Genomic DNA, 144,179 nt, shown 5'->3' with positions numbered 1-144,179 from the left:
GGGATCCACATTTGATTTGATTGGTTATTCGGATGCGGATTGGGCGGGGTGTAAAATCAATAGGAAGAGCACATCGGGGACTTGTCAGTTCTTGGGAAGATCCTTGGTGTCTTGGGCTTCAAAGAAGCAATATTCGGTCGCTCTTTCCACCGCCGAAGCCGAGTACATTGCCGCAGGTCATTGTTGCGCGCAATTGCTTTGGATGAGGCAAACCCTGCGGGACTACGGTTACAAATTAACCAAAGTCCCTTTGCTATGTGATAATGAGAGTGCAATCAAAATGGCCGACAATCCCGTCGAGCATAGCCGCACTAAGCACATAGCCATTCGGTATCATTTTCTTAGGGATCACCAACAAAAGGGGGATATCGAGATTTCTTACATTAATACTAAAGATCAATTAGCCGATATCTTTACCAAGCCACTTGATGAACAATCTTTTACCAGACTTAGGCATGAGCTCAATATTCTTGATTCTAGAAATTTCTTTTGCTAGCTTGCACACATAGCTCATTTATATACCTTTGATCATATCTCTTTCATATGCTATGACTAATAGGTTTTTCAAGTCTATTTCAAACCAAGTCATAGGTGTATTGAAAGGGAATTGGAGTCTTCGGCGAAGACAAAGGCTTCCACTCCGTAACTCATCCTTCGCCATCGCTCCAAGAAAAGGACCTTGTCTTTGGGGGAGAAAGTGAAAACCCAAAGCAAAAGGACCGGATTTCGTCTTTGGTATAATCTTAACTCATTTCCTTATGACCAAAGGGGAAGAAATCACTTGGACGGCTCTAATGATTCCGTTTTTGGCGATTCATGCCAAAAAGGGGGAGAAAAGAGAGCCCAAAGCAAAAGGACCGCACCACCACCAATTTCAAAAACTTAGTGTTTTCAAAGAAGTATTTATCAATTGGTATCCTATTGAGTTCAAAGGGGGAGCAAGTAGTATTTCAAAATGATATATCAAAACCCTCTTGAACACTAAGAGGTGGATCTCTTTTAGGGGGAGTTTTGTTTAGTCAAAGGAAAAGCATTTGATTCAGGGGGAGAAAATTTCAAATCTTGAAAATGCTTTGCAAACTCTTATTCATTTACCTTTGACTATTTGCAAAAGATCTTTGAAATGGATTTACAAAAGGATTTGCAAAAACAAAACATGTGGTGCAAACGTGGTCCAAAATGCTAAATAAGAAAGAAACATTCCATGCATATCTTGTAAGTAGTTTTATTGGCTCAATTCCAAGCAACCTTTACACTTACATTATGCAAACTAGTTCAATTATGCACTTCTATACTTGCTTTGGTTTGTGTTGGCATCAATCACCAAAAAGGAGGAGATTGAAAGGGAATTAGGCTTACACCTAGTTCCTATATAATTTTGGTGGTTGAATTGCCCAACACAAATAATTGGACTAACTAGTTTGCCCAAGTGTATAGATTATACAGGTGCAAAAGGTTCACATTCAGTCAATAAAAAGACCAAGTGTTGGATTCAACAGAGGAGCAATGAGGCAACCGAGGGCACCTCTGGCTGGAGGCACCGGACTGTCCGGTGTGCACCGGACAGTGTCCGGTGCGCCCAGAGGACATCAACTCGAACTCTTCGCCCTCGGGAATTCTCGGAAGCCGGCGCGCTATAATTCACCGGACTGTCCGGTGTGCACCGGACATGTCCGGTGCTCCAAGGAAGCGCGGTCTCCGGAACTCGCCAGCCTCGGGTTCGCGCGGCAGCCGCTCCGCTAAAATTCACCGGACTGTCCGGTGTGCACCGGACTGTCCGGTGTACCAGCGGAGCAACGGCTCTTTTCGGCGCCAACGGCTCCCTGCGGTGCATTTAATGCGCGCGCAGCGCGCGCAGACGTCAGACATGCCCATACCGGTGCACCGGACATCAAACAGTACATGTCCGGTGTGCACCGGACACCCAGGAGGGCCCACAAGTCAGAAGCTCCAACGGTCAGAATCCAACGGCAGTGATGACGTGGCAGGGGCACCGGACTGTCCGGTGTGCACCGGACTGTCCGGTGCGCCATCGAGCAGACGCCTCCAGCCAACGGTCAAGTTTGGTGGTTGGGGCTATAAATACCCTAACCACCCCACCATTCATTGTATCCAAGTTTTCCACTTCTCAACTACTACAAGAGCTCTAGCATTCAATTCTAGACACACTAAAGAGATCAAATCCTCTCCAATTCCACACAAAGCCCTAGTGACTAGTGAGAGTGATTTGCCGTGTTCATTTGAGCTCTTGCGCTTGGATTGCTTCTTTTCTTTCTCATTTGTTCTTGAGATCACAACTCCATTGTAATCAAGGCAAGAGGCACCAAGTGTGTGGTGGCCCTTGCGGGGAAGTTTTGTTCCCGGCTTTGATTTGAGAAGAGAAGCTCACTCGGTCCGAGGGACCGTTTGAGAGAGGGAAGGGTTGAAAGAGACCCGGCCTTTGTGGCCTCCTCAACGGGGAGTAGGTTTGCAAGAACCGAACCTCGGTAAAACAAATCTCCGTGTCTCACTTGCTTATTCGCTTGGGATTTGTTTTGCGCCTTCTCTCTCGGACTCGTTTATATTTCTAACGCTAACCCGGCTTGTAGTTGTGTTTATATTTGTAAATTTCAGTTTCGCCCTATTCACCCCCCCTCTAGGCGACTATCATCCAGCTTCTACTATATCTTCAGAGTCTACCTTTAGTCTTGCTGGCAGGGTGATTGAAGAGCGTCGACGTCGCCTAGCTTCAGATATGGTCGAGGTTTTGTCTTGCATAAAAGACTGGGAGCTTGCTGATGCTCACTTGCAGCATATTGTGGAGGAAGAGACACGAGAACTTGAAGCTGAACATGAGAACTTGTACCTTAGTAGGTGGTGGTGGCCTAGCTTAGTTGTTTGCGTGATGGCTTATTTTTGTAATGAACTGATGGACTGTATGAACTCATATGGATTGTATGAACTTATGCCTTAGGGCTTAGGAGCTGGGTTTGTACTCTTTTTTCCTTCTTAGACTTTTTTTCACGAGGTGTGTGTTTTTGCCTAAGAATGTTTTTAATGAGGCAGCCATTGCACAAACAACTCCATAGTTATCTTATTTCATATGTTATGTGTGCTTGTTTGTTGTGCTTTTTGTGAATGACTGATGTCAATGTGAATTCTGTGAATTTTAATATTTTTTGTGATTTCTGAGTTTTGGGGCGTGCTGGGCAGTGGGAGGCACGACCTGTAGTGGCCCAACAGGCTGCCGGGCCAACCCGACACGATTTGGGCATATCTAGGTTGTGCTTGGACACATGTCCTAGCACGTGACTCGGTTCGGCACGGCCCGGACAAATATTGTGCCATGCCAGACGGCTCGGATGAACATCTGTATCTCCAGCCCCGCTTGCGTTGCGGCAGGCAAGCACCTGTTCCGAGATTGGGGGTTAGGGCGTCTTGGCTAGCTGCTTGCAAATGCAACGCCTTCCTTCTCCTCGTATCATACATAGTACTACGGCTTTACTGTAGTAGATTTCGGCGGCCCTAGCGGTACGTACTAGCTGTTGATGAGAAGATCTTTTGGGCCACTCTGTGAATATCCTGTTACAGGTTGTAAAGGAGTAGGACTGCAGTGCAGGCAGGATGCAGCAGCTGTTGTTCTTGTTTTGAGCCCACCCAGCTCCAGCTCGAGATCGTACTACCGCCACTGAGCAGTGAAGTCGTACGGCACAGACACGGGTACGAAGAACCAACCCAACAACGAGCGAGCAGGAGAGCAGGGCAAGTGATCAGCAGTGCCGAGGCTGCAGTTTCCTTTGGTTACAGCGCTGCATGCGAGAGCACTGTGTCGTCGTGCCGGAACCGGAAGAGGAAGCTGCCGCCGTCACGTACGTCGGCGTCGCCGGGGAGCCAGGAATGAGGCTGTGTGTGCCGTTGCGTTGCATCCTTGCTTGTACGTCGGCAGGCGCGACAGGAAGGAGAAGGCAAAAAGTTACGTGTCCCCGGATTCCCGTTGGCATGCGTGGATCGATGCAGCAGGTGGCGACAGCGACGGCACGATCGAGCTGCGCGCGGCGGCCAGGGGATGGGAGACTCTGGCTGGTGATGCTGGTGGCCGGATCAATCGCCGGCCGGCATGGCCAGATTACTTATATATATAGATAGATAGCAGCCTGCAAAAGCGTGCTCCGAATATGTATGTATGTATCTATATGCGCTGGTGGTGCAACACAACGCGCAGCTCTATATGCATGCACGGCATTGGTTTGGCCCGGCGTCTCAACGCCGAAACGAAATGATGGAGCTTGGACCCTGCCACTGCCACAGCCACTGCCAGGCCACCCTCATCCGGTGCTGCATGCTGGCCTGAGAAAGCACACCGGAGCAGGAGCAGGGGCAGCGGCAGGCATACAGGACCACGGTGCTTTTGCCGCCGACTCATCGGCCCTTGCCACAGCCCACAGGCCACAGTGCTACTGCTACATGTCGCAAAAGCCACAAACCCCAGCAGCGCGGCGCCAGCACGCCGTGGTCGCCCTCCCCCACCCCAGCGAGCAACCATGACCATGCACCCACGCACGCACGCACAGCGCCGGACCACCAATGCTAGTTTTTTTTTGGCAAGTGAATGGTGCCCGAGCTGAGCACGAGACCCAGCGATGTCCGGCGGCCACGGCCAGGAACGGCATGGTATGGTTGCTGCTACGTGCAGGATCTGCTCTGCTGCTCCGCTACAATTGGTCCCGTTTCAGAGGATAGACACAGCCTTCTCTGCCATCCACTAACAGTAACAGTAACAGTAACAGCATGTGGTAAAATATGAAGCGTCATAGTATCCTCATTCTTCGCCTCAGGCCGCTTCTAGATGGGCCGTCATTTCGGCCTTTTCGTGCTCCTTTGAGACGTCGGGCCGGCAAACAAACTGTAGTAACAAGCCAGAGGGTATTCACAGGGACCGTGCGTGAGTGACTTGGAATTGGAAGCAACCAAGTGGCCAGCTGCTTCCAGTTGCATCGCATATTAGCCCATCTACCTAAGAAATACATTTTGAATTCCAACCACTGATGTCAAACTAGTTAAGATGAGCGGTCCTGGTAACAAGCAGATCGACAAGAGGTTAGAGGCTTGGAAATGTCTTCAGCTCTCACACGAAGGTGGATCAATATCAATTGACCCGAGCTTAACAAGCAATTCCTATGGATTGACTACATGTGTCTGTATTTAATTTATTTATTAACCCAAGTTTATAACAGGTTTCAGCGTGGGTGATATCGCGAAAGTCGGATGACCTTGCTAATTTGTTTGGAACAGGGTAAAGACCAGCTTGTTTGGAAACTGGAAATAGGCAAGTTTACGTACCGTTAGGTAGATTTATAGAATGGTAGCCTTCAGTCGTGTGGTAGATGTGAGAATGAAATAAACTTATTGACAGCTAAAGATCCTATTCACAATCCAGATTTTTTCTGTGTATGTTATGGTACGGTAGAGTTTAGACAGCTCAACACTTGTAAAAGATCAGAAAAATGCAAGGCTTCAAGAAGGAGGATCATATGCGCATCAATCTTATATGCTACCATCAGGTGGGGACCTGAATAATACGAGGTGTTTCTTCAGAGAACCCTGTCTGTTCATCAAACACCAACCTGCGAATATTATGGTCTCAGTTCAGAAAAAGAGAGAGAGTAATTCTTCTACAGCTTTGGTGATGTTGCTGCAGATCAAAAAGAGAAGAAACTCCAGAATTTTGACAAATTTTTGGTAATGTTGCTGCAGCTCAAAGAGAGAAGCACATGGAAGAGAAGAAACTAATACTAATTTTTTTTGGAAGATGACTATAGTATTTTTTTGAAGATGTGAGAAAGAAAGAAAGAATTTTGACAACTAAAAATCCCATTGAAAATCCAGAAATTTTATGTGGACGTTATGGTATGAAAAAAAAGCCCAGATGTTGTTTGGTTGCCTTCGTAAACGAATACTGTATACCAAACCTGAGCAGATAGCCTGATACGTGATGAAACCACATGACACACACTGCATCCGTCGGGCCAGTGTGACAGTCTGAGCAGATTCCGCTGCACCAGGATGCCACAGTAATGAGGGCTACCAAAGGCGCTTTTTTTAGATTATAAAAAACATGGCGCTGCATTTCCTAATTTCATACATAACTCTAATAATCTTGACTTAAAACTCATACAGTAATCACCTGAATCAATAGTGACAAGGAGATACATGAGGATGAAGCTGTGACGAAGGAGAGTAACAATCTTTGAAGGAGGCTCAAATGCACATTAATCTTATATGGTAACATAAGTTGAGAACCTGAATAATATGAGGTGTTTATTCAGAGAACCCTGACTGTTCATCAAATATCAACATGTGAACATCATCGTCTCAGTTCAGAAAAAAGAGAGTAATCCTTATACAATTTTGGTGATGTTGCTGCAGCTGAAAGAGGGTATGGTATACATGGAACCACATGGAAGTGAAGAAATTTGAAGGACTAGTGAGACGACAGAGGGAGTGGGAGTGAATAAGAGTCGATACAATTTTTGCTGTCAAACACTAAAAATAAGCACTTCATTTCAATTACTAACAATAAGTACTTCACTTCAATTGAGAATTGAGATAGAGCTGTTGCGTGCTGACCTCGCCCTTCGTGCAGGACGCGCAGCCAAGGTCGTCCATGTGCATCTCGCTACTCTGGGTGTTCATCTTCACGGCGACCGTGAAGCCCTTCTCATCGTTGAGCCTCCGGACGACGAAGATGACCCCGCGTGCCAATTGTCGTCGCCATGACACATGTCGACACGCACGAGGTTCATGTAGCCGACGGCGAGTGCGAGCTCAGCGGTGTCGCAGGTGGCAGGCCCTCGGTAAAAATACAGAATGGACAATTTCATCTAACCAGTCTCTAAATACAAGTAAAACAAATAAAAATGGAAGAAAATACATCAAATGGCATGGTAATCAATTAGATTATTAGAAGATGTTTTAAGTCCCGTTTCTTCGAACCAAACAATTCGGATGGCAAAAGTGTGAAGCACCATGTTTAGAGTCCTAAATATATAATTTTCTTATTTTTCTACTTTATATATAGAAGGCGTACATAAAGTTCACCTAGTTTATTCTTCTTTCGCTTCAATATGAGATTAACCTCACCTAACTCTCTAGCATTATTATAGGTTGTGGGATATTAATTGAATTAAATGGGCTAGCCCATTTAAATCCAACAATTGTCTGGTCTTAGGGGAGTAAACTGTGAGGCCTAGTTTTTTTGTTCTGTTTGCAAGCTGGTTTCATGAATGAGTATGTATCGGTTACCTTGCTCTCTAATCTATACTACTCTATTAACCACGCTCAGCACTCACAAAAAATAGTGCAAAACGAGCACTCAAATCCATGCCCCCTGCTCTAGAAATTTGAGGCTAACCATCAAAGCACACGTTCCTTAGTGTTTAGAAATAAGCAATAATCATATTTATAACCTAGGTGCCGTTTTCAACGCTCTCTCACCTCGTGGCAAACACGGGTACATACTTAGTAAGGAGTTAATGACTGAGAGGGTTTTCCTATTCTTCTTCTTTTTCTTTTTCTAGAAAAATATCTGTGCGTACAGCTGAAACCCCACTATGCTCGTTTCTGATTCCTCGGCGGAAGTCGGAGGCCAAATACATCTTTTTAATTTGCGTTCCTGCAGATCCGCATTTCTTCCTTTTGTGGTTTGCACCTCAGCACTTGCAGTATAGTATATGTATCTCTCAATTTCGTAGGCCAAAGCCCTTAAATCAATTTCATGTTTGCTCCGTTGTTTTGCTACTTTTAGAAGTCTTCCCTATAGTGCTAGTGCCAAAGTGACTAATTAGCTAGCTAGTCCCAAGTACATGCTCTAGCTAGCTCTTTATCTTAATCACTTCCATTCTTCTGATGCTACACTCTGTCACAGAATATATATTATTGGGCCTAGGCACCTGGCTAGCTTAGCTAGATAGTCTTCTAGCTACGCGCGCAACTTTATTTTTACTGTGATTTCCTAATGACACAGATAGTATATATAATAACGTACTAGGCACACATGCATGCTGCAAAGTAATTAATCCTGCTGCCGCCTACGCTATGGCTCTAGCTACTAGCTAGGTAGCTAGGCTCCCCAGTTCACCAACTGCCGGATGCTAATATTAGTAGGAGTTGGTGCAGGCAGGCTGAGAAGTGCAGCTTGCTTTTGTCATTCAGGTGCACACGGACGACAGGATGAGCGTTTATTTTAATATTCAGTCGCTGATTGTGCGGCCACAAGCTTTTCGCCGAACTCGGCACCAAGAAAATAAATGGTGCCTGTAGTAGACGATTACGCTAAAACAAAAGGGGGGCCAAGCTCAACACTCTCTCAGAAACAAGATAGGCCTCTCTCTCATTCAGATACACACATACATAAAGTTGTCTGATGATGTATGGATGGAAGTGGGCTAAATGATGAGCATTTTTCTCTGATGTGGCAAGGTATGGTTATAAAAATATGTAGGTGACAATTTGCTTCGCTATCAGCATGATGGAAGCTTCATACTTGCATTCGAAAAAAAATATTAGGCAACATTATCTGATAGGTACAGCCATTGCCGCCATACTACATGATCTTTTGTCATCTCTATGAGCAAGATAAACAGTCAAGCATGCATGCATATAACTCTGGAGATACTACGACTGCATATATATATAGCTTGAGCTTTATGTGTTGCATGTTCAGACTTCAGAGACATCTATATATAGAGCGATTTTTTTAGGTTAATTATTTGCCTTTTGACACGCAAGAACATTATTTTGATCTGTACGTTGTGCGTCAAGAGTGAAACCAATTAAAACTCCAAAATTTTGACAAAAAAAATGGTGCTTGCTGGCGGCAAGCAGCCCTGGCCCCTGGCCGGGGTAGTGTGGGCGCTCACAGCGACATTATTTGTCAGCACTACTTAGCAAACATAGTGATCATGCATGTTGCCATGAATGAACGCAGCAAGGGTAGGTCCATATTTTTTTTGTCTTTGCCATGCCATCGGGTACAAACAAGTGTCATATATCTTGCTAATCGATATCCGTAGTGATCTCAGGCAGGAGGAAGTGATGATGATATATGTCGAACCATATGATTATTACTAGCATAAAATTAAGACGCAAAGGTCGATGAGATGATCCGGCACTACCGGAATCGCGTTCTTTGCCGAGTGTCTAAGACACTCGGCAAAGGCTATTTTACACTCGGCTACTACATCAATTATGTCTATATTACGTTTTCATTCCCCATGTACTATAATAAATCGAGAGTAATTTGATTATTTAAGGCACTAAATGAGTTCATTTGAAAATGTGACCAACTATAAAGTTGCATAACTTTTTGAGATCTACAAGTTTTATTTTAATAGTTTTTACATCCGAGACCGTTTACAAAATTTGGATTTTAAATTTGAAAACTTCACACGAATTTTTTAATGATAAGATGATTTCAAATCAAAAAATTGTCAACTACAAAGTTTCATTACATTTCAAGACCTACAACTTTTATTTTGGTGGTTTTTCCATCCGAGACAGTTTAAAAAATTCAAATTTCAAAATTCAAACATAATTTTGCATAACAAGATGATTTCAAACCAAAACATTGTCAACTACAAAGTTTCATAACTCTTCAATACCTACAACTTTCATGTTGGTGGTTTTTTCTTTCGAAGTCGTTTTCAAAATTCAAATTTTAAAATTTTTAAATTCAGATGTAGTTTTCGTTGACAATATGACTTCAAATGAAAAAGTTGACAACTATAAACTTCTATAACTTCTCAAGATCTACAAAGTTTATTTTGGTTGTTTGGTCACTTGTTGATCTCACATGATGGTTCTAACAATATGCACAATTTCTATACGTCTCTCTTCTAGTTTCATAAACTCTCGAGAGAGATATAGGTTTTATGAACAAATTTATTTTTATTTTGTCATATGAAGAAATGTTCAATATATAAATTGTACATCATGATGAGTTATACAAATTTGTAGTTGAAAACTTTTTCATTTGAATTAATTTACTACTTTAAAATGTGATTTTTAAATTGTCTTTGCCTAGTGTTGGAGAAAAAACACTCGGCAAAGAGCTCTTTGCCGAGTGTTGTATTTGTGGCACTCGGCAAAGAGCTCTTTGCCGAGTGTCAAAAAAAGACACTCGGCAAAGAAACTCTTTGCCGAGTGTCAAAAATAAAACACTCGGCAAAGAGCTTCTTTGCCGAGTGTTTTATTTTACCGAGTGTTTTTTGCGTGACACTCGGCAAAGAACTTCTTTGCCGAGTGCCCGAAAAAAAACACTCGGCAAAGAATATGGCACTCGGCAAAGAGCCAAATTCCGGTAGTGCGGCCTCCATACCATGCAGATGCGCCACTGTTTGCATTACCGCAGCTGCGTGTTTTCAGAAAGTATATATGCATTGGGGGCCACACTGATGCATATGCATGCTCCTATACCTAACTCATCACTCATTGCAAGTGTTCCTTTTCCCAGCTCCTATTCCTATACTAGCTAATTAACACAAGATAACGCATGGTTAATTGTTCGTACCACAGCCGCCACCTACACTACCCGTACCCGTCCTATCAGCAGCAGGCAGGGTACTGCTTGCGAAGGAAGCAAGAATCTGATAACCAGCAGGTAGCTAGCATTGTTAAGTACAATTTGAAGAATGTTCTCTGCAGTACTATTCCTATACTATTAGTTTTGGCTTTGAAGCTGGAGTTCATGCAGAAACCTATCTGGATCACTTTGCATGCGTGTTATAGGCCGGCTTATTGTCTTTTATAGTAGGTGTTTGTGTTTTTATAATGAACATTGGAATAGCTTGCTTGAGCGTGCATGGAACTGAGCGGGAAAAATTGAATCTATCGCGGCGCGCACTCGTCCATTTCCTAATCGCTTTTCATCTGCGTAGTACATTATTTAGCGCCAAAAAGTAAAAAGGCATGAACCACGTCTGTTGTCGCGATAGAGCGTAGACGATACGCCGCTCCTGTGAATGCATCTTTGTTACACAGTTTATATATATAGTTTCATGTCGCGCTAAGCATAATACCCTACGTCTTTTTATGTAATATGGTATAGAAAATTACAAGATCATATATCATTTGAACACCATGATCTTCTAACTCTTCCTTATTTCTGTCTGGTTTGTCATGATTAAAGTTCTAAACAAATGGTCATTATTAGTTCACATATATGCATGGTAACTAGTGTAGTAGTCTATATTTTATAATGCTTTTAGGTACTCTAGCACATTCCACCTCCACCATGGTTATAGAAACAATGTCACATATCGAATAGTAGTGCTTCGCCTAAAAGATAGAGAAATCATAACTAAAGCCCCCTTGAGAAACCATGTCAATGGACCTAACTTCGGCATATAAAAGCTGCTCGATCTAATTCTCAAATGGCCGCGGTAAAGTCATCATTTAACTAGCCTGCAACGAAACAAAACAGTCATGAAACAAAGAGGTTTAATTGCCTTTTACTTCTCATGCATGGATTTAAAAGGTGCAAAGGCTAGGGCTGCAAATGGGGTGGGTGTAAATGGGTATTTTAGGTGGATTTAAGAAATAGTTTTGTTTTGGTGGGTTGTAATGGGTTTTAATTATTAACGGGTTGGGTTGGGTGGGTTTATTTTATATTGCGGGTCAAAATGGTGGATACCCATGGGTATAAATGGATTTGTATAGGTATGGGTTTCCATGGGTATTCACCAATCAGACTACCACCTTAATCAGTACCATTTTATTTCAGGTTTAGAGAAGTCTTTGATTTCTTTAGTCACACACAGCACACTATACTATACCATTTTATTTAAAAATGTGACCAACTATAAAGTTGTATAACTTTTTAATATCTACAAATTCTATTTTAATAGTTTCTACATCCGAGACCGTTTACAAAATTTGAATTTTAAATTTGAAAACTTCACACGAATTTTTCAATGATAAGATGATTTCAAATAAAAAAGTTGACAATTACAAAGTTTCATAACATTTCAAGACCTACAACTTTTATTTTGGTGGTTTTTCATCCGAGGTAGTTTGAAAAATTTAAAATTCAAACATAGTTTTGCATGGCAAGATGATTTCAAACCAAAACATTGTCAACTATAAAGTTTCATAACCCTTCAATACCTACAACTTTCATGTTGGTGGTTTTTTCTTTCGAGGTTGTTTTCAAAATTCAAATTTTAAATTTTTAAATTCAGGCATAGTTTTCGTTGACAATATGACTTCAAATGAAAAAGTTGTCAACTACAAACTTCTATAACTTTTCAAGATCTACAAAGTTTATTTTGGTTGTTTGATCATTTGTTCATCTCACATGATAGTTCTAACAATATGCACAAATTCTATACATATCTCTCGTAGTTCCATAAACTATGAGAGAGATATAAGTTTTATGAACAAAATTATTTTTAGTTTATCATATGAAGAAATGTTCAAAATATAAAATGTACATCATGATGAGTTATACAAATTTGTAGTTGAAAACTTTTTCATTTGAATTAATTTACTGCTTTAAAATGTGATTTTTAAAATGTGTATGCAGTTGGCTTGATGTGAGACAATAAGTTAAACCCACGGGTTTTCCATGGGTTTCCACCCAATTACGGGTTGGTTTGGGATTAATAATGTTATTGGATGGGTTGGGTTTAACTTCCCTATAGTATTTTTGGTTGGGTGTGGGATGTATATCAAAGTAATTAGATTTGGGTATGGGTGGGAGTGGATTGGATTTTTTGCCATTAGCAGGCCTAGCAAAGGCGCACGAAGGAATCGATGTTGTGAAAAGTCAAACTTGATGATATCTTAAGTTTGCAAGGGATCCTATGTTTTGATATTGCTCAACTACTATACCCTCTCTTGCTATTGGTTGGTTGTTCATTCTAAATAAACCCAAACATCCCAGTCTCTACTCATAGGACGTTAAAGTTTGGTACCACCTTCAATTCGCAGGACCTTGCCTGCCCATATCTAACTTTTGTAGACTTTATAAAGTGAAATTATTTTACTTGATTATTAACACGATGCTTTATGTATTATGGAATGCTCGATCTCAGCATAAAGTGACCATGCCCAGCTCCACACATCACGGGTCCCTGTAGAGAAGTATATATCATTTAATTTCTTGGTGGCTTAATCGTTTTCTAAACGTAACCATACTATATGTCTAGTTTCAATAAGGGGCTGATCGTTTTAATGTCAAGCAATGTGGATTAGAGGAGATTAAATAGATTTAAATCGGTAGCAAGTCAAAATCCCACATAATCTGTCACATTCGGATTTAATAATAAATCTAGATACATATCATATGTATGTCAGGATCAAATTTTCATATATGATGACTCAATGTATATAAACTAGTGTCATAAACTTTATTATATGAGTATAATGTCTTACAAAAATAACCAAATAAAAGAAACTAAACGACGATAGAGACGGCGATCCCGCTAACGAGCCACTTGAAGGTGACCGGAGTTGGACAACCTAGTACACTTATGGTTGGTACATAGCATCTCCAACAACGTGACCTATAAAAATGCCCTATAATTTAAAATTGAGTATATTTTATAGAATTTAGGTCACCAACAAAACATCCCGCTCCAACAGTAAAGCCTCAAATCTAGATTATAGGGCAGTCCACTACGGTGTAGTATATTCGAGACACTTTAGAGGGTGCATAATAATTTTTTGACCAAATTTTATGAAATGAGGCACTGTTGGAGTAGTTTTTCCTATGTAGAGCCCTATATTTCCATATGAGGCACCAGTTTGAGGCATTGTTGGAGATACTCTTAGCAAGTGTGTAATAAAAAGTGCAGTAGAAGGTTTATCAAGGAATAGTCTGAGGCTACACATTCCGTATTTCAATTTTCACAACAGGAATACTGATCATCCTCGTCGATTTTGCTCAAGTCGATAGGGATAAAGTAATTGTTGTCGGCTATCTATAAGGGGATAAACGTAAACCCGTCGGCGCTTGACGTTGGCCCACGACAATAACCTAAAGCTCGTTGGCCTATGCGCCAGTCGACTGGAGTTAGGGAATTTAAGGTATCCCCCTCCCACGCCTAAGCCAGAACGAAATAAAGCTTGTCAGCCCTTTATCTAGCCGGAGGGGATAAGCTTACCCCCGTCAGCCCCATTACTTGGCCGACAGGAGTTAGTGATTTTTAGGTAAGCCATGCTCGCGCTCGAGCCCGAGAGACAAGGCCAAAATCCTCGCCGCGCCGCCAGTGGATGCGCTCGACTCCGACCCCCGCCCCCGCCTGCCCACCCGCACCGGCCCCCGCCGCTGCGTGCTCCTCCACAGGTCTGGCCGCTGCGCCCCCCTGCTCCCCACCGATGTCGCCCGCCGCCCCGCCTACTTCTCCACCGTCGTCGACCGCCACCCCACCTCCTCCCCCACCGGCACCGGCCACGATACCCGTCAAGTATGCCAGTCGCCATGCCTTGAAGCCGCACCGCCGCGCCGTTGTCACATTGGTGAAGGCCCTGCCCCCATGTCATGCTCCATGTTCTGGCTCTGACCAGTGTATTTGTGATGCGCTCGTGCCGCCACCAATGTTGCACCAACTCCGACCGACATTGTCTGTCATCGTGTCCGCGTCCAGGTGCTTGATCTATCACCGTTAAACAAATGGTTCACGATTATGATTATGGTGGATTTTATTTTCGTTGGGTTTTAAGGCCAACGAGAGTTAATTAATCCCCATCGGCGACCGATGGGAATTAACTAAACCCCGTCTATGTATTCCCGTCGTCCAAGAACCAACGAGAATTAATATTTTTTGTCGGTGTAGGGCTAATTGCCATCGGTTCTTGGCCGACTAGAATTACCTGAATTCATGTTGTGTTTATTGGTCAATTTTTTATTAGCAATTACTAAGCATAAGCATATACCATTCTAAATAAATAAATAATCATAAACACAATACCAAAAATAACATGTATGTCCACTTTATTTAGATTCCATAATTTATACGAACCACTCTCGTCCATGAGCACGATTGATATATCAGTTTTACACTCTTCGAAGGTTGCACATCTTTATCCACAAGTTGTGTTACCCATTTACCCAGGTTAGCTAGACCCTTAACCTCTTCCAAGGAGGTGTGGTTGGGTTCACTACGAGGCATTTATAAAGATCGACTAGTATGAGAGAGCCCCTTAAGGTTTCAGGACATGGTGGTATAGATATCCTTCATCTAAAAAGCTACCACAAAGCAGATCAGCTCGAGAATCTACCTATATTTCATAAACACCTCCTATCGGGGAAAAGATCCTCGGACTCCTAGGGCCCACCAGTTAGAGAAAGTACATGAGATAAGAACCTCCGAACTACCCGGGACCACCTGTCAGCGAGGGGGTAGGGGAATAGTCTACCCAAGAAGCACTCGCCCCCGAATAAACCCCGAGGCACCGAGCCTAGGGTCGGGCGTGGCAAAGCTACAGAGGGGGGTCGAGCAAACCGAAAGGAAACCACTCGAGTGGATTCCTTCCCTGGCCCGAGGCTGACTCGCTATATATGGTTGATTGCATTAACTACCCCTGACACTGAGTCACAATAGAGAGTCGGTCTGCCTCCCACTCATGACCTACGCAGCCCCTCGGCCCGCAGCACACTCATGACCTACGAGCACCTCGACCTGCAAAGCACTCAAGACCTATCAAGCATAGGCCTGAGTACGTGAACCATCTACATGGCCCACAATGCAACAAGCCACTTCGATACCCATGCTATAGAGGCCAGGAGTCGGCGTGGCTATACATGGATAATAAACCGTGTCGTGCCGGCACGACCCGAGCTCATTATGGGTCATGTCGATTTAATCGGCCCAAGGCACGACACGTGTCAATAGCGGGTTGTGTCGTGCCTGTCTGTGGGATGAAGTCTGAGCCCATGCACGACCTGAATAGTTTTAAATGGACCCTTCTGGGCTATCGTGTCGTGTCGTGCTATCGTGTCAGGCGGCCCTGTCTTGTAATAGAGCTGAAAAATAACTTATTTTTTCCTATTTTTGTTGGTTATTTTTCTCCATTTTTGTAACAGAGCTAAAAATAGCTTGAAAGTGGGGTCAAGTTGGTCATATTTATATATATGGTGGGCTAGATTAGGACAAGTAAGTTTGGGCCACAAACGGGTTGTGCTAGACCGTGCTCGGTTTGATGGGCTATCTGTGCCTAGCATCGTGCTAAATGGGCCGACAATAAATGGCCCGTGCTCGTGCCATTCTATGGGCTTGTACCTTAGCCCAAGCACGTCCCATGACGGCCCTCGTGCCGGCCCGACACGGTTACTATCGTGTCGTGTCGTGCCCGTACCATGCCAAAATGGGCGTGCCTCGTGTCGGCCCATATAGCCCGGCCCATCTGGTCACCTATAGACGTGACACAGAGGTAGTAATGATGGAACGCTAGGGCCCCATGCCGCCCATGCTATCCGTCATAATGAGGTTGAACAGGGACGACTAGATGACAAGACACATACGGAGGAGGTCAACCCTAAAGACGAGGGGATGGATCCAAGAGTAGCCACTAACTGCCAACCCCCACCTTGGCCTATAAAGGGAGGAGATCAGCCACGAAGACGAGGGATGGACCCAAGAGGACACGAGACAGAAGCCACTCGATATAAGGCAACCACACATGCTCGGAGAGACCTGAAGACATATAGGCCAGAGCCAAGGCTTAGCTTATGACTTTAGTTCCGTAGTATTTAGTACCACCCTAACATAAGAGACTTGCTCCCTCTTTCGCCTGCTTGTAACCCGCTTGTAACACCTACTACGAGCATCGAGCAACAAAGGTGTTGGTAGCACGAGCCACCGAAGACTAGATGTAGGGACATTATGTCCGAACTAGTATAAACCTAGCAATCATCGAGCACACTGTCCGAAGCCCAGAACGCACACATAGAAATTTACTTATCGGAATGGAGATTCGAAACACCAACAGTTGACGCGTCAGGTAGAGGCCTTGCGCATTCTCGACAGTGTTATCCTAAACGGGCGTTTAGACCGTTTACACGCCGTTTAAACGCTACTCAGTAGCTAACCGTGTTTTCCATTAAATCCGGTATAATATGTTTTTAGTCCATTTAAAAACCTCGTATAGTTCGATTAAATGCTAAACAGAGGATGACCGACTATTTACCGTTTAGCGTTTAGGATTACACTGGTTCTCGACGAAATTTCCAAGCTCCAGATGGTTGGTCGTGACGCCGATCAGATTCCCGAAGCGATGATCCGCTTCGAGAACCTTAACTTCGACCTCAACGACAACTAGTAGGGCTCTGGAAGCCCGAACCCTTCATCCCAGGAGTCTTACGCTATAGTGAGGGCCCACAGAGGCCCATGTGTTGTTCTCGCTTCTAGAGCGATTGCCCGCTTCGAGAGTCTCGACTTTTCGTCGAAAACAAGCCATCGACTATGTTCGTCGATAAACCGACGAACTTAGTTTAAGTTCATAGGCTTATGTGATTAAGTTTGGTTTTTCACCTATGACCAATTCCTTGTAGTGGGGAACTAATTAATCATACCAGGGAAGTCAACCAGACTAGAAAACCAATCGCACCAGCCGCACACAATTAATGGGATAGATCCGCTGCAACGCACAACACCAAATATTGAGCCATTCAAGGTTTAGTTCAGCCATACTAGGTTCACTTCAACCATTCGTCGTTTTAAAATTTTTACAATGAAGCAACAATTCAAGGTTTACTTTAGTCATTCCCAGATAAACATTGAGACATTCAAGATTTATTTCAGCCATTTATGGTTTACATCAACAGACAACATGAACAATTTTTAGAAATTCAAGGCTTGCTTCAACTGTTAATCGTTTTTAAAATTTTACAAAGAAAAAACATTCATCAATTTAAGGTTTACTTCAACCATTCAGAAATAAACATTCAACAATTTAAGGTGTAAGTCGAGAATGGGAGACGTATGGTGGATGAATGGAGGCATGACAATGAGGAATTACGGATGATGAGGTGGCATGGGTCAGCATAGTGATAAATTGGATCGGATGAAAGCAGACTTTGGCTAATTTCATATGGTGATGGAGTGGGATTAGGGCTGGGCAAAAAACCCGTAACCCGAACCCGGAATACCCGAACCCGAAATACCCGAAACCCGAATTTTGTTCGGGAATTTCGGGTAGCAACTTGCAAAACCCGAATTTAGTTCGGGTAATTCGGATATCACAATCGGGTACCCGAAATACCCGAATTACCCGAACTTTAATGTGTCATGTACTCATGTTATGCTTAATTATTAATTTATACATTTATAATTATGTGTATGTGTGCATAACTAGTGATTGTAGATTGCTTGTGTTTTATATGTCCATGTGTATCATTATTCAAACTATATTTTTATACTAATTTAATAGGTGTATGTGTTTTTATAAAGGTGACACAATAGTTCGGGTAGTTCGGGAATACCCGAACCCGAAATTTTGGGTACCCGAAATTTCGGGTATTGCAAAACCCGTTGTAATTTCGGATATCGATTCTCAAAACCCGAAATTTTAAAAACCCGAGTTACGCGACCCGAAATTTTCGGGTAACCCGAACGCCCACCCTAAGTGAATGTGCTAGCGGCCGTGGGGGGAAATTAGTTTGGGTGGCTGGCAATGGCATGCATGCTGGGGTGGTTCGATGGGCTGGTGTGTATGATTGGGTGGAAGTTAATTAGACAGGGCTAGTTCGGGTGACTAAGCCTGGGTGGTGAATAGTGTTAGAATTAGTCATTATTAGTTTTAATTTAATTTAAAAAACATTGTGGTGCATGAGACGGCATGTATGTGCATGTGTGCATGACTATGCATAAACAGGAAACAAAAGTAAAACATGCACAATTACTAAGAACAGAATGTACCATGCACGGTGACCTATGCTCAAGACATCAATGACTCAATTCATATGAGACATCTCGTGTGTGTTTTCGATGTAGTCGTACGCAGTCGATGCGGGCAGATGTACGCAGTGCAGTCTCTCGAACGGCGCCGACGACGAGGAACCGGATCAGCGTTGGTCGAGCGGACGGAGCGAACAGTCACGAGTACACTCCCCAAAAACCTGATCGCACGCACACCCGTGCAAGTGTAGCTCTGTGGACGACGATTTCGGAGACCCGCTCTCCTACTCTCTCTGTGCTCGCAGAAGGTGGGACGGGAAATGATCTGAATGCCACGCGTTTTAGAGTTCGCGTAACCAGAAGAGCGTTCACATCCTCCGTATTTATACACACGCAGAGGGAGGGGAACGGACAATAACGGTAGCCATAAGAATCAGAAATTGGCAGCCATAGTATTAAAGTGAGTCTTTAACATTGACTATTATTGAATATTAATTTGGGTTAAACCTATATTAATCTGACAAATACACACTAGATAAAGCTTTATCTAGTCGATAATTACTGAAGATCAACTCAGTGACGAATAGCGTGTGTGTATGTATAAGATTCTAAAAACCGGTTGGAATAATAACCACCGCTCCCTCCGTCTCTATGTTCTCCTCGACGAACCACTAGTAGTAGTGGTGGTGCCCGTGTGACCGTGTCCGTGCTCCATCGCAAGAGAGGAGATGAGATCATGAGAGCGAGATTTAGTGGTTGCACATTTGATCTATCTATATATATATATATGAACCGTCTAGCCCACATCCTCCTCCTCCTGTAGTCTACCTCCACACCTGTTACGACGGTACGACCTCTTGCTCTCTACCTGCAGTGTCTATCTGATCATTGATGAGCCAACAGCCCAATATCCCTGAGCTAATTCAGCTGTGCCATCCATCGAGCTTCTGCTGTGCTGCTGGTCACGAGCGCACATATATATTATAGACTACTACTCTTCTGTCGACGGCGTGCCCTATGCGGCCGGCCGAGATCATGGACCGCCGCCGCTTTGCCGAGACGGAGGGCAAGAGGGCGCACGACCCGCTGTACAGCCCGCGGCGCGCGGCGAGGGCGACGGCCACCGGCTTCCCCGTCGGTGAGCACGGGGAGGTGCTGGCGGGGCCAGTGATCGTGGGCGCGGGGCCGGCAGGCCTTGCGGTGGCGGCGTGCCTCACCATGCGGGGCGTCCCGTACGTGCTGTTGGAGCGCCATGGCTGCGTCGCCTCGCTGTGGCGCCACCGCACGTACCGCAGGCTGCGCCTCCACCTGCCCAAACGCTTCTGCGAACTGCCGCTCATGCCGTTCCCGCCAAGCTACCCGGCCTACCCAACCCGGGAGCAGTTCCTCGCCTACCTCGAGGACTACATCGCCACCTTCGGCATCAGGCCATTCTTCCGCCAGGCCGTCGTCAGCGCCGAGCACGACGGCGACTTCTGGTGCGTCCGCACCCTCGACGGCGGCGGCACCAGCCGGGAGTACCGCTCCAAATGGCTAGTCGTGGCCACAGGCGAGAACGCGGAGCCCGTCGTGCCTGACATCGACGGCATCCATGCCTTCAGGGGCCTCGTCATACACTCCAGTGACTACCGCAGCGGCGAGAGCTACCGGGGTAAGAAAGTGCTCGTGATCGGCTGCGGCAATTCCGGTATGGAGGTGTCTCTCGACCTCTCCAACCACAATGTACACACGTCCATGGTGGTGCGTGACTCGGTGAGAAGATATATAGCAGACTCTTCATTTTCAAATCTAGTTCATTGACGATCTCGATCTTAGCGCACGCGCGCGCTCTCTCTGCCACTTTGTCTAATTTTGTGGCTTAATTCCATCGTCTGTGTTTTGTTTCGCGATTTGCTTATTATTTTTTTTAATCTTATTCAACCAATAAATAGATTTGGTTTGTTCTTCAAATTGTGGATTTGATTTTAGAACTTGTTTGGATACACTTCTCTGAGCATTTTAGCTCACCTTTAATACCTAATGCTCTAATATGAGGTAGGCTAAAATTTAGAGTAAAATCTAAACATGCCCTTAACTAACCACTGCAATCACTAGTACCTAATCGAGATTTAAAATTCGGAGATTTTGTGTTCTGATAATACTATCCTACTAACATTAGTGAAGAAAAGATGCACACAAAGGTGGTATCTGCATCTTTTCCATGGGTGCAACTTTTTCTTCAATCCTTTATTTCTTTTTGTTCATGTTATATATATGTTGCAACAAAAATATAAGGAAATAATTGCATGACAGTTATTCTGCTAACTACTATATATGCAATTGCTTGGTCTTAGTCGGCATCTATCACACTTGACCTCACGTGTTCATGCACTTAGATTCCCGAGGCTGTGATCTCAACCGCATGTGTTAATCTGCTTGCTTTTCTTCCTTGGGTTAAAGAAAGCACACGAGCTGGCTAGCCGCTGGCATGCATGCCAAGAAAGAGGCCGTGATTCTCCATGGAACTTTCTCGGGATTCATGAGCATGCGCTTCATCCTTTTCAAGGAATAACAACAGAAAAAACTAAACTTTCCTAGCTACATTTGGTTCTTCCAAGACAGACTGAATTTTCAAAAGCGCCAAATTCAGTCCAGTTAGCCAAATAAATAAATAAATTGGAGTAATAACTAACAATAGCACTAAGTAATATATATATAGTTAGCAGATATGTATGCCCTTTGCGATATTGTGAACGGTCGGTAAGAAAAACTCTTCAGGATTGGCCTCCGCGTACTTTTCATACACTAATATATATATTGCATATAAAATTTGCGTCTCCTCTCTTCTTTTTTCTCTTATTGGAACGTGATTTGCAAACCATTACTACTTTGATGCTGATAAGCATATATATGCACACCACCAGGTAAGGTGTTTTTGTTCTGCTCCCACGCACTTTGCAAAGTTGTAGTAGTACACAACCTAGCAACCGCTACCTTGCAACTAACACAATATCTATAAAGCGCAGGCTAGCTCCTCCAGGTGTTTGGGCCCTGAGGCTCTCAAACCTTTTGCCAAATTGCTTTTTTAAACCTGCATCCCTCTCAAGAAAGGAAACAAAAACAAGAGCCACTTTGATTTGCTTCCCCCTTTCGGTGTTAGTTTATAGTATCTAAGATAGATGATCATTTCTCCAACTGACTATAACTATAATCAATGCATATCACTACTGGCTCTTACTCTCATGTACATTTTCTTATTTTTTTTCAGGTGCATGTTCTTCCAAGAGAGATCATGGGTGTCTCCACTTTTGGTTTGTCCCTATGGCTTCTCACGCATCTATCAATTCAGAAAGTGGACCAAATACTCCTGGTGCTCACACAGCTTGTGCTAGGAGACACCGCACGCCTCGGCATTCCTCGACCTAACATTGGTCCGATGGAGTTAAAGAGAGTCTCTGGAAAGACACCAGTTCTGGATGTGGGAACTATAGCCAAGATCAAATCTGGAGACATTAAAGTAATTAATTTATTTTTTTTCATTTAGACATTGTTGTGGTTATATAACTATCTTAATTACACATCCTCATAGTTTTGTCTCCATCGCAAATTTGTTAGGTGTATCCAGCAATTCAAAGTTTTCAAGAGCATGGGGTTCAGTTTATTGATGGCAAGTCTGAATCATTTGATGTTGTGATTCTTGCCACTGGATATAAAAGTAATGTTCCTTATTGGTTGAAGGTATGCAGGTTTATATAAAAAGTAGCATGTTATGTACTTAATATGACTTTTCTTTTGGCATGTGATCCCTACCATTGATGATGTCATGAAAATACATTATTGACCTAATTTTTTTCGTCTATTCATAGGATAAGGATTTGTTTTCAGAGAAAAATGGATTTCCACATAATTCAAATGAATGGAAAGGAAAAAATGGTCTTTATGCTGCTGGATTTTCAAGACGTGGGCTACTTGGTGTGTCTATGGATGCTACAAATATTGCAGATGACATCCTTGGATGTTGGAATGACTTTGGCTATGAAAGACACAAGAGAAAATAATATGTTATTTGTGTGATTGATAAGGATACCATCTCCAATTTTTACTCAAATATTTTGTGGATACGTGTACTTGTCTATTTACATCTATTCGAACATGTGGATGCAATAGGAAAAATATTGTGCTAACTTCTCCACCACCACAATCATACCTACCACCACAATCATATAGTTGCATTAGACAAGTACATGTAAAAGTTATAGGTTTATCTTTTGTATTTTAGTTTTGCTCTAACATTAGATCTTCTAATTTGAGAGACAATCGTTGGATTCTTTTTCTTTGTGAGGTTGAAGAGATTCTTTTATTTTGACAAACAACGCAAGTTGTTTTTGTAAGTGTTGATTGTACTAGATGAATGGGTAAATTTCTTGTTTTTCTTATAGTGTGGTAATATTAGTTGCAATATATTTTTACCTTGGTGATGGGTACACATATTATTTAGTCTTCATGTGCCACTCAGTTCTTAATATAATTGGTCTGAATATTCAAATAGTTAGTGTGTTTTATAATATTTTTTTATAAATAGTGATCTTTTGTTAGAAGCATACTCCTCATCGAAATATTTTTCCTTCCGCAACAAGCTTGCTAGGCTCTAGTAAATCATGCTAATTTGTTGATTGTCCCATAATTTTATGTCCGATAGATCATTTAAATTGGATAGAAGTCGTATGTTGTGATGATTACTTGGGGTTAGTAAATAGTGGCGCCTAGATTTGTTGAGTAACAAATATAAAATGCAAGTGTGTAATTTAGACCGTGTTGAAATTTTAAAGCTTTATAAGTCTTATATATCATGATCATCTAAAATTTGTAGAAACTAGCACACTATGATAGATTTGTGAAATTATATCACTTTGGATCTCTTAAAGAACAGTATAGAAAATCAAGCAAATGGCAATCAAACTTCGGTTGAATGTGTGGCAACTATACCACTAGACCACAAAACTAAAGGAAACTATAAAATACCAAAAACACTATAATGTTTCGTTTTCTAGAATAAGGTAAAATAGCGTCAAAATTCATGATTCCATATAATTTAATTATAGTTCTAGCTCAATCATTTTACGGATATATTCACTATCAGAATTCGGCTATTTGCCTAGAGTGCCCAGCTCTTTGTCGAGGGAAATTTATCAGGCACTTGGCAAAACACACTTTGTCGAGTGCCACTCTCGACGAACAATGACACTCGACATATTCACACATACCTCCTTTGCTGAGCGCAAAACACTCGGCACACAGTGACGCTCGGCAAATGAGGCTTGGCCGACTGTCAAGCTCTCGGCAAAACGTGACGCTCGACAAAGTGCCGTCAGCAGACGTCTTTAATATTATTTTAGTCTTGATATTTTTCAACAAAAAATGTTCCTAATTATATAATCTTAATTCTAGATAAAATTGCATTTAAATATATCACTGCCAATTTCACCATCTCAAATATAATATAATCTCGCCACACTTAGAGCTAGATCGTTGTGTTGTGTCAGATCATGTGCAAACATTATACTCTTAGGGCTAGTTTGGAAACTTCATTTTACCAAGGGATTTCCGTTTTCCCAAGAAAAAAATGAACTAAATTTCCTTGTCAAAATGTAAATAATCCCTTACTAAATTCGCTTGGGAAAATGAAAATCCCTTTTTTCTAAGGGATTTCTAGCCCTTATTGATACTTATTCTACACGAGAGCATATTCTTCGTTAGTTTACAATGTCGTCACTTCACTAGTGTGTGCAACCTTGCTCCTTAGCTTTTTCTAGAGTCGCGTGATTCTATTTCCTCTCTTCCTTTGCATTGCCCTATATGTTACTTTCCACTTTGCGAGGTTTTGTGTCTTGCATCGACAAACAGCAACGTAAAAATGGATTCTTTGTGGAACCTCATATTGTGTATCGGACATGCAAGTTGTAGAGTTTAGATATTTTTTCTGTTCACAACTGGTCAATTATTGCCTACCGATGATGAACACGTTTTCCCACTTTTTCATGGACTTTTGGGTTATCTACTCATACACTTATTGGAAGTACATATGGGTATAATATATGTGTATACTAACTGACAATGGTAGTGCAAGTTGATGTTTGCGGCAGATATATATGATGAGCACTAATCAAGTGACTTGCGAACCAATGTGTGGTGAACCATGCGTTGGACTTGTCTAGATCAAAATGAAAAATTATCTTGTATTGGAACTTTTTTTATTGAAATGGTTATTATATGTGTGTGCCAAAACTACTTATTACCTTTGATTAGTTTGCACCTACAATACTTATAAAAAAAGTAACAACATATGTTCTTGCATAGCTTGCAAGTCTTGATCAATGATCGTTATATTCTGAATACTAGGAAATAGGTGTAATTCATATGTTTTATGCATTCAAATCGTGATTTAGAAATGATATATCATGCAGACATTTCTCAAGGATCTTCAAAAAGGACAGAAGGTCACAACAATTAACTAGAAGTGCTACTGGAATTCGGCTCTTTGCCGAGTACTCTTTGCTGAGTCTGAATAAAGTGCAGGCTAGCTCCTTTAGGGTTGACTCTGTTTACAAGAAAAGTTAGGCCCTAAAACCATAGAAATGCACGGTTAATTAAATAAAAATCACATCGTCCTAATTAAGCGACGAAAAACCAACAAACACAAAGCAAACTAATAACACTACAAAGCCGACCACATATCATCCCTATTGTTAAGCCTCATGACAAAAAACAACCAAGCAGCCCTGACTTTTCATGGAAAACCTCGACCAAAACCACCATGTTGCCCTTCATGCACATAGGTACCGCCAACACACCTAGCTAGATAGAGACTGCAGGTCTACAACACTTCATCACTATCAACTGTCAAGCATCATCATACTCCCAATAAGGAGCAGCACCCACTACAAGAAAATCCTCTTAATCCGTGATGAAAAATTTCTATCATGGATCATAAAAAACCGTCACAAAGCAGTGTCCAAAAAAGTTTCAGATATCATCATGGATTGAACGCCGTAGATTAATTAGCTTGCTTAACGGTTTATCAAACACCATCACTAACTAATGGAATCCATGACGATTCTAGATCGTCATAGAAGAATCCAAGGACTAGTTAGTCCAACCCAAGCTCAGTGCCTTCGACGGAAAATAATTGTCATAGATCAATTGACATAGCATTATATAGACACATGTAGATGATGACATGGATGCCCACATATAACTAGATGGGACGCGTTTGTCACATTATTAGCTAGTGCCATAAAATATTACAAGATACACGAACCATACAGACAAGCATATATTTATCCATCTGATATAATTGATGTATACAACGAATTCAACATATACAAACTTAATTTAACATTTACAAAGTTGAAGTGTTAAACATTCCTCTCCTAGATGTGTACATGGCAAAGAAGTATTGTTATACTAGTCTGAACAGAACTGCGAAGATAAGGACTGTTCCGATAACTGAAGGGACTACGACAACCTATCAATCACAGAAGAGCAGACTCCAACAACCAAAGAAGCAAGCAGCACACACAAATGGGCAAGTGTTGAAAAGGTTTAGACTTACCATCAAACAGACCACAAGTGATCTAGCAATAGAAAAAGAGAGACTAATATGCTGCTACTGTACTACAACCCATGTTCATATCGTAGCACACATGCTGATACTGGTAGACAAGTGTTGTCGCTAGTTTGACATTTTACCTCTATAGCACAAAAGGAACATAGAAAAGGATACCACCCTATGTTGAAATAAAGCATGAATGGTCGGCCTCTGTAGTTGTCAAATTTATGTCGTTGGTGATGCTGAATAGCAGCTTCACCACTTGTCAGATCAGATGTTGCACGAGATGAGGACAAAAGTGAGCTGAAATAGGAATATTACACCGCAAGACAACAGATCCAACTGCTCTGAATCTATCAAAAAGAACTAAATCACGACCAATAGTTTCTAAACTAAAAGGGTGTTGCTTTGCTGCGCGTTTACAGAAAACATCAGTTTCAAAAGCACAAAATTAAGCAGACTAATAAGAAATCGCACCTCTCTCACCAAGTCGTAGGGCTCTAGCGTAATCTTCTCATTGCTCCTCCTGAGGTTGACGACGACCACAACCTCGATGTGGGAGGAGCACGAGATGTAGACCCTGATTGACCCAACTTATTTCACACATTTTCTGCACTGATTTAAGTAAAGTTGAACCAAAAATGGCGCTTCTACAACAGTTTATCAGCTCAGCTGCTTCTCAGAATAGACTAAAAGCAAGCAATAAGTATAAGTTGTTTTTCACCCGCTTCTCAAATAAGTTGTTTTCTAACAAGTTGCGGCTATGTAAAACATGACTGTAGTATAGTTGTCCCCTCCTACACTTGTCCATGGCGCAGATGGTTGGGAGCCTTGTCCGAGAGTACCAGTTGGACTTGCTGATTTGCATCCATCTTGGGATTTCATCAAACACCATGGTAGGATGCCATCTATGTCACCATTAAGCCATCACAAACGTTGCACTAGCGAGCGTCCTAGATCTATGTCATCATTAAGCCATAGGTGCATAAGTAGATGCTGATAGGGGAGCCAGTAGTAGACAGGGCCCGGTAAGAGGATTTGTCGATCCTATACACGACGTGGGAGCTGACCCTGAGAAAGGTTGAGGAGCTCACCGACACAGAGCTATTGACCATGGCGCTGGTGATGCATTTCACATTATGGTGGCTTAACGAGCTCATTCAAGGGTAGGCAAGTCATGTAATCCTAAATTTCACCTCTTTTTTAATTTAGTGATATCGTTGAGCTTGTTTTGGACAATTATCCTCCTCGAGCATGTTCTTATTTGTTTTCTTTTTATGGCTTTCACATTTTAGGATCTATATTTGTATAAATAGATGGCTAATACAAGAGGAAAAGTTGTTGTAGTACAACACCAAAAATCTAAGAGTATTCATCGTGTTCTTGAGAGTTCGTAGTGATCGATTCATCCTCGTCGGAGCTTCAATCATCGTTGGATAAGAGTTATGAATAATATCAGGTATCAGAGTCATATGAGTCAAGGATGGATTGCTACTATACTCCATAGGGTGGTGGCCATAGAGGGCGATGATGTCACCATGTCTCACCCTCGCAAATGCCATGTAGAGGCACCATTAGGTCATGATCCACTGCACCATCACAAAGACATCTGCTGCCAAGACTTAGTTCCTCATGCTCACAAGTACAACCTACTAGGAGTGGGACCGATGCAGGTGAACTTGGAGGCGATAGGATGATGGTACACCGTCAGGCCAGAGAAAGGCGAGGAGATCGTCTACCATCACGACCATCTAGTGCTCACTGCAATCCTATGATTCGTGCTACCTAACATGTTGATCGGTCTTTGAGAGAGGAGAATAGCGGCAATAGCGTGGGCAATGATTAAGCACATACATGTCTTGGTCTAGTGGGCACGTGAGGCCAATGCGCAGCAACTCCGTGGTGAGTTCAATGTCTTGGTATTGAAGGAGACGAAGAACACGGAAGATTTTGTTGACTGCATTACCAGGCTTGTTGTTGATCTATGTCTCCTCGGTGACAACATCACTGACACCAAGGTAGCGTGAAAGATATAGAAGGTCATGTTAGAGTACCTAGCTTGGGTAGCGATTTTTCACGAAAATTCTACTTGACATAAACAACATCTTCGTTGTGGAGGTGACCAGTAGGTTGCACACTATCGAGCAGCAACACAAGCCAGCGTTCGTCCTTCACAACTATGGTCGACTGCTTCTCTGTAAAGAGGACAGTTCAATAGGCTCAAAGTCCACAAGTCCAAGGAGAGGGGCGGCAGGAGTAGCTCCACTAGCGCTAGCAACAAAAAGCACAGTGGCCACAGGTGAGCCGTGAGCGTGACAATGTTGAGAACTTCAGCTCCACATCGTCTAACGACTACAAGGGCTAGTTCGGTGGTGGACAGGGTCACAATGATGACTAGTGCAAGTGATGCAGTAAATATGGCCATTGGGGCAGGTATTGTCGTAGCAAGCCCAAGGGTGAGTCTACATCATGCAAACTAAATAAGACTTAGAGCCCACACTATTGATGCCTCGAGTTGTGTTTCCCAAGACATCATCGTCCCTAGGAGTCGTCACGGCTCTACCTCCATCCGAGCACCAGCCACTATGCGTCATGGAGGAGAAGGTCTTTGTGTAGCTTGATGGTGATATGGAGCATGATGGTATCCTCCAGTACCTTGATAGTGGGGCAACCAACCACATGTCGAGCCATTAAGACGCTTTCATCGATATCAACATGATGATTCACAACACTGTCAAATTTGGTGTTGGCTCGAAGGTCACAATAGAAGGATTTGGCACTATGTTGTTTAAGGACAAGATCTATGAGCACCTCCCGCTCATGGGGGTGTACTTCATCCTAAGGTTGAATACCAACACCATCAGCCTTGGCTAGCTTGACGAGGGCACCGAATGCGATGTCCACGCCAAGCACGACGTCCTTTGGATCCATGATGACAAGGTACACCTAATCATGCATGTCCAATGCTCGGTGAATCGTCTGTATCTACTATGTGTGAAGATTGGGTGGTCGCTCTGCCCGATTGCACGTGCCAATAGCAATGCATGGTTATGGCATGAGCACTACGACCACCTCCACTTTGACATCTTGTGGAAGCTCGTGCAGTGGGGCATGGTGCATTATGGTCCCATGTCGAGCACGTCCATTAGTTTATGGTGACTATGTCACCCCAAGCTGAAGAGGAGTTCATTCCCGTCGCAGGCAAAGCAACGAGCTAAGGGACTACTAGATCTAGTTCATGGCGACCTATGACCCCATCACACAAGCGACACCCGACGGTAAGCAGTACTTCCTTCTGTTGGTTGATGACTGGAACCAGTATATGTGTGTGGCGTTGCTCACCACCAAGGGTGAATATGCAGTTCCTTCACATTAGCGAAACACATACTTCGCTTAGAAGCCCTACTTCACTTATTATGAAAATATTGCTCCTTCACCATAGCGAAGGCAACGTGTATGCTTCGCTTAGAAGCCTTACTTCACTTATTGTGAAATATTGTTACTTCACCTTTAAAAGTAACACATATGATTTGCTTTCGCTTATTGTGAAAATAGCATTCCTTCACCTTAGCGAAGCTAACACATATGTTTCACCTAAAATCTTTGGTTTACTTATTGTAAAAATATATGTTTTGCGTTTTTAGATAGGTTAGTGTTAATCTTTGTTGTAAAGAAGGTTATCACTATCTAATATATATATATATATATATATATATATATATATATATATATATATATATATATAATGAGAATTTCAATAGAGACTACCTCGTTAAAAACCCACTCACCCTATGAGGGCTAGTTTGGAAACTGAATCCCTTTCGGGATTGAAGTGGATTGAAGAGAAAATTAGTTTATTTCTATCTCAATCCCTTATAATCCCGATGGGATTTAAGGTTCCCAAAGTTGCCGTGAAGGATCTCCGTCGCGTGGAAGAAGAGTGGAACTCTTTTATATTTGCTTTGAAATTGAAAACTAGGATGTAATAGTACAAATGTTAACTCATTTTTATATTCGCTTTGAAGTTGAAAACTATAATGTAGTAGTCCAAATGTTAATATGTTCGTAATACCTCAATGTTCTAGGTGTCGTCAAGTTTTTTTTTTTTGCCACTCGTGTGTTCTCAAGTGGAATGATCATGGTCAATTTGTTTTTGTTATAAGATATGGTCGTTCCCATTTTTTGTTGAAACTTGCCAATAGGGTATTTGCTGAATTTTTATTTTTAAAACAAAGCATATAGGTGATAGTTCCCTTAGTTTATTTTCTTGTTATACCACTTCTTTGTCTCTTTTTTATATTGGCTCAGATTTTGAATGGATTGCACTCTTTGTTCTTGGAGTAGTCTTTTTGTCATCGGCTGATGTCCCTCTCCGATTAATTATATATTTGTTTTTGGTCCTTTAAAACTAACTAAACTAAAACTAAATATTCTTAGTAATAAACTAAAGCTTAAAAATGCTAACCAAATTTAAAATAAACATAAATGTGTCAACTCAAAAGTTTAAATAAATAAATAACCCAAACATAGAGCACATGCTACTGCATTCAACTAATGTTTTATAACATATTCGATCTATCTAAAATCATTTATATATAAAATATATTTATAACTAATGTTTAAATAAATAAAATAATGTTTTATATAATTATATACATGATCTGTGGACATAGCCTCGCTAGTCAGTGATTGGCCGACACGATTGATCATGCTAGAGTATTGGGACGATCCAACGTGATAATTTTATAAAAATAATAATGTTATTTTAGAAATAGATAAAAAAAAATCTATGTTGAGACGAGGAGAAAGAAATTGGAAACCACGCAACAGGAAGAGCCGTTAATCCACGATAGGACACGGTAAATTTATGTTTCGCTATCGGAGGCGACTCTTTGATAAGAGGAAATGTGAAGACGAGGTACCAAAAATCGAGGGGCTATGATTTAAATGTTTTCTCGCAATTTTTTATGACCTTAAATTAATTTTATTTCAAAAATAAATAAAAATAGTGTTTGGTTATAATTCGATTCAACCCTTAAATTTTATAGTGTTGTAAAATTTAGAGTGTCAACCATACTCATGAACGCTATGTTTTAAAGCGACAGCGAGCATGGGATTGTTTGCATGACTCCTGGGTGGAGCTGCCTGGCCCAGCCATCCATATCCATCCCAGGCGTCCGATTTCAGTCGCGTGGTGCTAAGATGGTTGACTGCCGGCGTACTGTCTGGCAAGGCAGCAACGAAACAGGCCCTATATATGTCTGGCCTGGACGGCATGGACGACCGGTGCACTTCGATCCCTCCATCCATGCATCGCCGTCGCAGGTGATGGTGCTGAAGCAGTAAAAGCTGACCGGCCGGCCGTCGTTGTCGCGTGGGTAGAATCGAAGGCAGTAGTAGTACTTGCGCGCCAGCTGTCCAAGAACCAGAGCCCCTGCGAATGATTGAGGAATGGAAGGCGGGCGGCGCGCGCACGGGTGAGTCAGCGAGTGCTCCGGCGGTCCCCGGCCGGCGCCGAACGCTGACGCGCATGAACAGTGGCCGAGAGAGGAGGCTCGGCCCTTGCGTGATTCCGCGCGCGAGCATCCGTCGATCGCGATCCTGCGCATGAACAATGGCACTTGGCGCTGCTGCTGCTGGCCACTGGCAGGGCAGGGCGGGCGGGAGAATGGCGGCGAGACCGACCTGACACGCGGGCATGCACGGCACCGCGCGCGTGCGCCCCCCGTGGTGCCCACGGGGACGCTTCATGCTTGTGACCCGAACCCAGCGCGGCCCCCGCGCCCACGTGATGACAACGCGCGCATCGACCGAGATCGACGACGGCGACGGGCAAGCTAGCTAGTTCCCGGCGGCTCGGTCGTCGCTGTTAAAAGTAAACGGTTGTGTGAAGAGAGAATGAGAACTCGTAGTCCCTTTCCATTGATCTAGTACATATTTATACACAGTGAAGGGGTGTCTTTGTACCCCTTCGTGGATTACAGAGAGAGAAAGAGTTACAACTTTTCACTAACAGACACCTTTTCTAACAGACACCTAATCACTAACTATCTCTATTTCCCGGAGTCCTTTGCTTCATGCATCCTGGCGACGAACGGTTGTACCTTTTCCTGAACGGGTGTCTTTTCATAAAGATGAGATCACCGTTGAATTAATTCTTAACACTCCCCCTTGATCGAATCCATTTTATTGAGATCAACTTGGAATATATAAACTAACAATCTCTAATCTATTATGTCTATTATTATCTTGTAAAAACCCTGTGGGAAAAATAGATGATATGACATATGTCCTATGTTGATATTACCTCATTAAAAACTTTATATGGTAAAACCTCATCGAGGGAAAAATCCATAGAAAGAAAAGAGTATAATATAATGTCAACTATGTTATATTTTGGAGAGTGATACTCCCCCTGATTCCTGCAAATCTCTAAGTCGTCTCATACCTATTCCTTTAACATATTTCGAAAATGTGGAATATGGTAATGACTTTGTAAATAAGTCACCAAGATTATCACATGACTTAGTTTGCAAAATGTTTATTTCCCCATCCTTTTGTAACTCATGAGGGTAAAACAATTTTGGAGCAATATGTTTTGTAATATTACTTTTTATATAACCAGTCTCCATCTGAACAACACAGGCAGCATTATCTTCATAGATAATGGTTGGTGAGTTAATTGAACCAATGCCACATGACTGCGTTATGTGGTTTATCATTCTGCGAAGCCAAGTACACTCCTTAGAGGCTTCATATAATGCAATAATTTCAGAATGATTAGTGGAGGTAGCTACCAAAGTTTGTTTGGATGATTTCCAAGAGATAGCAGTTCCACCTTGTAAAAATACAAAACCGGTTTGAGATCTGGCATTATGGGGATCAGATAAATAGCCAGCATCAGTATATCCAATTAAAGTAGGGTCTTGACTTCTACAATAGAAAAGACCAAGATCTTTCGTGCCATTAAGATATCTAAAAATATTCTTAATTCCAGTCCAATGACGTTTTGTAGGAGCTGCACTATATCTCGCAAGTAAATTCACTGCAAATGCAATGTCCGGCCGGGAATTATTTGCAAGATACATGAGTGCTCCAATAGCACTGAGATATGGAAATTCAGAACCCAAAATCTCTTCTCCTTCATCCTTTGGTCGAAAAGGATCTTTATTCATATCGAGAGATCTTACAACCATAGGAGTTTTGACTGGATATGCTTTATCCATATTGAATTTCTCTAATACTTTCTGGATATATGCCGATTGATATATAAAAATTCCTGAAGGTAAATATTCAAGTTGAATACCTAAACAAAATTTGGTTTGACCCAAATCCTTCATCTCAAATTCCGTCTTTAAATGATGATGTGCTTCATTTATATCTTTTTCGTTTCCAATAATATTGAGGTCATCAACATATACTGAAATGATACAAAATCCAGTGGAGGACTTTTTAATGAACACACATGGACAATCATCATTATTAGTGTATCCTTTAAGAGAAAGGAAATCACTTAAGCGATTGTACCACATTCGCCCTGATTGTTTTAAGCCATATAGTGACTTTTTCAACTTTACACAATACATGTTACGATTTGCCGATGGATTCGGTATATTTATTCCATCTGGAACTTTCATATAAATTTCCGAATCCAGTGACCCATATAAATATGCGGTTACTACGTCCATCAACTGCAAAGATAGACGATTTTGTACTGCCAGTGAAATTAAGTATCGAAATGTTATGCCACTCATTACTGGAGAGTATGTTTCATTATAATCAATGCCGGGCTTTTGCGTAAAGCCTTGTGCTACTAACCTTGCTTTATATCTCACCACTTCGTTGTTTTCGTTTCGCTTACGAACGAAAACCCACTTGTATCCTACTGGGAAGGTGCCTTTAGGTGTTAACATCACTTCCGAGAATACTTCTCTTTTATAAAGCGAGGCAATCTCTTTTTCAATAGCTTCTTTCCACTGATTCCAGTCTGAGCGTTTTCTACACTCTACCATGGATTTAGGATCTAGATCATTAAGGATGTCAGCAACTTGTTCAGAGAAATAAGAGTCGACTACAGTAGCCTTGCGGTCAAAGGTTTCACCAGTTTCAATATAATTGGTAGCAAGTTCATCTACCCTTAAGGACACATCAGGATTTCCCATATCCATGGTCCTCGGGTTTTCCGCTATTACTTCTTCGACTATGTGCGCATTCGAAGAGGGTTGTGTATCAATTCCACATTGTGTTTCATCAACTTGTTGTTGATGTGCATTTACCGTCTTTCTTTTCTTTAAAGGAGGCGAATCCTTATTGGTTGCCTTACTTCTCCCCCTTTTATTAGTAGGATTTTGAGTGGTTTTGTTTGGTACCTCCACTCTTTCAGGCGCGTTCCTAGCAGGAATGAAAGACTTTATTACACCTTTGTAATTAGTGAATGCACCAGGCAGGTTATTTGCAATATTTTGCAAACCAATAATTTTCTGAACTTGTAGTTCATTTTCTTTAGTACGGGGATCTGAGGAGGAGATACTCTTCGCATCCCAATCAATTTCTTGGCATTCTCCTTTCTGGTACTTGAAATCTCCCCCTAATGCCGGGAAATGTTCCTCATTAAAAATACAATCAGCGAACCGGGCCGTAAATAGATCACCCGTTAGGGGTTCTAAATACTTTATTATTGACGGAGATTGGTAACCCACATAAATCCCTAACTTTCTGTGGGGGCCCATTGAGGTACGCTGTGGTGGTGATATCGGTATATAAACGGCACACCCGAATTTACGCAAATGGGAAATCCTAGGAGGGTCCCCTCGTACTAACTCCAAGGGAGAGGAGTCATGATATGCAGTTGGTCTTAGTTGTAGTAGGTCGGCAGAGTGTAAAACTGCATGACCCCAACATGACGTAGGCAAAGAGCAATTCATTAGTAATGGACGTGCAACGAGCTTTATTCTTTTGATTAAAGATTCAGCCAAACCATTTTGAGTGTGGACATATGGGACTGAGTGCTGAACCTGAATTCCTAAAGCCATACAATAATCATTAAAGGCATGGGAGGAAAATTCAGCAGCATTGTCCATTCGGATCGATTGGATCCGATGTTCAGGATAATGTGCCTTTAGCTTTATAATTTGTGACATTATTTTAGCAAAAGCATGGTTTCTAGTAGACAGTAAACACACATGTGACCATCTTGTAGATGCATCGATTAAAACCATAAAATATCTGAACGGTCCAGAAGATGGCTCAATTGGGCCACAAATATCGCCTTGAATTCTTTCAAGAAATCTAAGTGGTTCCGCTCGGATTTTAAGAGGTGAAGGTCTTAAAATCAATTTCCCTGTAGCACATGCAGTGCATATATAATCTGAAGATTTGGGAAATTTTGCTTCAGTCAAATCATGACCAATAGAATTGGTGATAATTTTTCTCATCATCCCGATACCTGGGTGCCCTAGTCGATCATGCCAAATTTGAAATGCATCGACATTCTGAAAAATTACCTTGTATGCAACATGTTCAATGGGCTTGATGTATGTATAATATAATCCGGATTCTAGAGTTGGAATTTTTTCACATATCTGTTTGCCATATTCAGTAGGTTTGGTAAGAAGTAGATATTCTTCTTTATTTTCTTCATATGTTTCCACATGGATCCCATTCTTACGAATATCTCTATAACTTAATAAGGTACGAGTTGAATCGGGATATAATAAAGCATTCTCGATCACAATTTGAGTACCCATTGGAAGAGTGATAATGGCTCTACCAGAACCAACTATCAATGCATCTCTTCCTGCAATTGTTAAAACATTTCCTTCCCTTTTCTTTAAAGTCTGGAAATATTTTATCTCAGTTAATATAGAGTTTGTGGTACAACTATCCACAAGGCACAATTCCTCCTCCAATGAACCGTTTTCGGTAGACATCTATATTAATAACAAGAATTATGTGATTAATTCTTTATTTTATTAAATATTTATTTATACATACATATGGTATCTGATATCAATATTACAATAATAATATTATGGTATATATGAGTTTTTGTACTATCATTAGTACAACTCTTATTGTAATAACTATCTTCAAATCCTAAGCAAACTCTATATAATATGACTTCTAACTATGAATTTTATTACAACACTTAAATGATATGGGTATCAAATTTCAGAAGTAGATATCTAAACTAGATCTCCACATATGTCGCCCGAGTTGTATTCAATCATCATGTCGTCCATCTGCTGAGCGGATGCCTTGTTGTTGGAACAACCAATCTCCTTATCTTTCTCAGTAGCTTGATTGAAGTGGGCTTCATATCTTGTTCTTTTATTGCCATCTCGGAGTGACCTTAAATAAAGGTCTACCAAATGCTTAGGAGTACGGCAAGTGGCCGCGAAATGCGTGTTACAACCACACTTGTGACAAAGACGCGGTTTGTCATTTGCAACTTTTTCATTTCCACGAGCTCTCTTGTTTTCTTTATGCCTAAGGTTCTTTTTAAAGTTGCGACCACGACGAGCAGGAGGAAATTTTGGATTTCTAAGTGGAGATCCATTAAATTTCCTTTTATTCAGAGCTTTATTCTGTGCATGGTGGACCTCGGGTAGAGGTGCAGCACCAACTGGACGTAAATGATGGTTCTTCATAAGTAACTCATCATTCTTCTCGGCTTGAATTAGTGAGTGAATAAGCTGGGAATAAACTTGGTGGTTCTCTTTACGATATTGATTACACAATACCCTGTCTGACGGGTGCATAGTTGATAAAGTTTTTTGTATCTTTTCTGCATCCGTTGGTTCTTTTTCACAAAATTTCAACCTTGTGCATATGTTATGAACTGTATGATTGTAATCAGTTACAGATTTAAAATCTTGTAAGCGTAGATGATTCCACTCATGTTGTGCTTCAGGACATATAATTTCCTTTTGCTGTTCATAACGTTCTTGAAGTGCGACCCATAGGTTTCGAGGATTTTCTTCCAAAAGATATTCTTTCTTTAGATCTTTATGGATGGAAGTCCTTAACAAGAGTAATGCAGTGTACTTCGCAATATCAGTTATATTTGGATTGTTTGCGTCAGGTGCATTAATGGTATGTAAAATCCCTCTAGATGCAAAACCAATTTTGATATCTGATGCCCATGCAAGATAATTGCTACCATCGATAGCAAGTTCCTCAAATTCCTTTATTCCTTGCATTTTGCCTACAAGGTATAACCATCGATTTATTATGTTACCTATGTGGTAAATATAAAACCTTAATGGCCGTGTTGTAAAATTAAAATATTGTTTATCCTATAAAATTCTTTGAAGTCATAGATATTCGAAGTTGTTATAACCTCCTAATTATGTATTGCCACAAATTGTTATTTTAAAAAAAAATAAGGTAATATCCAGTAATGGAGTAGACCAAGTATCTAGAGTATTATTTTATGAGAAGAACATGTATAGATAATCATCATATTAAGATATGATGTAGATCTCTTAGTGATAGGCAATTTAAATTGCTGCTTAAAAGGTATGGTCTCTAGGCAGAATTATTCATTTTTTTTTTGAATAAGACGCAGCCAATGCCCTAGTCTCTATCACCTTATGTTGATTCTCAAAATAATTTTAGATACATTTAATTTAATGATATATGTGTTATATAAGAATTTGCAAATATATGTAAATGTATATTTCTTTTAACCCTAAGAACAAATCAAATATATATTGATTGTGAGAGTTAAATCTGTAGCGTAGTGTCATCATTTTTTTTTGTTAAAAAAAATACATAAAAGGCAAAAATGTACACAAACACATATATACATTCACATATTCACGGTTACATTTTACAACTGTAACATAATATATAGATACATCTAACTAATGTTATAGTAGAAATGTAAAAGAAAAAAAAATTGCTGGAATATGGAAACTAACACATATGTACAAATTAATAAAACGGGTATGGGTCTGAATGAACCATAACCATATTAAAAAGGGGAAATAGGGGTTCTGTGCTCTCTGTCGGCTTGTTAGCAGTATATCCGTAGACAACTTGGCCCATGCAGCATTCTAGCCCATAGTGGCGGCTGACGGGGGAAAAAGAAAATAAAACCAGAGGCATTGGAACCCTAGTCTCATCTTTTCCAGCCGCCGGCACCAGACGCCATCACGGACTCAGCATCCAGCCGCGAGTCAGGCCACCAGCCGCGAGCGCGCTGGTCTCCGGCCGTGGATCCGGCCGCGGGCGAGCTGGGCAGCCAGCCGCTGGCGCGAGTGCAGCATCCTGCAGTGGATCCGGCCGCGTGCGCGCTGGTCCTCCGGCTGCGGGCGAGCGCTCGGCCACCAGACGCTGCGGTGGATCCGGCCGCCAGACGCCTGACGCGGGCACGCTGGATCTCCAGCCACGAGCCGCGGGCGTGCGCATGGCCGCCAGCCGCGGGCGCTGCTCGGGCGCCAGCCGTGGGCGCGCGCTGGGCCGCCAGCCGCGGGTCCGGCCGTCTACAGGTTCGTGTCCGGTTGCCGACGTCTTGCCGTCAGTCCAGGTGCGCCGCATAAGCACGAGCAATCTGTAACACCCGGTTTTAAAGGGACAAAACCGGGTGCATCTCATACATGCGCCAAGAAGACAACATATATAATAACAGAGTGTATAGAGATAAATGTCATAAAACATCAGAGTACTTATTACATAGCGGAAGTCTTATTACAAAATAAAATAATAAAGATAAAGCGAACTAAGGATCGTCGGCGCCAATGTCGACCGAGACACGCCACCTAGATCAGATCGAACTCCTCAGTGTTAGGCGGCTCCTCTTCGACCACCTGCTCTTCTCCTGTGGGGGGGGTGTGAGACAGCAAGAGTGAGCTCACATACGTTCATAGCTCAACAAGTCGTGGGGAATAATGTGGCATGAACTCACCAAAGGTGGGAGTTCATGTAGTGTAAGGCTAATCAATGGAATAAAGGCTGAGGCTGAGCATTGCTTTTATAAGTTGGTCAAAATTTTATTAGCAATTACTAAGTGTAAGTAAATACCAAACCTTAATAATAATAAAGAAAAGTAATAGTAAAATAATCCCAAATGCGATGCAAATGTCAAATTAAATTTAAGTTCCATAATTAATCATGTGAGGGTCCGAGCCGCTCTTGACCGTGAGCACGGCTAGTATACTAGTTTTACACTCTGCAGAGGTTGCGCATCTTTACCCACAAGTCGTGTATCCCATGTCGCCTGGGTTTGCAAGGCCCTTAGACACTACCGAGGTGAATGGCTAGGGATCCACTACGAGGCCTTTACAAAGTTCCACTAGCTTCCGAAAACCCGCTACAGTTTATAGGAAGATCCAGTACAGGGTTCCTGGCTGACAGCCATCGCAGCAAAATCAACCAGGGACCTCCCCGCACTGACCTCTCCCCTACTGCCCTTGCCCCTTTCGGGTAAGGTAGTCTTCCACTAGCTTTCCTAATTAGTCAGCCAAGGGCGTCCCATTATACCCTTGTGGTAGCACTGTTTTCCCGGGTGGTCGCTCCATATTCCCATTAATTTAATGATCTTAACATGAACAATAATAATAACAAGTTAATAACAGAATAATCATGAATAGTGTATCTCCATACCCAATCCACATAAAGCAATAGCAAGTACTACCCAAAAATATTTCAGGGGTGAACAAGGTATAGAGGTAATCAAAACTGGGGTAACATAAAGGCTCCCATCAAAATTATCCTATGCATATCATTAAAATTAATACGAACATGGCTGGGAAAGTAAGTGATCAAGGGCACAACTTGCCTTCAATGAGCTCCTGCTCAGCTACTTCTACTTGTTGAACCTCAGTTTCCACAGTGGCTTGCTCGTCTACTCGCATCAACACAATACATACATAGTATAGCCAAAATCAACATCACACCAAGCATGTAAATAAAATATGCAGTAAAAATCTACATATCAAAATGAAACCATAGGAACTGGAATCACTAAATTTGGAGTTATATATTTCAAGTTATGAATTTCTGTAGCTTTTATGTATTTAATACAAGATTAAGTATTAGATAAATTTAAATGAGCCTTTCATGCCAAAACAGAGGCACAAATGCGCAGACAATATTATTACAAAAATTTAGGAACTGGAATGGACCAATTTGGAGCTCATATGAATTTTCTATGAATTATCAAAGTTCTAGCAATTATTTTCATATTAAAAATCTATCTTCTATTTTATTTATTCAATTAAAACGATCACTGGACTGGGCGTCAAATACTGAGAAGTGCAGGGGTCTGCGCGAATAAAATTCTAGACTCAGTGAACAGTGGCCAATGGACTGCGGGTTGATTTCCAAAGAGGTGAGGGTCTCTTTGGAAAAGTTGACCCGCGAAGGGGTACGGGCGAGTCTCGGCCGTTGGATTAGATCCGAACGGCCCAGATTAGATAAGCACGCTGCGAATCGGTAAGCAATCAGGGGCACAGGATCCAGATTCGACGGTGTGGATTTAATGCGCTCCGATCTCACCTGCACCACCCGATCGCGATCTAACGGTCCCGATTTCACGCACCAAAGCGGTACACCCGATCTAATCGTAGCCCTCTGTTCACGATCCAACGGACCAAAGGCCATCTCCTACCTCCGATGGAGGAGCACGGCGGCGCGCGCCCGTTCACGGCGGTCCGCCCGCCGGAGATCCCGAATCCGGCCAGTACGAACGCCATAACCCGATTCACTCATCCCACGTACAATTGACGACTCCCAGAACTCAATGCTACAACTAATTTTGGCTGAGGTCGAGTGTAGGACCCGGCCCCCGGCGTGCCGCGGCGGCGCCCATGCCATCGGCAGTGGCCACGCGAACTAACGCACCTAGGCCAATTCCGAGCTACTCTAAACGTGCTAGAGATTCAAGCGAAACATGGGAAGGAGAACTCACCGAGGATGGTGGTGGACACCGAGCTGACCACGACGGATTGCGAGTCTGCGGCGGTGTTGAGTCGATGGCGACAAATTCCGGTGCCGTCGGTGGCTTGTCTTCTGAAATTCGGTTGCGGCCACCTTCAACACGTCCGAAAGGAGCCCCTGGGTTCCTTACCCCGAGCACGGTCGTCGGCACGCCCGGATTCGCCTGCGGCGGGTCACTCTCTCTTCTCTCTGCTCACGGCGATGGTGGCACACGATATGGGCGACGAGTTGCGCGGACCGGTGGGAGAAGGAGCTTTATGTGGTCGACCGGGGTTGGATCGAGGGCTAGGGTGGTTGGACGGGGTCCGAGCTTCGCCCGATCGGTGCGCGCTCCCCGCCATGGATCTCGCGCGAGCTGTTACCGATCCCAGGGTGACCGACCACTGGGTCCAAGCTGTCAGCGCAACAGAGGAGCTACGCGCGCGGAGTTTGGCTGACGGGTGGGCCCTTGTTGTCGGCGTCGTGATGCCTGGTGGGCGCGCGGGTCAGAATAGATAGTGGGCCGAATTCCAGGTTGGCGGCCCATCAGGTATAGTATTCCTTTTCCTTTTTCTTTTATATTTTCTTCTTTCTCCCTTCTTTCACAAATTCAAATTTTAATACTAATTTGAATTCAAACTTGTTTGTGAGCTTCTTAACTGAGTTAAGTTCTTAAATTAAAATATTAGTGGGGACAAAATATATTCTTTCATACATTTATTTTCCTCTATTTTGTATAATCCTCCTCCTTCTCTCTTTTCTTAATTCTAGGATTATTTAGGATTTAAATCCCCATTTGGATATTCACCTATTTCTTTTTTTGCATTATTATGATATTGTCACAAGAATGCACACACAAATAAAATATTCAGCATGATGCAATGATTTAGTAGCATCTTTCTTTATTAATTGTTTTTGGACATGGTGTTCACATATGATGATGCATAAAGATCAAACTCACATAAAGAGAAGTTGTTCCTCTACTGGTAATATTCCTAGCAATTACAAAGTGGGTGTTACACAATCCCCCCTGTCCTCCCCTTCTTCCTCTGTTTTTTTTAGGACAGAGAATCCTCCCTCTCCTCATCAGAGAAGAGGAAACCAGATGCACTGGCGCCGTCAGAGTTTGGGGATTCGACTTTGACGGAGTTGAGGTTCGCCCACAGTCCGATTTGTGCACCTCGGCTGCGTTCAATCAAGGCAGGGGATGGCATCGGGACCACGGATGGTGGCGGTGGTATGACCTCGTCGTCGTTGAAGAAGGGTGGACACCCTGTTCTTGCTGCTCTGGTTGGAGGACGACCGAAACCTGGCGGTGCCGGTGTTGGTGGTCTCCAACGCGGTGCAGTAGGTTCCACCTCCGGTGTCGGTGAGTAAAGGTTTGGAGCCGCGACCGTGGCGAGCATCTCCTCCATGGGAACTGCATCAGGTTGCGCTTGAGAGTTGTAGTACTGGCGGGCAGCGGTGAGAGTAGCCTCCAGCACGCCGGCGTCGCGCAGAGCACATGGTCCGAATCCGTGGAATGGACAGTAACCGTGCGGGTAAGTCTCTCCCATTTGAAACACTGATGCAGGTACTTGTGTGGACGTTGCTGTCGCCGGCGGTGGAGGGGGAACCACCACTGGTGGTGCTCGACGACGACGAGATGAACTGCGATTATGACTGCGGCGATTTGGAATCCAGACACCGGTGGCACCGGTGTTAACCAGATTCACCATTACCCTGTGAATGGCAAAGCCAATCCGATTGTCGTCGAGGATTCCTTCACGGTATGCGCGGAGGAACTCCCTGATGACGGCACGGCGGATCGCCTGAACGACGCGACGAAGAGTAATCAGTGGCATTGTACTTACAGTTTTCTTCGCGTTCTTCTGTTCTTGTATTCTGCGATGTTTTTCCTTTCTTCGCGTTCTTCTGTTCTTCTGTTCTTGTATTCCACGATGTTTCCTCTGTCCAAAACTCAGTGTCTGAGTCTATGTGCTGATAACGTGTTAAAAGTAAACGGTTGTGTGAAGGGAGAATGAGAACTCGTAGTCCCTTTCCATTGATCTAGTACATATTTATACACAGTGAAGGGGTGTCTTTGTACCCCTTCGTGGATTACAGAGAGAGAGAGAAAGAGTTACAACTTTTCACTAACAGACACCTTTTCTAACAGACACCTAATCACTAACTATCTCTATTTCCCGGAGTCCTTTGCTTCATGCATCCTGGCGACGAACGGTTGTACCTTTTCCTGAACGGGTGTCTTTTCATAAAGATGAGATCACCGTTGAATTAATTCTTAACAGTCACTACCTGCCTGCCATACGGCATGCCTCCTGCCTACGTGAGGGCTGGACTGCTGGCGTCGCCTGGCCCGTACGTGTCGCCGTCGGCCGTCGCGCCGGCCGCGGCTCATGCATGGACCGATCGCCACGCCATGCAGAGGCTGGTTGTTTGCATAATTTGGTAGCTTGAACTTCTGTTAAAAATTAGCGGCGTTTAAAAGCTTTATATCATTTTACACGAACAGTGTTTTGTAGGGTTAAACTTTTTATATAATATAATATATAATTGGCACTATTAAATTAATACATACTAGATAGGTGTTAGTGTGTTGGCACGAAAGTAAAAAATAGTATAAAACATATATACGAAACGACAAGCATCACTATAATATGCAAAATCAATATGACCAAATATCACCGTAACATTAATATTATATTGACGATATAAATATATAATATTATTATAAATACATGGGGGTGGTAGGACGGAAAGGAGACAAAAAAACAGCAACGAGGGTTGTTCGAAGGTACTCCTTTGCCTCCTCTACTAAGCCGACTTCGATCTCTCGTTGGTGTCTTATTCATCAATAGTTATGTGCCCATGTGTTGGTATCGCTTCTATATATCACATATTGAAACCTTATTTAAATGGAATATATGCAATAATTCGACAATCTAAAAACAATAAAAATGATATGATGTTTTATGCTGAAGGCAACAAAACATAGATCACTTTAAACTACAACATGGAAGATGCCCAAGAAGAAGAAAATGTGCAGCTGATGCATGTCGTCGACCACCGTGCCCTGTCACAATCATTTGGACATTGGATTAGCACACATGAACAATGTCGTCTAAAATTGTCTGGCGACTCTCCTCAGATGAAGCCAAATCAGGACAATAAAATAATAGACTTCATGTTTACCCTTACAGTTCATACATTTGGTTTTACATAAGACAAATCATGCCATGACGCTAAGCTACAAGTGCAGCTTATGTCACTCACTTTAGGGCAGGAAAAAGGTTGGCCAAATCTTTAGACAGGTGTCGTTGACCATGGCCCTTGGGCTCTTCCGCCACCGAGTAGGGCTGGGCATTCGGTTTTTTTTTGAAATTTCGGTTCGGTTTTTCGGTTTTAAAAAACTTTGGCTTTCTAGATATTAGAAACCAATCGGTTTTCTAGAAAATGAAAACCGAGAACTTTGGTTTCGGTTTTTTACTTCGGTTTTTCGGTAAACACCGAATACCGAACTTATACTCAAGACAACACATACAACAAGTTTATATGATAGATTACACATAATTTTAAAAAGTAAAAATTATATAAGTACAAATATTTAAAGATACATCATACATCACATATAAATAAGTGAATAACAATTTAATTGCTTCACACATTTAGTTCACATAATCGAAAAGTCAAATTTTAGAATTGATAAAGTTTGGTATTCGGTTTTTTTGGTATTTCGGTTCGGTATACGGCGAAAACCGATTACGATACCGAAAACCGAACTTCTGAGATACAAAAACCGAAACCGAACCGAACTACCGAAAAAACCGAAATTTCGGTTCGGTTCGGTTCGGTTTTCGGTTTATGGTAAAAAAGTGCCCACCCCTACCACCGAGCGGCTAGGCTGACGACATGGCATCATGGCGTTTGAGGCTGCCTTCAGGATGCATATGTGTGCTATGCACCTTCCCGTCATGGTCAACGACAGTAATATACCCCATGGTCATCAGCTCTGTCATGCACAGGGAAATAAAAAAAATGCGTCAAATTTAACTTCACCTACGTGACAACAGTGACTGAAGTTTTGTAGTAGAAAGTGATGCAGCTAAATTTACCGGATTTAACCTTCTCTAGAGCGTCAAACAACGCTTTGTTCCGCTATTTATTGAGCAACTGGTGTAGAGCAGTAGCACCCAAGGAAACAAATCAGAAAACACACAACAGTCGAGCATTTGGAGAAACAACACAACAGTCGAGCACGATGCGGAGAGGCTGGGAATCCAAAAAACACCCAACAACACCATCTCGCCTCGCTCACCCCAGACCCCAGTTTTATGGCTTCTTCTAGGCTACAAAAGGCACGTAGAAGACGAACAACACACCAGTACTCAGCGGAATTACAGACAAACAACGAAAACAAGTTCGTCCGATCACCACCCAATCTCCCTCCCCCCTCGCCGTTCACGCCGACAGCTCTCGGCGCAGCTTGCAGGAGAAGAGCCGACACACGTCCATGCTGAGGTCGACGGCGGCTGCCAGAGCGACGAACGCGGCGGCGTCCTCGGCGCACCCGAAGTGCGCCACGCTGATCCCCACGGAGGGCCTGCCGCGCCGGCCCTCCTCCTGCACGGCGGCCGACATCACGAAGCCGCCCGGGGGCCAGAGCGCGTGGCCCAACTCGCTGCTGCCCCGCCCGGGGGATCCGGCCGTGGTAAGATCGATGGCGAACTGCCCACCGCGGACCGCCGGGACGCTAGACTCGGCCACGCACACGGCCGAGTCCGTGATGTTGCTGTTGTGGTCGGGCACCAGCTCGAAGCGGTAGCCCAGCTGGGCATCCCCGGTGCGGAGTCGGCGTGGATGTCGTGGAGGTTTCGTGGAGGCGGGGGCAAGGAGATGGTCTACAGTTTTGCTTTAATTGATAGTAGAGATTATTATAAAAGTTATCTATGACTCAAAAAATCCACCGTATAAAAAATGATCTAAACATGTATCTTACCCGGTTCTCTTAGTCACAACTTGCTGAGTTGAGATTCTACATAAATTTTTTTAGCTGATGCACAGAAAGAGTTTGGTCAAGTTATCTGCAACCTAATCTTTATATAGTAGACACAATATCAATTTCATGAAGTTTTTTGTAACTATTTCATAAACTGATAACAAGCCTCCATATGTTTAGTTCTGATATGAAACACACGATTGGAATATTAATATTTTGCTCTTGTATTATCACACCACGCATATACTATCTTTGGACTTTCAATCTTTAGCTCCTTTGATAGGTTCTAAATCCACACGTGTCAAAGCCTTGTAGTCTGCTTCGTTACTTGATCTCGGTATAGTGGCCTATTTTCTTGTACTTTAAGAGATGATATTGGAGGCCAAAACACAACAAAACCTCCTTTGGATCTTCGTCCAATTTGTATTTGAATATGCACTAACTGTCAAAGAGGACGATTTGAATAGCTTTGACCCGACATTTGAACTTAATTTTAGATATTGTAGAATCTTCTTGACTATAACCCAGTAAAGAGTAGTAGGAACATGCAACAATTGATAGAGATTGTTTTCCGAGAAGGCTATATAGGGCCTTTGTCGATGTGAGGTGTTTCAAGGCTACTACCATAAATTTGTAACTTATTGCATCATTCGGCTATAATAACTTCCCTTCATAACCATTGTCGTGTGGCGTGGTCGAGGTCCGTCAGCTCACTCAGGTGTTCGTTAGTGAGAGCATCTCCAAAATATCCCTTAAAATCTGCCTTAAACTGAAATTTTTGAAGAAAAAAAAAAGTGAAATGAAACCTCCAATAGGTCTCTTAAACATTTCTCATCTTTTCATAGCTCCAAACCTCCCTAATTTGTAGCTACAAACAGTAAACATTTTAGTTGCCCAAAAAAATCACTACCGACCTATCTGTCTCCCAACGACTCATCACGCTATTTCTTTCTCATCCACCCAACATGTGTTCCACCTGGTCGCCCCATCACCAGTTCTCCGTCGCCGGTCATCCCCATTGCAACTTCTCCTCCACCCGGCCACCCATCGTCATACAGTGACAACGGTGCCACCATCTCGCCGTGCTGCATTGCCTCCAACCAAAATGACGACGGGCAAATTAAAAAGAAGACAATGTCGTTACAGTTGGCGCTGGCAAAGCTCAATGCTCCAAAAAATTGAGACTAACCACCGGACCACCACCCGTACATTAATGTTTAGAAATAAACAATAATTATATTTAGATAAATATCGTAGTACCTATTTATATGATATATAAAAAAACGTAGCAAAAGCACGTGCAACTGACTATTAACGTAGAAGACAGACGCCATCGCTCACAGCTGGTAAGGCACCAAATACGTCACCCAAGAAATCACATGCCACCTAGTTTCGTAGGCCGCTACACAAAAATTCCAAATTGGGTTCCACATCCACCGGCACATTTTATATTTTTCATCCTATTTTAGTCAATTGTTGGAGATAGAAGGGGAAAAACTCCTAAGACTATTTACGATGCTCCCAAAACTACGTCATTTTTTTGTAATTCTCTTGGATGCTCTTGACGTGATCCCCTTACCATTAGTCCATTACCGATCGCAAGTAGCTCGGCCGAACAAAGCCAGGCCACCATTTTTTACCGGTCCGTGTAGAGCAAGATGGGCCTCCTCCAGTTTTCCAAGCGCCTTGAAAATAGAAATCACAAGTCTTTTGCGCTTATCTTCCGGCTGTTCTCTCTAGCGCATGTCATTATGCTTTCTCATTAGTCATTACTTATTCTTTCTACAACTATTTAGGGTCTGTTCAGTTAGAGATAGATTAAAATTTATATAGAAGAGGATTTAATCCAATCTAATCTCACTTAATCCACTCCTAACCGAACAAACCATTAAGATTTTGCATGTTTATTTTTCACAAACAATCTTGCTAAGGCCTTGCTAATTTTTAGACACTACTAAATAATTGTCGGTGTTCGTACCTCGCTCTGACAAGTAAATTTATTGTATGTGTTATAGGCTCCGGAGGGTATACACGGAGGGCACAAGGTTTATACTGGTTTGGACAGATTGTCTCTAATTACAATCGTAGATGGCTTGCGCTACCGACACCATTGATGATCAAACTTGTAGTAGGAGCTACAAGCGGTTGAGAGAGGGAGGAGAGGCTCTCAAGTCTCTTTATCGGGGAGGAAGTGAAACTTAGAAGCTGTTGGGTGGTGACCTAGCTAGTTGGGTGGTGACCTAGCTAAGCCTTGGCTTGGTGGGGCTCCGGCCTCTTGGCCCTCGTCGACGCTCCTCCTCCTTCTGTTCGTCCTTGTGGGTTCGTGTCTGTCTGAAGGCGTCTGGTTGCCCAAGCTCTCTTCTCTCGATCCCCTTGCCATGAGGTTAGCCTCTCCTTTTTATAGGCTGGGAGAGGGTCGGCCAGTGGTGGCTACCTGAGAAGGAGTCACAAGGCAAGGGTAAAACCAATGTTTTACCCTAGGTGGAGCCACGCGTACTCGTGGGGCCCAGGGCTGTCTGGTTGTCTCATATTTACTGTGGCGGATGAGGTGGGGGCGGCGATGGTCCCAGGCGTCATCATTATGGCTATGTCGACCCCTGTCCTCCGTAGACTAGGGTTCGGCGCAGCCCATCGTGTAGCCCCCCGTGGGAGGTGTGCGTACTAAGGCCTAGCCCGATAGGCCATATGTGTGCCATAGACCGAGGGGTGTGTGGGCCATTAATCAACCGCAATCCAAGGGCTTCGTAAGTCATGAGTTCTATGCGGCCCGAGGTGCTCGTAGATCATGAGTGGGAAGCGGACTGGCGTCGCACTGTGGCTCGGGTTAAGTGCGGTCAGTTACTTATGGCGAGTTAGTCTAGGGCCATGAGCGGGATCCACTCGAGTGGTTCCCTTCCGACACGATCGGCCTCCCTTGTCAGGTTTTGCCACGCCCGACCCTGGGCTTAATGTCGCGGGGTTTGACCGGGGTGCGTCCTTTCAGGGTCCGTATCTGTTTTCCCCAACTGACTAACGGGCCCAAACAATTAGGGGCTCCTTTCATCAGCGCACTCTCTGACCGGTGGGTCTCGAGGACTAAGGGTCATTCCCCCGATAGTAGCCCTCAGCCCCCGCGGGAGTGTCTCCCTGTGAGGGCTTCTCTTTTTCTCGGGTCGGGCATTGTTCGTATCTTCACCTTTCGAGTAGCTACGACGCCCGCCTCTTCGCAAGGTGCGCCGTCCTCGGACGTGGCTTGATTCTACTTAAGGTGAGCTTTACACGAGTGTTAGCTAGTCATTCCTTTCAGGTTTTCTGTCTCTAAATCCCAGCTTCAATTGGGGTTCATCGAGAGGTCATCTGTTGGCTCATTGTGGGTGGAGCAGTGGCCCCCTCCCTCCTCAGGCTCTTGGGAGAGCCGTGGAGTCACTCGTGCAGCGCCAAGGGCTACCGAGGTCGAGGTGGAGCTGCTCCAGTCTCATCTTGTCAAGTTTAATGATCGTGTGATGGGTAAGACACTTTCCTCTTACTTCGTCAAACCCTTGGTGTTGTCCTGGCCCTGATTGCATTTTCTTCTAATAGCCTTGAAGGTCGAGCTTATGGAGCTGCGATGCCATTTGGGTCGGGCTCTAGATTTTGTCGGGGCGCGTGGCTCTTCTCTGGTGGAGCGCGTAAACAACGTCCCACGTTGTGTTCGGAGCACTATTGGTCTAGGTGCTCGTCGGGGTGCCATCGCAGCGCTGCTCGTGGGGGGATTCAAGACGGGCTGCAATCTTTAGGGGGTCGTCGTTCCTCCCTTGGTCTTACTATACGAAGGCCTGATTGAGATGCTGGAGCGTTATGATGATGTAGCGAGTCGTGTTGTTCACAGGTTGTCCGTGGATGACATCGTTTGCAGCGCTTCTGATTCTGCATTGTAAACGTACCCCATCGTGACCTTTTCTTGAAATAATAGAAAGTTGGCTTACTGTTTTTCTTTTTTGGCGGACGACGCTTGTTCGTGTTGGAGTGCACTTTTCCGCGTGCAAGTTCGACTATGGAGCCCGTCTCGGCTCGTGATGGGTATTATTGTTTGCGTCTCTAAGAGCACCTAGAGGGGGTGAATAGGTGATCCTGTAAAATCAAATACTAAATGGACACAAACTTGATTATAGAAATGTTAGCGTGAGTTAATCAAGTTGCTATGAAGCGATCTTCTTGTGAACACAATAATCACCAAGAAAAACAATCACAAGAGACACGCGATTTATCCCGTGGTTTGGCCAAGTAACACTTGCCTACTTTCACGTTGTGGCGTCCTAATGGACGAGGGTTGCACTCAACCCCTTTCAAGTGATCCGATGATCAACTTGAATACCACGGTCTTTTCCTTTAGAGTATTGTTCCCGTTTGCGAGGAATCTCCACAAATTGGAGTCTCTCGCCCTTACAATAGAGATCACAAAGAAAGCACGGAGTAAGGTTGGGAGAGCAACACACACAAGTCTCAAATCCATAGCACAACCACGCACACAAGTCACAACTTGAGCTCGAAGCACAACACACGGAGTTCGCAACTCAAATGGAGCTCAAATCGCTAACACAGAGAATCAAATGCATGGAGTCGGAGTCTGAGAGTCTTAGAATGTTTCTTGTAACCTTAGGTAGCTCCTCCATACGCCTAGGGGTCCCTTTTATAGCCCCAAGGCAGCTAAGAGCCGTTGGAGGTCAACTTGGAAGGCCAAACTTGCCTTCTGCCGGGTGGTGCACCGGACAGTCCGGTGCACCACTGGACAGTCACTGTAGCTGTCCAGTGCGCGATCTCCTTCCAAATTTGGTGCATCCGACCGTTGGTCCTCGGGGTCGATTGGCGCACCGGACACTGTCCGGTGCACACCGGACAGTCCGGTGTGCCCAACCGCCCGTTGTTGCGGGCCACGCGTCGCCCGCAGATCGCGCGACCGGTTGTTGGCTCACCAGACAGTCCGGTGAATTATAGTTGTACGCCTCTGCCTTTTCCAGAGAGCGGCCAGTTCACCGCCGACCAGCCTGACACACCGGACACTGTCCGGTGCACCATCGGACAGTCCGTTGCACCTGGCCAGAGTTGGTGTTGGCTGCACATAGCCACCTCCTTTTCCTTTTTCTTTTTCTGTTCTTTTGTCACTGTTTCTAGCACTTAGACAAACACATTAGTATACAAAACAATATACTAAGTCTAGAAACATACCTTTGTCTCTGATTTGCACTTCTCACACATTTATCTCATAAGGTACTCAATTTAGTGTGTTGGGCATCTAATCACCAAAATACTTATAGAAATTGCCCAAGGGCATATTTCCCTTTCAATCTCCCCCTTTTTGGTGATTTATGCCAACACATCAAAAAGCAACAAAAGAAATGCAACATCAATGCAATCGAAGACCAAATTGTTTTCGTTAATGATTTGGCATATTTGGATCACTCTTTGCCACCACTTGGTTTGTTTTTGCAAATCAAATTCTTTTTCCTATCTCTAAGTCAAACAACCTTGTTTGGGCAAATAGAGAGATATTCCAGGAGTAAAATTGATCAAGTACCAAAAACTCCCCCTTTTCCCATAATCAAAATTCTCCCCCACAAGAGACCAAATTTCGCAATAAGAGTATTTTGGACAAAACAAAAATTCTAACTCTATTATTTTCAAAATTCTCAAGTGGTTGGCTGATCCATTTGCTTTGGCCTTAATTTCTTCCCCTTTGGCATTAAGCACCAAAACAGGATCATTTTTGGTCTTTTAACCCCATTGCCTCACCGAAAATTGTCAATTAAGAGCAAAAAGACAATGAGATTGCTAGTATGAACTTGGAAGTAAGTACACTAATACCGGAGTGCAGTGGAAGTCTTTTTATTGTCCAAGTTCACCTTTCCCTTTCAATGCACCTTTGAGGCTACATCAAGTATACTCAAACAACCAGGTTAGTCTCAAAGGGTCAAGTTGTAGCACATCTCCCCCTAAATATGTGCACCATTTGCATATGGACTTGTGAGGTCCGGGGAGGTCTTATACAACTTGAGCACCACAAATATACATAAAGTAACATGATCAAAGGCATAGAACACATGTATGCTATAGATCAATCCAAGTTACGCGAATCTAAGATATTTAGCTCACTACGCAACCTACAAAAGGTTTTCTCATCTAACGACTTGGTGAAGATATCGGCTAGCTGGTTCTCAATGCTAATATGATACACCTCGATATCTCCCTTTTGCTGGTGGTCCCTCAGGAAGTGATGTTGGATGTCTATGTGCTTAGTGTGGTTGTGTTCAACATGATTATCCGCCATGCGAATTGCACTCTCATTGTCACATAGGAGTGGGACTTTGCTCAGATTGTAGCCAAAGTCCCGGAGGGTTTGCCTCATCCAAAGTAGTTGCGCGCAACACTGTCCTGCGGCAACGTACTCGGCCTCAGCGGTGGATAGGGCAACAGATGTCTGTTTCTTGGAACTTCAAGACACTAGGGACCTTCCTAGGAATTGGCACGTCCCTGATGTACTCTTCTTATCAACCTTGCAACCGGCATAATCGGAGTCTGAGTATCCAATTAAGTCAAAGGTAGACCCCTTTGGATACCAGATCCCGAAGCAAGTCGTAGCAACTAAATACCTAAGAATTTGCTTAACGGCCACAAGGTGACACTCCTTGGGGTCGGATTGATATTGAAAGTCGCCTAGAGGGGGGGTGAATAGGGCGAAACTGAAATTTGCAAAGTTAATCACAACTACAAGTCGGGTTAGCGTTAGAAATATAATCGAGTCCGAAAGAGAGGGCGCAAAACAAATCGTGAGCGAATAAAAAGCGAGACACGATGATTTGTTTTACCGGGGTTCAGTTCTTGCAAACCTACTCCCCGTTGAGGTGGTCACGAAGACCGGGTCTCTTTCAACCCTTTCCCTCTCTCAAACGGTCACTTAGACCGAGTGAGCTTCTCTTCTCAATCAACTTGGAACACGAAGTTCCCGCAAGGACCACCACACGATTGATATCTCTTGCCTCAATTACAAGTGAGTTTGATCTCAAGAAAGAATGAGAAAGAAGAAGCAATCCAAGCGCAAGAGCTCAAAAGAACACAACAAATCTCTCTCACTAATCACTAAAGCCTTGTGTGGAATTGGGAGAGGATTTGATCACTTTGGTGTGTCTTGTATTGAATGCTTAGCTCTTGTAAGTAGTTGGAAGGTGGAAAACTTGGATGACTTGAATGTGGGGTGGTTGGGGGTATTTATAACCCCAACCACCAAACTAGTCGTTTGGTGAAGGCTGCAGTCGCATGGCGCACCGGACAGTGTCCGGTGCGCCAGCCATGTCACCTGGCTGTTGGGTTCCGATCGTTGAAGCTCTGACTTGTGGGCCCGCCTGGCTGTCCGGTGGTGCACCGGACAAGTCCTGTAGACTGTCCGGTGTGCCACACGCGCGTGCACTGCTTCTCTGCGCGCGCAGGTGCGCATTTAATCCGTTGCAGTCGACCGTTGGCGCGAAGTAGTCGTTGCTCCGCTGGCTCACCGGACAGTCCGGTGTGCACCGGACATGTCCGGTGAATTATAGCGGAGCGGAAATCCGAAGCTGGCGAGTTTAGAGTCGCTCTCCCTTGGGGCACCGGACACTGTCCGGTGTAGCACCGGACAGTCTGGTGAATTACAGCGTAGCGCCTCTGAGAATTCCCGAAGGTGATGAGTTGGGCATCGAGTTCCCTGGTGCACCGGACACTGTCCGGTGGCACACCGGACAGTCCGGTGCGCCAGACCAGGGCAGCCTTCGGTTATCCCTTGCTCTCTTTTGTTGAACCCTTTGGTCTTTTTATTGGCTTAGTGTGAACCTTTGGCACCTGTATAACTTATAGACTAGAGCAAACTAGTTAGTCCAATTTATTTGTGTTGGGCAATTCAACCACCAAAATCAATTAGAAAAATAGGTGTAAGCCTAATTCCCTTTCAATCTCCCCTTTTTGGTGATTGATGCCAACACAAACCAAAGCAAGTATAGAAGAACATAATTGAACTAGTTTGCATAATGTAAGTGCAAAGGTTACTTAGAATTGAGCCAATATAAATACTTATAAGATACACATGGATTGTTTCTTTATTTTTAATATTTTGGACCACGCTTGCACCACATGTTTTGTTTTTGCAAATTCTTTTGTAAATCCTTTTCAAAGTTCTTTTGCAAATAGTCAAAGATAAATGAATGGAATTTTGCAAAGCATTTTCAAGATTTGAAATTTTCTCCCCCTGTTTCAAATGCTTTTCCTTTGACTAAACAAAACTCCCCTCAATAAATTCTCCTCTTAGTGTTCAAGAGGGTTTTAAGATATTAATTTTGAAAATACTACTCTCTCCCCCTTTTGAACACAATAAGATACCTATTTGAAATTTACCAATTGGAAATCATTAGTTTTTAAAATTAGGGTGGTGGTGCGGTCCTTTTGCTTTGGGCTAATACTTTCTCCCCCTTTGGCATGAATCGCCAAAAACGGATACTTTGAGTGGAATATAAGCCCTTGAAATTACTTTCTCCCCCTTTGGTAAAAGACATATGAGTGAAGATTATACCAAAAACGGAGAGTTGCTCGGAGCGACGGCGAAGGATGAGTTATGGAGTGGAGTGGAAGCCTTTGTCTTCGCCGAAGACTCCAATTCCCTTTCAATACACCTATGACTTGGTTTGAAATTCACTTGAAAACACATTAGTCATAGTATATATAAAAGAGACATGATCAAAGGTATACTTATGAGCTATATGTGCAAGACATCAAAAGAAATTCCTAGAATCAAGAATATTTAGCTCATGCCTAAGTTTGTTAAAAGTTTGTTCATCTAGTGGTTTGGTAAAGATATCGGCTAATTGATCTTTAGTGTTAATATATGCAATCTCGATATCGCCCTTTTGTTGGTGATCCCTTAGAAAATGATACCGAATGGCTATGTGTTTAGTGTGGCTATGCTCAACGGGATTATCCGCCATGCGGATTGCACTCTCATTATCACATAGAAGAGGAACTTTGGTTAATTTGTAACCGTAGTCCCTAAGGGTTTGCCTCATCCAAAGTAGTTGCGCGCAACAATGACCTGCGGCAATATACTCGGCTTTAGCGGTGGAAAGAGCTACGGAATTTTGCTTCTTTGAAGCCCAAGACACCAAGGATCTTCCCAAGAACTGGCAAGTCCCCGATGTGCTCTTCCTATTAATTTTACACCTCGCCCAATCGGCATCCGAATAACCAATTAAATCAAAAGTGGAGCCCCTATGATACCAAAGCCCAAACTTAGGAGTATAAACTAAATATCTCAAGATTCGTTTTATGGCCGTAAGGTGAGCTTCCTTTGGGTCGGCTTGGAATCTTGCACACATGCATACGGAAAGCATAATATCCGGTCGAGATGCGCATAAGTAGAGTAAAGAGCCTATCATCGACCGGTATACCTTTTGATCGACGGATTTACCTTCCGTGTCGAGGTCGAGATGCCCATTGGTTCCCATGGGTGTCTTGATGGGTTTGGCATCCTTCATCCCAAACTTGCTTAGAATATCTTGAGTATACTTCGTTTGGCTAATGAAGGTGCCCTCTTGGAGTTGCTTTACTTGAAATCCCAAGAAATACTTCAACTCCCCCATCATAGACATCTCGAATTTCTGTGTCATGATCCTACTAAACTCTTCACATGTAGATTCGTTAGTAGACCCAAATACAATATCACCAACATAAATTTGGCATACAAACAAATCATTTTCAAGTGTTTTGGTAAAGAGTGTAGGATCGGCCTTTCCGACTTTGAATCCATTAGTGATAAGGAAATCTCTAAGGCATTCATACCATGCTCTTGGGGCTTGCTTGAGCCCATAAAGCGCCTTAGAGAATTTATAAACATGGTTAGGATACTCACTATCTTCAAAGCCGGGAGGTTGCTCAACATAGACCTCTTCCTTGATTGGTCCATTGAGGAAGGCACTCTTCACGTCCATTTGATAAAGCTTGAAGCCATGGTAAGTAGCATAGGCTAATAATATACGAATCGACTCAAGCCTAGCTATGGGTGCATAGGTTTCACCGAAATCCAAACCTTCGACTTGTGAGTATCCCTTGGCCACAAGTCGGGCTTTGTTCCTTGTCACCACACCATGCTCATCTTGCTTGTTGCGGAAAACCCACTTGGTTCCTACAACATTTTGATTGGGACGTGGAACCAAATGCCATACCTCGTTCCTAGTGAAGTTGTTGAGCTCCTCTTGCATCGCCACCACCCAATCTGAATCTTGTAGTTGAAAGGGAAATGTGCCCTTGGGCCATTTCTAAGTATTTTGGTGATTGAGTGCCAACGCAAGTGCTTTTGTGTTGATCTATGCAATGTGGTGGACAAAGTGCAAATCATGTCAAAAGGTATGTTTCTAGACTTAGTACATTGTTTATGGACTAATGTTTTGTGTCTAAGTGCTGGAAACAGGAAAAATTGAATTGGAAATGAGATGGCTCTGTTCAGCCAAAGTCAGCTCGGTCTGGGTGCACCAGACTGTCCGGTGGCGCACCGGACAGTGTCCGGTGGTGCACCGGACAGTGTCCGGTGTGCCAGGCTGGCTCAGGCAAACTTGGCGCTCTCGAGAATAAATTAACGGTGTACGACTATAATTCACCGGACTGTCCGGTGAGCCAACGGTCGGCCGGGCCAACGGTCGGCTGCGCGATCCGCGCGAGACACGTGGCCGAGCCAACGGTCAGGAAGGGGCAACGGACTGTCCGGTGTGCACCGGACAGTGTCCGGTGCGCCAACGACTCCAAGGCTGCCAACGGTCGGCTTCGCCAAATAAGGAAGGAAATCCGCACCGGACAGTGTCCGGTGGTGCACCAGGCGACAGAAGGCAAGAATTGCCTTCCCGGATTGCTCTCAACGGCTCCTAGCTGCCTTGGGGCTATAAAAGGGACCCCTAGGCGCATGGAGGAATAAACCAAGCATTCCTTGAGCAATCTTGATCACTCACACTCCATTCTTGCGCACTTGTTTGACATTCTAGTGATTTGAGCTCCGTTCTAGTGTGCTAGTCTTTTGAGCTTAAGTCTGGGTCTTGTGTGTGCGTATTTGCTGTGATCTTTGTGTCTTGTGTGAGTTGCTAATCCCTCCCTTACTCCGTGCTTCTTTGTGAACATCTTTGTAAGGGCGAGAGACTCCAAGTTGTGGAGATTCCTCGCGAACGGGACATAGAAAAGAAAAGCAAACACCATGGTATTCAAGTGGGTCTTTGGACCGCTTGAGAGGGGTTGATTGCAACCCTCGTCCGTTGGGACGCCACAACGTGGAGTAGGCAAGCGTTGGTCTTGGCCGAACCACGGGATAACCACCGTGCCATCTCTGTGATTGATATCTTTGTGGTTATTGTGTTTTGTTGAGACTCCTCTCTAGCCACTTGGCAATACTGTGCTAACGCTTAACCAAGTTTTTGTGGCATTAAGTTCAAGTTTTACAGGATCACCTATTCACCCCCCTCTAGGTGCTCCCAATTGGTATCAGAGTCGTTCTCTTCAAGAAAGGGACTAACCGCCCGAAGAGATGGATCCTAAGGGCAAGGGGATTGTGATCAATGACAAGGAGAAGGAGTCCTTCGTCAACGAGCCCAAAGATGACAAGCCTACCGACTCGGGCTCGGGCCACAAACGCAAAGATGGGAAGAAGAAGAAGACAAGACGCATCAAGGAGATCGTCTACTACGACGACAGCGATGAGTCCACTTCTTCCCAAAAGGACAAAGATGACAACGACTACGACAAAAGAAAGACGGTTAATTCGAACTTTTCTTTCGATTACTCTCGTATTCCGCAAAGCTCAAATGCACACTTGCTTTCCATCCCTCTTGGCAAACCTCCACACTTTGATGGGGAGGACTACGGATTTTGGAGTCACAAAATGCGTAGTCACCTGTTCTCTCTCCATCCAAGTATATGGGAGATTGTTGAGAATGGAATGAAATTTGATAGCTCGGATAGTCCTATATTTATTAATGAACAGATTCATAAAAATGCACAAGCTACTACTGTGTTGTTAGCCTCTTTGTGTAGGGATGAGTACCATAAGGTGAGCGGCTTGGACAATGCCAAGCAGATCTGGGACACCCTCAAGATCTCTCATGAGGGAAATGACGTCACCTTGCTCACCAAGATGGAGTTGGTAGAAGGCGAGTTCGGGAGATTTTCAATGATAAGGGGCGAGGAGCCAACCCAAACATACAACCGGCTCAAGACCCTCATCAACAAAATAAGGAGCTACGGAAGCACGCGATGGACGGACCACGACGTCGTTCGCCTAATGCTAAGGTCCTTTACTGTACTTGATCCACATCTGGTGAACAATATTCGTGAAAATCCTAGGTACACCAAGATGTCGCCCGAAGAAGTTCTTGGGAAGTTTGTGAGCGGGCGAATGATGATCAAGGAGGCGAGATACGTGGACGACGCATTGAATGGTCCAATCAATGAGCCTCAACCCTTTGCTCTCAAGGCAACAAGAAGCAAGGAGACGCTACCTAGCAAGGTGGCACAAGTTGAGGCGGCAGGGCTAAATGATGAAGAGATGGCTCTCATCATCAAGCGCTTCAAGACAGCGCTAAAGGGTCACAAGGGGCAGCCAAGCAAGACCAAGACAAAGGGGAAGCGCTCATGCTTCAAGTGTGGTAAGATTGGTCATTTTATCGCTAACTGCCCCGATAATGATAGTGACTAGGAATAGGGGAACAAGAGGGAGAAGAAGAAGGCATACAAGAAGGCTAAGGGCGAGGCACACCTTGGCAAGGAATGGGACTCGGATTGTTCGTCATCCAACTCCGACAATGAAGGACTCGCCGCCACCGCCTTCAACAAGTCATCTCTCTTCCCCAACAAGCGTCACACATGCCTCATGGCGAAGGAGAAGAAGGTATGTAATCGAAACAATGCCACTTATGATTCTTCTAGTGATGATGAGTCTAGTGATGAAGAAATAGATTACTCTAGTTTGTTCAAGGGATTGGATAGAACTAAAATAGATAAGATTAATGAATTGATTGATGCCTTGAATGAAAAGGATAGACTCTTAGAGAAACAAGAGGACCTTTTATATGAAGAGCATGACAAATTTGTAGAGGCACAAAAATCTCATGCTTTAGAAGTTAAAAGAAATGAAATGCTTTCTTGTGAACTATCTTCTTGCCATGAGACAATTTCTAGCTTAAGGAGCATAAATGATGATTTGAATGCTAAGTTAGAGATAACTAATAAATCTAACTCTTGTGTAGAACATGTTACGATTTGCAATAGGTGTAAAGATTTTGACATTGATGCTTGTAATGAACACCTTGTTACAATTTCCAAATTGAATGATGAATTGACTAATCTTAATGCCCAACTTAAGACTAGCAAGAGTGATTTTGATAAGCTAAAATTTGCAAGGGATGCCTACACGATTGGTAGACACCCCTCAATTAAGGATGGGCTTGGCTTCAAGAGGGAAGCCAAGGACTTAACAAGCCATAAGGCTCCCATCTCAGCCCAGAAGAAAGGGAAGGCCCCTATGGCTAGTTGTGCTAAAAAGAACCATGCTTTTATGTATCATGATAGAAGACAGTCTTATAGGAGTTGTAATGCTTATGATGCTTTTGACTCTCATGCCATGTTTGCTTCAAGTTCTTCCTGTATGCATGGTAAAGATCTGTCTAGGAGATATTTTGTTCATATCCCTAGGAGAAATGTTGTTAATGTTCCTAGAAAAGTTAATGAAATTTCTACAATATATCATGCTTTAAATGCTTCCTTTGCTATTTGTAGAAAGGATAGGAAGATAGTTGCTAGAAAATTAGGGGCAAAATGCAAGGGAGACAAAACTTGCATTTGGGTCCCTAAGACAATTGTGACTAACCTTGTAGGACCCAACAAGAGTTGGGTACCTAAGACCCAAGCCTAAATTTGCCTTGCAGGTTTATGCATCCGGGGGTTCAAGCTGGATTATCGACAGCGGATGCACAAACCATATGACAGGGGAGAAGAAGATGTTCACCTCCTACGTCAAAAACAAGGATTCCCAAGATTCAATAATATTCGGTGATGGGAATCAAGGCAAGGTAAAAGGGTTAGGTAAAATTGCTATTTCATCCGAGCACTCTATATCTAATGTGTTTTTAGTTGAGTCTCTTGGATATAATTTGTTATCTGTTAGTCAATTATGCAATATGGGATATAATTGTCTATTCATAAATGTAGATGTGTCTGTCTTTAGAAGAAGTGATGGTTCACTAGCTTTTAAGGGTGTATTAGACGACAAACTTTACTTAGTTGATTTTGCAAAAGAGGAGGTCGGTCTAGATGCATGCTTAATTGCTAAGACTAGCATGGGCTGGCTGTGGCATCGCCGCTTAGCACATGTGGGGATGAAGAACCTTCACAAGCTTCTAAAGGGAGAACACGTGATAGGTTTAACTAATGTGCAATTCGAAAAAGATAGACCTTGTGCAGCTTGTCAAGCAGGCAAACAGGTGGGAAGCTCTCATCACACCAAAAATGTGATGACCACATCAAGACCTTTGGAGATGCTTCACATGGACCTCTTCGGACCCGTCGCCTATCTAAGTATAGGAGGAAGTAAGTATGGTCTTGTTATAGTTGATGACTTTTCCCACTTCACTTGGGTATTCTTTTTGTAGGATAAATCTGAAACCCAAGGGACCCTCAAGCGCTTCCTAAGGAGAGCTCAAAACAAGTTTGAGCTCAAGGTGAAAAAGATAAGGAGCGACAATGGGTCCGAGTTTAAGAACCTTCAAGTGGAGGAGTACCTTGAGGAGGAAGGGATCAAGCACGAGTTCTCCGCTCCCTACACACCACAGCAAAATGGTGTGGTAGAGAGGAAGAACAGGACGCTTATAGACATCGCAAGAACGATGCTTGGAGAGTTCAAGACCCCCGAGCGTTTTTGGTCGGAAGCCGTGAATACTGCTTGCCACGCCATCAACAGGGTCTACCTTCATCGCCTCCTCAAGAAGACGTCGTACGAGCTACTAACCGGTAACAAACCCAATGTTTCGTATTTTCGAGTGTTTGGGAGTAAATGCTACATTCTAGTGAAGAAGGGTAGGAATTCCAAATTTGCTCCCAAAGCCGTAGAAGGGTTTTTGTTAGGTTATGACTCAAATACAAAGGCGTATAGAGTCTTCAACAAATCATCGGGTTTGGTTGAAGTCTCTAGCGACGTTGTATTTGATGAGACTAATGGCTCTCCAAGAGAGCAAGTTGTTGATTTTGATGATGTAGATGAAGAAGAAGTTCCAACGACTGCAATACGCACCATGGCGATTGGAGATGTGCGGCCACAGGAACAAGATGAGCAAGATCAACCTTCTTCCTCAACAATGGTGCATCCCCCAACTCAAGATGATGAACAGGAGGCGTGTGATCAAGGGGGAGCACAAGATGATCATATAATGGAGGAAGAAGCACAATCGGCACCTCCAACCCAAGTTCGAGCTATGATTGAAAGGGATCATCCCGTCGACCAAATTTTGGGTGATATTAGCAAGGGAGTAACTACTCGATCTCGATTAGTTAATTTTTGTGAGCGTTACTCCTTTGTCTCTTCTATTGAGCCTTTCAGGGTAGAAGAGGCCTTGCTAGATCCGGACTGGGTGTTGGTCATGCAGGAGGAGCTCAACAACTTCAAAAGAAATGAAGTTTGGACACTTGTGCCTCGTCCCAAGCAAAATGTTGTGGGAACCAAGTGGGTGTTCCGCAACAAACAAGACGAGCACGGAGTGGTAACGAGGAACAAGGCTCGACTTGTGGCAAAAGGTTATGCCCAAGTCGCAGGTTTGGACTTTGAGGAGACTTTTGCTCCTGTGGCTAGGCTAGAGTCCATTCGTATTTTGTTAGCATATGCCGCTCACCATTCTTTCAGGTTGTTCCAAATGGATGTGAAGAGCGCTTTCCTCAACGGGCCAATCAAGGAGGAGGTGTACGTGGAGCAACCCCCTGGCTTCGAGGATGAACGGTACCCCGACCACGTGTGTAAGCTCTCTAAGGCGCTCTATGGACTTAAGCAAGCCCCAAGAGCATGGTATGAATGCCTTAGAGACTTTTTAATTGCTAATGCTTTCAAGGTTGGGAAAGCCGATCCAACTCTTTTTACTAAGACTTGTGATGGTGATCTTTTTGTGTGCCAAATTTATGTCGATGACATAATATTTGGTTCTACTAACCAAAAGTCTTGTGAAGAGTTTAGCAGGGTGATGACTCAGAAATTCGAGATGTCGATGATGGGCGAGTTAAGCTACTTCCTTGGGTTCCAAGTGAGGCAACTCAAGGATGGAACCTTCATCTCCCAAATGAAGTACACACAAGATTTGGTCAAGAGGTTTGGGATGAAGGACGCCAAGCCCGCAAAGACTCTGATGGGAACCGACGGACACACCGACCTCAACAAAGGAGGTAAGTCTGTTGATCAAAAAGCATACCGGTCTATGATAGGGTCTTTACTTTATTTATGTGCTAGTAGACCGGATATTATGCTTAGCGTATGCATGTGTGCTAGATTTCAATCTGATCCAAGGGAGTGTCACTTAGTGGCCGTGAAGCGAATTCTTAGATATTTAGTCGCTACGCCTTGTTTCGGGATCTGGTATCCAAAAGGGTCTACCTTTGACTTGATTGGATATTCAGACTCTGACTATGCTGGATGTAAGGTCGATAGGAAGAGTACATCGGGGACGTGCCAATTCTTAGGAAGATCCCTGGTGTCATGGAGTTCTAAGAAACAAACCTCCGTTGCCCTATCCACCGCTGAGGCCGAGTACGTTGCCGCAGGACAATGTTGCGCGCAACTACTTTGGATGAGGCAAACCCTCAGGGACTTTGGCTACAATCTGAGCAAAGTCCCACTCCTATGTGATAATGAGAGTGCTATCCGCATGGCGGATAATCCTGTTGAACACAGCCGCACAAAGCACATTGACATCCGGCATCACTTTTTGAGAGACCACCAACAAAAGGGAGATATCAAAGTGTTTCATGTTAGCTCCGAGAACCAGCTAGCCGATATCTTTACCAAGCCTTTAGATGAGCAGACCTTTTGCAAGTTGCGTAGTGAGCTAAATGTCTTAGATTCGCGGAACTTGGATTAATTTATAGCATACATGTGTTTATGCCTTTGATCATGTTCCTTATGCATTTTGTTGTTTACTAGTGGTGCTCAAGTTGTACAAACACTCCCCGGACCTCACAAGTCCTTTTTGCAAGTGATGCACATATTTAGGGGGAGCTGTGCTACAACTTGACCCTTTGAGACTAACCGTGTGCTTGAGTTTGCCTGTTTTAGTCTCAAAGGAGGTTTGAAAGGGAAAAGGTGGACTTGGACCATGAAAGACTTCCACTGCACTCCGATGAGAGGGTAACTTATTCCAAGTTCATCTCACGTACTCTTATTGCCTTTGTATTCTTATTGAAGATTTTGGTGAGGCAATGGGGTTCTAGGGCCAAGATTGATCCCGTTTTGGTGCTTGATGCCAAAGGGGGAGAAAATAAAGGCCAAAGCAATAAATGGATCAGCTACCACTTGAGAAATTTTGAAAATAGTAGAATAGAGCTTTTGGTTTGTCAAAACTCTTTTATTGTCTCTTTTGTCAAAAGTTGGCCTCTTGTGGAGAGAAGTGTTGATTATGGGAAAAAGGGGGAGCTCTTGAAATCCTTGATCAATTTCTTTTGGAATACCTCTCTTTATGTCTCTACAAGTGAATTTGACTTAGAGATAGGAAATTGAGTTTGAACAAACCAAGTGGTGGCAAAGAGTGATCCATATATGCCAAATATGAATCAAAACTATATTGAGTTTTCATTTGCATTGATATTGCACTTGTTCTAGTTGCTCTATGTTGTGTTGGCATAAATCACCAAAAAGGGGGAGATTGAAAGGGAAATGTGCCCTTGGGCCATTTCTAAGTATTTTGGTGATTGAGTGCCAACGCAAGTGCTTTTGTGTTGATCTATGCAATGTGGTGGACAAAGTGCAAATCATGTCAAAAGGTATGTTTCTAGACTTAGTACATTGTTTATGGACTAATGTTTTGTGTCTAAGTGCTGGAAACAGGAAAAATTGAATTGGAAATGAGATGGCTCTGTTCAGCCAAAGTCAGCTCGGTCTGGGTGCACCAGACTGTCCGGTGGCGCACCGGACAGTGTCTGGTGTGCCAAGCTGGCTCAGACGAACTTGGCGCTCTCAGGAATAAATTAACGGTGTACGGCTATAATTCACCGGACTGTCCGGTGTGCACCGGACTGTCCGGTGAGCCAACGGTCGGTCGGGCCAACGGTCGGCTGTGCGATCCGCGCGAGACACGTGGCTGAGCCAACGGTCAGGAAGGGGCACTGGACTGTCTGGTGTGCACCGAACAGTGTCCGGTGCGCCAACGGCTCCAAGGCTGCCAACGGTCGGCTTCGCCAAATAAGGAAGGAAATCCGCACCGGACAGTGTCCGGTGGTGCACCGGACTGTCCGGTGCACCAGGCGACAGAAGGCAAGAATTGCCTTCCCGGATTGCTCTCAACGGCTCCTAGCTGCCTTGGGGCTATAAAAGGGACCCCTAGGCGCATGGAGGAATAAACCAAGCATTCCTTGAGCAATCTTGATCACTCACACTCCATTCTTGCGCACTTGTTCGACATTCTAGTGATTTGAGCTCCGTTCTAGTGTGCTAGTCTTTTGAGCTTAAGTCTGGGTCTTGTGTGTGCGTATTTGTTGTGATCTTTGTGTCTTGTGTGAGTTGCTAATCCCTCCCTTACTCTGTGCTTCTTTGTGAACATCTTTGTAAGGGCGAGAGACTCCAAGTTGTGGAGATTCCTCGCGAACGGGACATAGAAAAGAAAAGCAAACACCATGGTATTCAAGTGGGTCTTTGGACCGCTTGAGAGGGGTTGATTGCAACCCTCGTCCGTTGGGACGCCACAACGTGGAGTAGGCAAGTGTTGGTCTTGGTCGAACCATGGGATAACCACCGTGCCATCTCTGTGATTGATATCTTTGTGGTTATTGTGTTTTGTTGAGACTCCTCTCTAGCCACTTGGCAATACTGTGCTAACGCTTAACCAAGTTTTTGTGGCATTAAGTTCGAGTTTTACAGGATCACCTATTCACCCCCCTAGGTGCTCTCAGTAGTGCTTCCTCTACCCTGTGTGGCTCAATAGAGGAAACAAAAGAGTAATATTCACAAAAATGTGCAACACGAGATCTAGTGGTTACCCCCTTATGAATGTCGCCGAGGATGGTGTCGACGGGGTGATCTCGTTGGATTGCTTGGTGGACTCTTGGGTGTGGCGGTCTTGGTTCTTCATCCTCCTTGTCTTGATCATTTGCATCTCCCCCTTGATCATTGTCGTCATCTTGAGGTGGCTCATCTCTTTGATTTTCTCCTTCATCAACTTGAGCCTCATCCTCATTTTGAGTTGGTGGAGATGCTTGCATGGAGGAGGATGGTTGATCTTGTGCATTTGGAGGCTCTTCGGATTCCTTATGACACACATCCCCAATGGACATGTTCCTTAGCGCGATGCACGGAGCCTCTTCATCACCTATCTCATCAAGATCAACTTGCTCTACTTGATAGCCGTTAGTTTCATCAAACACAACGTCACGAGAAACTTCAACTTGTCCAGAGGACTTGTTAAAGACTCTGTATGCCCATGTGTTTGAATCATATCCTAGTAAAAAGCCTTCTACAGTCTTAGGAGCAAATTTAGATTTTCTACCTCTTTTGACAAGAATAAAGCATTTGCTACCAAAGACTCTAAAATATGAAATATTGGGCTTTTTACCGGTTAGGAGTTCATATGATGTCTTTTTGAGGATTCGGTGTAGATATAACCGGTCGATGGCGTAGCAGGCGGTGTTGACCGCCTCGGCCCAAAACCGATCCGAAGTCTTGTACTCATCAAGCATGGTTCTTGCCATATCCAATAGAGTTCTATTCTTCCTCTCCACTACACCATTTTGTTGTGGCGTGTAGGGAGAAGAGAACTCATGCTTGATGCCCTCCTCCTCAAGAAAGCCTTCAATTTGAGAGTTCTTGAACTCCGTCCCGTTGTCGCTTCTAATTTTCTTGATCCTTAAGCCGAACTCGTTTTGAGCCTGTCTCAAGAATCCCTTTAAAGTCTCTTGGGTATGAGATTTTTCCTGCAAAAAGAACACCCAAGTGAAGCGAGAATAATCATCCACAATAACTAGACAGTACTTACTCCCGCCGATGCTTATGTAAGCTATCGGGCCGAATAGGTCCATGTGTAGGAGTTCCAGTGGCCTGTCAGTCGTCATGATGTTCTTGTGTGGATGATGAGCACCAACTTGCTTTCCTGCTTGGCATGCGCTACAAATCCTGTCTTACTCAAAATGAACATTTGTTAATCCTAAAATGTGCTCTCCCTTTAGAAGCTTATGAAGATTCTTCATCCCAACATGGGCTAGTCGGCGGTGCCAGAGCCAACTCATGTTAGTCTTAGCAATTAAGCAAGTGTCGAGTTCAGCTCTATCAAAATCTACCAAGTATAGCTGACCCTCTAACACTCCCTTAAATGCTACTGAATCATCACTTCTTCTAAAGACAGTGACACCTACATCAGTAAATAGACAGTTGTAGCCCATTTGACATAATTGCGAAACGGAAAGCAAATTGTAATCTAAGGAATCTACAAGAAAACATTGGAAATTGAATGGTCAGGAGATATAGCAATTTTACCCAATCCTTTGACCAAACCTTGATTTCCATCCCTGAATGTGATAGCTCGTTGGGGATCTTGGTTTTTCTCGTAGGAGGAGAACATCTTCTTCTCCCCTGTCATGTGGTTTGTGCACCCGTTGTCGATGATCCAACTTGAGCCCCCAGATGCATAAACCTACAAAACAAGTTTAGTTCTTGGCTTTAGGTACCCAAATGGTTTTGGGTCCTTTGCCATTAGACACAAGAACTTTGGGTACCCAAACACAAGTCTTTGACCCCTTGTGCTTGCCCCCAACATATTTTGCAACTACCTTGCTGGATTTGTTAGTTAAAACATATGAAGCATCAAAAGTTTTAAATGAAATATTATGGTCATTTGATGCACTAGGAGTTTTCTTCTTAGGCAACTTAGCAAGGGTTGGTTGCCTAGAACTAGATGCCTCACCCTTATACATAAAAGCATGATTAGGGCCAAAGTGAGACTTCCTAGAATGAATTCTCCTAATTTTGCTCTCGGGATAACCGGCAGGGTACAAAATGTAACCCTCGTTATCCTGAGGCATGGGAGCCTTGCCCTTAACAAAGTTGGACAATTTCTTAGGAGGGGCATTAAGTTTGACATTGTCCCCCTTTTGGAAGCCAATGCCATCCTTAATGCCAGGGCATCTCCCGCTATAGAGCATGCTTCTAGCAAATTTAAATTTTTCGTTTTCTAAGTCATGCTCAGCAATTTTAGCATCTAATCTTGCTATATGATCATTTTGTTGTTTAATTAAAGCCATGTGATCATGAATAGCATCAATGTTAACATCTCTACATCTAGTGCAAATAGTAGTATGTTCAACGGTAGATGTAGAGGGTTTGCAAGATTTTAATTCTACAACCTTAGCATGTAATATATCATTTTTACTTCTAAGGTCGGAAATGGAAGCATTGCAAACATCTAATTCTTTAGCCTTAGCAAGCAATTTTTCATTTTCATTTATAAGGCTAGCAAGAGAAATGTTCAATTCTTCAATCTTAGCAAGCAAATCAACATTATCATTGCTAAGATTTGGAATTGAAACATCACAAACATTTGAATCAACCTTAGCTAACAAATTAGCATTCTCATTTCTAAGGTTGTCAATAGTCTCATGGCAAGTGCTTAGCTCACTAGATAATTTTTCACATTTTTCTACTTCTAGAGCGTAAGCATTTTTAACCTTAACATGCTTTTTGTTCTCTTTAATAAGGAAGTCCTCTTGGGTGTCCAAGAGATCATCCTTCTCATGAATAGCACTAATCAATTCATTTAATTTTTCTTTTTGTTGTATGTTTAGGTTGGCAAAAAGAGTACGCAAGTTATCCTCCTCATTGCTAGCATCATCCTCATCACTAGAGGTTTCATATTTAGTGGAGGATCTTGATTTTACCTTCTTCTTTTTGCCGTCCTTTGCCATGAGGCACTTGTGGCCGACGTTGGGGAAGAGAAGACCCTTGTTGATGGCGATGTTGGCGGCGTCCTCGTCGGAGGAGCTCTCGTTCGAGTCCCACTCGCGGCATACATGGGCGTCGCCACCCTTCTTCTTGTAGTATTTCTTCTTCTCTTTTCTTCTCCCTTTCTTGTCGTCGCCCCTGTCACTGTCACTAGAAATAGGACATTTTGCTATAAAGTGACCGAGCTTACCACACTTGTAGCACACTTTCTTGGAGCGGGGCTTGTAATCTTTCCCCCTCCTTTGCTTGAGGATTTGGCGGAAGCTCTTGATGACGAGCGCCATCTCCTTATTGTCGAGCTTTGAGGCGTCGATTGGTTGTCTACTCGATGTAGACTCCTCTTTCTTTTCCTACGTCACCTTGAATGCGACCGGTTGAGCTTCGGACGTGGAGGGGCCGTCAAGCTCGTTGATCTTCTTTAAGCCTTTGATCATCAATTCAAAGCTCACAAAATTCCCGATTACTTCCTCGGGAGTCATTAGTGTATATCTAGGATTGCCACGAATTAATTGAACTTGAGTAGGGTTAAGGAAAACAAGTGATCTTAGAATAACCTTAACCATTTCGTGGTCATCCCATTTTTTGCTCCCGAGGTTGCGCACTTGGTTCACCAAGGTTTTGAGCCGGTTGTACATGTCTTGTGGCTCCTCCCCTTGGCGAAGTCGGAAGCGACCGAGCTCCCCTTCGATCGTTTCCCGCTTGGTGATTTTGGTCACCTCGTCTCCTTCGTGCGCGGTCTTTAGCGTGTCCCAAATCTCCTTAGCATTTTTCAACCCTTGCACCTTATTATACTCCTCTTGACTTAGAGAGGCGAGGAGTATAGTTGAGGCTTGGGAGTTGAAATGTTGGATTCGGGCCACTTCATCCTCATCATAATCTTCATCCCCTACGGATGGTACTTGTACACCAAACTCAACAACATCCCATATACTTTTGTGGAGTGAGGTTAGATGAAATCGCATTAAGTCACTCCACCTAGCATAATCTTCACCATCAAACGTTGGTGGTTTGCCTAATGGGACGGAAAGTAATGGCGTATGTTTAGGAATGCGAGGATAGCGTAAGGGGATCTTACTAAACTTTTTGCGCTCATGGCGCTTAGAAGTGCCGGACGGCGCGTCGGAGCTGGAGGTGTAGTAGACCACCTTCCTCATCTTCTTTTTCTTGTCCCCACTCCGATGTGACTTGTGGGAAGAGGATTTCTTCTCCTTCCCCTTCCCTTTGTTGCGGGACTCTTCCAATGAAGCCTTCCCGTGGCTTGTAGTGGGCTTGTCGCCGGTCTCCATCTCCTTCTTGGCGTGATCTCCCGACATCACTTCGAGCGGTTAGGCTCTAACGAAGCACCAGGCTCTGATACCAATTGAAAGTCGCCTAGAGGGGGGGTGAATAGGGCGAAACTGAAATTTGCAAAGTTAATCACAACTACAAGCCGGGTTAGCGTTAGAAATATAATCGAGTCTGAAAGAGAGGGCGCAAAACAAATCGTGAGCGAATAAAGAGCGAGACACGATGATTTGTTTTACCGAGGTTCGGTTCTTGCAAACCTACTCCTCGTTGAGGTGGTCACGAAGACCGGGTCTCTTTCAACCCTTTCCCTCTCTCAAACGGTCACTTAGACCGAGTGAGCTTCTCTTCTCAATCAACTTGGAACACGAAGTTCCCGCAAGGACCACCACACGATTGATGTCTCTTGCCTCAGTTACAAGTGAGTTTGATCTCAAGAAAGAATGAGAAAGAAGAAGCAATCCAAGCGCAAGAGCTCAAAAGAACACAACAAATCTCTCTCACTAATCACTAAAGCCTTGTGTGGAATTGGGAGAGGATTTGATCACTTTGGTGTGTCTTGTATTGAATGCTTAGCTCTTGTAAGTAGTTGGAAGGTGGAAAACTTGGATGACTTGAATGTGGGGTGGTTGGGGGTATTTATAACCCCAACCACCAAAACTAGCCGTTTGTTGAAGGCTGCAGTCGCATGGCGCACCGGACAGTCCGGTGCGCCACCGGACAGTGTCCAGTGCGCCAGCCATGTCACCTGGCCGTTGGGTTCCGACCGTTGAAGCTCTGACTTGTGGGCCCGCCTGGCTGTCCGGTGGTGCACCGGACAAGTCCTGTAGACTGTCTGCTGTGCCACCCGCGTGTGCACTACTCCTCTGCGTGCGCAGGCGCGCATTTAATGCGTTGCAGTCGACCGTTGGCGCGAAGTAGTCGTTGCTCCGCTGGCTCACCGGACAGTCCGGTGTGCACCGGACATGTCCGGTGAATTATAGCGGAGCGGAAATCCGAAGCTGGCGAGTTCAGAATCGCTCTCCCTTGGGGCACCGGACACTGTCCGGTGTAGCACCGGACAATCCGGTGAATTATAGCGTAGCACCTCTGAGAATTCCCGAAGGTGATGAGTTGGGCGTCGAGTTCCCTGGTGCACCGGACACTGTCCGGTGGCACACCGGACAGTCCGATGCGCCAGACCAGGGCAACCTTCGGTTATCCCTTGCTCTCTTTTGTTGAACCCTTTGGTCTTTTTATTGGCTTAGTGTGAACCTTTGGCACCTGTATAACTTATAGACTAGAGCAAACTAGTTAGTCCAATTTATTTGTGTTGGGCAATTCAACCACCAAAATCAATTAGGAAAATAGGTGTAAGCCTAATTCCCTTTCAGATATCTAGCACACATGCATACACTAAGCATAATGTCCGGTCTACTAGCACATAAATAAAGTAATGAACCTATCATGGATCGGTATGCCTTTTGATCAACGAACTTACCTCCTTTGTTGAGGTCGACATGCCCGTCGGTTCCCATCGGTGTCTTTGCGGGCTTGGCGTCCTTCATCCCAAACCTCTTGAGAAGATCCTGAGTGTACTTCGTTTGGGAGATGAAGGTGTCGTCTTTGAGTTGCTTCACTTGGAACCCAAGGAAGTAGGTCAACTCGCCCATCATCGACATCTCAAACTTTTGAGTCATCACCCTGCTAAACTCCTCACAAGACTTTTGGTTAGTAGAACCAAATATTATGTCATCGACATAAATTTGGCACACAAAAAGATCACCATCACAAGTCTTGGTAAAAAGAGTGGGATCAGCTTTCCCAACCTTGAAAGCATTAGCAATTAAGAAATCTCTAAGGCATTCATACCATGCTCTTGGGGCTTGCTTAAGTCCATAGAGCGCCTTAGAGAGCTTATACACGTGGTCGGGATACCTGTCATCCTCAAAGCCAGGGGGTTGTTCCACGTATACTTCCTCCTTGATTGGCTCGTTGAGGAAAGCACTCTTCACATCCATTTGAAACAACCTAAAAGAGTGGTGAGCGGCATAGGCTAATAAAATTCGAATTGACTCTAGCCTAGCCATAGGAGCAAAAGTCTCCTCGAAATCCAAACCTACGACTTGGGCATAACCTTTTGCCACAAGTCGAGCCTTGTTTCTTGTCACCACTCCGTGCTCGTCTTGCTTGTTGCGGAACACCCACTTGGTTCCCACAACATTTTGCTTTGGACGTGGCACCAGGCTCCAGACTTCATTTCTCTTGAAGTTGTTGAGCTCTTCCTGCATGGCCAACACCCAATCCGGATCCTGCAAGGCCTCTTCTACCCTGAAAGGCTCAATAGAAGAGACAAACGAGTAATGCTCACAAAATTTAGCTAAGCGTGAGCGAGTAGTTACTCCCTTGCTAATGTCACCCAGAATCTGATCGACGGGGTGATTTCATTGGATCGTTGCTCGGACTTGAGTTGGAGGGACCCGTAGTGCTTCTTCCTCCATGGCCTGTTCTTCCTATTCTCCCCCTTGATCACGCTCCTCTTCTTGAGGTACCTGTCCATCATCTTGAGTTGGGGGATTCACCAGTGTTGAGGAAGAAGGTTGATCTTGTTCCTGTAGTTCTTGTGGTCGCACATCACATATCGCCATCTTGCGCATTGCGGCCGTCGGAACTTCATCTTCATCTATGTCATCAAGATCAACTTGCTCTCTTGGAGAGCCATTAGTCTCATCAAATACAACGTCGCCAGAGACTTCAACTAATCCTGATGATTTGTTGAAGACCCTATATGCCTTTGTATTTGAGTCATACCCTAGTAAAAACCCTTATACAGCCTTGGGAGCAAATTTAGACTGTCTACCTTTCTTCACCAGAATGTAGCATTTGCTCCCAAATACACGAAGTAAGAGACATTGGGTTTGTTACCGGTAAGGAGTTCGTAGGAGGTCTTCTTGAGGAGGCGATGCAGATAGAGCCGGTTTATGGCGTGGCAGGCTGTGTTCATAGCTTCCGACCAAAACCGCTCGAGTGTCTTGAACTCTCCAAGCATCGTTCTCTCCATGTCGATAAGCGTCCTGTTCTTCCTTTCTACCACACTGTTTTGCTGTGGTGTGTAGGGAGCGGAGAACTCGTGCTTGATGCCTTCCTCCTCAAGAAACTCTTCAACTTGCAGATTCTTGAACTCGGACCCGTTGTCGCTTCTTATCTTTTCACCTTTAGCTCAAATTCATTTTGAGCCCTCCTTAGAAAGCGCTTTAGGGTCCCTTGGGTTTCTAATTTTTCCTACAAAAAGAATACCCAAGTGAAGCGGGAAAAGTCATCAACAATTACAAGACCATACTTACTTCCCCCGATGCTAATGTAGGCAACGGGTCGAAAGAGGTCCATGTGAAGAAGCTCCAGTGGTCTTGATGTTGTCATCACATTCTTGTCGTGATGAGTGCTTCCCACCTGTTTCCCTGCCTGACATGCTGCACAAGGTCTGTCTTTCTCAAAACAGACATTGGTTAGTCCTAACACATGATCTCCTTTTAGAAGCTTATGAAGGTTCTTCATCCCAACATGTGCTAGACGGCGATGCCAAAGCCAACCCATATTGGTCTTAGCTATTAAGCATGCATCTAGATCGACATTCTCTTTCGAAAAATCAACTAAATAGAGCTTGCCATCTAGTACACCCTTGAAAGCTAGTGAACCATCACTTCTTCTAAAAACAAATACATCTACATTTGTGAATAAACAATTATAACCCATGTTACACAATTGACTCACAAATAACAGATTATACCCGAGCGATTCAACTAAAAACACATTAGAGATAGAATGCTCGGATGTAATGGCTATTTTTCCTAATCCTTTGACCTTGCCTTGGTTCCCATCTCCAAAGATGATTGAATCCTGGGAATCCTTGTTCTTGACGTAGGAGGTGAACATTTTCTTCTCCCCTGTCATGTGGTTTGTGCATCCGCTATCGATAATCCAGCTTGAGCCCCTGGATGCATAAACCTGCAAAGCAATTTAATCTTGGGTTTTAGGTACCCAACTCTTGTTGGGTCCTACAAGGTTAGTCACAATAACTTTTGGAACCCAAATACAAGTCTTATCTCCCTTGCATTTGGATCCCAGCTTCCTAGCAACTACTTTTGCATTTTTACATGAAAGCATAAAAGAAGTATTGTAGACATGATAAACAGTAGAAGGTCTATTGCACATTTTTCTAGGAGCATGAGGCACAACATGATTTCTCCTAGGCCTACTTCTACCTTGAACCAAAGTAGAGCTAGAGGCAAACATAGCATGTGAATCATTATAACCAACATGAACATGACTCTTATTATAATGAGGATGACTAGCAATTTTCCTATCATAAATAAAAGCATGGTTCCTTTGTGGACTACTTGCCATACGGGCCTTCCCTTTCTCCTTGTTGAGAACGAGAGTCCTTTTGGCTTGTTAAGTTCTTGGTTTCCCTTCGAAAACCAAGTCCATCCTTAATTGAAGGATGTCTACCAACAGTGTAGGCATCCCTAGCAAATTTCAATTTATCAAAATCATCCTTGCAAGTCTTAAGTTAAGCATTAAGACTTGTCACCTCATTATTTAATTTAGTAATAGAAACACAATGTTCATCACAGGCATCAACATCAAAATCCTTACATCTATTACAAATAACAACATGCTCTACACATGAACTAGATTTATTAACTTCCTCTAGCTTAGCATTTAATTCATCATTTAAACTCCTTAATCTAGAGACAGATTCATGGCAAGCAGACAACTCAGAGGATAGCAATTCATTTCTTTTAATTTCTAGAGCAAGAGATTTTTGGACACTAATAAATTTGTCATGCTCTTCATACAAAATATCTTCTTGCTTCTCTAGCAGTCTATCCTTTTCATTAAGGGCATCAATTAATTCATTAATTTTGTCTACTTTATTTCTATCTAAGCCTTTAAACAAATCAGTATAGTCTACTTCATCTTCAGATGACTCTTCATCACTAGAAGAAGTATACTTGGGAGTGTCCCGAATACATACCTTTTCTCCTTAGCCATAAGGCAAGTATGGCGTTCGTTGGGGAAGAGTGAAGATTTGTTGAAGGCCGAGGCAACCAATCCTTCATCGTCGGAGTCGGATGAAGAGCAGTCAGAATTACATTCCTTTCCAAGATGCACCTCGCCCTTCGCCTTCCTGTAATTCTTCTTCTTCTCTTTCTTCCCATACTTTTCTTGTTCCTGGTCATTATCATTATCGGGGCATTGAGCTATGAAATGACCAGTCTTACCGTATTTGAAGCAGGAATGCTTTCCCCTTGTTTTGTTCTTGTTGGGGTACTCTTTGCGTCCTTTTAGTGCGGTCTTGAAACGCTTGATGATGAGTGTCATCTCATCTTCATTGAGCCCAATAGCTTCCACTTGTGCCACCTTGCTAGGTAGTGCCTCCGTGCTGCTGGTTGCTTTGAGAGCAACAGGCTGTGACTCGTAGACGGGTAGTGGACCATTGAGCGCATCGTCCATGTAACATCCCAAAATCCCAACCAAGGTTTGAAACCCTAACCTCCTAATTCCCTCCCCCTATTTTACCTTTCCCCCTTAACCCTACCCTTAGAACCCCTTCTCATGTGCATACACTTGAAATAATTAGAGCACCTCACATAGACTATGTCTCTCACTCAAGATCACTTAGAAAATATTTTTGGTCTCCAAAGAAAAAGAAACAAAAAGAAACAAAAATAGAAAAAGGAGAAGAAAGTAATTAGAATTAGAAAAAGAAAAAGAAAAACTCCCCCCTCCCTCGGCTGGGCCGAATTCCGGCCCAACCCGCGCGCGCCCGCACCTCCCCCCTCTCTCCCCGGCCCAGGCAGCCCAACCCGCGCGCGGCTCCCTCCCGCTGACACCCGGGCCCCGCTCGTCAGTGCCTCATCCCCCTCCCTCTCGCGCTGCTTCCTCTCGCTGGCAGCCAGGGCCCACTTGTTAGTTTCATCCCCCTCGCCCATCCCTCACCGACGCATCCGTCGCCGAGCGCCCCCTCGCCTCGTCGCCTCGCCATTAATGCTCGCCAGCCTCCGTGACAACCCCGCCAATGTGCTTGAGCCGACCCCTCACCCCCGCCTGCCCGAGCCATCGCATCGGCGTTAGCGCCATTCCCGCCATCATGGCGAGCTCGCCGGTGCTCGCCGTCTCCTCCATCCCCCTCCCTCCCCCGAGCGCCTATAAAAGGACCCGCCCGAGCCCCGTCTTCGCCACACAGCTTCGGCCACCCCCACTGCCCTCCTCCCCGAGTCGTTCAAGCTAGCGCTGTCGTGCTCCCTTCATCGCTCCGGTGAGCTCCCCTCTCCCTCTCTAGCGATCTTTCGTTCAATTAAGTTATGCCAAGAGCTCCGCCACACTCTCACGGTCATGACACGCCACTTCCCCCATGCTATTGTGGCCAGCAACCTCACCGGCGGCATCACCGCCGCGGGCACCCGCCACCGTGCCGCGGACCGGCCGCCATAGGCCCCCGCCGGCAAAATTCGCCCCACCCCCGTGACCCCCATCAACCGCCCATGCTCCGCCATCGCTTCCCCACCGCAAAACCGGACCGACGGCGGAGAACCACCGCGGGGCTCGTCGCCGACCGACCCCGGTCGAGCCCTCGCCCCTCCCTCCGTACCGTTAACGTCGTTCCCTTCCCCCCCTCTCTCTGGCATGCGGGCCCGCGCCGCAGCGCCGTTCCCCCGCCGTCGCCCCGCGCGGCTGGGCCAAGTGGCCCGAAAGCGCGCCCGCCCGCTCGCGCTTGCGCCTTCTGGGCCAAAATCCCCCCCGGCCCAGTTGGCTGGAAAATCCTTTCTCTTTTTCTTTTCCCTTTTCTTTTTCCCATTTTCACATATATATTTAGATGCTAATATTTTATGCACCAAAAATTGTCTAAATAAATTATTAGGGCACAAAAATAATAAAGTATAAAAATTTGCACACCCCACAAAGGTCACTATGTTTGATGTATTGTTATTATCTGTGTTTGATAAGCGGAAGAGGGATCCGATCCTCTGGAACTCTTAGCTCCGGAAGAAGGGCAAGAACCCGACCCCTCCGAGATAAACCTCTCATGCTAGGAAAGCTTCGACGAAGGCAAGTCCATCCTTCCCTTGATGCATTATTTACCTATTTCTCTCTACCACTGCCTAAGCCTGGATTATGGGATGGGAATCGAATTGCATGGTGAGCATGAGAGAGTCCGCATTAACTATTACTTTGATTAAAAGATATGGGGCAAGTGAAAAGTGTACAAGTGGAATGTTTTCCAAAATGTGCGATGAAGGGTACTCACCCTCATCACCTGGTGAGTAGGATGATCAGGGACTCCCTAGTTTAGGGGAGGGCCTAAGGTGTTGGCTCAGCTGGTTTAGGCGTGAGCAGAAGGATTGTCCTCTCGTATAAGGACCGGTTTGTCATCTTTCATTACCTGTACTCTCAAAAAGTACAACCACTCGAGGCTGTGTGGGCAGCCACTCGATCTAAACTCGTACGGTCCAACCCCAGGGTTATGAAGGCTGGGGTAGCACCGGGAGGATAAGGAGGGGGAATGTTTTGTCCGGTTTGGACATGGCGGTGGCCTGACTCCTTTCGGTATAACCGTTAAGGTTCGGACGTATAAGGAAGGAAAGAGTTTCGGATTTGGGTCTCATTGGCCATGAGATCGCAGAGCCGGACTAGTGGGTAAAGTGTACCCCTCTGCGCAGAGTCAAACCTATTCGAATAGTCTGTGTCCACTGGTATGGACGAGTCTGGTATGGCATGACAATTAGTGTTTCTACTACAACCGGGAACAGGGAAGTGTGTGTGTATGTTCTGAAAAGAAAGTGGTACCACGGGAGCGGGAAGCTCACTGGTGGTCAAGCAAGTGTTACTTCTATTGTCCTGGGAAAACCATAAACAACGAATACTGCCTTTCTCTGAAAAAGTATGAGTGACTTCAACTCCACCATATAAAGCATGTACCATATAGGTCACTTTCTCTTTACGGGAGTCGGGTGGGCTTGCAGAATACCTAGTGTATTCACCCAGATTTATTTATGTTTTTCAGCAGCTAGAGACTTCTTTTCTGCTATGCTTGATTGATGGGGCTGTGTCTTCACCCAGTTCTGTCTGTGGCCTGGGTTATTTTATCTTCCACTGCGCTTTATGTTTTTCGGCTCACTTTTGAGCTTGTATCCCCTGGTATTGTAATAACATTATTCAGACTCTGTAACTATTTGAAGTAATGAATGTGGTTACTAGCCTCCTGGGACTAGTAATTGTATCACATTTGAGTCCCAAAGGATCGGGACACTTCAGTCTACGTATCGCGCCTCCTTCACCATCATGCGTCCGTTCACGAATTTTCCAAGAATCTCCTCAGGCGTCATCTTGGTGTACCTGGTATTTTCACGAATAAGGTTGACAATATGGGGGTCAATTACTATAAATGACCTTAGCATGAGTCGGACGATGTCATGATCTGTCCATCTTGTGCTTCCGTAGCTTCGGATCTTGTTGACCAGGGTCTTGAGCCTGTTGTAGGTCTGAGTTGGCTCCTCTCCTCTGATCATGGCGAATCTCCCTAGCTTGCCTTCCACCAGTTCCATCTTGGTGATCATGGTGGCATCATTTCCCTCATGAGAGACCTTGAGGGTGTCCCAGATTTGTTTGGCGTTGTCTAGGCCGCTCACCTTGTTGTATTCATCCCTGCACAGAGATGCTAGCAAAACAGTAGTGGCTAGGGCATTTTTATGAATTTGTTCATTTATAAGCATATGATTATCCGTACTATCAAAGTGCATCTCATTTTCCACAATTTTCCAAATACTAGGATGGAGAGAGAATAAATGACTACGCATTTTATGACTCCAGAAAGAATAGTCTTCTCCATCAAAGTGCGGGGGTTTTCCAAGAGGAATCGAAAGTAAATGGGCAATTGAACTATAAGGGATGCGGGAATAATCAAAGGAGTAGTTTTGATTAACCGTCTTTATTTTGGACGAGTTGTTGTCGTCATCCCTTGGCGAAGAAGATGATGCATCACTGTCGTAGTAGGTGATCTTCTTGATGCGCCTCTTCTTCTTTTCATCCCTCTTCGTGTGACTCGATCCTGAGTCAGTGGGCTTGTCGTCCCTTGGCTCGTTGAAGAGGGACTCCTTCTCCTTATCGTCAACCACCATTCCCTTTCCCTTAGGATCCATCTCTTCAGGCGATTAGTCCCTTAGATGAAGAGTACGACTCCAATACCAATTGAGAGCACCTAGAGGGGGGGTGAATAGGTGATCCTGTAAAATCAAATACTAAATGACCACAAACTTGATTATAGAAATGTTAGAGCGAGTTAATCAAGTTGCTATGAAGCGATCTTCTTGTGAACATAATAATCACCAAGAAAAACAATTACAGGAGACACGCGATTTATCCCATGGTTCGGCCAAGTAACACTTGCCTACTTCCACGTTATGGTGTCCCAATGGACGAGAGTTGCACTCAACCCCTTTCAAGTGATCCGATGATCAACTTGAATACCACAGTCTTTTCCTTTAGAGTATTGTTCCTGTTTGCGAGGAATCTCCACAAATTGGAGTCTCTCGCCCTTACAATAGAGATCACAAAGAAAGTATGGAGTAAGGTTGGGAGAGTGTAAAGCCCAAATTTTGTATCAGAAAATAATTATTATTATTTTTAGTGTTTGAGAATTTATGAAACCTTGTGAGAATATATAGTTTCCTTTTCGTTGTGCATATTCAAATAATGAGAATATATTAATCACATAACAAATAAATACTAGAATATGCATTTCATGCTGAAGTTCTTGTATTTTTGCATTTGTATTCAAGTTGTGAGAAAGTTTAAGTTTAAAAAAAAATAGAATTTTGAAAATGAAATGGAATAGAAAGGAGGAGAAAAGGGAAACAATATGCACTAAAGAAATACATATGTAAATAAATATATCACTTTAGGCTAGTAATTTTATTTGTGCACTTGATCCCTGTGTGAAAACCATAAACAAATTCGAATTCAAAATATGAATTTGAGTGGGAAAAACAAATCAGGAATAAAAAAAGAGAAACAAAACAGGAATAAAAATATGAATTTGAGGGGTCCCTACATGGGCCGATTGTGCCAGGTCGGCCCACCTACTCACCAGGCGCAACGGAAGCGTGGTGGGGCCCACTCTTGTGGCCTTCCTCAGCCCGGCTCCTCGCGCACGCCGTAGCCACTTCACCCACCATGCGCGCCTGGCCTGTCGCTGCCGTGTGGGACCCCTCTGCCAGGGCTTCCTCCTTCGCAACCTCAACGACCGGCTGAGTTCGCCGCTGCTCCAGCGCGATTTCCGCTGCCCCACGAGCAACTCGGGCCCGCTTGCAAGCCAGCCACTCCGTGCCCGCTTTTGCCTGGCTCGGCCGCTGTCGCGTGGGGCCATTTCGTCAGGGCCTTCTTCTCCACCGCAACAAGTACCGCGACCTCTCTGCGATCTCGTCGGTCAGGTTGTTGGGACATTCCCTAGCCTTCGGATCTCGCCAGTCTCCCTCCCCTTGTTCCGCTCGCGCGCCGCGGTGGACCCTCTATGTTGCGCTGCTGGTGTCATCCTCTCTGCGGCATGTGCGACGGTCCCAACCTCCGCCAGGAATCCGCGTGGTAATCGCGCGCGCACTAAGAATCGCGCCAACCTCGCCGGGATGCTCGGTTTCGTCCACGCGGACTCCCCACCTGGACTATAAAATGTGGGCGCCCGTGACCCTGAGCCATAGCCGTCGCAAGCCAGGCCCCAAGGAGAGAAAAGGGCGACTCATCGCCGAGAGATAGAGAGGGCAGGAAGGACCCGAGCTCGGCGCCGTGGGCAATACGACAACACGCCATTGCTCGGCCTTGGCGCGTGGCTGTTAAGCGTCACCGGGCATTGTTGAAGCTCGCCCAAAACCAAATCCAGTGCAGAATCAGTGGTGCCGTCTGCGATTTCTCGCCGTAGATTTGTGCGCCACCGCGGGCCGCCCTTCATCGTGGCCTGACCTGTCGCCATCTCCATCGCTGGTAATAAACCCCTCCCTAGGTTCGCTATCCCCTCTGCATCGCGTTGGAGTCTTTAGAGTAGGGGATTTGTACCCTTGTGCGCGGGTTCAGAACCTCGCCGGTGAGGGCGAGCCGCGGGCAGGGCGGCGCCGCCACGGTCAACAGGAGGATTGGGCGGGTTGCTCGATGACCGTCGGATTGGGCAGCAATGGCTCAGATTTCATCGGATGAAACTGCTTGGGTCAGTGCACGTGAATCGTAGATCGATGATCGTGCGGGTGATGGGAGATCTGTTCCCATAAAATCGACACCGTAGATTCTTGATCCTAGGGCTGAGGGCGCGTACCGGTTCGGATAAAGGGGGATCTAATCCCGTCGATTGATGGGCGATCGGATGGCTCACGGTGGCTGATACCCCTTCGGCCGTGACAAATTCTTAAAGAGCCCCTGTCCTTTTATCAAATCAACCAGCCGTCCGTGGGCGATGATCATTGAGTCTAGGGAATTGTTACAGATTGGACCCTGGGTTTTGTATTATTTGGTGCCCAGTCCAGAACACTTAGGATATTCAGGAATTAATAAAGAAATAGTTTTTAGTATGAAAATAATTCCATAAACTTGCATAATTCATAGTTAATTCATTTTAACTCCAAATTGAGTCATTTCAGTTGCAATAATTTTGTATTAATGTTGTTTATCACCTCGTACCTTTTTTTAACCATGAAACTTGAATTAAAATTTGCTCAATTGAATTAATCTATTCTAGGTGCTAAATAATTTCGAAAATTCATAACTTAATAACCGTAGCTCCGAATTTAGTGGTTCTTGTTTCTACGATCTCGTTATGGCGCGTAGATTATTATCACATAGTTTATTCTTATGTTTGGTGTAATGTTAATTTTTGCCTATACCATGTTTGTCGGTATTGATACGTTTAGCAGTGAGGACACATGTCATCTGAAGAGCAAGTTGGTACCTGGAATCTCAAGTGCCAGGCAAGTTGTGCCCTTGATCACTTCTTTTACCCAGCCATGTTCTGATTAATCATAATGATCTGCATAGGTTAATTTTGATGGGACCCAATAGGTTACCCTAGTTTGTCTATCTTTATGCCTTGTTTACCACTGAACTTTTTTGGGTAGTACTTGCTAGTGCTATATGTGGTTTTGGGCATTGAGATACACACTATTCATGATTATACTTTTGTTATCAGTTGTTATTTATTGTTCATGTTAAGATCATTATGTTAATTGGAACATGGAGAACCACCCGGGAAAACAGTGCTACCACAAGGGTTTATAGACGCCCTTGGCTGATTAATTAGGAAAGCTAGTGGAGGACTACCTTACCCGAAAGGGGCAAGGGCAGTAGGGGAGTGGTCAGTGTAGGGAGGTCCTTGGTTGATTTTGCTGCGATGGCGGTCAGGCAAGAACCCTGCATTGGAGCTTCCTATAAACTGTAGCGGGTTTTCTGAAGCTAGTGGAACTTTGTAAAGGCCTCGTAGTGTTACCCTGCCTCGCCTCCTCGGTAGAGGTGTATGGGAAGTCGCGATCCCTTGGCAGATGGGTAACATGACGTGTGGGTAAAGATGCGCCACCTCTGCAGAGTGTAAAACTGGTATACTAGCCGTGCTCACGGTCATGAGCAGCTCGGACACTCACATGATTAACTTATGGAACTAAATTCAATTTGTCATATGCATTGCATCGCAGGTGATGTTGTTACTTTTGTTCTACTACTTAATTGGGTTGGTATTTACTTATACTTAGTAATTGCTAATAAAATTTTGACCAACTTTAAAAGCAATGCTCAGCTCTAACCATCCTCTTTGGTAAGCCTTACACTTCACGTGAGCTCCCACCTTTGGCGAGTTCATGCACATTATTCCCCACAACTTGTTGAGCGATGAACGTATGTGAGCTCACTCTTGCTGTCTCACCCCCCACAGGTCAAGAACAGGTACCGCAGGATGAGGCGCTTGGAGGATGCTGTGACAAGTTCGTGAGAGGTCTAGGTCGTCGTCTCCCAGTCAACTTTGGGTTGCTGGACCGTTGTCTCCTTATAATGTAATTATTTATTTATTTTGTATAGAACTCCTGTTATGTAGTAAAGATGTGACATTCGATCCTGTGCCATGAATCATCATATGTGTGAGACTTGGTCCCAGCACACCTGGTGATGATGTTCGCGCCCGGGCTTTGGACCCCTAAAACCCGGGTGTGACAGAGAGCAACACACACAAGTCTCAAATCCACAACACAACCACGCACACAAGTCACAACTTGAGCTCGAAGCACAACACACGGAGTTCGCAACTCAAATGGAGCTCAAATCGCTAACACAGAGAATCAAATGCGTGGAGTCAGAGTCTGGGAGTCTTAGAATGTTTCTTGTAAGCTTAGGTAGCTCCTCCATGCGCCTAGGGGTCCCTTTTATAGCCCCAAGGCAGCTAGGAGTCGTTTGAGGCCAACTTGGAAGGTCAAACTTGCCTTCTGTCGGGTGGTGCACCGGACAGTCCGGTGCACCACTGGACAGTCACTGTAGTTGTCCAATGTGCGATCTCCTTCCAAATTTGGCGCATCCGACCGTTGGTCCTCGGGGTCGATTGGCGCATCGGACAGTCCGGTGTGCCCAACCGATCGTTGCTCAGGGCCACGCGTCGCCCGCAGATCGCGCGTCCGACCGTTGGTGTTGGTGACCGTTGGCTCACCGTACAGTCCGGTGCACCACCGGATAGCCCGGTGAATTATAGTTGTACACCTCTGCCTTTTCCCGAGAGCGTCTGGTTTACCGCCGACCAGCCTGGCGCACCGGACAGTCCGGTGCACCTGGCCAGAGTTGGTGTTTGCTGCACATAGCCACCTCGTTTTCCTTTTCTTTTTTCTGTTCTTTTGTCACTGTTTTTCTAGCACATAGACAAACACATTAGTATACAAAACAATATACTAAGTCTAGAAACATACCTCTGTCTCTGATTTGCACTTCTCACACATTTATCTTATAAGGTACTCAATTTAATGTGTTGGGCATCTAATCACCAAAATACTAATAGAAATTGCCCAATGGCACATTTCCCTTTCAGTCTCCTTAATGTTTCGACCTCCGCGTGTAAGACCGTGGAGCCCCAGGCCCTCACCGGGGTGCGGTAATAGCTTTAGTCACCTCACGACTACCCACTGACGGTAACTCCTGGAATGTCATCTGTCTATTTAGAGAGTTCGTTTACTATGGTTTAGGGCCCATCCATTGGCGATTTCAACGCTGCTACGAACATCACGCTGGGGTCATCGTAAAGGGAATAACTACGCATTTGTAATCCCACGATTTGCTTTTGTCCAGAACTTTGTGTGTAACTTTGGCTATGACGGGGTATGGGTTCTGGCCCCCCAGGCCCTACCTATCTTTGAGCCCTCTGTGGGTCTGGGGGTGCCATTCATGCAACTTTTGTCAATCTGTCATACCCGTGCGGGTCGAGCCCCTACTCGATGCAGAGGTCCATCTGGGGGCTTGCCTCATCTTTTTGGGTTTACTCTCCCCCGTGCATCCCCTTCGCGGGTATGAAGAGAGGTGAGCCATACCACACTTTCCTTGATGGGCTAGCAATGGCGCTCGGTGAGTTACAAGCGGGCAATCCGAGTGAGGCCTTAGCTCCTTTAGCAGGAGCAGGATCCAAGCTTGGGGTCCGCTGGGGACCGTCCTCATACTCCCAGACACCGACTCATATAGTTGTCGATCCTATTCGACCAGGACAGATGGTTTGTTGCCTCTATCCGCGATAAACCATGAATCAAACTTTCCTAGGATTCGAACACGAGCTGATGATGCCCTTAACGCTTCACACATCAGGGTTTTGGCTGCTAATGTGCTCGTCTCTGGCTATCCCTTACTCATTTTTTTGATGGAGCGGTCGCGAGCCCTTCGCGGGTCAACCTTCGAACTCTAGAATTCATAGTTTTCTTGCCATGAGTTTTTTGCTCTTCAGCTCCTGTGAAAGGAATTTCGAACGAGTTTAGGGTCCTAACCGGAAAGTAATCCCTTGTCGTTTCTGGATGGGTTCGAGCCTTTACCAGAAAGCGATCCCTTATCATTCATCTAGTTCCTTAGGCTAGGGTGTTTTCGAAGGGCGGGCTGGTCGGTTTTGGCTCCCTTCAATTTTCTCGGAATCCTACATCGTCAAACATACAACCAAGAAAAGAGAGGTGTTAGCACGACCTTGCTTGGGTATAAACATTACACTTACTGGAAGGACAAAGTTTTGTTTAACAAGAGGGGAGATTAGTAGTTTTTTATGTGTTGCTCTGCTTGTTACTCCCCCCTTTCCCTTCCCGACACCCAAGCTCTTAACTGAGGTCGGGGGCAGCTAGGTTTGGGGAGCATCAGAGTCTTGTTATGGGTAGAACCACAACAGTTGCTCGATGTTCCATGCGTTGGCAAGCATCCTCCCCTTATCGACCTTTAACTTGTAGGTGTCCGGCCGAAGTACCTCTCCAACCACGAATGGTCCCTCCCATGGTGGGGACAGTTTGTGTCGATCTTTGTTGGTATGGACCTGTCGTAAGACCAAGTCTCCTACTTGTAGCGTTCTTCTCCAAAACGCGACGGTCATGATACCTTTATAGTTATTGTTGGTACCTTGCCGACCGCAAGAGCGCCACACCACGAGCTTCGTTGAGTTGGTCCAGCGTGTCCTCTAAGCTTGACTCATTTTGTTTGGTTGCGTATTGTTTCATCCTCAGGGCGCTGTAGTCGAGGTCGGTGGGGAGCACCGCTTCAGCGCCATAGACCATGAAATAGGGTGTATACCTAGTTGAGCGATTTAGGGTTGTTCTTAAGCTCTAGAGGACCACTGTTAGTGCCTCTAGCATCGTTGGTCGATCTGCTTGAGGCGCGTGAAAAATCTGAGATTTGAGGCCTTGCATGATCATTTTGTTGGCTCATTCGACCTACCTTTTTGCGCAGGGGTGAGCCACGACACCCCAATCTACACGGATGTGGTATTCATCATAGAACTCTAGGAACTTGTTTCCAGTGAACTGTGTACCATTGTCCGTTACGAACGAGTTGGGTACCCCAAACGATGAATGATGTTGGTGACAAATCTTATGGCCTGCTCAGAGGTGATCTTCGCGAGGGGCCACGTCTCGATCCACTTAGAGAATTTGTCGATTGCTACCAAGATGTGAGTGTAGGCCCAAGTGTTATTTTGAGAGGTTCGACTAGATCAAGTCCCCAGACAACAAACAACCAGGTGACAAGAATGGTTTGGAGTGCCTGCACGGGCATATGGGTTTGTCGCACGTAGTATTGACACCCTTCGCAGGTTCTCACCACTTGATGTGCGTCGAACACCGTAGTGGGCTAGTAGAATCCCTGTCGGAAAGCATTTCCCATGAGGCTCCTCGGGGCAGCATGTTGCCCATATATGCCGCCATGGATGTCTTCTAGGAGTTGTTTTCTCTGCTCGATTGGGACGCACAACTCCTTATTCCATTTTGCCCCTTCTTGTAGAGGTCTTCCCCAATTACAATGAAGGACTTGCCCCACCGATGAAGCCTTCGTGTATGTGTTTCGTCTTGGGGTAGCAAATTGTTGGTCAAGAAGTCACGATACGACGCTCTCTAGCTGGTCACGGTCGGTTGGGGGTCGGTCTCCTCCACAATGGCAATCGACTCCAGGGTTGGTGGGTCCATGCTCGCGAGTTGCCTACCCTTCTGGTGGGCTTCGTCATATCAGACGGTTGGTTTAAAAAGGTCGGTCGCAAAGAGCCCCGGAGGGATGTTCGTACACCCTAATGCCATTTTTGCGAGGGTATTCGCCGTTTCGTTGTCTCGCCGAGGGTGAGGGCATGATGGGTGTGGGCCCGTGTACGAAGTGGACAAGGGCTGGTGGCATTGTCATGGCCACACGTCTAAATGACAAAATCCCGTAAACCCTAGTTCTGCGAGGAAACGATGGTGGGTTTTAATAAACAAGCGATTACTTATGGAGCAAAATAATACTCTTGTTGTTCTAGCACTAGGTTCTTTATCACTTGGCTCACCGATACATAAAAGTACAACAATAAGACATGTAACTGGAGAAGGTAACTGAGTTCGGAAGCTGAGAATCTATGGAACCGAAGCTGACCAAAAAAGGAAAATAGTTGACCTTCAAAACTTCATCAATAAAGCGAGGCGAGATGGAGAAGAGTACCAGGAAAGCGATGTCCTTGCCAGATTGGTTGATTGCCCGATTCCTCGGTCGAGGGGGGACCAGGCTTAGAGAAAACATCAGAAGATGTGCCGCCACGGGTGATCCTCATCTTCCTCTCAACCACTGCCACGAGCTTCTTTCTCATCAGGGGGCTCAACACCGAGCCCGACCAGTTCGACGCGAATGCCGATAAGTTAGGCCCCCCAAGGCGCCCCTACCCCTTGCATTCCAAAGTAACCCAACCAACCCTCAGTCCCAAGGAATTAAACCCTAAAACCTAAAGACCTGTGCATTTGGCGGCGACGTAGGCAGCAGATCACTTTTCAACATAGCGACCTTGGACTTGCTGAATGCATGGCCCCTTCTAGAAGACTCCCGTCGCGTCGATCCAAGCGCGGACGAATCCAGAAGATACCTATTGTACCTGTCTCTAACGTATGAATATGTGGCCGCCGAGTTAAAATCGAACGACCGAGAGGAAAGAGGAACACATGGACAACCTTCGTGCATGTTTTTGCTCTCCGCTTTAATATATAGAAAATAGATGTTTGTCCGGTTCTAGAACACATCCCTTCACCTGTATCACCGTTTGGGTTGTCTCATTGTTCTCATTACCACTCAACGGAAGCAAGCGGGCGACAAGCACCACCGGGGGTGGTGCCCGCCGTGTTGTTGGGGGAGGTGTTCGTCGTGCCCCTGTCCTCGCGTATCCTGGAGTAGAGCCAGTCCCACTGTCTTGCCCCCTCCATCTGGATTGGCGCCAAAGAACATGGCAAGAGAAAGAGAACGAGGGTGCGAGTGGGGGCGTGCGTGAGGGGTGAGATGATCCAGACGTATTTAGCTGTTAGATGTGAGTGGGTGAGAGAAAAGAATGTGGCACAAGAGGTTCAATGATGGAGGAGATTTTCTTGTGTGTACAAAGCGGGATGCACAAAGAAAACACATTTCAATGGGAGATTTATTGTTGGATGGATGTAGATTAATTTGAACTGGTGCTTTATTTAGAGGTATATAAACTACTAACTAAATCAATTTACATTTGTTTTTTGAAACACTTAGAATGATTTTCATTCTTTATACTACTCTCCTTTATTCCTCTCAACTAAAACAACTTGCACAAATATTTAAAGATTTTCTGAGAACTTTAAATATAGACTCAAAACTTACACAAATATTTTCAAGGACTTTATATGGGTTCATGTTTAAAGTCTTTGTAAAATTTTGAAAGTATTTGTGTAAGTTATTTTTGCTAAGAGGACTACTCTTTAAAAAATGAAGATTGTTACTAAGTGTTCTAAAAAACAAATGTAAAAATTATTTATTTAGTATTTAGAAGAAATGACACTTAACTTGCTCAAAAAATGATCCCAAATTTCAGTAGTTTAGTAATATTATTTAATTACATATAGGAAAAGTGCTAGCTTAAGAATTGAAATAGACAAAACCGATGTCACAATTGCAACGTCACGTCATTAAAACCACTCGTTATAGTGATCCAACCTTTCAGAGGGTTATTTGTCTAATTTTATAAACTTGAAGAGTTAAGTAATTGATTTTGAAGGTGAGAAAGTAAAATAGACTATACTTTAAATGGCGAGGGTGTTATGTAGTTTCTTTTTATTTTTCAGATTGTATATCTCGTTCCGATTACCCAAGAAAAAAATAACGACACGTGACCGCGTGATTCTCGTTGCCGGTATCACCATTCGACGCCACCTTCCTCCTCGTCTTCTTTCCTCCGCTGTCTCGGCCGACCCCATCCACCAGTCTAACGGGTAAACGCCAGTCCAAAATACATGTACCCACGAGATTTTATCCATGACAGGTGGGTCCCGTCTCTTGCATACCCCACATGGCATTGGGCAGGTCATTGTAGTTAGGCCCACCGAGCGCTGCCGCCCGTCTCCCTGCGCGAGCCCGCGTGGCTCTTTCTCTTTGGGTCGTGGAGAGGGACACGCCTCTTACCCCACGACTGAAAAAATTCTGGAAATCGAAACCCACCCTCGAGCGACGCCAAGCGGCCAAGACGGAGAGGAGAACAATTGGGGACGGGGAAAGTCCAGGGGGAAGCCACGGCCACCGGCGCGATGAAACCGTCGCTTTCGAAGAAGAAGGGCAAGAAGAAGAAGAAGTCCTCGCTGCCGGCCGCCGCACCGGCCCCTCCGCCGGCGGAGGGCGCTGCGGATACGGAGGCATGTCCCCCGCTGCCCGGAACCATAACCCTAACCGCTGCCACCGCTGCTGCGGCGGTGGTTTCGGAGACGGAGTCCAGCAGCAGCGGCGAGGCCTCGACGTGCCCATCCGCCTGCTTCACCGCAAGCTCGTCTGGGACCGCGTCCTCGCACTCCTTCTCTGCCTTGTCCTCGTCGGCGTCCACAGCTTCGTCGTCGGCCGCCGGCGAGGAGCGGCGGGACCTCACCTGGCTGCTCGACGCATTCGCCAGCGCCACCTTCGACCAGATCGACTCCGCCTACCGCGAGGCCGGAGGGGACCCTTTCGTGGCCGCCGGTATCCTGTCCTCCACGCAGGACACTCACCCGCCGCAGCCCCCGCAGCCGGCGCCGCAGCCCCCGCCGCCACCAGACCTCTCGCCGCGCAGTGGATCTGGTGGAAGGAAGGCTGGTCGGAGGCCCAAGCGGGTTGCCGTGGCCGCTACGGGCATGGTCGCGGACGTGATTGGCAAGGAGTACACGCGACCCGCGGCTAATTCTGTAGTAAGCATGCCAAATGCTTGGAAGGGTCGGGACGGGGAGAGCGATGGCAGCGGGTCTGGTGGCCGCAAGGACAGTGTTGAAGAGGCAGAGCAGTTCCTGTGCTCCATGCTCGGGGATAATTCCGAGCTTGGCATGGGTGTTGTCAGAGACGTGCTAGGTGAGGCATTTTTTTACTTGCTGGTCTATAGTTGCCTGTTCAGAATTCTTCATTTTGACCAATCGGTGCCATGCCGCTGTTTTCATGACTCGACTGAATTCTGGACCTTTAATTTGTAAATCCTATGCCCTTAGATGCAGCGAGTGTTCAAAAGATATATATACAAATGTTCTATTAGGAGCAACATATTACAAGAACATAAAAATGGATCCTTTAGATCAAATATTCAGTGATTTTTTAGCAAAGATCTTATGAAAAGAATGAACTTCTGGCTTATTGTTGTTCAAACATGGACTGGAAAGCCATTAGCCTCTTCCCTTTTGCCCCTTTATTACATGGGAAAATTTTAAAGGGTGATGATGGCATTTGAGTTCTTGGTCTGCTATTATATTTTTTCAGTTCTGTGTGCTTTGCGGTGACCAATGAAAATGGAAATGAGTAATATACTGTCTAATTAATTCATGATGTGTGGCAAATTGATTGGACGATGCCACTTACAGCGTCAATGTATCAATGGGCAAGGCAAAGATGATGGATTGGTGGCTATGGGCGAGAGGTCCTTTAGTCATGGACATTTGCATGATTGGATTTTCAGTTAGTCATGTGAAAGGACTTGCAAGGTTCAGAGAAAGTAAAGTATGGCCAAGGTCCAGTTGCACCAGTTAAGTGGATTGATGGCTTGCTGCTATGGAAAAATGTATTTCAGCCTTATTAGCTGTGCTTACATTGGGATGTTAAGGGGATTGTTGCTTTTACTCTTTTTTTTTGCTAACTTTATGGGAAACCTAGACGACATTTTGGTCAACTGAAAGATTCAATTTTTTCGTAGAGTTGCTCTATTTGATAGACTTATTGCCAAACCACTGCATTTTTTACTTGTTCTATTAGTTGCAAATTCTGTTATTTGTGCAATGATTGGGTGAATTGATGTTTCAATTTTGGAATGGGATGTACTTTTTTCGCTACTAAAAGATTTGGTTTTGGCATATCTTTGTGTTCTCAACTAAATTGATTAATCTAAGTACATTTTTTTGACCTGTGGGGGTAAGATAGCTTCTGGGCATTGTATTAAGAAGAAGACCTTCTCATGTAGGTGAAGAAAACCTTCAAACTCCTGCCCCACCCATACACAATTGCCAATAGCACCGTAGGTCCGTAGCCCATGTCAGAGCAACCGCGACAGGGGCCAAGCCTTAGACCTGTGCTTCGGTGTGGGATAGACGATGAGATTTTTTTTAACCCCCATCTGAAATTTGCTCCCACGGGGAGTCGAACTCAGGACCTGAAGAGTGCTACTCAGACCACCTAACCAACTCAGCTAGAGTCCCTTTCGCTAATTTAAGTATATTGAAATTAGCTTCTAGTATTTGTTTTAACTTTTATTTCTACAACTTGCACACCATGTATATGTTGATCTGATTGGAAAAATATCTCGTGTTGATATTTCATCTCATCCATTTGCAGGCCAGTATGGGTACGATGTTGAGAAGGTAAACATTTATTTTATTGGCCGCATCTCCCAGGGACTACTCACTGGGTTTATACCTTTTTTCCCCAAATTTCAACAAAATCCCACCTAATGGTTTGAGTAGAAACTAGCTTGTTCTCTGTGTTAACCATGTTTTATTTTTGCCAATTGCCATTAAATTGACTAGTACGCGCCACATTCAGGCCAGATAACACCTTGTTCTGGGTAGCTATATGATGGAATAAGTCTTGAGCATCTGTGGAGGACAGCGTGCTACAGGACTGAAGGGACAACATCCCCTTTAGCATCTAGAGGACAACGTGAGCTTTTTGACTGTCCTCTTTTAGCATCTTAGCATCTAGAGGATAACAGGAGCTTTTTTGACTGTCCTGTTTAGTCTCTTTTAGCTTTTAGCATATAGAGGACAATTCTGTTGTGTAGTGTGGTAGTGCAGCCTCTAGGGCTATAAATATGTGTCCCCAACCCTTAGATGAGTATGACATTTGAGTAATGTGTGAGAAATAAACGAAAATTGCCCCAACTCGTAGTGTCGTCCTGTGGATGAGAGTTAGAGTCCCTCTGCTTACAATTGGTATCAGAGCCAAACTATCCTGCAGCCTAAACATCTCTTGCTCAGAGACCGAGGTCGCCGCGGCACAAGAACGCGAGCGAGCAGTAGCAGCGGCCGCAGCGACAGTGGCGAGGGCAACACGGCTGGCGGCGGAATTGGCAGCAGCAAGAGCGGAAGTAGAAGCAGCGGAGGTGGCGGATGCTACGCGTGCGGCAGCAGCAGAGCTCGAGGCTCCGCGCGGCAGTAGAGCCGGCAGCTCTGCTTATGTAGACGACAACACCGACGAAGAGCTCAGGCTGGCGAGGGAAGCAGCGCGAGAGCAGGCGGCACAGTGGGCAGCCACGCATCCCCATGGGGGCGCGCGTGACGGTAGCCCAGATAGGCGCCGACGCGCCAACGACGCTCCGGGCGAGGGCGCACGCGACGGCAGCCCAGACGGGCGTAGACACGCCGACGGTGCTCCCGGCGGCGGCGACCGAGTCGACGGAGATCGCAGCCTCTACAGGCGGTGTGAGTCTCCCTCCCCGGATCGGTACCATGGTCGCCGCGGGGCCCAGGCCATTGTCAGGGACATCGGTCCCGGCGGTGGGTGGCCTACCCTCACCAAGACCAACTACGTCGAGTGGGCCGCGGTGATGAGGGTACGGCTCCAGGTTCGCCACATGTAGGAAGCAGTTCGGTACGGCGATGTCGACTACCACGAGGATCGACGGGCGCTGGATGCCCTTATTGCTGCAGTCCCACCCGAGATGCAGTTTTCACTTTCCCAGAAGCGGACTGCCAAGGAGGCCTGGGACGCCATCGCTGCGACCCGCATCGGCAGCGATCGTGCCCGCAAGACCACACTGCAGGCACTTCGCAAGGTGTGGGAGAACCTGACCTTCAAGCCAGGTGAGGATGTTGATGACTTTGCTCTCCGCCTCAACACTCTGTTGCAGAAGATGGTGCAGTTCGGCGACGACACCTACGATGAGGAGAGAGCTGTTGAGAAGCTCTTCCGTTGCATCCCCGAGAAGTACAAGTAGATTGCTCGCTCGATCGATTCTCTGCTAGACCTCTCCACGATGACGATCGAAGAGGCGATAGGACGTCTCAAGGTGGTCGACGGCGATGAACCACAGGCTCCCTCTGGGCCTATCACTATCGGCGGGAAGCTACATCTCACTCGGGAGCAGTGGGAGGCCTGCTAGGGTGACAAGAAGGGGGAGTCCTCCTCGACACGAGGTCGCAAACGCGGCAAGCCGCGCAAGGCGCGTGGAGGCGCCTTGGCCGGGGCGTGAGGACATGCTGAGGATGGTGCCCGTGGAGGTGCCCAAGGCGGCGCCGTCGGCAACAAGAAGTCGACACGAGACGACGACTGTCACAACTGTGGCAAGCTTGGCCACTGGGCCAGGGACTGTCGATAGCCACGACGTGGCCAGGCCAACGTCGCACAGGCGGAGGCGGAGGAGGAGGCTCTGCTCCTAGCACATGCAAGCATCGAGCTATCTCCAGCGGCATCGGCCGCAGTAGCACTCCTCCACCTTGATGAGTCGAAAGCACGCGCTTTCCTCGGCGACGACTCCAGCAAAGACATGATCGAAGGATGGTGCCTCGACACCGGTGCCACTCATCACATGACCGGACGACGAGAGTTCTTCATCGAGCTTGACTCTAGCGTTCGAGGCTCCGTCAAGTTTGGGGACGCCTCCGGCGTAGAGATCAAGGGCGTCGGCTCAGTCGTCTTCACCGTCGCGTCTGGTGAGCACAGGCTGCTCACCGGAGTCTAGTACATCCCCGCGTTGAGGAACTCTATCATTATCTTGGGACAACTGGATGAGAACGGTTCACGCGTGGAGGTCGAGCACAGAGTCGTGAGGATTTGGGACCCCTCTCGTCGCCTTCTTGCCAAGGTACATAGGAGTCCAAATCGGCTTTACATCCTCAACGTGAAGGTGGCACAACCTTGTTGCCTTGCTCCTCGTCGGGACGACGGGGCATGGCAGTGGCACGAGCGCTTCAGACATCTTAACTTCGAGGCCCTGAAGCGGCTCAGTGCCAAGGAGATGGTACGAGGTCTGCCGTGCCTTGACCATGTGGAGCAATTCTGCGATGTCTGCGTGTTGATAAAGCAGAGACGGCTCCCCTTTCCCCAGCAATCGAGCTTCTGAGCCAAGGAAAGGCTCGAGCTCGTGCATGGGGACTTGTGTGGCCCGGTGACACCAGCCACACCAGGAGGACGACGCTACTTCTTGTTGCTCGTCGACGATCTCTCCCGCTACATGTGGGTGATGATCCTTGGTAGCAAGGGAGAGGCTGCGAACGCCATCAGGCGTGTGCAGGTCGCTGCGGAGGCGGAGTGCGGCTGCAAGCTGCGCGTGCTGCGCACCGACAACGGCGGCGAATTCACGACGGCTGAGTTCGCGTCGTACTGCGCGGATGAGGGCGTTCAGCGCCACTACTCCGTACCGTACAACCCGCAGCAGAACGGCGTCGTCGAGCGCCGCAACCAGCCGATTGTGGGGATGGCTCGGGCTCTCCTCAAACAGAGGGGAATGTCGACTGTCTTCTTGGGAGAGGCGGTGGTGACAGCGGTCTACATCCTCAACCGCTCGCCCACCAAGGCACTCAACGAGATGACACCGTACGAGGCTTGGCATGGCCACCAAGGAGCTTGGTCACATCGGCAAGCTCGACGACAGGAGCACCCCAGGGGTGTTCATTGGCTACGCGGAGGGCTCGAAGGCCTACCGCATCCTTGACCCATGAACACTGTGTGTGCGCACGACGCGCGATGTAGTGTTCGAACGAAGGGCGAGGATGGGCCTGGGACAAGGCGGTGGACGACGACACGACTCCGACGTATGACGACTTCACCACCGAGTACGTCCACTTTGAGGGAGCCGGGGGAGTAGGCGACCCTTCTTCGAGTAGGCCTACCCCAGCCCCCAAGTCTCCACCGACTCCAACACCACGCTCTCCAGCTCCGGCTACAACGAGCTCTTCGCCACCACGCAATCCAGCCACGACTCCGGCTCCAGCGAGCTCTCCGTCACCACGTACTCCAGCACCGACGGTACCCTCCCCGGGAACATCCTCTCCGATGCCAGCTCGTGTCGAACATGACCTAGTGGAGCTCGTGACCTCGCTCTCCCACGACGAGGAGCGCGTTGACGCGTGCTACGACGGCAAGCCGTTGCGGTATCGAAAGGTGGAGGGCCTTCTCATCGACCCGTCGATGCCGGGCCCGATGTCTCGCATTTTGGCAGGAGAGTTGCATCTTGCATGCGACGATGGCGAGCCTCGGTCTTTTGCGGAGGCCGAGAAACACGCGGTTTGGCGTGCCGCGATGCAGTCGGAGATGGACACGGTTGAGACGAACCACACTTGGGCGCTCGCTGATCTCCCTCATGGTCATCGCGCGATTACCCTTAAATGGGTGTTCAAACTGGAGAGGGATGAAGCCGGCACCATCGTTAAGCACAAGGCCCGCTTGGTGGCACGCGGTTTCTTACAGCAGGAGGGGATCGACTTCGACGATGCTTTCGCCACCGTGGCACGGATGGAATTTGTGCGACTCCTTGCGTACGTTCATCACATGGACGTCAAGTCGGTGTTTCTTAACGAGGACTTAAAGGAGGTCTACGTACACCAGTCGTCAGGTTTTGCGATCCCTGGCAAGGAGGGCAAGGTGTTGCGCCCGCGCAAGGCTCTCTATGGCCTGCGACAGGCACTGAGGGCGTGGAATGCCAAGCTGGATTCCATGCTCAAAGGAATGGGCTTCACGCCAAGCCTGCACGAGGCGACCATCTATCGACGGGGCAATGGACGAAGTGCCCTGCTAGTGGGTGTCTACGTCGACGACTTAGTGATCACCGACGCCAACGATGCAGAGGTGGCAGCATTCAAGGAAGAGATGAAGACCACCTTTCAAATGAGTGACCTAGGGCATCTCTCCTTCTACCTAGGGATTGAGGTGCACCAGGGAGACTCCGGGATCACACTTCGCCAGACCGCCTACGCCAAGCGCATTGTTGAGTTGGCTGGGCTCACCGACTGCAACCCAGCTCACTCTGATGGAGGAGAGGCTGAAGCTGAGTCGTGACAACACGACGGAGGAGGTGGACGCTACACAGTACCAGCGTCTTGTGGGGAGCATTCGCTACCTCGTCCACACACGGCCTGACTTGGCATACTCAGTCGGCTACGTTAGTCGGTTTCTGCAGCGACCGACGACGGAGCATGAGCAGGCTGTGAAGAGGATCATCCGCTATGTTGCGGGGACTCTCGACCACGGTCTCTACTACCCGAGGTGCCCTGGGGAGGCACACCTTGTCGGGTACAGCGACAACGACCACACCGGTGACATCGACACTAGCAAGAGCACAAGCGGGATCCTCCTCTTCCTTGGCAAGTGCCTCATTAGCTGGCAGTCGGTCAAGCAGCAGGTGGTTGCCATGTCCAGCTGCGAGGGCGAGTACATAGCGGTCTCCACTGCTTCGACTTAGGCGCTCTGGCTGGCTCGACTGCTCGGTGATCTCCTCGGGAGAGACACTGGAGCGGTGGAACTCAGGGTGGACAGTCAGTCCGCTCTAGCATTGGCCAAGAACCCCGTGTTCTATGAACGGAGCAAGCACATCTGGGTGAGATACCACTTCATCCGAGACTGCTTGGCCGAAGGGAGCATCAAGGCGCGCTACCTCTGTTCTTAAGGCGTCGCCTAGGCGTCGCCTAGGCGATGCCTAGGCGTCCGGGCGGTGGTCTAACGCCTAGGCGCCTTGCCCGCCTACCTCGCCTAGGCGTCACCTAGGCGCCGCCTAGGCGTCCAGGCGGTGGTCCAACGCCTTGGACCGCCTTACCGCTTTAAAAACCATGCGCGCTACATCAGCACCAAGGATTAACTTGCAGACCTGTTCACCAAGCCTCTTGGGAGGATCAAGTTTCTAGAGCTTTGCTCCAGGTCCGGGATGACCCAACTTTCCCACAAGACGACGCCCAAGACTCAGGGGGAGAATGATGGAATAAGTCTTGAGCATCCGTGGAGGACAGCGTGCTGCATGACTGAAGGGACAACATCCCTTTTAGCATCTAGAGGACAGCAAGAGCTTTTTGACTGTCCTCTTTTAGCATCTTAGCATCTAGAAGACAACAGGAGCTTTTTTGACTGTCCTCTTTAGTCTCTTTTAGCTTTTAGCATCTAGAGGACAATCCTGTTGTGTAGTGTGGTAGTGCAGCCTCTAGAGCTATAAATATGTGTTCCCAACCCTTAGATGCGTATGACATTTGAGTAGTGTGTGAGAAATAAACGAAAATTGTCCCAACTCGTAGTGTCATCCTCTGGATGAGAGTTAGAGTCCCTCTGCTTACACTACAGGTATATAATATGTAGTACAGACACTCCTGTGGGTTAGCGTCCTTGATATGCTAGTCTTTTGCATGTGGCTGTCACGGGCCAGTGGCTGCTATTCAGGACACTCGTGAACTATTGATTGATGTGCCCGATAGTCCGATACTGCTAATGTTAGCTGTAGTATTTGTCTATTTAGTGCACTATTTTTAAAAGACCGTCTTGTTTTTGTAAGAGCTTTCTACCATCTATCAGTCTAGTAGCCCTTGATGGTTTAGCATCAATTAGTAAAAATATAACTACAGTGTGCATCAATGTGATGGAAATTCTTTGGTTGTTTGGTAAGCTCAATAATATTTTAATTCTTCACGCCAACTGATCTTTTGCATTTAGAGCCAAATGGTTTTATTGATGTTTCTTTGACCCTCTTGTTCCTTTTCGAGGATTTCATATATAGTTCTTTGTGCTTAAGGAAGAAGTTACAATTACTTATGAAACCACTGAGAAGTTTTGTTTTTTTTGTCTTGTTCCTTCTCATTGCCAGGAACAACTCGCTGCTTTGTGTTCTGAATGGATATACTGTTGGTTTGTACAGTTGTGCTAATCAAGTGCTTTCAGGCTTTGGATGCATTGCTTGATATATCTGGTGTGTCTTCAGTTGAAAACATGGAAACAAACCATCAAAGTGCCAGAAGGAATGACACATGTCATCTAGATATGTTTTCTGGAAATGGGCTATCAGTGGAGAATCTGACTGCAGGGAATAGAAGAAGTCTACGCCAGGTGTTTGCTTAGCACAATTTTAGTTTAATGCTCGCTCTCTTGGATGCTAAAGATATGCATTGATATTTTGTATGGATGAAAAATGAAATTTATCTTTATTAAGTGCTGTTTGTATTAGGAAAGGTTGAGTTCACTAGAAATGTTATTTTTCTAAAAAATGAATTTGTATGAGATCAATCACTATAGTATTTCTGAGTGCATGTACTGGAACATTGACCATAAACATTTGGAGCGTATTGCTAAATAGAATCAGTAAGCTTAGTTTGCCAGAAATGTTTTCCCCTACCATTGAGACTAAATGGAAGGGTTGGAAGGCGAAGGGGATAGACAATACCAGTTTCAAGCTTTGGTACACAAGGACAACCATAAATAAAAATGAAGTAAGTTTTGATTGATAAGAGTCTCAAGTATGGTGTGGTGGATGTGAGAAGGCAAGGAGACACAATTATCTAGCTTGTCGTGGGTGATTTTGTTTTGAACGTAATTAGCGCGTATGCCCCCATATGAGCCACAATGAGAGTGCCACACATCATGAGTTATTATACTATTAAAGAGAAGAAAGAATGCTACATACGTCTCTACCATGATAGGAGGGTGGACAACATAGAGAAGTATAAGATAACATTATAGTAAAGAAGACTGCAAAGTGACTTGTGAGTGTGGAAAAGGGTAGGGCGTATGAGGATCTTTACCAACATTTGAGTACGAAGGAAGGAGAGAAGGACATATATAGGATGGCTAGGGTCGTGAGAGGTAGACAAACCAAGTTAAGTGCATTAAGAGCATCTCCAGTAGTTCCCTAAACAAGCCCCTAAAATCAATTTAGGGTGTTATTAACAAAAAATCATGCCCCAACAGTTCCTTGAGTAAGGTCCCCAAATATACCAACTTCCTAAATGTCCCTATTTAGTCCCCAGGCTTAGGGAGCTATTTGGAACTCCCAATAGCCTATTTCGCATGTCAACCGTATCGTAAAATCACTTGTCTGTTATTGAGTTCGCACTCGTGTACAATTGATGCACTTTGAATAATTTGAGTTGCGGAAAAGATGATTTCATCATCCTCGTTTATAAGTCTAAAGTTGAACCATCCAAAAAATTTAAAAAAAAACGTCCGACCATGATTCATAAAAATGAAAATAGTAACCAAGAGAAGAATACAAATTATTGAACTTTGTTGTACAAATGAAACTAAATTTAAAGCTACGAGTAATAATTAGAAAAGTCGAGTTAGTATAAACAACCAAAGAATTGGGAACTGTTGGAGGCTAAGGTTGTTTTTGTTCCCAATATATATATATCTAACAACTTGTTAAATCTTAGTTTGGGGAGCATTTTTTCTCGATATTAAGAAGAAGAAAAAAGTCCAAAATGGACCCCGGTACAAGAATACCCTCCTAAGGAGGTTTAAAACAAAGAAATAGGAAACTATCCATGATCATATAAGAAACAATTACAACCCTACAGCAAGCAGCTAAGAGACACGGGTGGTGGCTGCAAGAAAGGAGAGACCCTTAGCTCCCGCCATTTCCCACAATTGTTGTTCCTCCGTTGCCTGATAGAGAGCTGCGGAAACACTAGGAGATAATCCATCAAATACAATTCTATTCCGGTGATTCCAAAGAATCTAGGTACCCAAGGCATCAAGAGAATTGAGACCCCTCATAGCCATATCTCCATAACTTTTGTCAATCTTCTCCCACCATCCCATAAAAGACTCAGTACCAAATATAGGAGCAAGACTATACAATCTAAATTGGTGCATCAACAGGAACCAAAATTCCCTCGCGAAAACACAGGAAACCAGAATGTGATACAAAGTTTCCGAATCCTGATCACATAAAGGACACCTCTCTAGGTGGTCCAGTCTTCTCTTTGCCAACCTATCAGCTGTCCAGCACCTATTTAGCGCCGTCAGCTAAAGGAAGAAGTGGCATTTAGAGGGGGCCCAAGTTTTCCAAACTCTTTCATAGTGACTGAAATGAACAGACCCAGTGAACAACCTTCATATACAGCCTTAGCCGAATAAGCCTCATTTGTAGCCTTAGCCGAATAAGCCTCATTTGCAGCAATACTGAATATATGTTTTATCTTCCACATCTGGTAGCAGCTCAAAATCTGAAATCAGATTCCAGAGATGAAGATAATCCAGTAAGACCCATACAGAAAGAGTTCCTGTGATACCTGAGATCCATCTTCTATTTGTCAACACCTCCTGAATCGTTCTTCTGTTAGTGATTCTTTTCGGAATGACATCAAATAATCTAGGTATTAGATCTGCAATTTTCTGCCCATGAATCCATTTATCAGTCCAAAACAAAGTATTAGCCCCATTACCAACCTTTGAAGTCAACACCATCGAGAAGAAAGCCCTTGCTTTGTCCGGCACCTGGATAGGTAGGCTGTCTTTTGGAGCCAAAGCCACCACATGCACAGGGCCCAGCTGAGCTCCTTAAGACTAGAAATGCCAAGACCACCCAGTTGGAGGGGTCTACAAACTCTGCCCCAAGCAACCAGGCAGTGCCCTCCTCTGACCTCCTTGTGCCCCCTCCATAAGAAACCTCTTCAAATTTTGTCTATAGCCTTGATAGCTCAAGGGGGATATTTACCGCCATAGCGAGATATATAAGCATTCCAGTAAGCTCATATTGAACTTGCACTTTTTTGCCAGCTCTTGTCATCAAATCTGCTTTTCATCCTGGGAGTTGATCAACAATTCTATCCACAATAGACTGCACCTGATCCTTGGTGAGATTTTTCAGTGACAACGGCAGTCCCAGGTATCTACAAGGAAAAGTTGAGATGTCACATGGGAGGAGGCCCTGAACCACTTCCAACTCCACATCCCCACATTGAATGGGATAAACACTAGACTTTTGTTCGTTGTTGCGGAGACCTGAAGCTTCACCAAAAAGATGTAATATATCTAGAGTAATAGTAATATCCGCAGCAGATGGATGCAAGAAAAGTGCCACATCGTTTGCATACATAGATACCAGATGTAGATGGGTTCTGGGAGAAAGATCCATGAGCAGACCTGCGTGTTTAGCTCTAGAAAACAGCAGGCCAAGAACATCCATTACTAGAATAAAAAGCATGGGGGAGAGAGGATTCCCTTGTCGGAGTCCTCTCCTATGGTCAATAGGTCCTCCCGGAATGCCATTCAGAAGCACCTGAGTGCTAGATGAGGATAGAAGCCCACAAATGATGCCCCTCCAAACTTGTCCAAAGCCAAGACACTTCATAACCTCGATGAGAAAAGGCCAAGAAACCGAGTTAGAAGCCTTAGTAATATCAAGCTTTAGGAGAAGACGAGGCCTTTTTTGTTGATGAAATAGTCTAGCAGTTTGTTGGACCAACATGAATTGTCTTGAATGAAACGTCCCTTAATGAAGGCACTCTGAATCGGAGAAACCATATCATTCAACCTTTGACTCAACCGATTGGCCAATAATTTTGTAATCAGCTTTGCAACACTATGCACTAAACTGATTGGCCTAAAATCTTTGACTTGAACAACCCCATCCTGCTTCGGGATCAAAGTAATGTAGGCCAAGTTCAACAAGCCAAAGTTGTCAAACTTCCTGTTCCAAACCGCGGAAACAACTGCCATAAGGTCCACCTTGATAATGTTCCAACAAGATTTATAGAAGCGCCCAGTGAAACCATCGGGACCTGGGGCCTTGTCATCAAGTAAACTCCTGATTCTATTCCAAACTTCAAGTTCTGTAACAGGTTCACAAGATGTGCCAGATTATAAGTTGGCATATGAAATAAGTCAATAGTCTGCTCCCTATCCCCATATTCATCAATTAGCTTGGCATAGAAACTATCCACCACTGCCGCGTTTTCATCATGACTAGTGAGGATATGATCTCCATTCATCAGCCGTGCAACAAAATTCTTCCTTTTTCGATGTCGAGAATGCATATGAAAGAGTTTGGTGTTAGCATCCCCCTCTTTAAGCCATGAAATTCTCGATCTCGATCTTGCAATGGTACGCTGAAGCGATGATAAAAACAGGGAGTGTTTTTTCAGCATATTTCTTAGCCAGATTTCAGCCGAGGACAAGGATCTACCATCCTGCACTATTTCTAGTCTATGGAGAATTTCTCTTGCAGAGCCAACTAAGACCTCACATGTCCCACATGCTTCCCACTCCAAGATTGCAACTTCCTAGTTGTAGCCTTTAACTTCAAGTCCAAAGTCATAAAAGGGCAATTTACAACTGTCACATCACAGATTCCCAAACCTCCTGGACAGCATCATGGAATCCCTCCAACTTGGACCAAAAGGCTTCAAAACAAAATTGTCTTTTACCCATTTTATTGTCTTTTTTAGGAAACTAATGGAGACGCTCTAATGATATAACAGAGCACCTCTTGGTGAAGGAGGATGATATCCGACATTGGTGTCGAGAGTATTTTAACAAATTGTTCAATAGGGAGAATGAGGACACAATATTTCAGTTGGATGACTATTTTGATGACACCAATAGGCGTTGTATGTAGGATCCAAGAAACTGAGGTTAGAGAGGCATTAAAAAAAGATGAAAGGGGGTAAGCAATGGACCCTTATGGTATCCCAATGAGATATGGAGATGCTGGGATATCTATAGTATGGCTAACTAAGTTGTTCAATCATATCTTCCGATCGAACATGATGTCTAACGAGTGGAGAAGTATATAGTTACCAATCTTCAAGAATAAGGGAGATATTCAAAGTTGTACTAGTTATCGAGGAATTAAGTTGTTGAGCCATACTTAGGGGTGGTAATGGATCACAATCCAAATGTTTCGTGACAATTCGTTTGAGCTCTTAATTAATTTCAGTTCAAAAATGAATAGAAATAAAAGCATGTTTCTAATCTGATCCAATCTTTAAATTTTATAGTGCAAAATTTAGAGCCCATTACCACCCCTAGCCATACTATAAAGCTGGGAGAGAGTTATCGAGCATCGTCTAAGAGGAATAACGAGGATATCTTTGAACTAATTTGGTTTCATGCCTAGAAGGTTTAACCATGGAAGCCATTTTCTTAATAAGGCAAGTGATGGAGTAGTATAGGGAGCAAAAAAAAGGACATATGCATGATTTAGAGAAGGCTCATAACAAAATACCAAGGAATATTATGTGGTGAGTTTGAACAAATATAAAGTTCCAACAAAGTATGTTGGGCCAAGAGGCTTTCTCTCTTAACGACTCCCATTCTTGGGATATAGTGGGGAGAGTTGCTTTAGCAGTCTGTCTCCTGTGGAGGTATGTTTGTATTGTCCTTTTTGGCCACCGTAAGGTGGTCTCTTTGTATCTTATATTGGTCTACTTTGGACCCTCCTTTTCTTAATATAATGTTGCGCAGCTCTCCTGCGCGTTTGAGGAAAAAAGTATGTTGGGCTCATTAAGGACATGTATAACAATGTCGTGACTAGTGTCCGAACAAGTAATGGTGACATAGATCGATTATAATAGGATTACATCAAGGATCAACTTTGAGCCCGTACCTTTTGTCTTGGTGATGGATAAGATAACAAGGGACATACAAGAAGATATCCCTTAGTGTATGTTTTTTTGCTGTCGATGTAGTGCTAGTTCATGAAAGTCGGACAAGAGTAAATAGGAAACTAGAGTTGTAGTGGGAGAGTCCAAAGGTTTTAGATGTAGAGACCAATGTTTTCAAGTCGGACGACTTGTTGGTCGTTCTGACTAACCGACTAGGGCGATTAATCGCGATTAATCACGATTAGTCGGACGATTTGGACGATTAATCGTGATTGGTCCAAATTGACTTGGATGATTAATCACGACTAATCATGATTAATCGGACGACTTGAAAACATTGGCAGAGAACTAAAATCGAATGTATGGGATGTGGTTTCAACACTACTGCACATGAGGAAGGAGACATAAGTTTGGAAGGTCAAATAGTGCCCAGGAAGGACACATTTATGTATTTAGGGTCAATGCTACAGGGAGACGAGAATATTGATGAATACGTTAGCCATAGAACCAAAGCTGGATGGATGAAGTGGCGTCAAGCATCTGACATTTTCTATGTGGCAAGAGGGTACCACAAGAGGGTACCACAGAAGCTAAAAGGAAAGTTTTATAGGGTGACAATTAGGCCTGCTATGTTGTATGGTGTAGAATATTGGCCAACAAAATGATGACATGTATAACAGATAAGTGTTGTGGAGATGTGTCTATTGTGGATTTGTGGCCATACAAGGGATCGAGTCTGGAACGATGATATACGTGACATGCTAGGTGTAGCACTAATTGTAGAAAAGTTAGTTCAGCACCCGTTGAAATAGTTTGGATATGTTCAACGCAGTGAGATTCTAAGGTGCAATAGCAATAGAAAGAGAGACAATGGAAAGGTCGAGGTTGAGTTAGTAAAAGGAGACTTGAAAAGTTGGAATATACTCAAAGATTTTGTCTTGAATAGGAGTGCATGGACAATATTTATCCATGTGCCTAACCTTGACTGTTGGGTTTCAACTCTAGTCTACCTAACTTGCTTGGGACTAAAAGACTTTGTTGTTGTATTGAGGTTTGGCCCGTTTGGGCACGATGATTTACTACACAATCATGAAAAAATATTCAAATATATGTGTTTTGTTATCATTTTGATCTCTGAAACAAGAAGATAACATGTTTATTTAGGCTGTCAGCATGGGTGATGAATTTTTAATACATGCAGATTTGTCATATATAACTTAAGGTCTTGTTTGGTTGTTCCCATTCAATGTGGATTGGAGGGGATTGAGCTAGATTGAGGTGGATTTTGACTTGCTATGGATTTAAACCGACTCAATCCATTCAATCCACATGGATTAACATCAAACCGAACATAACAAGTCCTTAATGTGATTTTGAAGCTCTTATGCTAAATATTATCAGTTATTTTTTGGTGTCTTTTGGTCTCTAGTTTGTTGCAAACCATGATAGTTGCAGCTGGTAGCTAGCAATTAACAGGAAGGAAGTAAAACATTTGTAGTTATCTTGTTTATTGTGGGTTGCCTTTTGTTCCAAACTGATGAAAATACTAACTTAATTGGGAATGATGTTCTATTAAGTTTGCTATTTACCTCCGAATGGTTTTTTGTGCTCCTGAATTTTGTTTGTGGTCAATATGTTTGTTATACTTTCCATATGAAATCCCTTTTTATAATTCTAATTTTTAATTAATTCTACTCAGTTGACAGATGAGATATCCAACACTGGGCTCCAGTCTGAATTAGGACACGAGTTTTTATGGGGTGAACCTCAGATCAGGTGAATCAACTCGGCTAAATTATTTGGCCAAATATTCAGTTTACTATCATATGTGCTTAGTAAAATTTTGTTTGGCATCACTGGTATATATCGCTTACTTATAGATGTAATATGCTGAAAGAAAAAATTACAGAAATGATGATTTTGTAGGGATCCTTTCCCTGTCTTACCCCCCGCAGGTCAAGTTTTTTTTTTTCTTTGTAGTTCTGAACTTATATAAATTTGCTTTTATTCGATCAGCTGTTGCATTCCAGCATTCTTGACAGGCTATAAAGATCAACTAGTAGGTGGATCTACTTTCTAGAAACCGTATGTGGAGTTGCTTTTTGTGGGGATTGCATTGTTGATTTGAATATTGTAGTGACTATGAAGGATGCCAAATTGAGGTTCAAGTATCTTCTGAACCCATCCCGCCAATTCGGTAAGGGTCTGGGCCTATAGGGGCATGCAGCTGTCCTGTGATATTTCCCAATTAGCCTGAGCTGATTCACAACCACTATTTTCTACTCCTAACGTTCTAAATTGTATGTCATTTTGGCTTTTATAGGCACATAGTTTTTTTGCTATGCACCTAGATTTGCATTTTGTTTTTTTGAAGAGAAGCTGTGAGGAAAAACCCCACATCAAAATCATTATTAAATAATAATAAAAAAGAAGCAAGTCAGAAAACAGGGTTACAGGGCGAACCAGCGAGGCAAATCATGAGAGAAGGGGGGGGGGGGGAGAACTAGCTATCTGAGTTTAGCCATGATGATATTAGATTTGCATTATGTTTAAGGTACACAGTAATAGGTACGTGTTTAGAAAAGCCAAAATGCCTTACAATTTGCGATGGAGTGAGCATTTTGCACTACTCCCTAGCTACAACCATGGATATTTTGTTTAAACGTTGAGACCACCTTTTCCTCTCACTTTCAATTCGTTGTCATTTCGGTGTTTTGGCTGTTATCACCACTCCAAATTGAATAACCACCTCAACTCCCTTTCGTGCTATTATACTATGATGATAACTGTTATGAATTGCACTTATATATTCAATATGAGGGCACTAGGCCTGAATATATATATTGATACAAGATAGAGACTGTGTACAACAAAACCTTTATATATGAGACCGAATACAAGGACACATGCATAAGGCATCTAACACCCCCTCAAATTCAAGGTGGATCAAACACATCGAGTTTGGAGAGATAAACCTATGCCGAGCTCTGGTCTGCGCCTTTGTGAAGAAATCAGCCAACTGAAAGCTTTGAAGGCACATGGCGAAGATCAATCATATCATCATGAACCCGTGCACACGTGTAATAGGCATCAACACCTATATGCTAAGTGAACTCATGCTTGACTGGTTCACGAGCAATACTAAGAGTGTCTGTATTGTCAGACAAAAGAGGAGTCTGTGTAGAAACAGAAACACCAAATTCAACCTTTATAGTCATGAGCCATAGCACAACTCAACCTCTGCACTCGAATGAGAAATTGCTACCTACTTCTTAGTCTTTCAAGCAAATGAGGGAACCACCAAGAACAGAATATACAGAAAGAGATCAACGACCAGAGAAATCACTAACCTTGGTAGCATCACAATAAGCTTGGAGTTGCAAAGTGCTAGAGTGTGGAAAGACCATGTGTCTAGATATTACTCTCTCTATTCCAAACAGTAGGAGTTTGGTTTTTTAGATACATTGGATTGAGTAGTATTTTTTATAATAAGCAGGAGAATTTTGTACTATTTCAAACTCGACCCGCACAGGGGGTGGAGGTAAGATAGCCCCCCCCCCCCCCCCCCCCCCCCCCCGGACATTATATTAAGAACTTCTAATGCAGGTTGAGAAAACCCTTGAACCTTTGCTCCACCCATACATAGCGGCACCGAAGCCTATGTGAGAACGACGCGACTGAGGCTGGACCTTAGACTTGTGGTAAGGCGTGGGACAGACGAGGGCTTTTTTTAACCTCGACCTACATTTTGCTCTCTTGGCGAGTCGAACATATGACCTGAGGAGTGCTACTTAGACAACGTAACCAACTCAGCTAGAGGCCTTTTCATGAACTGCATATTATTTCATTAAGAGAGAGCTATACTAGTTTATTTTTATGCCACTGGATTGGCTGTTTAGTGATTTTCTCATAATTTTCTAAGCAAACCTCATTTATCCCTTGAGTCATCACTGTGCTATGGTCACACTTTGTTTTGCTTCACCTCATGCCTGTTTGATTTACTGAGCACACCTCCTTCAGCATAAACATGTTGATGCATGTTATTACCTTAATAATGGTTGGCTTAAATTCTCCAGCTACAAATTGTTAAAGCCTTTAATTTGTGCAACTATATATTTCGACCTGGGTTCATGTAACTGGCTGTTTATCACAAACTCAATATTTTGTTCTATAGCTATGCGGAGGCTGTTAAGGAGGCACCACGCTCATCAACATTGCCGTCAAGATCAACTGTAATGAAAGCTGGTCCACAACAAGTCCTGGATTCACTGTTTAAAATTCCTGAAACACGCACGTATGAGCCAAGTTCTATGGACTGGAAAAAGGTAGTAAAGAAACTGCAAACAATCAATTATACCGCTGCATCAAACAATCACGAAAGGCCTAAGGATGGTATGTAATATTTGTGTAGCTGACCTTATTTATTTGGATTCAGTTCCATGCTTATCTTTATGTTTAAGTAAGTCCACATTAAAATAGAGTGCCGGCCTATTGCTCCACGGGGACCTGGCCTAATCACTTCCACTGAAACAAACTTTTGACTGCCTACACAACTTTTTTCTTCTTCTTTTAGGTAATCAGTGTCCTAACACTGAAACAATTTTTGATAGTTTTTTTTTGCAGTTACATGTATCCTTCTCGCTCACCCATTTGCTATTACATTTTTTTATTGTTGATGCAACTATTATTGCTTTATGTTAAGGGGGTGGCTATCGTGAGCTCCGTGGTGTTGCTGCAAGGCATTACGATAAAATGAAAGAATACTATCAGAAAGTATGTCTTTTTTTGGCGAGTTTTTCTGTAGCCAATTTGATCATAGAATTTCCTTTTTTGGTGTTTTTATTGTCTCATTTCTCCCTGGCAGGCTGCCTTTGCATATTCGAAGGGTGACAGGTCATATGCTTCTTACCTTGCTGAGGAGGTGAGAATTTGAACTGTGATAAGCAAAGGCTAAGTTGTCTATGACATTTAAAAAACAGAAACATGAAGTTCTTGATCTTCCATGTTAAATGGTAGATGGGGCTGATGTGCTAATGCTATGCAGAAAAAGCTAGCACATCATATGCTTTTACCCATAATAAGGGTCTATACTCGAATGCTCCTGTTAGCAGTAACACTATCATCCAAGAGTACATACTTGGTGTGGTGTATGCAGGATGGTCTACTGATGCTGTATTCCTACAGAACAAAACCTAGCAATGCGGGCATTTTCTCCCAAATATGTGGCCTGATGCATATAGTTTAGAATTCCTATTTCGGTGTCAACTCACCGAATTATGGTTTTTGTTCATACTGGAATGCTCCTGCCAGCATTAACCCCATCACAGAACAAAACTAACAATTGTCTGCACTTAGGCGGTTGAGTGTCAGTTACCCCCCAAGTCAGGAGTTAATACTGCTTGTGCTGTTGTGCATCATACCAATAATTTACTTTCTCTTTGTTTTAGGGGAAACATTATCGAGAACTAGGTCGCATAGAAGACGAGAAGGCCAGCAGGAATATATTTGAAGCCAGGTAATAGTTGCTCATTCAAATACTTTTGGTAATTTGGTTCTGACTTCTGAGATCTAATCTTCTGTTTGCAGAAATAAGCATATAACGAACACAGTAACCATCGACTTGCATGGCCAACATGTCCAACATGCTATGAACCTTCTCAAAATTCACATGATGATTTGTATTTGCATTCCATGTGAGTACCACACAAGATTCGGTGCTGTAGTCTCTGCCAGTGCTTTAATTCACGCCACTCAGCTGTCTGTGTTTTATCTCATGCTTTATTGTGCCTTTTTTGTGTGTGTGTGTTTTATGCCTTTGTTCCTTAAACAGCTGTCTTACTGAGGGTAATTACCGGTTGTGGTTCAGAAGGTACAGGGAAGGGAAAAATAAAGCGCTCGGTAAGAAAGTACCTGTTTGAGTAGTAATTCTGGTTATTCTCAAAATGTGGCTTTCACAGGAGTTGCACTATTATTTTCAATTTGTATGCTGCGATTGTATGTTTCAGTGTAGTTGGATTTTGCTGTGAAGGCCTGAACAATGTTCTTGTTGTTGAACTTTTGAAATGTAAATGGTGGCAGGTTATAGAGCTTGCGGAGAAGGAACATATTGAGTGGCGCGAAGAGAACTCTGGAACTGTAGCCCTTCGACTTGGTGGGCCAAGAGAGTATCGGTTCCTTGAGCATGAAAGCGATTCTGACCTAGTGGGGAACTTTAACATAGATTAACTTCTGATCTAATCTATGTATTCCCGTATTTATGTGTTATAGCTATGGATGCTGCCTAGGTTGCGATGTAGGCTGTAGTTCTGACACAGAAGCTCGGTATTGTAGTTGGGTAAATTATGGTGTAATGTTGACCCCAGGCTGCTAACTGTGCAATCACAGAAGCTCTGACTGTACAACCGTAGCCCTTCTGTGAGCAATGCAACACAGGAACCGTAATCATCGTGAGTTGAAGAATATCATACTATGGCCGATTGCCACGGGAACCAATTTTGGCCTGTACCAACTGGAACTTACGATTTGTATGAAAATATATTCAACACTTAGGCCACAAATATTACTTATCATGTTCAACTGAATACTTTTGAAATGTACTAATATTATAATGTGTTATAAAGTATCATTAGACTAAACATATACTATAATATGTAAGTCCTAAACGAGATCCTATTTTAAAATATAGAACTTAAACATAAAAAACATGCTCAAACAGGGATCCTATTTTATAAAAAATCATCTACCGATTATAGTGTTCATTATTTTGGGTTCTAAATATAGTACCTTATACACTAAACCCTATCCTCATTTTGTACATCATTTTTAACCTTTTATTTTTCTAAAAAATATAATATATTTCCTAATAATATAACATAATGCTCAATTATTTGAGTTGTAAACGTTTTTTTGGCCCTAAACACTTTAATCAGATTCTGTTTTGATTTTTAAGATTTAAATATAGAACTTCTTGTTAGATATGCTCCAACATATTTTATTTTTATACTCCATCTATTTTAATTTATAATTTGTTTCACTTTTTTTGATTGGCTCACCTCATTCAAAAAAAATTCATACTTAACATTAATCTTTATTGTGATACAGTTTAACATATAAAATATTTGATAATGTGACTTTGAATTCTCCATTTCTTCTAAAAAATAATAATCCTTGCCGATCAAATTTGATAAAAAAAAGTAAAACAAGACGAAGTAATAATTATGATTAAAAATGTAAATGTTTTTATAAACATAGTTACCTTGAAGTTCATGTGAGTAGTTAGAAAATAATATTTATATTTATTTTTTGGACGAAGAAAGTATTAAATCTATACTATACTTAAAGCACCTGTTTCAACGGTCGTCATGCATCATTTTTTTACAAATAACCTCTCATAGCTATAGCACAGGCACGTCATGGCGGCCTACTAACTGTGTCGGGCCAGCCCGGTAGCCCGTCGATCCATTTAATTAAATCAGCGTAACAACGCCCGACACGGGCTAGATGCACGCGGGCCACAACTATGGCACAAACACGTCATGCCGGCCTGCTAACTGTGTCAGGACAGCCCGTTAGCCCGTCGATCTATTTAATTAAATCAGCGTAAAATGTTAAAAACGGTGCAGGAGGTGAGTTCGAACCTATGCCCTGATGGAAGAAGGGCGGGAGACACTGGGTGAAACTGTCTAACCAGTAGAACATCACGCTAAGATGTTTTTAATATTGAATATAAATTGTATATAGGTATATACTTTTTTTTGTAAAATAAAAAAAAATAATTGTGTCGAGCCGGGCCAGCACGACGGGCCGAGGCTACAGCCCAAGCACGACACAACGTTCTTTGCTCTTGCAAGCATTAGGTCGTTTCTGAGACCACATTGGCGCAATGGACTACATGGTGTTTGAGGTTGTTGAATTAGATGGAGCAACAATGATTTGTCACACTAACAACAAAATGAATGATTATTTGTTGGTTTTAAACGTTAGTAATTGCTACAAAGTATCGTAATTTATATGGAGCGCATCCAGTTTTTATTGATGACTGACTTTAGCAATCACTCTATATTTTAATCTATTTTTTTATAAGTTTGACTTGATGGGACTTATTTTATAAACTTGATCTCACAAATTTTCTCTTATTTGGTCTATGTATGATGAAATTATGTCATTTTATAATCTCTGTTCATTTAGTCAATCGTTGTGAACTCTCTTCTAATCGCTCACTTCATTGGCCGTGTTATACCAAGACATATTTGCATGGAGTAAACAATAACATCAGTTAGCCAAATAAAAAAAATATATTATACAGAGAGCGGAGACAATCAATATAAAATCTTAAAAAAATTTATGGATAGTTTACGTGGGTATTGTTGTAAACCGTCGCAACGCACGGGCAACTGACTAGTTGTTATATATATTTGACCAAGATGATGTTGTTTGACTTTTTATGAAAAGAGACGTACATCATTCTTTTATTATGCTCTCTTCGTCCTAAAAAAGTTTAATGTTCTAGTATTTTTAGATAGGTTAGTGAAGAAGAGATGACTTAAGTACCCTTGTTTTGTCACAGGAGATTTCACTAAAAAGAGGTATGTCATGGTTAAAGTTTTTATTGAAGTGCATGTTAGATACCTAGAACCTCAAGTTCATAGACATTATTTGATCCACAAAACATATTTTTTTGGGTGTGTGTGGGGTGAAGAGCAAAGAGAGTAGTAAGTATTTGAGGCTGGTGCCGACACGGGCGACGGGCGATGCTCCCATCGTCCGGTGAGAACGGGCGATATCACAACGCTCTCGCCCACGCTGGAGGGCGTCCGCGGGCAAGAGGCGGGCGATACGTTGGCTGCAGCTAGACGCGAGCGAGCGAGAGGGAACGAGGGATGAGGCGAGAGTGACTTAGCGGCCTCTGATTGGTCATGCATTTTTTTCTAATTATTACGTAATATATATTATTTATTATGTAATACTTTCTCAATTTCAAAATATAGTTTTTCTAGCCCTCCTTTTATTTATCCACATTGGATTGAATGATAATAAATGTAGACATACATACAAACTACATTCATAAAATTTTAAGTGAATATGTTTTTAGTCTAAAACGAATTCAACAAAAAATTATCTTATGTAATTTTTAGGTGTCGAAAAAAATCAGTACGAATAATTAATTCTGAAATAAAAGGATGATGTGCCTATGAGCAGAGGTTGTAGTCTCTGCACTAGAGTAGAGACGAGAGTTATGCGAGAGCTAACGTGGCAGGAGACGAGAGGGGGATGGTGCACTGCCGCCTGATAGTAGTTTTTTCACTCAGTATTTAAGTATATCACATTGGTGCGTATTTGTAGTGGAAACGCTATCCAAACCTTGAATTCTAAGTTTTGCTTTTAACAATCACTAGTTTACGTCCAAATTAGATGCAACTATTGTTTTGTTTGAATTTGACTTCAGATCTTCACCAACATTTTCACAGAGCGTAACCACGCAAATTATAATAGAACCGTCACGAAACCGGTTTGGCCAAGACCTTTCCAAACAGGTCCCGCTCCAGCAAACCATCTGCTCTACGAGAAGAAATAAGCCCGAACGTGCCAAAATGGCTCTCATTATACATAGGTAAAGTCCCCCATCCACATTTCAACGTCTGTTTGAAAATACAATATTTTCTTAGTTTTAAGACAATACTATAGTATTTATTATATCTAAAGGTGACAATAGGTTCTAAGTTTTAAAATATAAAATTTAAGGATCAGATTAGATTACAATCAAACTCTATTTCTATTCATTTTTGAACTAAAATTAATTAGGGTCTTAACGATATGAATCGCGATCCATTACCACCCATAATTATACCATGATATTTTATACTAAGAAGTATTTAGGAGTATATCTAGAAACTATGTATTTTAAATCATGTTTCACCGATGCCACTATATTTTTTGGACGTAAAAACTCATGGTGCAGGGCTGCAGTCTTTCCCTTGTATCATTTTCTCTTATGATGCAACCAAAATACTGTGACTCTAAATAAATGCTGGATTTAGATAAATATATACTATGGTTGTGTCAATGACGTTGGATAAACTGTGATATTATAAGCTGTGGTTTTGAAAAAAATGTGTTCCCAAATATGCCCTCATTTTGTACTTAGAGCAAGTATAATTAAATGATGTGTGCGGGTCGCAAAAGATGCCACATCAGATTTATGTTGATGTGAAAGAAAGAGAAGTGGAGAGAGAGAAAATGTGTTGCTCACAAGTAGCCAACTGAGAGTAGAATGCACAGGAATAATGAAGGCAAAAGGTTTAAAACCCGCGGGTAGAGAGTTTTCGAACCTGCATTCGCGGGTTTAATATTAAACCCGCACGCGTACCCGTTACCCATGATGTGTATAATATTCTACCCATACTCGTGACCCGCGGGTGTCACAAACCCACGGGTATACCCAGTGCATCATAATTATACACATATATTTATATGTATATATAATCTATATATACATATATTTACACACATCTAAATATAAATATACATATACAAATATATATATATATAATATATACAGAGAGATATACATATATATCCATTGTGGGTACGCAAGTTTGTGGGAACGGGCATAACATTTTCATACCCGCGAGAAAAAACCCGTTGGGTTAAAAATCAAACCCGCAAGTACAAACTCACACTCAAATCCGTTTCCTATAGGGTTTTTGTGCCCCGTTGCCATCCCTACACACGAACTCTAAGACTCTGTATGAGAGATAGGTGGACCAAGTATTAAATATAAAGCTTGTATCATATAAAATTACTATGTAAACATGTTTTTAGTTGACTATATATATGACATCTCTACTACTTATTAAGGCTGCAAGAGTAGTCTGCATTCTCGTGTTCTGCCACCATTCTCATTCCTTGTTCTGCGTTTCTTATTCCCATTCTTGTTTTGTCTTTCTCATCCTCCCCTCCCCGCAAAGCCCATTCCCATTCTCATTCCTCCGTACAGCCCACGTCTAGCTAAAATTAAAAAAAAACACATGTCCTTAAAGGGATTTGAACCCGTGACCTCTCAAGCAAAGGCCAAGAGTAACTACCGCTACACCACATGTGTGTTTATGTCTACATCTATGATAGGAAACACATCTACTACATCTCTCACTAAGCTCACTTACTACCCTTACACAATGCGTAGTAGTAGATAAGTATCACTGAGATTCTTGAATTATATTTTTGGATGGAGGTAATATTATTTAAAGAAGAGCTTTGCATGCAATTTCTTTTGTTTGAATAATGTATTATACTTAAATTCCCTTTTTTGCATGTGTGACATTTTTTCTTCGTAATATTTTTTCTATGGATCAGACTTGTGAGTCATTTTCATAAACCAACGCCAAGCATGAATCCATGTTTCTTACTTGAAACCCGAACAAACACCATGAGCAGGAGGAACTCGCGTTGGCGTCGCTCATCGATGACGAGAAGAAGCTTGACGACTGTCAGTTCGACCTCTAGAAGCAGTCCTACGTGGTCGCATGCACCGTTGTGTACGACAAGCTCCCGCGAAGCCGCCGCTTGGACGCGGTCCAGAGCAGCTGTATCGCGTTGTCCATCGTTAAGCAGGGGGGCCTCATGGTTGTCGCCAACGTCGATGACTCTCGGGTTGTTCTGGACACCGCATCCGACGACGACGCCATCACGCCGTCCAACTCATCATCCACCTGAAGCCCAACCTGCCACGTAAGTCGCTACTGACCGGACATAAATTCTTGTGTGCTGGGACGATGGACGTTGCTGGCTGTTGGGGGTATGCTTCGTAGCCGAAGATCTTGAAGAAAGAAACACCTTCAGTGGATCCTCTCAAAAGCAATGTCGAAGCTATCACCTATAAAGCTTCGGCATAGTGACATGTCTCAAGACGAAGGAGTGAACCGACCTAAAGATGAAATGACCAATAAACCCATGATAGTTTGTGTCATGATTGTAATCGATTGTGAAGGGCATAAATGTAATTTCACACAGGCTGCGCCCTGTGCCTACAAATAGATGAACAATACCCCTGTACTGTTCACGCTATCTTGTAATCGCTCACGCGCAACACTTGGGTTTTCGCCTTCTGTCAAGCCGAAGGTATAAATGTAATTAAATATCGTATTTAAATATCCAAGTTTGTATAATGACAATATATGAATGGTATTATGTGCTTATGTGTGTTTATCTTTCATGTTTTATATGTTTCATCTTTCATCTTTCATTATCTTATAACCATGATGACGAAGGTACGTCCTTCATGACCTTCGTCTAAAGATCGTTATATCCTAAGGGAAATAATGCTTCGAAGGACGAAGGACATTAACATTTAATACTTTATGTTGCCTTGTTCTTAACTCTTAGCGTTTGAGAACAAGTCCTCAATATTGGCGCCCACCTCCGGTGAACTCACTTCCACTTTCTGAGCTGATGGCTTCGTTCAACAACCAAGCTGAAGCTGCTTCAGCTACGAAGCTGGTGCTGCCGATAACAGGCGGTTCATGTTTAGAGCCGGCCAACAAGAAGCAGAAGAAGAAAGCTCAGAGAAGGGTACAACATGTCGGGGTGCAGGGACCCTTCATCAAGTGGAAATGGTCTCACATCCCAATTACCTTCTCTCAGGAGGACCTTCAGCTCAAGAATTACCCTCACAATGATACTATGGTCATTTCTTGTGTCATCAAGGGATTTCTGGTCCACAATGTTCTGGTTAATACAGGCAGTGTAGCGGATATTATATTTGCCAAGGCCTTCAGACAGATGCAAAAGCCAGAGGATACGATTCATGATGCTACACACCCTCTTTGTGGCTTCGGAGGAAGGCAGATCGTAGCACTTGGCAAGATCACGATGCCAGTGACCTTCAGATTTTTCAACAATACAAGGACTGAGCAAGTTGTGTTTGATATTGTCGACATGGAGTATCCCTACAATGCAATCATTGGTCGTAGGACACTCAATGCTTTTGAAGCAATTCTTCATCCAGCATATCTATGCATGAAGATACCTTCGGATCAAGGACCTATTGCTATTCACGGAAGTCAGGAAGCTGCCAGAAAGGCTGAAGGAAACTGGACAGATTCAAAAGCAATCCATAATATAGATGGAGCCGAAGCTTGTGAACAGTATAAGTACAGAAGAGAGAAGGCTGCTTCGGTTGATCAGCCGAAGCCCATGCTTCTATGTGAAGACATAGCAGAGCAGAAGGTATTGCTGGGATCTCAACTATCTGAAGAGCAGGAGAAAACCTTGTTAAGGTTTTTATTCAACAACAAAGATGTTTTTGCATGGTTAGCCAACGATCTCTATGGTGTCAACAGGGACGTCATTGAACATTCACTCAATGTCGATCCATCCTTCCGACCCAGGAAACAGAAGCTTCGGAAAATGTTTGACGCTAAAGCCGAAGGTGCCCAGAACGAAGTAAAAAGACTTCTCAGTGCTGGTGTCATCAAAGAAGTGAAATACCCAGAATGGCTAGCCAACACTGTTATGGTGAAGAAGGCCAATGGTAAATGGAGAATGTGCATTGATTTTACTGACCTAAACAAGGCTTGTCCAAAGGATGAGTTCCCATTACCAAGAATAGATTCTCTAGTAGATGCAGCAGCTTCGTCAGAGCTCATGAGTCTACTAGATTGTTATTCAGGCTACCATCAAATTTGGATGAAGAAGGAAGATGAGCCAAAAACCAGCTTCATAACCCCCAGTGGTACATATTGTTATCTTCGGATGCCTGATGGGCTCAAGAATGCTGGAGGAAGCTTCAGTAGAATGACCGCCAAAGTCCTTCACTCTAAGATAGGCAGAAATGTGCTAACATATGTCGATGATATCATAGTAAAGAGCACGAAGCAGGAAAATCACATTGCTGATCTACAGGAAACATTTGCTAATTTTAGGCAAGCTGGCCTTAAATTAAATCCAGAGAAATGTGTCTTCGGAGTAAAGAAGGGAAAATTCCTTGGTTGTCTAGTTTCAACGAAAGGGATCGAAGCTAACCCGAACAAAATCGAAGCTATTCTTCGGATGGAGCCGCCAAGCACAAAGAAGGGGGCTCAACGGCTGACAGGAAGACTGGCATCTTTGAATCGATTCATATCTAGATCAGCAGAGAGAAATTTACCATTCTTTGAAGTGCTGAAGTCGGTCGAAGTCTTTCAATGGGGATCAGCTCAGCAGAAAGCCTTCGAAGAGCTGAAGCAATACCTGATAGATCTAACAACGCTAACTCCACCCACGTCAGGGGCTCCTCTGATATTGTATGTGGCAGCTTTGCACTCTGCAGTAAGTGCGGCGCTTGTGCAGGAGAAGCTTGAAGGACAAACTAAAAAGCAAGTCCCAGTATATTTTGTCTCCGGAGTATTAAGCTTATCAAAGAAAAATTACACAGAATTGGAGAAAGTGTTGTATGCTGTGTTAATGGCATCCAAGAAGCTTCGGCATTATTTTCAAGCTTACCATATAATTGTTCCCTCGTCACAACCTCTGAAGGATATTATGAGGAACAGAGAAGCTACTGGAAGGGTTGGAAAGTGGGCTGCGGAGCTTAATGAATTCACCATTGACTACGTGCACAGATCTTCAATTCAATCTCAGGCGCTAGCAGACTTCATAGCTGACTGGACGCCAGGGGCTCACGAAGAAGGGACAAGCAAAGATACCGAAGCTTGGACGGTGTTCTGCGATGGTTCTTGGGGAACCTTCGGTGCAGGAGCAGCTGCGGTCCTAGTGGCACCTTCAAAAGTCAAAACATGTTTTGCAGTCAAACTGAATTTTAGTTGCACAAATAATATTGCTGAGTACGAAGCACTTCTTTTGGGGATTCGGAAACTAAGGGCAATGGGAATAAGAAGGGCCATCCTAAAGACAGATTCTCAAGTCATTGCTAGCCATGTGGATAAGAGCAGCAAGGCACGAGATCCGAAGCTTAAAAAATATCTGGATGCAGTCCGAAGGTTGGAAGCTTCCTTCGAAGGTTTTTCCGTTAAAAATATTCCAAGAGGTGAAAATGAGCATGCAGATTTGCTAGCCAAATCAGCGGCTCAGGGGCTCCCCTACCCTCTGAAGTATTTTTTGAAGCAATAAAAGCACCTTCGGTTGAGCTCATGGAGAGAGCAGTGCTTACTATTTCTCCAGTACACAGTGAAGACTGGAGAACTGAAATAATATCTTTCCTTCAAGGCAATTGTCTTTCAAGTGACGAAGCTTATAACAAAAGAATGGAGGCAAGAACAAGACCATATGTGATAATAGAAGGTGAATTGTATAAACATGGAGTTTGTTCACCACTCCTCAAATGTTTATCAAGAACCGAAGGTATGGAATTAATGAAAGAGATACATGCAGGTCTGTGTGGATCTCACATTGGATCTAGGCCCTTGTTGGGAGAAGTTTTTCGACAAGGATTTTATTGGCCGAAGGCAGCTTCGGATGCGGCAGAATTAGTCCAAAAATACGAAGGCTGTCAAAAATGTGCAAGAGATCAGAAGCAACCTTCATCTCTCACTCAATTAATACAACTCACTTGTCCGTTGCAAAGGTGGGGCCTCGATTTACTAGGCCCACTTCCACCAGCACAAGGAAATCTAAAATATGTTGTGGTGGCGGTAGAGTATTTTTTTCAAGTGGATTGAGGCAAAGCCTTTAGCCACAATAACTTCGGTCACTGTCCAGAAATTTTTCTGGCAAAATATTATTTGTCGCTTCGGAGTGCCGAAGGCTATTACTGTGGACAACAGGACACAATTTGATGATGAATCTTTCAAAGAATTCTATGAACAAATTGGCACGAAGATTCATTTTGCATCGGTCAGACATCCGGAGTCAAATGGACTTGTTGAAAGAGCTAATGGCATTATAATAACGGGAATAATGAAGTTAATCTTCAATCAGCCTAGAGGAAAGTGGTCAGATGAATTGATCAAAGTGGTGTGGAGCCACAACATGACAATATCAAGGTCAACAGGCTTTACGCCATTCAAATTACTGTTTGGTGACGAAGCAATAACCCCAGAAGAAGCTAAGGCAGGATCAATAAGAACAATGGCTTTGGCAGAGGACAAAGCTGATTGTTCTGTGGCAAAAGATGCTATAGAAGGGATCAGGCTTCAGGCTGTGGAGAACATCAATAAATATCAAGCCGAAACAATAAAGTGACGTGACAGAAAAGTTCGGCTAAAGAACATTAAGCCAGGGCACTTGGTACTTCGGAGAGTGGCCAACCCAGATACAGTAGGTAAGCTACAACTGAAGTGGGAAGGACCTTTTTTGGTAGTATCTTCGTCAAGACCCGGCTCTTACAGATTGAAGGATATGAACGGCAACGACATTCCTAGATCTTGGAATGCGGATGAGCTTCGGCGATATTATGTTTAGCTGATGTAATCTTTTTATTTTTCATAGGGCACCCTTTTCCTTTTCGAAGGGGGAGAAAGGTTTTTAATGGGGCCATAGCATGTAATTTCCCTTTTTCTTATTCAGCTCTACGAGAGCAAAATCTCCCAAAAATGTAAATGTAAAAACTCAGCATGCACCATCGAGTGCAGGAAAAAAGGAAAAAACAGGGAGAAGCTCGAAAGTCGTCCCTAAGGGGATGCAGAGCACGACGAAGCTACAAAAAAGTCGTTCCTAAGGGAGCGCAGCGTAAGTTTTCTGCTAAAAAGTCGTTCCAAAGGGAATGTAGAGCTTACAGCGAAAAGTCAACGCTGATTCCGCCGAAATATAAGGCGAAGCGCGAAAAGTCAACGCAATACCGCCGAAATAGAAGGCGAAGAAGTTCAAAAGACGTTCCTAAGGGGATGCAGAACTTACAACGAAAAGTCAGCGCTGATACATCGAAAAATAAGCGGTGAAGCTGAAAAATAAGCGGCAAAGAGACTTCGGTCATTCCCAAGGGAATGAAGGCTATGGTTGTGGCTTCGTATGTGTGTTTGGACATTCATTTGCACGACACATTACATCATACATTTGCATTCATAAACATTCATTTAGACATACATAGGATCATCATCATCAGAACATACAGACACAGGCGGATGTTTTGGCTCTAAAAATAAGGCTTCGGCAAAAAGAGAAAAAGAAGCAGTTTTATGCTTCGTTGTGTACGAAAAGAAGGGAAGGTGTTTTTCGCGTTCAGCTCAAAAAATGCTAGTTTCATCCACAGCAAAGCAAATCAATGCAAGTACAAGTGATGTTCACATCGAAGCACTTCATACGTTGATGGAAAGGTAAAAATATATTACAAGTTATCTATTCAAGCTTCATCATTATCTATTAAGCTTCGGCATCGCGCTCTTCAGCTTCGTCAACTTGCTCCTCAGCTTCGTCATCATGTACATATTTAAGTATTGTAAGAATTATTCAAGTTTAAAGGGAAAGATAAGCACAAGGTATGATTTTGTTACCGGCTTAAGATGACTTCGAGCTTCGTCACCAGCTATACTTCGTCCACCCTTCGTCCATATTAGTTTTATAAACTTGTTTCCTATGCTTCGGGCAAGATTGGGAATATCAACCAGATCTGCTGGTGATAAACTAAAGTTGGGCCTATTAACAATATTTCCATGTGTACAACCAGATTTCAGGAAGGCGACAGCTGTGCCCCGAGAAGCTACCAGGGCACAGAAATCACCATGTCCGGCTATAATTTCATCAAGGTCATCAATTTCACCCTCGATATGTTCGAAGGCCCTTGGCAAGTCTTCAGTCGAAGGACTAAAATTTTCACAGCTGGCTCCAACTAAATTGAAGATCTGCTTCAGCCGTTGTACACATCGGCTACTGAACTCCAGACATTTGTTTTGAAGCTCTGTCAATGATTTTTGCAGATTCAAACTTTTCTTGACCTCAGTCTTAAATTTTGCATTTAACTTCTGCTTCTCATGTTCGAAGCTTTCTGACTTCGAGAGAAGCTCCATATTTAACTTTGCAATTTTAGCTTCAGCTTCTGCCAATAAACCTTCTGTTGTCTGAAGCTCGAAATCCTTCTTTTCAAGAGCAGCTGCTTGATCTTTTATTTTACTTTCTAAACCCTCAATTATAACTTCATGTTTTTTATCTTCAAGATCTTGTTGCATTCTCAAAGCTTTACTAAACAGCATACTCTGTGCACAAGCAACCTTCGTTAGAAAACACATTCGTTGTTCAAAACAATAAAAAGTCGAAGAAAAGTTTTTACCTTGAAATTAGAATAGAATAAGCTACCGACAAGATGCTGTCATCGGTAGCGGCTTATGTCGGTCTCAAGCTTCGGGAAACCAATACTCTTTGATAGAGTACCGATAACCTTCGCTCCGGTTTGATCTCGGATGCAGCCTAACTTTTCATCGTCAACACCACCGAAGAGTGGTGCCCCTGGTTGATATCCACAGGATATGGCATATTCTTTTAACTCTTCTTTCTCAGCCTTCATCAACTCTTGTCCAACTAAGTTTTGAAAGTTGAAAATTTCCTCTTCCGAAGCATCTTCAGCTATTTTCTTCCCCTTTTTGGGTACTGTAGCCATGGCTTCTTCAGTGGCTGCGACAACTTCTTCTGTGGCCATGTCCAGAAGTATCTTATCAATGTTAGAAATTGTGCTTTCTAAATGTACATCTTCGGCAGTGGCAGCTTCGACAGCTGCAGCTTCAGCAGGTGCAGTTTCGGTCGCTGTTGTGCTCTCAACAACTGGTGCCTTCGGAGCCGAAGCTTGCGGTGGTGTCCCTTCAATAACTTCTGTCACAGTAACAATTCTTCGTTTTTTCGGCCCAGCTACCTTCTTCGTTAGCGAGGGCTCCTTTTCCTTCTGAAAAAGCTTCGTCAGATGCGGCCCCAGTGGACTTAGCTTGTTAGGCAAAGATTCAATCATTACCTTTAAGATTTCCTCCACGTCGGTGGCAGAAGGTGTCGCAGCAATTTCTTCTTCTATATCAGTTGTCTTCTGCTTCGGAGCTGCAACCTTTCTTTTCTTCGAAGCATCTGTCTTCGGCTCAGGCCTCAGCTTTCTCTTTTTTAGTTTTTTCTTCATCATCTTTCACCAATTTAGCATCTTCTTTATTCAGGACGCTGGCAACTCTCTTTCTCTTCTATCCTTCGGCGCCTCGGTCCAGTCGCTCATAGTTAGGATACTCAAAGTTCAGAGCATCCATTACCCGGTTTAACCTTCGCTTCGGACGAGTGCCGAAGGCTGTAGTCATCAGTTGGTTTTCTTTTTTAGAATAATTGCCAAGAATGTCGTTGCACATAACTTCAATTGTGTCTAACCATTCTTAATAAGGTACTTTCAAATGTTTCTTGAATTTATAATAGTAGGGCAGCCGAACAAGTTCCCCCTTTTTCTTTTCTCCCTTGAGCTTCGGCATGTCCCACTCTTTCAAAGTTGGGAACACTCTAAAAGCCAAGAATTCTTGCACCAGATCCCTAGTGCCAATATGCTCCGCAATAACTCGAAATTCGCCCAGTGCAATTTGGCTTGGACTCTTCGGTGTCATGTTGCACTAGGGCCTGGTTTCTCCGAACATTAATTCCAGTGGACTTTGGACCAGCTTCTTCTTTTCTTCATCAACTTTGAAGTAAAACCATTCGGTCTTCCAGCCAGCTGGCCACTTGGTACGATAGCTGATAACTGGAAACTTTGTATTTTTGCGATAAGCAAAATTGTAGCAGCCGAAGTTTTCATGCAGCCCATCTTCTCTGGCTTTTGTTTGATAATGAAGCTCATGTACTCGGCAGAAGCCTTCGGCAAATAGTTCTACCCCCTGGCTTCGGAGGGCCCAGATGTAGACACTAAGCCTAACGATGGCGTTAGGAGTTAGTTGATGAAGATAAATCCCAAACTTCTTCAAAACATCAGCAATCATCCCATTCAAAGGAAATCTTAATCCTGCTTTAAAGAAGCTTTTGAACACTACCACCTCATCCTTTTCCGTCTTCGGAGTAATTTCCTCTCCGCCAAAACGAACCAGCTCCTTTTTTGCTTCACTGAAATAGCTCAGCTTCATCAGCTTAGACATATCACCTTCGGTAACGGTGGATTTCCCAAACTCCAAGTGGCTGGGTTTAGATGGCACGACATTGTAATCATCTTCAGATTCAATTTCCTCAGCATCAACCTGTTCAGCTTCAGCGGCAGGTGCATCCTCCGATACTACCAGCCCTGACTTTTGCATCACTTCAGAGATTGGAGCGGTTTCGGCACCTTCGGCTTCCTCTCCGTCGCGAGTAACCCTAGCTGTTGAGCGTACCCTAGCCATCTGATGATTGAATTTCTTGTTTTTTGATGAAGTTGAATTTTTTTTAACTTTGTCGAAGCTCTTTCTTGGTACGAAGCTTGAGCAAAATGAATAGCTTCGGTTGACGATGCAGTAAGCAAGCTTCGGCTATGGTCAAATTTTTGACAGCAAAATAGTGCAATAGCAATGAATGATGTGGTAACTTCACACCTACCCGTCTGTTTATGTAGTGCCACAGGTGGGAAGGTAAATCGTCAAGTCTTCCGCACCGGACAAACAGCCGCCCGCACCCACTGAACGGTGGGCCACAGAGCTCGAGAAGGTGAATCGCCAGGACGCGCGTAACTGCTGCATGGCAGGGCCACCTCGCGCTCGGATTATTATAATCGTTTCTCGGCAACGAGCTCAGGGAAGGTGTTTTTCGGATCTTCGGCATCTCGAAGCCTAAGAGACTTTTTCACGGATCAAGCTCGTTACGAAAAACGATCTAGCACCGCGAAGGGGCTACTGTTGGGGGTGAAAGTCGCCTAGAGGGGGGGGGGTGAATAGGGCGAATCTGAAATTTATAAACTTAAGCACAACTACAAGTCGGGTTAGCGTTAGAAATATAAACGAGTCCGAGAGAGAGGGTGAAAAACAAATCGCGGGCAAATAAAGAGTGAGACACGATGATTTGTTTTACCGAGGTTCGGTTCTTGCAAACTGAAAGGGAATTAGGCTTACACCAAAGTTCCTCTTCTATGTGATAATGAGAGTGCAATACTCATGGCGGATAATCCCGTTGAGCATAGCCGCACTAAACACATAGCCATTCGGTATCATTTTCTAAGGGATCACCAACAAAAGGGAGATATCAAGATTGCATATATTAACACTAAAGATCAATTAGCAGATATCTTTACCAAGCCACTCGATGAACAAACTTTTAACAAACTTAGGCATGAGCTAAATATTCTTGATTCTAGGAACTTCTTTTGTTGATTTGCACTCATCGCTCATTCATATACCTTTGATCATATCTCTTTCATGTGCTATGACTAATGTGTTTTCAAGTGAATTTCAAAACAAGTCATAGGTGTATTGAAAGGGAATTGGAGTCTTCGGCGAAGACAAAGGCTTCCACTTCGCTCCATAACTCATCCTTCGCCGTCGCTCCGAGCCATTTCTCCAACGTTGGTATAATCTTCACTCGTATTTTATTGGCTAAGTGTGAACCTTTGGCACCTGTAAAACTTATAGACTACAACAAACTAGTTAGTCCAATTATTTGTGTTGGGCAATTCAACCACCAAAATCTTTTAGGGAATAGGTGTAAGCCTAATTCCCTTTCAATCTCCCCCTTTTTCGTGATTGATGCCAACATAAACCAAAGCAAATATAGAAGTGCATAATTGAACTAGCTTGCATAATGTAAGTGCAAAGGTTACTTAGAATTGAGCCAATATAACTACTTATAAGATACGCATGGATTGTTTCTTTAATTTTAACATTTTGGACCACGCTTGCACCATATGTTTTGTTTTTGCAAATTCTTTTGTAAATCCTTTTCAAAGTCCTTTTGCAAATGGTCAAAGGTAAATGAGTAGAATTTTGCGAAGCATTTTCAAGATTTGAAATTTTCTCCCCCTGTTTCAAATGCTTTTCCTTTGACTAAACAAAACTCCCCCTTGATAAATTCCTCCTCTTAGTGTTCAAGAGGGTTTTAAGATACTGATTTTGAAAATATTACTCTCTCCCCCTTTTGAACATAATGAGATACCAATTTGAAAAATCATACCAATTGAAAAACTCTTTTAAAATTAGGTGGTGGTGTGGTCCTTTTGCTTTGGGCTAATACTTTCTCCCCCTTTGGCATGAATCGCCAAAAACGGATACTTGAGTGAAATATAAGCCCTTTTAACTACTTTCTCCCCTTTGGCAAATAAAATACGAGTGAAGATTATACCAACGTTGGAGAAATGGCTCGGAGCGACGGCGAAGGATGAGTTATGGAGCGAAGTGGAAGCCTTTGTCTTCGCCGAAGACTCCAATTCTCTTTCAATACACCTATGATTTGTTTTGAAATTCACTTGAAAACACATTAGTCATAGCACATGAAAGAGATATGATCAAAGGTATATGAATGAGCGATGAGTGCAAATCAACAAAAGAAGTTCCTAGAATCAAGAATATTTAGCTCATGCCTAAGTTTGTTAAAAGTTTGTTCATCGAGTGGCTTGGTAAAGATATCTGCTAATTGATCTTTAGTATTAATATATGCAATCTCGATATCTCCCTTTTGTTGGTGATCACTTAGAAAATGATACCGAATGGCTATGTGTTTAGTGCGGCTATGCTCAACGGGATTATCCGCCATGCGGATTGCACTCTCATTATCACATAGAAGAGGAACTTTGGTGTAAGCCTAATTCCCTTTCAGTTTGCAAGAACCGAACCTCGGTAAAACAAATCATCGTGTCTCACTCTTTATTTTCCCGCGATTTGTTTTTCACCCTCTCTCTCGGACTCGTTTATATTTCTAACGCTAACCCGGCTTGTAGTTGTGCTTAAGTTTATAAATTTCAGATTCGCCCTATTCACCCCCCCTCTAGGCGACTTTCACCCCCAACAGTAGCCCCTTTGTGGTGCTAGATCATTTTTCGTAACGAGCTTGATCCGTGAAAAAGTCTCTTAGGCTTCGGGATGCCGAAGATCCGAAAAACACCTTCCCTGAGCTCGTTGCCGAGAAACGATTAAAATAATCCGAGCGCGAGGTGCCCCCGCCATGCAGCAGTTACGCGCGTCCGGGCGATTCACCTTCTCGAGCTCTGTGGCCCACCGTTCAGTGGGTGCGGGCGGCTGTTTGTCCGGTGCGGAAGACTTGACGATTTACCTTCCCACCTGCGGCACTACATAAACAGACGGGTAGGTGTGAAGTTACCACATCATTCATTGCTATTGCACTGTTTTGCTGTCAAAAATTTGACCATAGCCGAAGCTTGCTTACTGCATCGTCAACCGAATCTATTCATTTTGCTCAAGCTTCGTAACAAGAAAGAGCTTCGACAAAGTTAAAAAAATTCAACTTCATCAAAAAACAAGAAATTCAATCATCAGATGACTAGGGTACGCTCAACAGCTAGGGTTACTCGCGACGGAGAGGAAGCCGAAGGTGCCGAAACCGCTCCAATCTCTGAAGTGATGCAACAGTCAGGGCTGGTAGTATCGGAGGATGCACCTGCCGCTGAAGCTGAACAGGTTGATGCTGAGGAAATTGAATCTGAAGATGATTACAACGCCGTAATTTTCAGAGGCGCTTCGCTATAATTTTCAGAGGCGCTTCGCTATAATTCACCGGACATGTCCGGTGCACACCGGACAGTGTCCGGTGCTCCAGGGGAGAGCGGCTATGAACTCGCCAGCTTCGGGAATCCGCTCCGCTATAATTCACCGGACATGTCCGGTGCACACCGGACTGTCCGGTGAGCCAGCGGAGCAACGGCTACTTCGCGCCAACGGTCAACTGCAACGCATTAAATGCGCACCAACGCGCGCAGAGGAGCAGAGCACGCGCGGGTGGCACACCGGACAGTCTACAGGACTTGTCCGGTGCACCACCGGACAGCCAGGCGGGCGCACACGTCAGAGCTCCAACGGTCGGAACCCAATGGCCTGGTGACGTGGCTGGCGCATCGGACAGTGTCCGGTGGCGCACCGAACTGTCTAGTGCGTCATGCGACAGCAGCCTCCACCAAACGGCTAGTTTGGTGTTAGGGTTATAAATACCCCCAACCACCCCACATTCAATACATCCAAGTTTTCCACCTTCCAACTACTTACAAGAGCTCTAGCATTCAATTCTAGACACACTCAAGTGATAAAATCCTCTCCCAATTCCGCACAAAGCCTTAGTGACTAGTGAGAGAGATTTGTTGTGTTCTTTTGAGCTCTTGCGCTTGGATTGCTTCTTTTCTTTCTCATTCTTACTTGAGATCAAACTCACTTGTAATTGAGGCAAGAGACACCAATTGTGTGGTGGTCCTTGCAGGAACTTTGTGTTCCAAGTGATTGAGAAGAAAAGCTCACTCGGTCCAAGGGACCGTTTGAGAGAGGGAAAGGGTTGAAAGAGACCCGGTCTTTGTGACCACCTCAACGGGGAGTAGGTTTGCAAGAACCGAACCTCGGTAAAACAAATCCGCGTGTCACACTCTTTATTCGCTTGCGATTTGTTTTGCACCTTCTCTCTCGGACTCGATTATATTTCTAACGCTAACCCGGCTTGTAGTTGTGATTAATTTTGTAAATTTCAGTTTCGCCCTATTCACCCCCCTCTAGGCGACTTTCAATTGGTATCAGAGCCGGTGCTTCATTAAGAGCCTAACCGCTCGAAGTGATGTCGGGAGAACACACCAAGAAGGAGATGGAGACCGGCGAAAAGCACACTACAAGCCACGGGAAGGCTTCATCGGAAGAGTCCCGCAAAAAGGGGAAAGGGAAGGAGAAGAAAGTCTCTTCCCACAAGTCGCATCGGAGTGGCGACAAGAAAAAGAAGATGAGGAAGGTGGTCTACTACGAGACTGATACTTCATCACCTTCCACCTCCGGCTCCGACGCGCCCTCCGTAACTTCTAAGCGCCATGAGCGCAAGAAGTTTAGTAAGATCCCCCTACGCTACCCTCGGATTCCTAAACATACACCTTTACTTTCCGTCCCATTAGGCAAACCACGAACCTTTGATGGTGAAGATTATGCTAGGTGGAGTGATTTAATGCGGTTTCACCTAACCTCACTCCACAAAAGTATATGGGATGTTGTTGAGTTTGGTGTACAGGTACCATCCGTAGGGGATGAGGATTACGATGAGGACGAGGTTGCCCAAATCGAGCACTTCAACTCCCAAGCCACAGCCATACTCCTCGCCTCTCTAAGTAGAGAGGAGTACAATAAGGTGCAAGGATTAAAGAGCGCCAAGGAAGTTTGAGACGTGCTCAAGACCGCACACGAGGGAGATGAGCTAACCAAGATCACCAAGCGGGAAACAATCGAGGGGAAGCTCGGTCGCTTCCGGCTTCACAAAGGGGAAGAGCCACAAGACATGTACAACCGGCTCAAAACCTTGGTGAACCAAGTGCGCAACCTCGGGAGCAAAAAGTGGGATGACCACGAGATGGTTAAGGTTATTCTTAGATCACTTATTTTCCTTAACCCTACTCAAGTTCAATTAATTCGTGGTAATCCTAGATATACACTAATCACTCCCGAGGAAGTAATCGGGAATTTTGTGAGCTTTGAGTATATGATCAAGGGCTCAAAGAAATCAACGAGCTAGATGATCCCTCCACGTCCGAAGCACAGCCGGTCGCATTCAAGGCGACGGAGGAGAAGAAGGAGGAGTCTACACCAAGTAGACAACCAATCGACGCCTCAAAGATCGACAACGAGGAAATGGCGCTCGTCATCAAGAGCTTCCGTCAAATCCTCAAGCAAAGGAGGGGGAAAGATTACAAGCCCAGTTCCAAGAAGGTTTGCTACAAGTGTGGTAAGCTCGGTCACTTTATAGCAAAATGTACTATTTCTAGTGACAGTGACAGGGGCGACGACAAGAAGGGGAGAAGAAAGGAGAAGAAAAAATACTACAAGAAGAAGGGTGGTGACGCCCATGTTTGTCGCGAGTGGGACTCCGACGAAAGCTCTAGCGACTCCTCCGACGACGAGGACGCCGCCAACATCGCCGTCACCAAGGGACTTCTCTTCCCCAACGTCGGCCACAAGTGCCTCATGGCAAATGATGGCAAAAAGAAGAAGGTTAAATCCAAATCCTCCACTATATATGAGTCTTCTAGCGATGATAATGCTAGTGATGAGGAAGATAATTTGCGTACACTTTTTGCCAACCTAAACATACAACAAAAGAAAAAATTAAATGAATTGATTAGTGCTATACATGAGAAGGATGATCTCTTGGACTCCCAAGAGGACTTCCTTATTAAAGAAAACAAAAAACATGTTAAGGTAAAAAATGCTTATGCTCTAGAAGTAGAAAAATGCGAAAAATTATCTAGTGAGCTAAGCACTTGCCATGAGACTATTGACAACCTTAGAAATAAAAATGCTAATTTGTTAGCTAAGGTTGATTCAAATGTTTGTAATATTTCAATTCCCAATCCTAGAAATGATAATGATGATTTGTTTGCTAAGATTGAAGAATTGAACATTTCTCTTGCTTGCCTTAGGATTGAGAATGAAAAATTACTTGCTAAGGCAAATGAACTAGATGTTTGCAATGTTACAATTTCCGATCTTAGAGATAAAAATGATATATTGCGTGCTAAGATTGTTGAACTTAATTATTGCAAACCCTCTACATCTACCATTGAGCACACTACTATTTGCACTAGATGTAGAGATGTTAACATTGATGTTGTTCATGATCACATGGCTTTAATTAAACAACAAAATGATGATATAGCAAAGTTAGATGCTAAAATTGCCGAGCATGACTTAGAAAACGAAAAGTTTAAATTTGCTAGAAGCATGCTCTATAGAGGGAGACGCCCTGGCATTAAGGATGGCATTGGCTTCCAACAGGGAGGCAATGTCAAGCTTAATGCCCCTCCTAAGAAATTGCCTAATTTTGTTAAGGGCAAGGCTCCCATGCCTCAGGATAACGAGGGTTACATTTTGTACCCTGCCAGTTATCCTGAAAGCAAAATTAGGAGACTTCCTTCTAGGAAGTCTCACTCTGGCCCTAACCATGCTGTTATGTATAAGGGTGAGACATCTAGTTCTAAGCAACCAACCCGTGCTAAGTTGCCTAAGAAGAAAACTCCTAGGGCATCAAATGATCATGACATTTCATTTAAAACTTTTGATGCATCATATGTGTTCACTAACAAATCCGGCAAGGTAGTTGCCAAATATGTTGGGGGCAAGCACAAGGGGTCAAAGACTTGTGTTTGGGTACCCAAAGTTCTTGTGTCTAATGCCAAAGGACCCAAAACCATTTGGGTACCTAAAGTCAAGAACTAAACTTGTTTTGTAGGTTTATGCATCCGGGGGGTCAAGTTGGATTGTCGACAGCGGATGCACAAACCACATGACAGGGGAGAAGAAGATGTTCTCCTCCTACGAGAAAAACCAAGATCCCTAAAGAGCGATCACATTCGGGGATGGAAATCAAGGTTTGGTCAAAGGATTGGGTAAAATTGCTATATCACCTGACCATTCTATTTCCAATGTTTTTCTTGTAGATTCATTAGATTACAATTTGCTTTACGTTTCTCAATTATGTCAAATGGGCTACAACTGTCTTTTTACTGATGTAGGTGTCACTGTTTTTAGAAGAAGTGATGATTCAATAGCATTTAAGGGAGTGTTAGAGGGTCAGCTATACTTGGTAGATTTTGATAGAGCTGAACTCGACACTTGCTTAATTGCTAAGACTAACATGGGTTGGCTCTAGCACCGCCGACTAGCCCATGTTGGGATGAAGAATCTTCATAAGCTTCTAAAGGGAGAGCACATTTTAGGATTAGCAAATGTTCATTTTGAGAAAGACATGGTTTGTAGCGCATGCCAAGCAGAGAAGCAAGTTGGTGCTCATCATCCACACAAGAACATCATGACGACTGACAGGCCACTGGAACTCCTACACATGGATCTATTCGGCCCGATTGCTTACATAAGCATCGGTGGGAGTAAGTACTGTCTAGTTATTGTGGATGATTATTCTCGCTTCACTTGGGTATTCTTTTTACAGGAAAAATCTCATACCCAAGAGACATTGAAGGGATTCTTGAGACGGGCTCAAAATGACTTCGGCTTAAGGATCAAAAAGATTAGAAGCGACAACGGGACGGAGTTCAAGAATTCTCAAATTTAAGGCTTCCTTGAGGAGGGTATCAAGCATGAGTTCTCTTCTCCCTACACGCCACAACAAAATGGTGTAGTGGAGAGGAAGAATAGAACTCTACTGGACATGGCAAGAACCATGCTTGATGAGTACAAAACTTCGGATCGGTTTTGGGCCGAGGCGGTCAACACCACTTGCTACGCCATCAACCGGTTATATCTACACCGAATCCTCAAGAAGACATCATATGAACTCCTAACCGGTAAAAAGCCCAATATTTCATATTTTAGAGTCTTTGGTAGCAAATGCTTTATACTTGTTAAAAGAGGTAGAAAATCTAAATTTGCTCCTAAAACTGTAGAAGGCTTTTTACTAGGATATGATTCAAATACAAGGGCATATAGAGTCTTTAACAAGTCCTCTGGACAAGTTGAAGTTTCTTGTGACGTTGTGTTTGATGAGACTAACGGCTCTCAAGTAGAGCAAGTTGATCTTGATGAGATAGGTGATGAAGAGGCTTCGTGCATCGCGCTAAGGAACATGTCCATTGGGGATGTGTGTCCTAAGGAATCCGAAGAGCCTCTAAATGCTCAAGATCAACCATCCTCCTCCACGCAAGCATCTCCACCAACTCAAAATGAGGATGAGGCTCAAGTTGATGAAGTAGAAGATCAAAGAGATGATCCACCTCAAGGCGACGACAATGATCAAGGGGGAGATGCAAATGATCAAGACAAGGAGGATGATGAACCAAGGCCGCCACACCCAAGAGTCCACCAAGCAATCCAACGAGATCACCCCGTCGACACTATCCTCGGCGACATTCATAAGGGGGTAACCACTAGATCTCGTGTTGCACATTTTTGTGAGCATTACTCTTTTGTTTCCTCTATTGAGCCACACAGGATAGAGGAAGCACTCCAAGACTCGGATTGGGTGGTGGCAATGCAAGAGGAGCTCAACAATTTCACTAGGAATGAGGTATGTCATTTAGTTCCACGTCCTAATCAAAATGTTGTAGGAACCAAATGGGTTTTCCGCAACAAGCAAGACGAGCATGGTGTGGTGACAAGGAACAAAGCCCGACTTGTGGCCAAAGGATACTCCCAAGTCGAAGGTTTGGATTTCGGTGAAACCTATGCACCCGTAGCTAGGCTTGAGTCAATTCGTATATTATTGGCCTATGCTACTTACCATGGCTTCAAGCTTTATCAAATGGACGTGAAGAGTGCCTTCCTCAATGGACCAATCAAGGAAGAGGTCTATGTTGAGCAACCTCCCGGCTTTGAAGATAGTGAGTATACTAACCATGTTTATAAACTCTCTAAGGCGCTTTATGGGCTCAAGCAAGCCCCAAGAGCATGGTATGAATGCCTTAGAGATTTCCTTATCACTAATGGCTTCAAAGTCGGAAAGGCTGATCCTACTTTATTCACTAAAACTCTTGACAATGATTTGTTTGTATGCCAAATTTATGTTGATAATATTATATTTGGGTCTACTAACGAATCTACATGTGAAGAATTTAGTAGGATCATGACACAAAAATTCGAGATGTCTATGATGGGGGAGTTGAAGTACTTCTTGGGATTTCAAGTGAAGCAACTCCAAGAGGGCACCTTCCTAAGCCAAACGAAGTATACTCAAGATATTCTAAACAAGTTTGGGATGAAGGATGCCAAACCCATCAAGACACCCATGGGAACCAATGAGCATCTCGACCTCGACACGGAAGGTAAATCCGTCGATCAAAAGGTATACCGGTCGATGATAGGTTCCTTACTCTATTTATGTGCATCTCGACCGGACATTATGCTTTCCGTATGCATGTGTGCAAGATTCCAAGCCGACCCTAAGGAAGCTCACCTTACGGTCGTAAAACGAATCTTGAGATATTTAGTTTATACTCCTAAGTTTGGGCTTTGGTATCCTAGGGGATCCACAATTGATTTAATAGGTTATTCCGATGCCGATTGGGCGGGGTGTAAAATTAATAGAAAGAGCACATCGGGGACTTGCCAGTTCTTGGGAAGATCCTTGGTGTCTTGGGCTTCAAAGAAGCAAAATTCCGTAGCTCTTTTTACCGCCGAAGCCGAGTACATTGTCGCAGGCCATTGTTGCGCGCAACTACTTTGGATGAGGCAAAGCCTTAGGGACTACGGTTACAAATTAACCAAAGTTCCTCTTCTATGTGATAATGAGAGTGCAATCCGCATGGCGGATAATCCCGTTGAGCATAGCCGCACTAAACACATAGCCATTCGGTATCATTTTCTAAGGGATCACCAACAAAAGGGAGATATCGAGATTGCATATATTAACACTAAAGATCAATTAGCAGATATCTTTACCAAGCCACTCGATGAACAAACTTTTAACAAACTTAGGCATGAGCTAAATATTCTTGATTCTAGGAACTTCTTTTGTTGATTTGCACTCATCGCTCATTCATATACCTTTGATCATATCTCTTTCATGTGCTATGACTAATGTGTTTTCAAGTGAATTTCAAAACAAGTCATAGGTGTATTGAAAGGAAATTGGAGTCTTCGGCGAAGACAAAGGCTTCCACTTCGCTCCATAACTCATCCTTCGCCGTCGCTCCGAGCCATTTCTCCAACGTTGGTAGAATCTCCACTCGTATTTTATTTGCCAAAGGGGAGAAAGTAGTTAAAAGGGCTTATATTTCACTCAAGTATCCGTTTTTGGCGATTCATGCCAAAGGGGGAGAAAGTATTAGCCCAAAGCAAAAGGACCGCACCACCACCTAATTTTAAAAGAGTTTTTCAATTGGTATGATTTTTCAAATTGGTATCTCATTATGTTCAAAAGGGGGAGAGAGTAATATTTTCAAAATCAGTATCTTAAAACCCTCTTGAACACTAAGAGGAGGAATTTATCAAGGGGGAGTTTTGTTTAGTCAAAGGAAAAGCATTTGAAACAGGGGGAGAAAATTTCAAATCTTGAAAATGCTTCGCAAAATTCTACTCATTTACCTTTGACCATTTGCAAAAGGACTTTGAAAAGGATTTACGAAAGAATTTGCAAAAACAAAACATGTGGTGCAAGCGTGGTCCAAAATGTTAAAATTAAAGAAACAATCCATGTGTATCTTATAAGTAGTTATATTGGCTCAATTCTAAGTAACCTTTGCACTTACATTATTGTCGGGGACCATAATTAGGGGTACCCTCAAGACGCCTAATTCTCAGCTGGTAACCCCCATCAGCATAAAGCTGCAAAGGCCTGATGGGTACGATTAAGTCAGGGATCAGTCCACACGAGTGACCCGATCACGCTTCACCCGAGCCTAGCCTCGGCCAAGGGCAGCCGACCTCGAGAGACTTCCGTCTCGCCCGAGGCCCCCTTTTTATGGCGGACACATCACCGGCTCGCCCGAGGCCTTGGCTTCGCTCAGAAGCAACCTTGACTAAATCGCCACACCGACTGACCAAATTGCAGGGGCATTTAACGCAAAGGTGGCCTGACACCTTTATCCTGACACGCGCCCCCGGCAGAGTCGAAGTGACCGCCGTCACTCCACCGCTCCACTAACCAGTCTGACAGAGGGACAGCGCCGCCTGCGCCACTCCGACTGCAGCGCCACTCGACAGAGTGAGTCTGACCGGCAGTCAGGTCTTGACAAAGGCGCCACGGCGAACTCCGCTCCGCCCGACCCCAGGGCTCGGACTCGGGCTAAGACCCGGAAGACGGCGAACTCCGCTCCGCCCGACCCCAGGGCTCGGACTCGGGCTAAGACCCGGAAGACGGCGAACTCCGCTCCGCCCGACCCCAGGGCTCGGACTCGGGCTAAGACCCGGAAGACGGCGAACTCCGCTCCGCCCGACCCCAGGGCTCGGACTCGGGCTAAGACCCGGAAGACGGCGAACTACCGCTCCGCCCGACCCCAGGGCTCGGACTCGGGCTAAGACCCGGAAGACGACGAAACTCCGCCTCGCCCGACCCCAGGGCTCGGACTTCGCCTTGGCCTCGGCCGTACGACTTCCGCCTCGCCCGACCCCATGGCTCGGGCTCGGCCACGGCAACAGAAGACGGACTCGACCTCGGCTTCGGAGGAACCCCCACGTCGCCCTGCCTAGGGCACAGACCGCCACGTCAACAGGAAGCGCCATCATCATCCTACCCCGAATCGACTCGGGTCACGGAGAACAAGACCGGCGTCCCATCCGGCCAGCTCCGCCGGAGGGGCAATGATGGCGCTCCACAAGCTCTATGACGACGGCGGCCCCCAGCTCTCTTACGGAAGCAGAACGACGTCAGCAGGGACTCGACCGCTCCAACAGCTGTCCCTCCTCCAGGCTCCGCCGCACCTCCGACAGCCACGACATCACGCCAGCAGGGTGCCCAGATCTCTCCGGCTGCCACATTGGCATGTACCTAGGGCGCTAGCTCTCCCTCCGCTAGACACGTAGCACTCTGCTACACCCCCCATTGTACACCTGGATCCTCTCCTTACGACTATAAAAGGAAGGACCAGGGCCTTCTCAGAGAAGGTTGGCCGCGCGGGACCGAGGACGGGACAGGCGCTCTCTTGGGGCCGCTCGCTTCCCTCACCCGCGTGGACGCTTGTAACCCCCCTACTGCAAGCGCACCCGACCTGGGCGCGGGACGAACACGAAGGCCGCGGGACTTCCACCTCTCTCACGCTCGACTCCGGCCACCTCGCCTCTCCCCCCTTCGCGCTCGCCCACGCGCTCGACCCATCTGGGCTGGGGCACGCAGCACACTCACTCGTCGGCTTAGGGACCCCCTGTCTCGAAACGCCGACAGTTGGCACGCCAGGTAGGGGCCTGCTACGTGCTGACGAACAGCTCCCCGTCAAGCTCCAGATGGGCAGTCTCCAGCAACCTCTCCGCCCCGGGACGATGCTTCGTTTTGGGACTCTTGAGTTCATGTCCTTCGACGGCAGCTACGACATGATACTTCTTCCACCGCCGCGCGACTACGACAATGGCGGCCGACAACCCGCCCACCGGCGGCGGAATCGACGACGTCTTCCCCGCGTGGTGGAAGGGCAACATTCGGGCTCGCTCCGTTCTCTCCCCCGCCAACGGGGGAGGAGACGGGGCCGTCAAGGCCAGGTGGGAGGCCGCGCTTCGTCGGCCGTCGAGCGAATCGACGCCCCCGACACCCCGACGGAAGGCACGCCGAACGTCGACCTCGCGTTCAAGACGGAGGCAAGCGCCGTCCCCCCGCGGCACGCTGACCCCGAGCGAGAAGACGGCGCCGGCGCGCTCGCGGAAAGCCTGCAGGACGTCGCCCTCGGACCAGAGATGATGGTGCAACCAGTCCCCGATGTGACTACGTCGCTCCTCGCCGACAAAAAGGTAACGACTAACTCCCATCTTGCGTCATTTCGACTCGGCCTCAACCCGCCAAACGACCTCGTTTTGGCGGGCGCTCTCATTGAGGCGAGTGCAACCCCACTGAGGTTCCGTATGCGGTCGCCTTGGGACCAACTGACGGACGTCTCGACCTACGGGCCCTCTGGGTCCGAGGAAGATGACGATCCCAGCATCGGTTGGGATTTCTCCGGACTTGGCAACCCCAGTGCCGTGCAGGACTTCATGACCGCATGCGACTACTGCCTATCCGACTGTTCCGATGGAAGCCGCAGCCTTGGCAACGAGAGCTGCGGCCCAAGCCGCGAATGTTTCCACATCGAGCTAGGGGATCCCTCCGAAGGCAACCATCTTGGCATGCCGGAGGACGGTGATCTCCCTAGGCCGGTGCCTCGCGCCGACATCCCACGGGAGCTAGCTGTGGTCCCCGCTCCGGCGGGGGGTTACGACCCACAACTCGAGCAAGTCCGCGAGGCGCATGCCAGGCTCAACGAGGGAACAGGAGCGCTTGAGCCGATCCGTCGGGACGTCGGACAGGCGTGGGTGGGCCAACCCCTGGCCGGAGAAATACGTCACCTGCCCCAAGGTCTCCAGCACCGCGTCGCCAACGAGGTCAGGATCAGGCCGCCGCCCGCATCCAGCGGGGTCGGTCAGAACCTGGCAACCGCAGCAATGCTCATCCGCGCGATGCCGGAGCCGTCAACCACCGAGGGTCGGCGAATCCAGGGAGAACTCAAGAATCTCCTGGAAGGCGCTGCGGCCCGGCGGGCCGAGAGCACTGCCTCCCGAAGGCAAGGTTATCCCTCGGAACCTCATGCCGCGACTTCCCGATTCATGCGGGAAGCCTCGGTCTACACCGGGCGCACGCGCAACACCGCGCCTGCGGCCCCGGGCCACCTCGGCAACGAGCACCATCGACGCGACCGTCGGGCTCACCTCGACGAAAGGGTGCGCCGAGGCTACCACCCCAGGCGTGGGGGGCGCTACGACAGCGGGGAGGATCGGAGTCCCTCGCCCGAACCACCCGGTCCGCAGGCCTTCAGTCGGGCCATCCGACGGGCGCCATTCCCGACCCGGTTCCGACCCCCGACTACTATCACAAAGTACTCGGGGGAAACGAGGCCGGAACTGTGGCTCGCGGACTACCGCCTTGCCTGCCAACTGGGTGGAACGGACGACGACAACCTCATCATCCGTAACCTCCCCCTGTTCCTCTCCGACACTGCTCGCGCCTGGTTGGAGCACCTGCCTCCGGGGCAGATCTCCAACTGGGACGACTTGGTCCAAGCCTTCGCTGGCAATTTCCAGGGCACATACGTGCGCCCCGGGAATTCCTGGGACCTTCGAAGCTGCCGGCAACAGCCGGGGGAGTCGCTCCGGGACTACATCCGGCGATTCTCGAAGCAGCGCACCGAGCTGCCCAACATCACCGACTCGGATGTCATCGGCGCATTCCTCGCCGGCACCACTTGCCGCGACCTGGTGAGCAAGCTGGGTCGCAAAACCCCCACCAGGGCGAGCGAGCTGATGGACGTCGCCACCAAGTTCGCCTCTGGCCAGGAGGCGGTCGAGGCTATCTTCCGAAAAGACAAGCAGCCCCAGGGCCGCCCATCGGAAGAGGCTCCCGAGGCGTCTGCTCCGCGCGGCGCCAAGAAGAAAGGCAAGAAGAAGTCGCAATCGAAACGCGACACCGCTGACGCGGACCTTGTCGCCGCCACCGAGTATAAGAACCCTCGGAAGCCCCCCGGAGGTGCGAACCTCTTCTACAAGATGCTCAAGGAGCCGTGCCCCTACCATCAGGGGCCCGTCAAGCACACCCTCGAGGAGTGCGTTATGCTTCGGCGTCACTTCCACAGGGCCGGGCCACCCGCCGAGGGTGGCAGGGCCCGCGACGACGACAAGAACGAAGATCACCCAGCAGGAGAATTCCCCGAGGTCCGCGACTGCTTCATGATCTATGGAGGGCATGCGGCGAATACCTCGGCTCGGCACCGCAAGCAAGAGCGCCGGGAGGTCTGCTCGGTAAAGGTGGCGGCGCTAGTCTACCTAGACTGGTCCGACAAGCCCATCACTTTCGACCAGGCCGACCACCCCGATCATGTGCCGAGCCCGGGGAAATACCCGCTCGTCGTCGACCCCGTTGTCGGCGATGTCAGGCTCACCAAGGTCCTGATGGATGGGGGCAGCTGCCTCAACATCATCTACGCCGAGACCCTCAAGCTCCTGCGCGTCGATTTGTCCTCCGTCCGAGCAGGCGCTGCGCCCTTCCACGGGATCATCCCTGGGAAGCGCGTCCAGCCCCTCGGGCGACTCGACCTCCCCGTCTGCTTCGGGACACCCTCCAACTTCCGAAGGGAGACCCTGACGTTCGAGGTGGTCGGGTTCCGAGGAACCTACCACGCCGTGCTAGGGAGGCCATGCTACGCGAAGTTCATGGCCGTCCCCAACTACACCTACCTGAAGCTCAAGATGTCGGGCCCCAACGGGGTCATCACCGTCGGCCCCACGTACAAACACGCGTTCGAATGCGACGTGGAGTGCGTGGAGTACGCCGAGGCCCTCGTCGAGTCCGAGGCCCTCATCGCCGACCTGGAGAACCTCTCCAAGGAGGTGCCAGACGTGAAGCGCCACGCCGGTAACTTCGAGCCAGCGGAGACGGTCAAGGCCGTCCCTCTCGACCCCAGTGGCGACACCACCAAGCAGGTCCGGATTGGTTCCGGGCTCGACCCCAAATAAGAAGCAGTGCTCGTCGACTTTCTCCGCGCAAACGCCGACGTCTTTGCGCGGAGTCCCTCGGACATGCCCGGCATACCGAGGGATGTCGCCAAACACTCGCTGGATATTCGGGCCGAGGCCCGATCCGTCAGGCAGCCTCTGCGCCTCGATCATCAAGGAAGGGTCGGCCTCGCCTTGGCGGAGCCCGACCCTCCCTCGGGGGCTAAAAGGGGGAACCCCTCTGCGTCAAGATCTTTTTAAATCAAAAAAGGGGCCTCTTGCGTCCTCCCAGCTACGTTCTCCCGGCTATGTCAGAAGCCGGGTCTCGAGGAGCGAACGCGGGTACATGAAAATGGCAAGGCCGATTGAGCCGAGGAACCCCCGTACCTCCGGGTTAGGGATACCTCACTCATCACCTGCCATGAAAAATGGCCCGACTCGAGAGGCCACCCTATTATTGACGAGCCAGGACGAACATGCAGATGGAAAGAAAGGAGAGTACGACTCCAGGCAAGAAAGACAAAAGTGTTCAGGCCTCAGCGGCCGTGGTGAGACGCACATTCAACAAGAAACTGTTCGAACGAGAATCAGGCGCCGCCTTGGGAAGGAGCCACGCCTTCAGCTCCACCCCCGCCATCGGTGGGGTCCATCTCGGCCTCCGGTGACGTCGCAGGAGGAAGGACCTCCGCCTCAAAGGTGGTCGCCAGCACCGCGCTCGGGCCGGCGGCGACCGCGTCAAGCCGCTGCACCTCCGCCAGAGCAGCATCGTCTTCGTCAGGAAGACAGTACCCCTCACTAACCCGCTCCAGGTCCACGACGTAGTGAGAAGCGAGCACGGCGAAGGCCCGCCTGACGCCGTGGTGTAGCGCTTCGCGGACTCTGCCGCGGGCGTGACCACCTAAGGCTCGAAGGCGGCTCTGAGGGGAGCTTCCTGAAGGGACGTCACCGGAGCCGAGGGCACGATAAAAGTCCGAGACGGCCTCGGACATGGCCGCGAGGTCCGCCTCCCTCTGCTCGGCGGCTCCGGCAAGCGCCTCAGCAAGCGCCTTGGCGGACTCGTCAAGGGCGGACTCAAGCTCTGCAAGTAGCCAGGAGAAATACCTCAAGCACAAGCAAGGGAAATGGACAAGAAAAAGAACTAGGGAGGACCAAGACGTACTTCCGGCTCGGGCACGGTGCTCCGAGGCCGCGACCTGGGTCGCAGCTAAGTCAGCCGCGAGGGTCTCGGCTCGGCTTTCGGCCTCGGCAGCCCGACCTTGAAGTCGGTTCCGTTCCTCGACGACCTGGACGAGCTCCGATCGCTGCTGTCGCGCCTCCGCACGCGCTGCTGCCGCCTCGGCTCTCAGGTCGGCGCATAGCAGCTGGAGGTCCGCCACCTTGGCATCCTGCTGAGAAAGGCGCGTGGTAGCCCCGGCGAGCGAAGACCTCAGGGATCGCAGCGAGCCCCAGACATCAACCTCACGGCGGATGAACGACGACTTGGCAGCGCTCCGGTCCGTCAGATCCTGGGAAAAGGAAACAGGGCGTCACAACGAGTATCTCACAAAAAGAAAAAAGGTATGCCCGAAACCGCTACCTGGAGGATTTTGGGGACGTCTCTGCAGAAAACCTCCAGCGACGACCGGAGCGACCCCACCGTCGCCTCTGCGCATTCGCGGAGCTCACCCCAGGACTGGTCCTCCTGCTCATCATCGAGAACGAAGACGGGGTCCGAGGCCTCGCGGGTCCGGAATCGGAGCAATGGGCGCCGGGCCTCGGGGCTCCGCCGCACAGCGATGAGGCTGTCACCCGGCTGGACGGATTGCGCGACCGCGCCCACCTCTTCTGGGGTCTTGGGCGCCGACGCATCAGTCATCCCGGCGCTGGCGGCGGCTGGACACCCTTCGACAGGGACCGCGGCAACCTCGGCGGAGGCAGGCGCCGGCATGACCGGCACGACAGACGAACTCAGAGCCGCGTGGGCGTCAGCTGCCTCCTCAACCACGATCGCCGCCTCGGCTGAAGAGCCGGCCTCGGGAGCCCGCTCCTCCGAGATTGGCGACGCCCGAGCCCCCGATGTCGGGGTACCCCGCGAAAGGGTCGGCTGAATGGCGCTGGCCACACAGTTCGGCGCCGTCTTGAGGGCCTTCCGGGGTGCCAGGTCAGTCTGACCGTGACTTCGCTTGCTGGATAAAAAAGGAAGGGGATCACAACCGAAACATACGAATGGGAGGCCAAGACGAAGACGTTCCGGGGTACTCACCCACTCCGGGCCACGATCCACCGCGCCTGGGGAGAGCCTTCTTGGATCCCGGCTCTCGAAACGGCCGCCGAGGTCCGCTTCGCCGGCGCTTGGGGCGCCTGGGAGGCAGATTCCCCGGGCACGGCCGCGACGACCTGAGGGTCACCCCCATGCGCCCCCAGCACAAGCGGCGGCCTCTGGGGAACAGACCCCTTGGCCTGGACCTCCGGAACTACTTCAGCTCCTCCGGCTGAGGGGTCAGCTGACCTCTCGGTTCGCCCCCGCGCCTCGGGTCGGGAGCCCGACGCCCCGACTTCGGGGGCTGACGGAGTCGGCTCGCTCGGGGGCTGGCTCAACGGCTCCTGGCCACACCCCAGGCCGAGGCTGAGGCCGAGACGGGCGGCCATGTCGTCATCATTATCATCATCATCGTCGTCATCGTCGTCGGGCGTCTCCGGCGACGGCTCCCTCGGGAGTCCGTCCCTCTCCTGCTGGCGGCGGCGCTTCTCCAAGGCGTCCCGAGCCCGCCTCCGCTCGCGGGCCCGGGCCTTCTCCGCGTCCTTCTTTTTCTTCTTCTCCTCCGCGGCGACCCGCCGCGCTGCACGGTCCACCGCGTCCTCCGGGACCCGTGGCAGGGAGGGTTTGTGACACCCCACATCCTAAAAGGAGGGGAGAAAGGAACCCGATCATAAGGGCCCGGAGCGACCAGATATACGAAGAAGGGAGGAGCAAACGCTCACTAAAGTCACGCACCCCTGGTCGGGGCGCATCCGAAGCTGGGAGTATGCGTGGGGGTCCGGCTTCCCCATCGCGGCCGACACCCGCCATTGGAGGGCGTCGAAGGGGAGAGGATCAGGGGACATTCGTGAGCCCTCCCAGTCAGCTTCTGGGGTCATCTCCCAGAGCGACAGCCGCCGCTCCGCCAATGGGAGCACCCTCCGACGGTGGATGGCGGCGATCACTCCCGCAGCGGTAAGTCCCCCCTCCCGCAGCTCCTTCAGGGCCTGGAGAAGGGGCTCGAGATTTTTCTGCCTCTCGTGCGGGGTCCCGTGGCGCCAGGCGTCGGTGGTAGCCGTAACTACTCGCTGGGAAAACGGTGGGAGCAACTCACCGTCATTCCGGAGGTAGAACCACCGGCGCTGCCACCCCTTGTTCGAAGACGCGAGAATGGCAGGAATGTACTGCAACGCCCGCGACTGCCTCAACAAGAGAATGCAGCCGCCGGCCCGCACCGCTGCACGGATCCTCCTCTCCCCCGTCGACAAGGCGAAAGGCTCGGCGAGAAAGAAGTAAGTCCACAAATCCCAATGAGGAGCGATCCCCAAGTACCCTTCGCATAACGCTACGAAAATAGCGGCCTGCGAGATGGAGTTGGGGGAGAGGTTGTGCAACTCCACCCCGTAGTGGAATAGGATGGCCCGCATAAAGCGGCCCGTCGGCGCACCAAATCCCCGCTCATGGAAGGAGACGAAGCTCACGACATACCCCGGCGGTGGGGACGGAGCGGCTCCACCCGCGGGAGGAATCCACTCTGGCCGCTGCTTGTCGGTGAGGGGGCGGAGCAAACCTTCGCCGACCAGCTCCTCCAGATCACTCGCCGTCACCGTGGAGAAGGGCCACGGATCGCGCGGGGGGATTATGGTCACTCGATCCGCCATCACCAAGATGGAGAAGATGGCGACGCGGGGGGCAAGGAGGGCGGTTTCTCTCTCCTCCGACTAAAGTTTCCCGGGTTGCGAAAACCTAAAGGGAAAGGAAGGGAGCGGAGCGAAGAACCGTCACCGGACCCCCTCTCGAGTATATGAAGGCCAGGGCGAAACCGTTTCCAGCACGCCGCCTGGACCGGACGCAGGATTCGAAAAGCGCGAAGCGGCACAGCCGTTCCTCGAAACGGCTCGCGCACGCGTAACGGCCGCCCCGCCAACCACTCGCCCCGTCGCATTAACTCCGCGGCGGGACACGCGGCGCCCCTGGCAGGAGGAGCGCGTGACGCTTCACCTTCGCCGTAATAACCGCGTCAGAAAAGGTACGCCACGTCGTCCGATTTCGTATCCTTTTCCGTTTTCCTCTTTCTCTATCTCTTGCAACAGGGACCGGGAAAGGGGGACACCCCGAAAGGGATCCTTCTCCGCGAAGGAACCGGGCTCCGAGCCCCCCATTACTGATCAGGGGTTCGAAGGCTGGCCCTCCGAAGGGTTCAACAGCCGCCTCAGATCACGTGGGCCCGACACCCACTACTGGTCAGGGGTTCGAAGGCCAGCCCCCCGAA

General features: G+C 45.4%; 3 protein-coding genes across 7 annotated transcripts; 2 read left to right on the top strand and 1 right to left on the bottom strand.

Annotated features, from left to right (window-relative positions):
• Nucleotides 1-19,534: 19,534 nt before the first annotated feature.
• LOC103649553 (indole-3-pyruvate monooxygenase YUCCA4) lies at nucleotides 19,535-23,342 on the top strand. Of its 2 annotated transcripts, XM_008675275.3 has the most exons (5): nucleotides 19,568-20,627; nucleotides 22,123-22,165; nucleotides 22,250-22,371; nucleotides 22,470-22,592; nucleotides 22,721-23,342. In XM_008675275.3, the coding sequence occupies exons 1-5, from the start codon at nucleotides 19,893-19,895 to the stop codon at nucleotides 22,910-22,912; spliced, it is 1,215 nt and encodes a 404-aa protein (XP_008673497.1). In that variant the 5' UTR covers nucleotides 19,568-19,892; the 3' UTR covers nucleotides 22,913-23,342. The 2 variants fall into 2 exon arrangements, with proteins under 2 accessions (XP_008673495.1, XP_008673497.1); XM_008675273.3 differs by having other exon boundaries at nucleotides 19,535-20,627; nucleotides 22,123-22,371.
• Nucleotides 23,343-45,697: 22,355 nt separating this feature from the next.
• Nucleotides 45,698-76,387, bottom strand: LOC103651713 (uncharacterized). Its single transcript, XM_008677416.2, has 2 exons — nucleotides 76,266-76,387; nucleotides 45,698-46,297 (listed from the first exon to the last, which is right to left on the bottom strand). Exons 1-2 carry the CDS (start codon nucleotides 76,385-76,387, stop codon nucleotides 45,847-45,849), a joined length of 573 nt encoding a protein of 190 aa, XP_008675638.1. The 3' UTR covers nucleotides 45,698-45,846.
• Nucleotides 76,388-88,883: 12,496 nt separating this feature from the next.
• LOC100278712 (uncharacterized) lies at nucleotides 88,884-110,126 on the top strand. Of its 4 annotated transcripts, XM_008674445.3 has the most exons (12): nucleotides 88,884-89,906; nucleotides 91,371-91,396; nucleotides 97,890-98,054; nucleotides 105,252-105,328; nucleotides 105,690-105,749; nucleotides 107,727-107,944; nucleotides 108,255-108,325; nucleotides 108,417-108,473; nucleotides 109,000-109,067; nucleotides 109,139-109,245; nucleotides 109,383-109,450; nucleotides 109,631-110,100. In XM_008674445.3, exons 1-12 carry the CDS (start codon nucleotides 89,123-89,125, stop codon nucleotides 109,775-109,777), a joined length of 1,848 nt encoding a protein of 615 aa, XP_008672667.1. In that variant the 5' UTR covers nucleotides 88,884-89,122; the 3' UTR covers nucleotides 109,778-110,100. The 4 variants fall into 4 exon arrangements, with proteins under 4 accessions (XP_008672667.1, XP_008672669.1, XP_020405246.1 ...); XM_008674447.3 differs by lacking the exon at nucleotides 109,383-109,450 and having other exon boundaries at nucleotides 88,950-89,906; NM_001361340.1 differs by lacking the exon at nucleotides 105,690-105,749 and having other exon boundaries at nucleotides 89,013-89,906; nucleotides 109,631-110,126.
• The last annotated feature ends 34,053 nt before the right edge of the window (nucleotides 110,127-144,179 follow it).

Source organism: Zea mays, chromosome 3 (assembly GCF_902167145.1).
Source record: "Zea mays cultivar B73 chromosome 3, Zm-B73-REFERENCE-NAM-5.0, whole genome shotgun sequence".
Classification (NCBI taxonomy): Eukaryota; Viridiplantae; Streptophyta; class Magnoliopsida; order Poales; family Poaceae; genus Zea; species Zea mays.
This window is presented reverse-complemented; position numbering and strand designations above follow the sequence as displayed.

What these genes read in the sequence shown, in the direction of transcription:
- LOC103649553 (XM_008675273.3), top strand. Translation starts at nt 19,893, where the DNA reads ATGCGGCCGGCCGAGATCATGGACCGCCGCCGCTTTGCCGAGACGGAG. An exon ending in TCAAATCTGGAGACATTAAA is followed by an intron (nt 22,372 to 22,469) that starts GTAATTAATTTA and finishes CAAATTTGTTAG; the next exon opens with GTGTATCCAGCAATTCAAAG. An exon ending in ATGTTCCTTATTGGTTGAAG is followed by an intron (nt 22,593 to 22,720) that starts GTATGCAGGTTT and finishes GTCTATTCATAG; the next exon opens with GATAAGGATTTGTTTTCAGA.
- LOC100278712 (XM_008674445.3), top strand. Translation starts at nt 89,123, where the DNA reads ATGAAACCGTCGCTTTCGAAGAAGAAGGGCAAGAAGAAGAAGAAGTCC. An exon ending in TGGGGTGAACCTCAGATCAG is followed by an intron (nt 105,329 to 105,689) that starts GTGAATCAACTC and finishes TGAATATTGTAG; the next exon opens with TGACTATGAAGGATGCCAAA. An exon ending in TCACGAAAGGCCTAAGGATG is followed by an intron (nt 107,945 to 108,254) that starts GTATGTAATATT and finishes CTTTATGTTAAG; the next exon opens with GGGGTGGCTATCGTGAGCTC.
- LOC103651713 (XM_008677416.2), bottom strand. Translation starts at nt 76,387, where the DNA reads ATGGCGGAGCATGGGCGGTTGATGGGGGTCACGGGGGTGGGGCGAATT. An exon ending in GCGGTGATGCCGCCGGTGAG is followed by an intron (nt 46,298 to 76,265) that starts GTTGCTGGCCAC and finishes TATCAATTAAAG; the next exon opens with CAAAACTGTAGACCATCTCC.